The 119,681-nt window shown below is 40.1% G+C and overlaps 5 protein-coding genes across 8 annotated transcripts; 2 read left to right on the top strand and 3 right to left on the bottom strand.

Moving 5' to 3' along the window:
• Positions 1-31,413: 31,413 nt before the first annotated feature.
• Positions 31,414-33,262, top strand: LOC306698327 (alpha-1,3-mannosyl-glycoprotein 4-beta-N-acetylglucosaminyltransferase C-like; the record flags this gene model as incomplete). Its single annotated transcript, XM_079162583.1, has 3 exons — positions 31,414-31,512; positions 31,863-32,010; positions 32,097-33,262. The coding sequence occupies 3 exons, from the start codon at positions 31,414-31,416 to the stop codon at positions 33,260-33,262; spliced, it is 1,413 nt and encodes a 470-aa protein (XP_079018709.1).
• Positions 33,263-34,863: 1,601 nt separating this feature from the next.
• Positions 34,864-40,800, top strand: rnf141 (ring finger protein 141). The gene is made up of 6 exons (XM_079162741.1): positions 34,864-34,949; positions 36,252-36,452; positions 36,783-36,891; positions 37,293-37,474; positions 38,640-38,747; positions 38,847-40,800. Exons 2-6 carry the CDS (start codon positions 36,316-36,318, stop codon positions 38,995-38,997), a joined length of 687 nt encoding a protein of 228 aa, XP_079018867.1. The 5' UTR covers positions 34,864-34,949; positions 36,252-36,315; the 3' UTR covers positions 38,998-40,800.
• Positions 40,801-42,560: 1,760 nt separating this feature from the next.
• Positions 42,561-61,478, bottom strand: ampd3b (adenosine monophosphate deaminase 3b). Of its 2 annotated transcripts, XM_079162739.1 has the most exons (16): positions 61,270-61,478; positions 55,578-55,641; positions 51,072-51,294; positions 50,767-50,935; positions 50,013-50,178; positions 48,448-48,667; positions 48,184-48,313; positions 47,741-47,935; positions 47,227-47,358; positions 46,695-46,858; positions 46,078-46,204; positions 45,603-45,766; positions 45,297-45,417; positions 44,986-45,159; positions 44,253-44,363; positions 42,561-43,349 (listed from the first exon to the last, which is right to left on the bottom strand). In XM_079162739.1, the coding sequence occupies exons 2-16, from the start codon at positions 55,633-55,635 to the stop codon at positions 43,173-43,175; spliced, it is 2,331 nt and encodes a 776-aa protein (XP_079018865.1). In that variant the 5' UTR covers positions 55,636-55,641; positions 61,270-61,478; the 3' UTR covers positions 42,561-43,172. The 2 variants fall into 2 exon arrangements, with proteins under 2 accessions (XP_079018865.1, XP_079018866.1); XM_079162740.1 differs by lacking the exons at positions 55,578-55,641; positions 61,270-61,478 and adding an exon at positions 53,888-54,503.
• A 1,985-nt stretch (positions 61,479-63,463) lies between these two features.
• Positions 63,464-66,728, bottom strand: admb (adrenomedullin b). 3 transcript variants are annotated; one of them, XM_079163416.1, is made up of 5 exons: positions 66,617-66,728; positions 66,141-66,256; positions 65,316-65,450; positions 64,741-64,976; positions 63,464-64,399 (listed from the first exon to the last, which is right to left on the bottom strand). In XM_079163416.1, the coding sequence occupies exons 2-5, from the start codon at positions 66,242-66,244 to the stop codon at positions 64,332-64,334; spliced, it is 543 nt and encodes a 180-aa protein (XP_079019542.1). In that variant the 5' UTR covers positions 66,245-66,256; positions 66,617-66,728; the 3' UTR covers positions 63,464-64,331. The 3 variants fall into 3 exon arrangements, with proteins under 3 accessions (XP_079019542.1, XP_079019543.1, XP_079019544.1); XM_079163417.1 differs by having other exon boundaries at positions 66,141-66,357; positions 66,617-66,694; XM_079163418.1 differs by having other exon boundaries at positions 63,464-64,976.
• An 11,635-nt stretch (positions 66,729-78,363) lies between these two features.
• Positions 78,364-105,380, bottom strand: swap70b (switching B cell complex subunit SWAP70b). The gene is made up of 12 exons (XM_079162460.1): positions 105,220-105,380; positions 102,736-102,876; positions 95,691-95,864; positions 94,065-94,292; positions 91,363-91,509; positions 90,619-90,727; positions 89,894-90,075; positions 85,369-85,476; positions 84,426-84,592; positions 82,756-82,954; positions 81,720-81,816; positions 78,364-79,855 (listed from the first exon to the last, which is right to left on the bottom strand). Exons 1-12 carry the CDS (start codon positions 105,313-105,315, stop codon positions 79,737-79,739), a joined length of 1,767 nt encoding a protein of 588 aa, XP_079018586.1. The 5' UTR covers positions 105,316-105,380; the 3' UTR covers positions 78,364-79,736.
• Between the last annotated feature and the right edge of the window lie 14,301 nt (positions 105,381-119,681).

Consider the following 119,681-nt stretch of genomic DNA (forward strand, 5'->3'; position numbering starts at 1 on the left):
CCCTGTTTCACAAGAGTAAATTAGAGATAAGTTCTGCTTGCGATCCAGATGTTTGCTGTGAACAGTTTGTCAACTAGGACTGGTAGAGGGAAGAACATATTGAGCCATTTTCCTTTTTGTTTGGGAGTTTTAGTGCAGACAGAGAGCTTTACGATATAGGACCTGAAAACACGGTTTATGTGTTGCTGGGTTTTTTTTAATCTAGTGTGGACGAGTTGTGCAGCTGTGGCGTGATGCATTGCCTCTTTAAACCAAATAGAGGAGAGAGAGAGAGAGAGAGAGAGAGAGAGAGGTGGTGAGGAGAGGAGGGGAGGGTTAGAGAAGAAAGAAGTGAGAGCCAATAAGAGGCAGTGGGTGCAGACACACTCTGTTTGTGACACCTTGTGGTGGAGAGTGAGGGGGTGGCAGAGATGGAGAGAGAGGGGGGCACCACTGGATAGAGAGAGAGAGAGAGAGAGAGATCAAAGCATAGGAAGAGACCGAGGAGGAGGAACGAGGATGAGAGATAGCAGCGCTGCAGCGAGCGCCCTGCCTGCCTTTCTTGTGCGACGAGTGTTGACTCCACTTTTCCTGAGAGCCGGTTATCTTCCCTCTGCGTGAGTCCTGGGAGTGATTTTAGTGAGCGGAGCGGCAGCAACAGCAGAAGAAAAGCCACAGATCCGCTAGTGCGTCTGTGCCGTGGGCAGGTGAGCTCCATCTCTCTCTCTCTCTCTCTCTCTCTCTCTCTCTCTCTCTCTGGGTGTACATTTCACAGTTTTTTATCTGCTTTTTCTCTCCCGTCTCCTGCGAGGAGGAGCGAACAACTTCTGCAGAGTTTGGGTCTTGTTGAGACCCAATACGCCCCTTTAATTCTCTTCTATTTGCTGGTAGTCTGAGCCTTGTGCAGGCTGTGCAGCGGTACTGGGTAAAGTGTGAACGTGGTGCTGCAGCTTCTCCCTGACAGCCTGAGCAGCGTTTAGCGTCTCAGTATTGACAGTTGGGCTCAGAGGGGCTGAGAGAAAGCGAGATGAGTCAAATCTCTGCTTGAGGGACCAGGAGGGTAACAGCATCAGCTGATGATGATCCGGATCTGTGCGAGAGCAGAGATAAGAAGAGAAATATAATAATCCTGCACAAATAAGCCTTGGCTGCTTGTCAGATTTTACACTGCATTTATTTATTATTTCTGTTTGGTTTCATAACACAGCTGAGGTAAAAACGTGGGCACCTGGAAAACCCACATTGGCATAAAGAGCTGGATCTTTTCCCCCTGGGCGTCCCTTCACGTCCACACTGAGTTGAGGGTTTTTTTTGGGAGGTTTAGAAGGCAGGTGATGAGAGATGTGTGGCTCAGCCCTCCTGAGTGACAGCTGAGCTCTATCACAGCTTTCATCGTGACTCAAGCTGGTAAATTGCAGCTCAGCTTGTGACACAAATCCCCGACTCCCCTCGGCGATGTGGGAATAACCCGCCTTCATCTCACGCCCGGATTAGAGTGATTTACTGCCGCTCCCCCGTCAGCCCGGGTGTGTTTGCGTGGGGTTTGACCTATAATGGCACCTAATGGCATCGTACGTTATTTTCAAGAGGACACTGTCTAAGCGGGACGCTGTCGCCGGCCACAACCAGTCGTAATAAGGTGGTTGTTATTAATGCTAGCTCTCCTCCTGACCCCCATCAAAACTACTCCTGGCAGAGGTGCTGGACAAGAATTAATGGACCCTTTAAAATTAGAAATTACATTTATTGTGGGCTGGATTTACCGCCAGCGAGCACCTCCATCACTCTCTCTCTCCGTAAAGGACAACTCCAGAGGATATTTGTGTCTTTGTTGGCTGGCCCGCAAAATAGTCCCCAACACAGGCCTGGATTGATTGTAGAATATATTCGGTTTATCTCTCTCGTATAGATCTTCAGCCCCTCCTTCTCCACATCCCTGTAGGAAATCCTTGTCATTGATTTGTCTGCTTCTCTTTACCTGCATCCCCTCTGCTGTGATTGGTATGGACTTGATGCAGGGAATCAATAAAGGAGACTGGCTGTTACCTAGATTGACCTCAGAGAGAAATGTTTTTAGAATCAGTTTACGGAGGGTTTTTTTTTTCTTGCTACCTTGGCCTCAGAAACCTTAATCACCTTCCTTTAAATTGGAGAGATCATATTAAAGTTTCAGTACTGCAGCTGGGGGAAATATCTCACACTCGAGGATCGATAAACAAGCAGAAACAATGTGAGGAGGGAAAACGACACAGCTAGTAAACACATTTAACAACTTGTGCAGCAGCGGGTCGGCTGGCAAATCAGTGTCGTTTTGTTGACGTCGAAACTATCGAGCAAGCACAAATGAAATTGGAGAAATAAAGATTTCAGTGCATGAAGGGACAAAAAAAAGGTCTCTCACTGTTTTCTCCACAGACCACGAAACTTATATGATCGTGAGGAAAAGAAGCCATATTACTCAAAGGTCTGCATTGTGAACGGGACTTTAAAGGTTTGTTTTGTGTTTCTAGATCTTTTCCCCGTGTGTTTGCACAGACGCTGACCGTATCCACGAGGTGACCGATCCACATTTAATAAAGTTTCTGTCATTATACAATTATGTTTCTGCTGTCACAACTCGTTTTATAGCACCACACACACATATCTCCGCCCTCATGTTACCTAAAATATAACATTTTGAGAGACATTCAGTGTCGTCTTTATCAGCATCATAAGAAAAGGTTTTTAAGGAACGTGTAGTCACTAAACATACCTGAATAACGACATTGTGCTATTTATTTTCCTATCAAATTGTACAACTATAAGTGCTATTATGTTACGTTTGTATGTGGTATTAATACATTCTGATACATTTCTTGGTGAGACTAGGTCGCCCCGTTGTTAACAGCTTTGTGGTCGTGTTTAGGGACTTGGTCGGGTGCGGTCAGAAGCTCACACAGCGGTGATGTCACGGTGTACTGACACACCCTGGAGTACACTTTTCAAAACCCATTTTCAAAACTCCTATAGTAAAAATATTAGACCCCTTAACCAGAGTGTTCGCAGTTTGAAAGTTACTTGTTTTACATACTGTTTAATAAAACGTTTAGCTCAGTCAACTCTAACGTTAATATAGCCAACGTGTTTTCATCGGTATATTGTTGGAGTCTCACTGACGAGCTCTTGCACAAGCGGCGCTATTCGTGGATTATACATAATTTACAAGTTCGGTAATTCATAGATATAGAACTCAGATTGGATTCATGAAATTAGCCAAAAGCTGTTACACTCATTTGAGTGTAAAAAATACCAAAAACATTCTGTGAATCAGTCTCCCTTTCGTCGTCTGTGGATCAGCTCCAGGCTTTATACTCGATGACGTCACAAGTTTGAGACTTACCGGGAATCCCCACTGGAAGCGAGACGGGAGCGGTGGGTAAGCGTCCTCTCATCCGACTCCGTCTTCAGTAAACGTCTCTGCACGTCTGCCGTCATCCCGGCTGACTGACAGCAGACATTTTCTGAACCAAAATAGTTTTCGTGTCGGCTCCGGGGGAATAAAATCCACCGTGGTTTTAAGGCCTGTGATTCAAACAGCTGTCTGTGCAGATTACGCTTCACTAAAAGCGACGTGACTTGAAGCGTAACAAAAACGCAGGGGGGGGCTCTCTGTCAGAGGCGTCAGTGTGGAATGATACGTTTAATAAAATGGAAGCGTATCTTTTTCCGTGAGACCTCGAAAAGGCTTCTCAAAAAAAAAACGCTTTGGCTGTTACTTCTCCGGGTTCTGAATAGCTCAGGTTCACAAATATTCATTCAACTTTTCTCGGCCATAGAAATATCATGACACAGATTCTTACTTTAGGTGGTGTTCCCCTTTAAGTGGCTCTTTAAAGTGAAAACTCAACTTGGAGCACGAGGCAGGACGAGTTATATACTATATACATTCAACCACTATCGCAGTCTTTTCCAAACCTAACCTTCCTCAACAAAAGTGTTGTTGTTGCGTAAACCCAACCACAGACTAGACTCAGGACCTGAACCTCTGTCTTTGGGGTCCGGTGCTTTGCACGCTCGGCATCCACCTCGACTACAGCTCTCCACAGCTTCTGTTCTGTGAAATGTTGCACAAACATCGCCAGTAAACAAACCTCGGGCCGCAATTATGCTTCTTTAGCAAAAACAAATGAGCTTTATTTTTTGTTATTTTCAAGGAGAGCAGAGTTGCACATTCAGAGCTCTTCAATGTTGTTGGTAAACCTCCAGAAAAATCATGTTCTCGGAGATTCAGGTCTCAGTCATTTCGGTACCAACACATTTACCTTCCATCTGGCAAAAACAAAATTTATATTTCTCATCACTAACAAAACACACAAAAAAAACATTGAAAGGTCGTTTTTAATTTGCCTTTAGAACAATGGAGAGTGTGTCTTCCTATTTTTTTGGCCTTCAGAAGTCTGTCTCCCTTTCAGCTTTTCCCTCATAAAGTGTGAGATATTCGGAAGGTGGGTGGACTGCCTACTTTTAAACAAGCAAGCAAAGTCTACGCGGCCATCTGCTCGCTCCAGAATATATATATTTTTTTAATCAAGGCTGCAGCCTCGAAAACAACCAGACTCCCTCTCACTCCTGCAATTAAGCATCTTGTACCGAGAGCGACCGGCACACACAGCATAACATGTTAGTTACATCTAATTTGACTTCGCTCTCGCTGCCGTGAACAGATGCTGCATCCAACAAATTAGTTTGAGATTTGCCACCAGTTGCTCGGGGTTGAAACCTCCTGAGCAACTCTTTTATTTCCTCTTTTATTTTTAGAATTTCTCCGACTTGGTTACAAAAAGGAGAATTCGACACACTTTGCAGGTCGGTCTTATTGAATCACTTGCTCTCCATGTCAGTCACGTGTTTAAGTGAATTGCCGGTGTGTGTGCTCACTTTACTGTGCAGCTGTTTTTCCTATGCACTGCAGTGAAAGAGAGATTTATAAAGCAAGATCATACAGTGCTATTTAAGTTAAAAAATGACGTATATTACAGTATGACTAAAGGACTATGCTTTACGGAGCCAAACTAAATTATATTATTAATCAAATGCAATTAGTAAATGCAGGGTAGCATAGGTTTGAGACTAAAGAGGCTAGTAATCAAATACATATCAATACAAAAATAAATATGAATAATACAAATAATACTCATTCTAATTCGAGTTAGAAAAATAAATAAATGTATAAAGATTAAAAGATGTAAACATATAAATGTATGTATTGTTTAGGTACATTTCTCTGTATGTAATGTAAAATGTATTTATGCTGTTGTCATCAGGAACACTATACTAAAACGTGTTGTGCACGCTGGAGTGCAGATGCAGAGATGTGCATGTTTTGTCTTCAGATGATGGAAAGTAGCTCAGATTTGCAATAAACAAGACAGCACTTGTCTTCAGAGATGGACGATAATGATGCTGTTTTTCTTCCGTCTGAAAACAGATGTAGTGTTTTTGGGAGACGGCACACAGCACCCTGTTTGTGAGAGTCTGATGAACATGCAGTCCTCTGTCTCAAGTGACCAGACAGTTCATTAGAGGATGTGTGGGTGAAAAGCATTACAGTCTTTTGAGTTACACAACAAAATGCGTCACCGTAAAGTGTTTTTCTTTCTGTTTTTTTCTTCGTTTCTTTTCAGGCTCATTTTGTCGTTAAGGATCTATGCCAGTCCTCCGACCGAGCAGAAGAAACCCGGACAGCAACCCGACCACTTCATCAGCAAACAGGTAAGCGTTCAAGGCTGTCAAGGTCTCTTTTCCAGGACCGGGTTGAGATTGTGAAGCGCTTTCTCACATTGTTGTCAAATGAGTTCTGATTGTTGGCACAAATCTGTCTCTCGTCAGCAGAACAATAGAAGCGCCGCTTATCAGTCTGCGTCATTTCATCCAAATGTGTCGTTTCTCGGTTTCAGTTCATAATCACGCTTTGTGTTGAAATGGTGATTTAGGTATGAGAGCGGCAAACATTCATTTATTCATTCGACTGATTCATAGAAACTCTGTTGTACTTTCTTTTACTTTTGATTTGATTCTGATCAAACGGAAGTAAAAGGACGAAACGATTTTTTAGATAGAAACACCGTTTGCTTATTTATCAGTTCCCAAAAGGAAAGTTACGTCTGTGGAAATAACGGCCTTACGGTGAGACGGCTCAGATGAATAAGATAAAGAATTAACGAATTGATATCGCCATGAAACTCACCCAGTTCGTTACTTACATCAAGACAATTAGTTTTTCTTTTAAAAGTTTTCTGAAAATATATGTTTAGATATGCAAATGAGGCATTCTCTTATCGATTATGTTTACATTTGCATAAATTCCCAGAGCAGAAATCTGAACATTGGATGAAGCCAGTAAAGCCAAGAGTCAAAGGTTTTTAAAGAGGGAATTTTGGATATCTCTCTTTATCACGACATGAATCACAAAATATTGTCAACAGCCATTAAAAAAAATGTAATAAAATTCACCATAGGAATTCAATGTTCTGTAAATCAGGCTATGCATAATATATGAACAAACTGTAAAAACCTTCAGAACATACGTAGATAGGAAGGATGTAAGAGCTACTGAAGTAGAGATTTCTGGCTCAGAGTCTGAGCAAAAAACTAATTTTGAGAAAACATCTACTACATAAGAAAATGCACAACAAAACAACCCAACTATATTATAGGGTGGAGGATGAATGAAGAAGTCTCACAGCCTGAGGAAACAAGCTGCTATGAAGTCTAGTTTTACAGTCGCTGATACTTGAACAGTCTTTAAATGTCCTTTGGGCTCTTCGCAGGCACCTCTTGTCACCAATATAACTGATGCTCTTTAGATGGGTACCAATGATCATCTGGGTGGTTTTAATCACCCGCTGTAGAGCCCTCCTGTCCTGAGCCGTTTACATCCCATGCCGTTCTGTAATGCTTGCATTCAGGATGAGATCTATTAATCTTCTGTAAAAGTTTAAAGTTAAAGCACTTGGCGCAGGAAATACAGTCGTTAACGGGGTTTTTCACCCGGATGGAGATGTGACGGATGGAGGTTGTTTGTGATGCTGATTCCCAGGAACTTCAAATTGTTCACTTGGTCCACCTCAGCTCCTTTGATGTAGACGGGGGTGTATGTCTTTTCCTACTTTATCCTAAAATCAACAATCTCAGTCGGTTGTTCTCTGAGCACCACTGTTGTAGAAGCACATTGTTGATATTTCCTTTCTATATGACGTCTCATAGATGTTTGTAATACGACCGATGGCGGTAGTGTCATCTGCAAACTTCACGTTGGGTTTAGCAGTCGTTGGTGTCCAGCTTGAATTGAGCTGAAATCAACCAACATTCTGATGTAAGTGTTGTTATTTTCAAAATGTGTGAAGGCCAAGCGGAGGGCGTGTGGTGACTAAGGCATCATCATCTTAACTACATAAATGCAACGATTTAGCAATTATCAAAATAGTTTTCGATACATGTTCTGCAATTGAGTAATGAATTAATTGACCAATAATTGGTCACTTAGGTACTTCAATGTATTTCAGCATCAAACTCTAATGTGGTTCCTTTTAGTTGTACATTTGTACACTTGTTTCGCTGAGTTTGAGTGGACTGTCATCTCGAAGTGCAAGATGAGAGTCAAAGGAGAAACATCTCCAACAATACGTCTATTGTCTCTGCTAGATTAGCTTCTTATTTTCTCTCGCGTTTTCGAAGGCGTTTGATCTGCCTCCCTCTAACTTTTGACAACTTAGAAGAGGAAAGCCTACAACGGTCCCTCAAGGCTTAATTATCCCTCAGACAAGAGAACAACCTGGTGAGAGGGGAGGCCTGGAAGACAACGGCAACCAAGAGGAGATGGAGATGCTGGTATTAATGGAGATAGTCTGATATTACCTGGCCTCTCATCAAAAGACTGTGTTGGCAGGCGGAGCACATAATCCCTTCCACGTCTCGTGCCGGTGCCAAAAAAACAGCTTGTGCTGTGTAGCTCAATGGGCAGAGCAAGACATCACTGACCGGCCTGCTCCTGATGGGAACACTCATTATCCTGCAAATACACATATCTGAGTGCTTGACTCGCATTAAAGCTTTCATCAAATGGCACCGGTCGGTCAGGCTGATAAACTCACAGGTCTGCAGCAGTGTTGTTTTATGTCAACGCTTTTTGTTGCGTTTTAATAACCAAGTCCGTCCTTACATTTTGCTCAGTTGTAGTCGTATTCTCAGCGGATGCTTTAAGTCCATAGAGACGCATCTTCTGCTTTCATCAGAATCTTTTTTTTCTCCTCTGAAGTGCATCGCGGCTGCAATAAGCCTCCTCAAAGTCTGCAGAATTGTTATTAGAATTTTTGCTCAAGGACATTTTAACAATTTGTGTCGAAGGGAAAGATAAGAGCGAGGTGCTCCACAGACAAAGCTGGGCCAGAGATTCTGTGAGCGCATTAAGATGATTGTTTGACGTCATTATTGAGTTATTTTTACATTTGAAAACTTGTTTATTGTACTAAAACATCACATGGTTCCTTTGGCAGATCAAATGAATTGTTGTTTGTTCTGATCAGTGTTTATCTCAGCGAGGTTGCTCACTTGCTAATTTGACAAGTAGTTCGATGATTGATTTGAAAGAAAAGCAAAAAGTAAAACAACAACAACAACTTAAAAACAGTAGAAATTCACATAAAAGAGACACCAGACTTCAGTGAATGCGTTCATTCAATTAATCTTGACTTAGTACTCAAATGACCCTTAATCATTATGATGTAATCTAGTTTAAAATGTCTCTGCAGCTCAAGTTCAACAAAAGACGTACATAATGTGACCGCGTGATCGCAGGTTACAGCTGCTGATAGTTTTAGACGTCAGTGGAGAACATAGATGAGGAGGCGGTTCATATAATGTGCCCTTGTATCAATGTACTAATCATTGATTCTATGGTTGTACAAGAAAACAACTTCTCCTATAAACTGCAATGGTGTGAGACACATCAGAATGCAGCAGGATACCCTGAATCAAATGTGATGCATATAGAAAACATCACCATGATGAATTGCTGATAAAGCATTGCTTGAATTGCTTGCAGCAAAATAAAACTTCACTTCAATTTCATTTGTAAGACACTCAATGTGATGTTTGAAAAACAGATTGTCTCCTCTCAGAGAAACCCGGGTGTTTATACGTTCATTTGATGAATAGAAAAGAGACGGCGGTGTTGAAGATGTTTTGAATCTGCAGAGAGGAGCAGGTCAGTGTCCTCTAAGTGGAAACTGGAAGAGGGAACTCTTTCAGTTTTCATTTAGAGGACACCCAAACCTTGTGAATACGTGGAGCTAAAATCACTCTGCTGCAGCTCCTCACTCTAATAAAAACAGTTGAATGGAGCAAATCAAAAGCAACGCCTTCAAAGCTCACAATAAATCCTGCTCTTAAAAAAAGGGAAACCTCACTGTGCAATCGGACGTGTCTTTATGTCCTCTATCGAGGAAAAAGAGATCACAAACTCCGCTCGCTATCATCTCTTATTGAGTGTTTTTATTTTATTTATTTTGCAGAATTGTCTGGCGCTGGCACAGATGTAGCCAAGAATAGTCAAGTCAATAAAAGCAGATCGAAGCTGTGGTTTGCAGCCCTTCTGTTTATGGGTAGAAGCTATACATTCTTTAGTGAGCTTCCTGTAAAACAACATTTATCCTCTTTTTTTTTTTTTTTTTAGGACCTAAAAGACGTTTGACTGTTTAAACCCAGTGAGGAGCTGCAGCAGAGTGACTTCAGCTTTGTGCAGATTTATAAACCGGCAAAAAAAACCACATCATTTCTACAAAACAGCAACTTCATCCTTCAACAGAGATGTCATAATGCTAAGCTTCTTAACATACAGAAAAAAAAGCTATTTGGGTTTTCACTTGAAGGCACTAATCTGGTCCCCAAAATAAATCTACTTATAATTGTGGGATATTGTGAAAAGAGAAGATAATCTTCAGTTATTAGTGTGATAATTGATATTCCTGAATGTTTGGACAAATGTTGAATGGGTTCATCTCCTCCTCCACAGTGAAGGTTAAACTTTTATGGACAATATGAAACGATGATATACGATCACATCAGATATGAGGAGAAGTGAGCGTTCGTGTCTAATCATTCAAATCTCCGCTCTCACCTCTGTTGGCGAAAGTAATTATGACAAAGTCATGTGTGGCTGCGAGAGGACGGGAAGCACCGACAACAGAGAACTTAGTGGATAAAAGACGATCAGAGGCCCAAACTCAAGTCCCCGTTGTGTTCAGGCACTAGAGGAGATGTTCTTTATTACTCGTCTTTTATCGTTATTTGCTCATTTCATTTTATTAGTGATGTTTAAAGTCAGATTGAAATGGTGTTTTGGAGCTTCCAGACGGTTGAAACAGGATGTCGGGCTTTAATAGCTTAAACTAGAGGGATATTGGTAAATTAGGGGAAAGCTGTTTAATGAGCAGAAAGGACTGTTCAATATTCTGCAACGTTTTATTGAATATTTGTTTTATAAGAAATCCCAACAACAAAGAAAACAAAACCTACCGAGCTCCAGATATATGCTTCAAAACATCTCTGCCATTATTGTCCCGTGTTCTTCTTTCTGGTGTGTCGCAGTTGGAAAGATTAGAGTCCCAGTATCACTTCAACAGAACTGGCAACCCACTAATACCACAGTAACACTGTTAGTCAGTGGGAGAAGAAACATTCAGCGTTTCATTTATAACCTTTTACCACCCACTGTCCTTCTGCGGACGCTTGCACTTTGTAAAACTTTCATGGAATTCTGTTTGAAAATGACAAGTGACATGAAATGTGTATCAACACATTGCTCATTTTCAAAAATAAGTTAATAAACATAATGCACAGCAGAGAATGGCCGAGCATTGCATTCACCAAAGAAAGAAAAATAATTGGATACCTTATCTCAGAGTTCTGACTTCATTCAGACTTTAAACGATAATGAGGTACGGAAGTCGTGATTTCAAGATACGGTTTTGAACATTTGTGGAATTAAATATGCTTCTGTAGCCGAGTGTGAAATGGAATCTTTAAAGATATTGTCTCTCTCTACCTTTGCAGCTAAACGTGGAAGTCCAACAATGAGATAAATCTTTGCCAGAGGTTAAAAAGACTTCCTTTGTTTCCATTTATTCAGCTGACAAAGGGGTTACGTTGCAATATCACAATGTAAAAGCACCGTATTTATTAATCCTGTATTCATTTAGCTACTAATAGTCCCTGTCAGTTGTATATTATAAATTCTGGATAAATATAAATGTTGTATTACTGTGTAAGCAGCATCTTAATGTCAGTTGGTCAACATGAAGCTACTACTTAACGTACTGTTCGGTGATTAAATCAATAAAAATGCATTATATTTCATCAGATGATTATGTTATGTATCTAAAATCTTATCCGTAATATAATTAGTAAGTACAGATGTCAAATGAAGTAGTAGCTGTCGTAAAAAGTACAATATTTTCCTCTGAATTGTAGTGAAGTAGAGGTATAAAGTACTAGAAAATGGAAGTAATGAAGTACATAACTTAAGTAAAGTACTTGGGTTTCACCACTGCTGCTGCTAATAATAACATTAATACTACAATACTACTACAACTACCAATAGCAACACAACTAATATTCATCATCATCTTATTAATATCATACAAGACGTACAAAGAATCCCCGCAGAACAATGCAACAGTCAAACCCCACCAACACAGACTCATCTCTACATAAATACTCAGCAGTCACACTAAACAATGAGCAAGAACCAAATCAGCCACTTAACAGTTCAGTAATCACTGAGCCTGTCATCAATTTGGAGCCAGAAGGACAATCAGATGGGAGCTTATCAATCCTGCTCATTTATATCAGCAACCTGGTGAACTGTGAAGAGCGCACAAATTAAATTCCCAGCTCATGCGATTCAGATCAGGGATTATTTCACTAATTAGGGGGAATATGCTCCTCTTCTTTGACACAAGCTGAAGCCCGTCACTGATTGGACCAGATAAGCATTTGACATTCAACGCTCGCTCTTACCTTGTTTTTTTTTTTTGCGAATCCCAGAGAGGATTTCGTCACGGACTTCCTGCCCGCCGCCGAAAGTTGAGTTGAGCTCTCGACTTCAGTTTTCTTCTTCTCTACGTTTCTCCCCCTGCAGATGTGCTGTGCTGCTGCAGCAGCGTCGGTCCTGCTGTCGTTGTGGTACAGTGTCGTCATCCTTTTTTGTTTTTCCCCTGGAATACTAAGTAGATATCCGTGGCTTGCTCGTAATAATGTGAGCAGCTGCAGGTAGGTGGAGGCTGGTGTTGGTGTGAGAAAGCCTCCAACCGTCTACGAAGCCAGAGTTGCACGTCCACGTGAAAACAGGGCTTCAGGCTTCTATTTCCACATTGTTGGCCACTCATATCCAAACGCACATCTCTTCCTGTCTCTCCGTATCGGCTACTACAATCCACAAAAGGCAAAGTGCGGTTTATAGGACAGGTGTGTGCATAGCTTGTAGCCAATAGTATTTGAAATATTTTAAAAAGTGTTTTGCAGGAAGAGAAAAGACAGCGATTTGATGGAGATATTGATACAGATTTTTTTTTAGATGTATTTAGCAGATAACAAGAACCAATGAACACAGTGACAAAGGATTAAAACTGGGAAAATTTATTGCTCATTTAACAGTTGTCCATCCTGTGTTGCTTCAGGGCCACTTCCTGCTCATTGATTTAGAAACGTCTGACGTTACACGAGTATGAAGAGCGCCTGAATGCACCTTCAGTTTAGCTGTCTTTGAGGCCGTTTCATGTGGCCTTCAGGTTCCACGAAGGAAAACCTTTTTTTTCGAGGGCCTCTGAATACCTTCAGTAAACGGCACACAGCATCAATCACGCTCATACAGCCAGTGTGTGTTTTTACCAGAGAGAGAGAGAAAAAGGGTCAACGGGTGAAACTTTCTGTGGATTGAGTGCTCACTCTTTGGAGATAATTTGCTTTTCACTTTGCAGTTTCAAGCAGATGTAGGAGTCAATATCCCGTCAGTGACTTTACCTGACTCCATGATTTCATTTGGGCAAACTACTCTGTGAGTAGGAGGGACAATCTGCATTAATTCAGATCCACTTTGTGATTCAGTCGGCTTTGTCAGGAATGCATAACTTAAAGTAGATTTCGTATTAAATTGACAATGACTGTAGGTTAGGTAATGTGTTTGGTGATGTTGTGAGCTTTGTACAACATCTGTTTGAGTTACCGTGCATTAGATGAGCTGCTGCTATGTTTACAGGGTCCCAGCAGGCAGCTACTGTGCAGCTCCTCGAGTCTTAATAAGCTGAGCTTGTCTCCTCTGAAGGCGGCAGGCTCGCTAGTCGTCCGCACCTTTCGGAGGACCCAGTTTCTCTGTTTCCTGACGGAAAAAATGTGATCAACACGGATGGCGGCGACAAAAAGCATCAGTGTTTTCTTCTAGCAGCACAGAGTCTCTCCGGCTCACCTCGTTCTAGGAACAACTTGAAAGTGAAAGAATTGAAACTCACAACAGACTTTAAGGAGATAACGATGAGTGTTATACTTTAAAACTCTTCTTCTTCTGTCTGTTGGAGGGGATCCAGTTGTCTGTAAGTCGAGGTCCCCGAGGAACGGAACAAAGAAAATGTTTACATGTAACAATCTAAACAATATTTTAACACCAAAACCAGATAAAAGAGCAAATATTATAGTTAAAAAAATACTTTACAACAAACAAAACAACTCTTATTTCTGAATCATGTTTGTGTTTAAGAAGTATTTACTCCGAAGTAATAATATCCCATTGTACTTCAACTGGCATTTGTTTCTTTAGTGTTGACTCGAAATTCAGTATCTCAGTAACTTTGTACTAATTACTCCTGAAAAAAGTAATACTATTACTATATATTACTTTGTATCAAGTGTAATTTGTAATTGAATTAAATACAACACCAATGGGCTGTAAGGCGTCGTAAAACACTTCAGAGTAACGTGTTACTGCCCAACACTGTGGGACACCATTCTGGATCCAGTTTGATCCAGTGTGTGTGTGTGTGTGTGTGTGTGTGTTAATGCGTCATATATGCGTCATATATGCGTCATAGTGGACCAGACAAGTGCATCACTACAGTGTCTTTGAACAAGGAGTCAGCTCCAATGAGAAAACGCTTTTATGAAACAATTTAGAACATCGTAAATTATTGTCTCAGTCAGAAAATTAGATTTGATGTAAACTTCTCAATGCGCGCAAAGGTCCGATAAACACGATGGCTGAAGAAGAAGAAGAAGAAGAAGGATTGTAACAAACGTATTAACTTCAGGAACAACACTAGAATTGATCCGTTGAGCAGAAGGAAGATTGTTAACATTTCCTGCAGTGTTTGTAGCGTCTTCATTGCGGTGTTGGTCGTCCTCCGCGTCTCTGATTTGTGGAGTAGTACAGGCTTAATGTTGAACTTTGTCCGCCAGCTCATTTCTTTGACGCTCTAAATGTTCTTCAGCTGGGTGAGTGATAAGAGTCAGCCTCTCCTTATTCTTCCAGGCAGGCGCACGACCCTCAGATTGGAAATGAGAGCGACTTCAGACGGCTTAAACGGCTCAACTGATGACGCCGAGGTTGGTGTGGAAGTCCTTCACCTTCCTCCCGTTCTCTTCTGAACAAAACAATGAATAGAAACAGTCGTGGAGAGAACTGCTGCTGCGTTCAGCCAAAGAGAGAAATTCAACAAAACAGAACAAAAAAAACATTTTCTTCCAGCACATCCATAACTCCACTTTATAGGCTGAAACGGAGCGACTGAGCACCGTCCTCAGCTAATCTCTTTAACAACATACAAACCTAAAAGCCCCATCCAGAAAAAAAAGCCCTCTCGATAAAGAAATTCTTTAATGCCATAAAGTACATTAGTTTTCTGGAGCGTGGAGGCTTACAGCAGCTGATAATGTATTAACTCAAAGATAATGGAATAAGTTGTTCAAATTAAAATGTTCCCCTTAATAGGTCGGTGCAGTGTTAATACAGTACATTCCGGATAATTAAATACCACCTCAGTATTGATACGTTATCAATTAATTGCTGATGTTTTACATGTTACAGATATTAAATTCTAAGTTTCTACAGCCAGGCTGGTGGCTCTGTTTAAGACGCACCACAGCACAGCGGCGCTTTGAGCTAAATGCTAACACAGATAATGCTACAATGCTAACGTTAAGCAGGACTCATGTTTAGCTTGATCACCATCTTAGTTCAGTGTGTTAGCATGCTAACTTTGTCACTTTGTTATTGTTTTGGTCTTTTTGTAGTTATTATTTTAGCCGTGATTGTTTTTACCCCTTTTGTAGTCGTTTTTTTTGCATTTCTTTGTAGTCAGTTTTTCATCCTGTTGTTGTTTCTTTGTGGTCATTGTGAGTTACTTCCTGGTTGGTATGGGCCTCTGTGTTTGACATGTTTTAGGTGAAGGCCATAGACGCTTCTGGCCGCTGTGGCTGTTCCCTGTAGGCCCGTTCAGTAATCTATCCGTTCTAAAGCCACGCTGCTCATGTGTTGCATAAAGACGAACAACAGCAGCACTGAAAAGCTCTCGGGCACAACAACAGCAAACGGGATGAGACGGGAGCAAACAAGACAGGGACAAGTTGGAGGCAAGAAGTGATGCCAGTCTGAGCAACAGAGAAGCGGTAAAAGATTGTGGCGTTACTCATCAAATGACGGTTATTTACATCAAACTGAGACATTAGAGACAAACACCGGTGTGGGTTGTACACCAGACGAGGCGAAGCTGTGCTGAAACACAACGCCATCCAAGAGCAAGACGGCGTCCCGCTCGCCTGATTGATGAGCATTCTGGGAAACATCATTCTGAACTCCCGCTGATCTCCAGAGGATTTATTAGCATCCTATTATGTTCATCTTATAGTAGCAGCTTCTCGGGTACACTGTTGGCAGCCACCTGAGTAATGATGATTTTGTTGCTCTGCACTCTCAGGTTGCATTCACAACATGGGCTTTCGGGCTCGGCTCCAAATCTCTTGACTCCTGTCTGATTTTTTTTTTTTTTTTTTTTTGGATCCCTGTTCACGTCTCTGCTTGGCTGTAATAAATATCTGATATCAATATGAGCCGACAGCGATGTCGGGCAGTGTTCAGAGGGCAAGGAAGGCCTCCGCGCCTCCACTGCTGCTAAATTTACACCGAAGCTGGTGATAACCAGAAGGATGACTGCGTGTCAAGAGGCAGATGGATGAATAACGGAGTGAAATGGACATGAACTCTGAAGTGCAGAGCTGCAATATTTTGGGCAAATTACATGAAAACTGTGTTCCAATCACATATAGCTTTAAAGGTTTATCAAACACCCAAATATAATAACGCACAGGTGTTTCTGAGACTCTGGAAAGTTATCAGTTATCATTTTATTATCAGTTGCAGCGTTGGCAAAGTAAACGGGGAACGTTTCAGGATATTAAACACTGTTTTTAACCGGTTGGAGTTCATTTAGCTAACCGTTAAGACAAGGAAAGTGGATCCCAGAGGACTTGATGGGGTAGCTTTCTTCAAGCAACATGGCAACACCGTAACATACTCATTAATTACTCTGAGAAACAATAAGATCAGCCCAGTTAAAGTGCTGTAAATGATAATACAATAACAGCAAAAGAAAAACTTTCTACTCAAACTATTCCTACTCAAAATATATATTTTACCTCTTGTACTAAATAGTTTAATAACACCACATACATTAAAATGGCAAACTGAGGTCATTTAATTAAATAAGTGCTGAGATCTGAGATCGTTCCCAGTTATTTTTACCTCTCCACTTCTATGGTGGTTGAAGTTGAGTCAGACACATTTTCTGGTTCATCCTACGGACCTTCTGTCAAAGGCCAGAGACGTAGTCGTTTGTTAACCACACGTTCGTGTCTTGATAATTACCGAGGATATGAAAAAAACAACAATACATTAATACATATATTACATTTTGTGTGTTCACTTTTTGTTTTACCATCAGATAAAGTAGTTTAGATAATAAAGCTGAACCGTTGGCTCGTTTACAACCTTTGTGTTTTCTGTCTCTTACTTCTTGTAACAATGTCAATCAGTCACTTTCCCAAACCGTAACACCTAGTACTTTATACTGTGGATGCAGTACAAGTACTTACTTATGAGTACCGATATCAGTACCATTACTGAAAACAAGTTTTATTTTCATAAGATGTTGCTCACATCGTGACTGTAACAAATTAAATATTGCTTAATTTTCTTTCTGCATATTGAGAACATACGTCAAGAGAGAATCATTCTCTTTTGACCAAACTTGTACGTTCAGTTTTCCTCATTTGAACGCGTGGACGACATCCTCTATCGTCATGCCGTTCGCAAGTTCTCTCAAACCCTCCCCCTCTCTAACACCCTCACGAGTGGAGGAAGGAAGATGTGAATTGGGACACCGCTCAGCTGTGGTGTGAATCCAGCTCCGCGTTCCTTCATTAGCATATCTCTGCATCACCGACTTGTGGAGAGAAACAAAAAATAAAACCGGGAGGATGTTAGCGAGCGAGTGAGCTTCAGAGACATTCTCTCTCTCTCTCTCTCTCTCTCTCTCTCTCTCTCTCTCTCTCTCAATTCAATTCACTTCAAGGTGGCTTTATTGGCATGCAAGTTTAAAAACAATATTGCCAAAGCATCAACAAATAAACATACAATAACATAAACACATAATAACATTATATATATATATATATATATAATGTTATTATGTGTTTATATATATATATATATATACAGTATATCGTGTGTGTGTGTGTCTGTCTCTCTCTCTCTCTCTCTGTCTCTCGCTCATTCTCTCTCTCTCTCTGTCTCTCGCTCATTCTCTCTCTCCCTCTCTCTCTGTCTCCCCCCCCTCTCTCTGTCTCTCTCATTCTCTCTATCTCTGTTTCTCCCTCTCCCCCCTCTTTCTCTCTCTCTCTCTCATTCTCTCCCCCGTCCCCCCGTCCCTCTCTCTCTCTGAGCTGTAAGATGATTTTTTTTTTACAGCGAGCGTTATCGTTTCATAGTCACAAAGATTCGGGGCGTCTCAAAGCCAACTGATGTTTCCATTAAACACTTGTCGCCATGGAGACCAGCATCCTCTTCCCCTCGTATTCCGTTGCGTCTCTCCATCCGATCCGTTTCACACACATGCACCTCTCCTCCCAACGAGCGGCAACGAGACTGCACCCTTTTTTTTGTGTGTTTTTGTAGCTGAGAGGAAGCGATGGGCTTTGAGAGTGCTCAATGACGTCTGTCTCTCCCTCTCAGGCGGTTTCATTTCAGACGTGCGATTGGCACATATATATATATATATATTTTAGCATTTATCTAACACACGTTGCGTCCAGAGTGACGAATGGCACGCGTCTCACCTTGGGGCGTTGTTGACTCCTCACAGGAGGGCTGTTTGTTATATTGAGAATGTGGCTCAGACCGGGTTGACACTCCCCCCCCCCCCCCCCCCCCTGGTGCTCTCTCGCTGATGGAATTTTAGTATTGGCAAGTCCTGGGTGATATGACATCCCTTTTCGCCCTATTGCCCCACAGCAAGTGAGAGGCAATAGGCAGGAGAATTGATTATATGTGTGGGCCACAGAGTGTTTACTGTAGTCTGTCTCGCTGCCGTCTGAACGCCAAGAGTCGTCTCTGAGCAGACGCTCCTCCGCCCGATGAATGATTAATGAGTCGGAGTGCTTCCATCAACCGGCCTCACAAATAAATTTCCTCCCAGGTTGATCCGCAAGCGTGTTCAATCCTTTGGCGGCGCAAAGGGAAAATGCAGGAACTTGTGTTGACAGGATTAGGTGTGAAGAAGCAGGAGGTTGCTGGTTTGAAGCTCCGGTAAAAGGATTGTGATTGGGTGATTGGATAACCGCAGAGCTCTACGGTTGTACCGGCAACTACCAGGCCACGACATACCCGCTGCCTTCCCCCACAGATCCACTGATCTCAGCATTGATTCCACTTTATTCAGGGTAACAATTAAACGCAGGCAGAAACTAAACCAAAATACTTGTATGTGTATATATATATATATGGACGACAAGTCTCCACTTCCTCCCACAGAAGAGAAGCGGATACGGGAGCTGCCATCTTGCGCTTGTGTACTTCAGCTGTCAATCATGACGTCGCACCCCTTTTTATAGCATCACTTAAACATACATCAGCGTGATGAAAGCCACCTAAAATGACGGGAAACATCTTTGGGGGGAAATTCATTTGACGTATGACTGATGTGTTTAGTTTGGCATGGAGGGGGCGGGGTTTATGGCCTAGACTGCAGCCAGCATCTTGAAGATATTCGTGTAATAATATGTGTAGGATGCGCTCACACGTCATTTATAATTGATTCACATATTTTGTTTATCTGACAGACTTTTTTATTTATTTTAATTTACTTTTTATACATTTTTTCAGTTAAATCTAGATTTTGTTTATGATAACGATTTTTAATTAAGACTTGAAAAGCAATATTAAAAGGCTTTTATTGATATATATCTGGTGTTTCTACCTTTGATGAGGCCACATTACCACCACTAAGGTTTGACGTGTGGAATGATGAAGTAGTGATGTCAACGGTTAACTACAGAGAGTATTTTTGAACCGTTACACATGCCGGCCTGAAGGTTAATTTACAGTCTACAGGTTAATTAAACATGTGCGCTGAAAGGAAGTTTCGGCACACGTGTTAACCAATTAGACTGTTGAGACAAGACGAACCGTGACGAGCTCCTCATTACCAGCCCGGTGCTCTCAGAGGCAATTTAAAGAGCAGGAGAATCATTAACGAAGCGTTTTTTTTAATTGAGAATCAATGCGTCGTCTGATCGGCCTTTATAGAGACGACCAATCAAACTACTGAGAACAAATATCAGCCGATTACGATCGGAGGCCGATGGACAGGACGAAATGTGGCAACAAACCTCAGCAAAGCCAACAGAAATAGAAATAAAAGGCATTTACATCACATAACACATATTACATAACAGTTACCGGTTGAAGCACTATTAACTAAAACTGACATCCCAAACTTGAAGATTGTCCCTTCTGAGAGGTCAACGCCACGTATTTTATTGTCTCACTAGAGGTTTTCCCATCCTCGGCCTCCAAAGCTTAATCACTCTGTGTCACTAAAGTAACCGTATTGGTGTAACCGGTTCATATTTTATCATAAAACCTCATAACAGGCCGAACTGCATGTTTAAATAGATTCTGTTCTTAAAGGTATTTGAGTATTTAGGGAGGCTTTTACTTCATTTACTCCACCACTTCATCTGATCGCTGTGTCTAATAGTGACTTTGATTTGACATGAGAGAAGCTTAAATAGTCCCTAAAATATTTAATTTCTTCTTCTCTTCTTTCATCATTTTTATGTTCTGTACTGACTCATTTCCTTTCCTGTTTTTTCCATATTTATTTCCTGTTTTTATTTTAAACATTTTTCCCTCTCATGCCTCCAATATTAGTCTTGATTTCTTATCTCCAGTTATTGATGTTTTTTTGTATTTCATTGCTCCATTAACATATTAATGCGACAATGATCCTCCACTGACGGGATACTTCACTATCAGTACGTTTATTTTTGACATTGGCACAGAAACAGGACTTGCTTCTCATAAATAAAGGATCTGAGTTCTTCTTCCACTCACATGCAGTGCGTCTCCAACGAATAAACAACCTTTTACCGTCTGTCAGAGTGAAGCCGAGTGAAGCCGACACCGTAAAACTTAATGGAGCTCAAACCTGAGAGTGAAGCAGCAGAGAGAAATGTGACAACATGAAACACAGAAACAAATATTTTACCTTTTATCTTTGGCAGCTTTGTAATGTTCTCACGTGCCTTTGAGCAAAGCGCCTGACTTTAGTTGCTTTAGCTCCCAGAATATGTTTCCCTGGATAAACTAACACCCACCTCCTGTCCGCCGCCTTTCCCCCAAATCTGTCATTTCTACACCTTTCAGTTTCTGCTTTGACGTCACACAAAGCTGAAAAAAAAGCTGAGTTAGTCATCGCGGCCCGTCACCGATCCTCAACACTACATGGTAATCAGACAAGCTGTTTGCCTCGAATGGACGGAGTGACTCATGAAGCCAGAACCTGTGACGATCAAATGTTCAGTACCGTACATGATATGTATCAGCTGGAAAAATGCATCGTCACAGAGCTGAAAACAGGCTGTAGAGGAGTTAAAAACATCAACAGCAGTAAAATACACATTAATGCAGCAGTAATATTGGTCCAGATACAGCATATATGATAGTAAAACACTGACAGGGAGCATTGTACTGAGTTATTTTACTTAGCTTAATGTTCCTGATGATACTTACACACTTTTACTTCTGTTAGGTATTTGAATACTTCCTCCATCACTGTTAAAAAACAAACTATTTCACCGTCTGTTCCGATAGACGTATTTCTGCTGTAACTTTGAAGCAGCTCAGATTTCTCTCTCTGCATCGCTTACTTTTAATACATTGTCAGCAGCGTTGTGTCGACTGATAAACGATCAAAGCAGATACATCACAGAGCGTTTTCTGAAGCATGAAAACAAAGATGCAATCAGTGTCGCGTGTGTTTCCAGGAGACGAATCGATTCATCTTGAAACTCTTCAAATCCGGTCCGGACACTTGTATCCGTGTTTTGCTAGAAGTTCAGAAGCAGGTGTGTGAACGTTTGTTACCAATTAATTAAAGAAGTCAAAGTTGCTGTAAACGACGTCTTTGAAATATTATATAATTATGACGACGACCTCTGCATCCACGAACTTCACGAGGAAAAACAACCAATCAGAGCCGAGGAGTCTCTAACGCAGCTGCTGATTGGTTGTGACAGCCGTGACCAGAGCCGTCTCTCCTGAACTCGATATCTCAGGAACACCAATTTATTTTTGCAATTGGCAAAAACGTCCACCTGGACTCAAGTATGAACTGATGAGAGTTTCACTGTGAACTCACTAAACACCATTAATTGATATGCTAATTTGACCATTTCACACATAAGGAAACTACTCTTAACAGAACTACGGAGCGAGGTTTAGAAAAAGATCGTTGTTTTGGTTCAAATAACTGCAGTTACAAATAAATCAGCATTAACTTCTCGTTTCTCGCGGCTGAAAGATCCTCCGAAGACTTGAGGTGAGACCGAAAAGCAAAGACGTCCAAGTTTTGACCTGTAAGATCCACATTCTTCAGACGATGACGACGATTTCACCCGAGTCTGAATTTGGTAGTTCTTTGAAGCTGGATAAATTAACCTGGAACTAATCCTTGTTTGTGGATGTTTAGTGAGGTTTCATTGTAATAGCGGGTTTATGATTATCGTTTGAAAGGTTCCTTGAGGAACCCCCACCAACCATGCTCCCAGTGTAACCACATTAACCAGTAATGATCTTTCTTTAAACTGCTTTCAAACAACCAAAGCAGCTGAATGAGGAAGAAACAGGATTATGTTTAGCCTGAAAACAACATGTTAGCCTGAATTAGTTAATCCATAATTTATGAAAAGGGTCCTGCAGTAAATAAATCCTCCAATAACTACTAAATAAGGTGCCCATCCAAAGCATCCCACAAAAGATCTAGCAGGCATATTTTGGTGTTTAGAACAGCAAATGGAAGGAAACAAACCTCTGATAACTGACTGATTGGAGCTCCAGACTCCAGATTATTACTGTAAGCGCTCATACACTTGGAAGGACAAGCTGCGAGTACTTTTGTGCTCAGCTACTTCCCACTGGATCAACCTTGAACCTTTCAAGGCTCTTCACCACAGTTTTGGTGGAGAAGCTCAGCGGATAAAAGTGGAATATTGGTGATATGGTTTTAGCTCGAGGCAAATTTCTCCTGTAAATGGGGCTGAAAAAGAATCCCACATGTTAAGAATTTGCTGCAGTTTGAAACCAATATGTCATTTTCCACTTATAGAGTCTTGTTTTAACGCTGATATCAAACGTTAGAACTGAAACTTGCATCGCTGCCTCCAAGATGTGAATCCTCGTCGTCCCTCGGCTACAAAAGAAATCCAATCTTTCGCTTCCCTCTCTGCCGCGCTGAACCGCTGCTTTCTATCACCGTATAATAGCGTTAATGAGAAAGGAAGTGCTGCTCTCATCATTCCTTCAGGACCGTACACATGTGCTGACAACGTCAAGTCATTTTCGATCGAACACAAAACAGGTTTCAACTTTTGCTGTATTTTTCTTACCGTTCCTGGAAACCAGTGCGTTGTGGAGTCACAACTAACAATCTGTGTTTATTTTTTGTTGCAAGAATCTGTTAACTGATTTCCACATCGCATAGACATTAATGGAAACACCTTTGAAAAAAAGATCTGAGAGGAAAATGTTGATAATATGTGAGGGCTAGGAGGGAGGTACTGTGAAACTCTGCAGGTTTATTTTTGCGCTTTGTAACAAAAGAGATCCTCTTTGCTCCTTTGCTTGGCTCCTTTTTCCTCGGTGCCTTTGAACCTATACTTGCTCTCGCCTGTGCAAAATGAATGAGAACAGTTCATGCACATTATTTGCAGTAAATTGGCCGAAACATGTTCTTTTTTTTTAAAGAACCGTTTGGCAACAAAGACGAAATGCTGCATCAGCTCGGCACGCTGACAACCAAAACACGCAGCGAGGGCGCGTGAATATTTTGGCAAAGCTCTTGCAGCCGCGCCTGTTTCCGATGCATTTTTAATGGGGGTCTGCACCTCTTGTCCAACAGCAGGAAGAGGGTAACTGCTGGAGCCTGGAGTCTCGCTGGCCCCCCTCCACCTTGATGAATAAGTAAACACATCGAACCGAGCAGAGAGGCGCTCGCTGAAACTCCCCAGCTTGAAGCAGAGGAGGATTTGCTTTCTTCTGGAAGAAACGCTGTTTACTCACTGGTGATTCCACCGCCCTGCTCTCTTTGAACTCGATTAACATTTCTTCCTCTGACTCTGACTCCGTGCGTCAACTGTAATTCTGGCCTGGAAATTGCATTTCGGTGCCTCAATCAAACCCTCAGCAACCCTTATTAAAGTACACAGAACGTCGCTCCGGTCATTTTAATATTTTAACAAAGTGATGTTTTTACCTAGAATTATATTTTTACATTAAATATGTCACATTTGGAAGAAAATGTAATGTGTTATGCGTTTTCATTCGTGTTGATATGGACAGAGATTATTTCTGAAACGGTGTAAAAGAGAGAGATCTCCGTGATGAAACGTTCGTGTGGATGTAGCCTCACATGTCGGAGGCTCAAAGGACGGTGAATGTTGGTCTGTAACTGCTGTTTATCACAACGTCAGCAGTTTTCTACGTCTTCTGTTTTGCTCTTCCGTATCGAGTGGCATCTACATCTTGTCAAGTCGTTTCCAGTCAACACGGAAGCTGCAAGAGCAACTGCTATAGGAACAAAAAAGATTGCTTTGAAGAGTCTAGATTTGGGAAGAAGGAAAAGCATCGCAGCATTGATCCCTATCGGGTGAAAAGTATAAGTCTGTTGTACTTGTGCCAACATACCAGCTGAGATCTGGTTTAGTACTTTAGTGTGACGGTACATCGGGGTGAGAAAACCTTATTTGCTCTCGTTCATCCTCTGTCCTTCGCATCAGAAAAAAACTACCCAAATAAAAAAAAAATGAAAGAAAGAAACCTCAGGTAGAGCAGCTGAGGAGGGATCTCTCAGGACAGACAGTCGTGTGCACAGAATAAATAACATAATAAAATGACAATAAAGACAATCCCTGTGAAAAGAATAATAACTGTGAATATACAGCATATGAAACAGATTGATTCAGGAGAACGTGAAGAAGCTTCCACCATGTTTTCATCTTAACTCAAGGTACACTTACTACGTGTTTCCAGAGCTTTCTATTACCTCTCACAGCTTTCTTCAGTGAGAGGGTGGGATCATGACCATCGACTTCTGTCGTTACAAGACTTAAAGCTCTGGAAGAAGTGAGTAGACCTGAAGGTCAATGAACTTTCAGGCTCACGTATTTAACAACATCTCTAAATAAAGGTTCAATTCAAATCATAGTTTAAACCATTTGACTTTCCTAAATATCCCTAGCTCATGTTATACACGACAGTAGTCCGGTCATTTGTTCAGTCTCGTCTTCTCATTTATTGACGCATTAATCAAACGTAAACAGACACGATACTTATCGTGTAATTACATATAATGACATGTAATAACCATACTTCACCGCATCGGTCAGCGATGTGAATGTTTGTTCTGTTCAGCAAAATTAAATAATGTTAAATAAAATCAGTGAACATTTAAAGAAACAGCAGCAACACTCCTGCTGCCTGTTTTCCTGCATCACACACTCACACACACACACTCACACACTCCCACTCACACACCCACTCACACACACACACACACACACACACACACTCAGCAGGGTCCGTGTGGCTTCATACACTTCCTGACAACAAGAGAAATGAACAATGGTGTTTACCAAATGGCTTTTTTGTTCAACACACATTAAAATGGCATCTCATTGGAGGCCCAGAGGAGCCATTTTATAAGAGATTAATTGTATTTTTTGAAAGCATTTCCTCTTCATTAATATTCTGCGTTGCATATGGATTCACTGAAACAGCCCTACATATTCATATCACTTATTACAGGAAGCTTAGAAACGCTTTTCTGTTCCGAGATGTAAAAAGTGTTTATTGTCTATTCTGTAGCTCCTGATCACATCACATTAGCTTCATATGAATTTATACAATGAGGAACGATATGCATCTTCAGTCAGCGTTGAACCAAAACCAGTTTGTTCTGAAAGAAAATGCAGAATTTTGCGTCAGTGAGAATGCTGAGAACAGGCTGACTGAAGCAGATTCTGTATCTTTACCATCTTTGACGTCTCAGTTCAGCGTCGTAGCACGCTAACGTTTGATAATGAGTTCTGAGAGGGACATTTCACCGGTGAAAAATTCACAAAAAAAGTTGTTTAAGCTCTTCGGTGAACAGAAATCTATGAAATAGCGACAAATTGCCTTAAAGATTCAACATTCAAGACACTTTATTGTCATTATTTAAGATGAGATAAGACAAGATAGAACTTTATATACAACATATATTTGGCATTTCTGTTATTGAAGTTATTCAGCAGACATAAGCACAAAACTCAAACTTGAACTCAGATCTGTTGCAATATACGAGTGCTGCATGAAACCTTATTTTTAGATTACTAATGTTTAAAGTAATCAGATCTCTGTAATCAGTGATCACGGTTTCCTGCAAAGTGGCGGCTGCACTGTCCTCGAGGTTAAAGGAGTCTCCAGCAGACGCAGCGCTCTGCCTCTGCAGCGCGGCGATGGCGTGCAGCAGGCCTGCACTTCATGTAAATTGCAGCTGGAGTGTATTTACCTTTCAGGTCAAAGACGAACATGAAAGGCTTTTTCAGTCCCAGCGGTGGGGACCGTAATGAGGATGGGCTCTCCTCTCAGCAGTCAGCGCTTTGACCCACATTAGCTCTCTGCCCGAGGCCCGCTGAGGCAGGATGGAGATGGAGAATAATAGCTGGATATAGTGTCTAAGATGCGCATTGTGTAGTAAATTATATTCACAGAGTTCCACAAGACTCTGTGAAGTTCATAAACTAGAGGGGATTTTTAAAAAAGAAGCCATTAACAGCCCTTGGCACGGATTCCAGAGCACATCTCAGCGCCTCGATGATCTACTCCTAAACATCTTAGTGCAGAGGCATTATCTTTATTACTGCTCAGGTTGCAGATGGCGCCAAACTTTCGAGACACTTTGAAGGGAAATCGCTCAGTCTGCTTTTATTTATATAAGGTTACGCACTGAAAGGCAGTTCACAGAGCAGCCAGAGATACAAACAGCAGCAAGAAATGTAGAAAAGTCAATGAAGTGTTTCCAAAAACAACATAAAAATCAGTTGATGAAAGCGAAAATAAAGTAATATATTTGCTTTAAAATGTTAAAATATACTTATTACTTGTATTACTTATAAAACAATAACAAACCACAGGTAACTCAGATATAATAGAATTAATCCCCATATGCCACAACAAACACAAATATACACAATACGGCGACAAAGACATAGACACAATGTAAAAATATACACAACACGTCAACAAAGACGTAGACACAATGTAAAAATATACACAACACGTCAACAAAGACATAGACACAATGTAAAAATATACACAACACGTCAACAAAGACATAGACACAATGTAACAGGTCACAAATAGGTAACAACAAGCAGGGTCATTGAAGGGAAATACACAGTAATCTGGATTATTTTATCTATAGTGGCTATCAAAATAAGTATAATAATTAATTTCGTCAACATTTTAATGCCGCAAACAATTATAGATGATAACAACACAGTAAAGGAACAACATTTTGATTTTAGGACGGTTTACATTCACTTCGGGACAGTTGAAGTTGTTTTTTGGGTAGCTGGTGATAAACAATTAGTCTGGAGCCCCAAATACTCACTAGAGCTCGAATTATGTGTTAATCCACAACTGACAATTGAAGAAGACTTGAAACTAGAGATTGAGACCATAAACTCATGTTTACAATGTTTACTGAGGTAATAAATCAAGAGAGAAGTAGAGTCATTTTCTCATAGACTTCGATACAACCAGAGGAGTCGCCCCCTGGTGGACATTAGAGAGAATGCAAGTTGATACATGTTGGGAGGATTAAAGGTTGTAGCAAGTACTTAAGTACTTGGATGTCACACTTTGACCTGATGATGGCACTAAATGAAAAGTCAGAGAATTTTATATTTATACTTTTATACTGTGTTGAGATATTTCAATTTGGACCAGAGAGCTCCTCCAGAATCCTAAAGGGCCGAATTCAACTGTTTTCACAAGCTGAGTCGTACTACTTGTGATGAGTAAACTGATCTTCATGCATCAGTGGAGGACCTTGGACGTAATCCGGGGTTCTTTAGGATCATCCGAGCTCAACGTTTTCAGCCCACTATGACAGAAAAAAGCCGTCAGGATGCAACAAAGACAGAAACCACAGCCGAGAACAAGCAGAACAACCTCAGGTGGGATAGAAAGAGTGTCTTTTTGTTGGTGCGATTCTGCACATTTCATGGATTTCTTTCCACATCCCCTGTCAGTTCGTATCACAAACGGATCCTCAAATGAAGATTAACAACCCGAAAAAAAGTCTGACTTGAGCAGTAATTTGGAAAATTGTCGGCCTGCAGCATGAATGAAAGTTTAAGGAGACGAGTTTGTTGCTGGAGGGTTTCAGAGTCAATAACTAGAACCAGCTGTGAAAGTCTGATTGTGGAGTATAAATGAGTTACGCCTTAAATTCAACAACTTCCATCAAGGTGCCCTTCAGCAAGGCACTTAATCCCAATTTGCTTCAGTAGCGGCAGCAAAGCCCGCACCAGTAAAAAGGGCTGTGGTGGTCGTACTGGGAGCCTCCCGAGTGTGTCCCTGTGTGAAATGCTGAAACAGAGTCTGCTTTCTCAGCAAAAAAAAAACAACCCTTCCCTGAACAATAATAAAAGATGGATGAGATACTTGTTGCTGCAGCGCCACGAGACTCCACAGTGATGCATCTACATGACAGCTGGTTCACATTATGGACTCGATGAACACACAGGATCCTCAGCATTTATTTCTGTTCTTCATGCTGCTTCTGGTGTTAGCTCTGTAAAGAAGGCCATCAGAATTAAAGTACACTTAAGTCCTGTACAAACAGTAAATTGCATGATGGGTAATCTGAGCGCAAGAGGCTTTAAATACTAACAATGGTGGGACTTCACGGGGCAACACCGGGTGGTGGTTAAATCCTCTTTCTTTGGTTGTTCAGCCTTTTGTTTCACCTCTCTTTGTTCCTCATTGTGTGTTTTTACAGTGTGGAAGATAACCACCACGATCTATGAATTATGAATTCTCTGAAGATAAACTTAAACGTCTCTGCAAATCTAACTCTGGTGAAGGCAATACTAAAGGGTCTTCAACCTGCATTCTCTCTCATGGCCACCAGGGGGCGACTCCTCTGGTTGAATAGAAGTCTATGAGAAAATGACTCTACTTCTCTCTTGATTTATTACCTCAGTAAACATTGTAAACATGAGTTTATGGTCTCAATCTCTAGTTCCAAGTCTTCTTCAATACAGCATGATGTTCATTTAGTAAATGATGGTCCATTTAGAGTCAAACAGACCATAAAGCAGGGGATGCTTTAGGGGCGGGGCTACACTGTGATTGACAGGTCGCTACCACACTCTTGTCCGGTCTAAGAGTTGTTAGTTGTTTCCGTCTTACAACTTTAACCCTTTCAATGTGTTTTCAGTTCATGAAGTTAATTGTAACATTTTTGGTCGCCTAAAAATTGTTTCACCTACTTGAAGGTGAAACATCTCGTGTCACTTTTGGTTGCATAAAACAAGATGGCGACGACCTAAATGCTGAACTGAAGGCTTCAGAACTTCAGTCCACAAACCAACTGGGTGACATCAAAGTGAGTCTATGGTAATAAACTACAGTTGAGATGAAGACTGGGTTCATTCTATTTTAAGTTGAAAGACACGTGACTGTTCAGCTCTTTGCTCTTCAGACTGATCAGTAAAAACATCACATTTACGTCAGACGGGAGGAAAGAAGATAACATCCTTTCTGCTGCCGGATAAACAGAGAGCGCGACTGCCGGCCGCCTTAATGTGCAATTTAAGAGAGTAGTTCCCCCTAATTGAATAAAAATCTGCTGCAGTGCTCCCAAGTCTGAAGACAAGTTAGTCTGTTCCTTTAATCATAATCTGTTCCCAAGCTGTTGTTGAAGCAGCGTAGATGGAAATCCGGGGAAACGTCTGAATCACTCAGCTTCATTTTTACTTTCTTTTTTTCGTCCAGAAGATTTACCTGTAAGCCAAAAGAGACTTTCACTAATATTAAAAGCTGCTTCCTTTTTTCATTCATAAAACAAAAGACAAGTGGAGGACTGTCTGGTTCTCTGGGGAGAGTTAAAGAGAAACCCTCCTATAGGACTCATTGGTATTCCTCTCTACCGGCTCTAATCTAAAATGACTTCAGTCGTAGAAATGAGCTCACGGGGGCAAACACGCCGATAATTTGCTGAAGAAAAAAACAACAAAAGAAAAGGAAAACAACTTGGCAGAGCAGCGTTTTTTAAACTAAAGCAAACAAATGGTGCTTATTTATTCATAGACAAACCCTCATTTCCATATAAATGTACGTGACCTATGGGAGGCTTGTTTGTTGTTTAGATTCACTCCGAGAAAGCAAACAAAAACCTAATTCATTTGCGGTATTTTTTTCTGCATGTGGCCCTTATTTCGCCTTGTTAGATATTCTTTCGTCGTTTCAATATCTGAGACGAAGCTGTGTGCGTGTGCGTGTGTGTGTGCGTGTGTGTGCGTGTGCATGTGTGTGTGTGTGTGCGTGTGTGTGCGTGTGCATGTGTGTGTGTGTGTGCGTGTGTGTGTGTGGAGGGCTCTCATAATATTGACTCACAGCTGTCATTGTGTTTTTCCCTCTTACTCTTGCCGCTGCATCTCCGAGGTGGAGCTCTTTATTTTTCGTGGCAGAAACACAAAATGGCTTACGTCTCTGGCAGATGGCAGATGATAACACAATGAATAATAAGTTGTTTATTGAGTTATTTGGCTCAGCGGCGAGCCGAGCGGGCCTTTGCCATAATTGTCCCCGTCACCAGGGGGGGGGGGTATAAGCTCACGGTTCCTCACATGGAAAGGCGTCGTTCTCGTGGTACGCAACATCAGAATTAGGGAGGGCGTCGTGGGATCGGTAGTTTCTTAGATGAGGTGCCAAATAGGACGGAGAGAGATTCTTCTTTACTTAAAAGACTGTCGACACAAGGAGTAAATATCACACTGAAACGGGAGACATTTGTTTCTTCGGTGCTTTGTTAGGTTGTGAAATAACATTGTGACACACATAAAGCTTTGAAATACCTTCTTCGGTATCTCCGTGTCAGCGCCGAGCGTCACATCTGTCAGGAGGAGCGCCTCATCACAGCCCCGATTAAAGATGAATATCCATCCAGCTTCAGGGCCTCATGAGTCTTTTAATTACAGCTGCACTGATCGATATTTGTACACGAACGATGAATCGAAGGAGCGCGTGAAATGTGAAAGGATTGTTTTGTTTTACGGCCCACAACTGTATTGTTTTGGTTCAGTCCTTCGGCTCTCATCAGCCCAGTAAATAAAGGTGCTACCTGCTCTTCATCAACAGACTGCAACATATACTGTATATATACTGTATATTTATATATATGTATGTGTAGCGTTGTGTACATTCTCTCATACATCTTTATTTCAGTTTTGATGAGCATCTTTCTGTTTCATCTCTGATTTCCCGCAGTGATCTTTACGCTCATGTGGAAGTTCGTGGAGAAGATGAGGTGTTTCAGGAAACGCTCCATGTTCCCCTTCCTCGGCTTCCTCATCGCCTTCCTCCTCTTCTTCAACCTTTACATGGACGATGGATTTGTGCTGGTAAGATTTCTCCCCTTCCACACGTTGATACTGATGTGTTTAATGTACGCAAGTACTGCTCTTTAGTACACATCTGAGGTACTTTAGTACTTTTCTCCATTATGCCACTTTATACTTCTACTCCACTACATTTCAGGGGGAATATTGTACTTTCTGCTTCACTATATTTATTTGACAGCTTTAGTTACTTTACGAATTAAGATGTCTGCACACAAAACATAAAAAGTGCAAATGAAAATGATTAAAAGTCGTTTAATCGATTGTCAGAAAATGAATTGTCATGAGTCATCTGAATACTTCCTCCACCGCCGGCCTTTACTCAGCGTGTGCTTGTCATCTGTTATTCTCAGGAGGCTGAAAAGAGGCAGCTGGGAGAGACGCTGCTGCATCCTTCAACCTCTGAGCGATACGTCCACACGTTCACAGATCTGTCCAATTTCTCCGGGACTATTAACGTGACGTATCGCTACCTCGCGGGAATACCGTTGCCGCGAAAAAGTATGTATTTCCTCCAAGGCGACGCTGCCGTGATGACGTCGGTTTTTGTTGCATAATGAAGTGACTCAAGTGATTTCTGTTCACAGAGTATCTCACCATTGGTTTGTCTTCTGTCAAGAGGAAAAAGGGGAACTACCTCCTGGAGACGATCAAGTCCATCTTTGATCAGTCCAGCTACGAGGAGCTCAAAGAGATCGTGGTCGTGGTCCACCTGGCAGACTTTGACCTGGCCTGGTGTGAGAACCTGGTGCAGGAAATCACCAGGAAGTTTGCCCACCACATCATAGCCGGACGCCTCCTGGTGATCCAGGCCCCAGAGGAGTACTATCCGTCTCTGGACGGGCTGAAAAGGAACTACAACGACCCGGAGGACCGGGTCCGTTTCCGCTCCAAGCAGAACGTGGACTACGCTTTCCTCCTCAACTTCTGCACAAACCTCTCTCACTTCTACATGATGCTAGAGGACGACGTGCGCTGCTCCAGGAACTTCCTGACGGCGCTGAAGAAGGTGATCACCTCCAGGGAAGGTTCCTACTGGGTGATGCTGGAGTTCTCCAAGCTGGGCTACATCGGGAAGCTGTACCACTCCAGGGACCTGCCACGTCTGGCTCATTTCCTCCTCATGTTCTACCAGGAGATGCCCTGCGACTGGCTCCTCATCCACTTCAGGGGTCTGCTGGCCCAGAAGGACGTGATCCGCTTCAAGCCCTCGCTGTTCCAGCACATGGGCTACTACTCCTCTTACAAAGGAGCCGAGAACAAGCTGAAGGACGACGACTTCGAGGAAGACTCCATAGACATTCCCGACAACCCTCCCGCCAGCATGTACACAAACATCAACGTCTTTGAAAACTACGACGCCGCCAAGGCTTACAGCACCGTCGACGAGTATTTCTGGGGGAAGCCTCCGTGCACGGGAGACTTCTTTCTCATCATCTTCAACAAATCGACCAAAATCAGCAGAATTAAAATTGTGACGGGCACGGAGGACCGACAGAACGACGTCCTTCACCACGGGGCTCTGGAGGTGGGACAGAAGGCCGTGGACACCAAACAGGGAAGACAGTGCGCCTCCTACATCACGTTAGGGGAGTTCAAAGGCGGCAGCGTCGAGGTCGACAGCGTGGACCACAAGATCGGCTTCGACATCGAGTGTGTGCGAGTCGTCGTCACCGCCGGCCAGAAAGAATGGCTCATCATCAGAACTATCAGTTTATGGACCACACAGCCCGCGAGCCAGTTTAAAAAGTAACAGAGCGGGTTTTTAAAATCTCCGTCTGTATGTACAGTGTTATTTTTGGATGCAAGTTCATTCTGGACTACTTCTGGGAAGTTTGTGTTCATGGGATTCAAAGCAATCCATATTTTCTTGGGTTGTTTTCAATGTGAATGTGTATTAAAATGACAGATTCTGTACAGTATGGAGCCTTTATACCGTTGTTCGTTTTCCTAAATCTCTGTATAAAATTGTTCCTACATGACTGCTTCCTTGTTTTCTTTTTGTTTGTCATAGCACCTTAAAGGGTTGCGTCTGTTTTCTTACACTTTTATAACCTGGTTACAAAAAGATAGAAATTAGAAATAGAGATTGTGTATAAAGTGAAACCAGATGTTGATTCAGTCGGATTATCGGGACTTTCTTTTTTAGGAGGTTATGCACCAAAAGTCTGAAAAAGAGCGAGGATGTGTTCAGTGCTGCACTGTCTCCTACATCTAAAATTAAACACAATCTAAAAAGGATATGAAATGGAGAAAAAAAACAGAGGTTTATATGGCTCATTAGACTTTCTTCATGTGTCATTCTGTCAGCTGAGCTGCAGCCTGAGGAACCGATAATGATATAAAAGAAGTTTCTCCCGGTCGGAAGTGTGAGAAAAAACTTGAATACGAGTCAGCTGTGACTTCTTTCTTCTACAAGTCAACTATCAGCTGATATCTTGAGAATAATTACTTGATTCCTTAAAGACGGGAGGTAATTGAACCTGAAGCGTTATTCTCTGAAGAGAACCTGGAGTTTGCAGGTTGACACGTCACCAAACAGCTGATCCTTCTGACGTCATCAATGACTTCACATCATTTGTTAAAATAATTATATTCTGTGTTATATACAGAATTAGTCTGACCACTTTTATAAGAAGGTCTATCTTTAGTTTGTTTGTCCTTTGCTGCCATCTGCTGGTAGAATAAGAATAATGATAATAGTAATTATAATACTACTACTATTACCACTAATAATAGTAATAATAATAATCAAAAAGTTTTAGCTAGTTTTAAATTATATACATTTAACAAAACATATAATTGATGTACAATAAATTAGCTTAATGATGATGTATGCTATCTTTTATTGAGATAAATGATTACGTTTACAGTCAAAGTAAGAACCAAAATGTGCTAAAAATATCTAAATCCTGCAACTTTTATAACTGTACAAAGCACCGCGGCATCATCAAAAGAAAGTTTTAGTTTTGGGGGACTGAGGTGAGATCAGCGGTGAGAGCGTATTAGAAGTGTGGAGAAGTCTGGAGTGGAATGGGGACCTGACAGTCCTGACTTTGAGAGAAGTGAGGACATGGCCAGCGTGTGCAGGAGAAATGTCTTTGATGGACACAGCTGAGAGTTGAGCTAAGAGGAGCGAGAGTAAAGTGAAAGTGGACAAGATAGAAGATGGTTAGTCAGAACAACAAACAACAAACTGATGAGATTTTAAAAAACGGCCATGCTGGAGGACGTAGGAGTTAGTTAACTCCAGATGATGGCAGTAGTGTAACATATGGGCTGCAAACTGGCCGTTAAACCCCAAAGATAAAGAAGAAGAAGACGCTCTACTGTGACGTCATCAAACGGCGACCGTGTTGTGTCAACACAAACCGAAGCTAACAGCGAAGAGTGAAGTTTGGACTCCCACTCCTCTCGCCTTTGACGTTGTCAAGTGTTTGGTAAGAAAATAAGCTTCTTTTTTTCCCCTCATGTCACAACAGAAGATCATATTTTTAATTTATCATCTTTCATGGCTTTATTTATTGGTTATTTACGTTAAAAATGATGCTAGTTGTCGTTAGCAAACTGCTGTTGAGAAGTATTTACCGACTAAGATTAGCAAATCGTGTTTGAACTGAGGTTGGTGGATTATATCTAAAATGAAATGTGTTTTTAACTTTAAGAATTAGTCTACCATTCACCACAGTGACATGGACAATATTTAACGTCTGTTCAGTTAGCTTAAGCTAACGTTACTGGTCAGTGGGACGTCATTATGCTAATGTGCTAATACAGTTGAGATGCAACTACGTTGTTGTGGATTTTGTTGTTTATCTGAGTTTCTAATGACTATAAAATCCTAAATCATGGTTTGGTTTTTACTGAGACTAGTTGAGATGTTGCCAACTGTTAGTTAGATGTGTTAAGTTAGTGTTAACGTTACTTTAATGAGCTCATTAAAGATGTGCTTGTTCTTGATTGAATCAAAGAGTTGCTCATTAGTTAATGCCTGACTGGCTGGCTTAGAGCTGAAAATATTAGTCGATGAATTGATAAGTTGATCACAGAATAAAAAAGATTGGCAACTATTTTGACCACTCTTTAGTGTTTATTTGTCAGCAGATGTAGTGAAACATTTAGGAATATCTCTGATTCCAGCCTCTCAAGTGAGAAGATGGCCTGATTATCTTTCTCATGTATTATTGTAAGCGAGATGTTTTTGGGTATCCGGCACCGAAGAGGACATTTGAAGATGTCGGGTTTGGCTCGTTGAAGTTGTGATTGCTGTTTTATGATTTTTTTTCAGGCTAAGTGATTCTGGATTCATTGAAAACAACATGGACTTTGAAAACTAGTAGGTTCAGTTTAACTGAATACACAACTAGTGTGGCTTTATACCCATAAATATGTGGACACTCACAGACGTGTCCTTTTCGTCTGGGTCTGGTTGTCAAAGGTTGGGTTAGACCCCTTAGCTCCAAATCTTAACGCTCTACAATGTCAAATCAAGTCAATCTTTACTTATACTCACAATATCACAAATCTGCCTCAAGGGGCTTTACAATCTGTACGGCATACCACACCCGCTGTGCCGAGACCCTCGTCCTTTAATCACAACGTTGGTTCCTACTGTCCTCGTGTCAAAGTCCTTCACACTGAACCCTCGTGTGATGAACTGGAGCAAAGACTTTGAGCCAAGTCTTATCACCCAACATTGCCGTTTTCATCTCATTAGTGCTTAACTGTTAATTTGCCAACAGGCTCTGCAGAACTGAATGAGGAGCAGCTTTCTGCCAGTGCTGTTTCATACGTGCTGCTGCCAGGATGGGCCAGCAGCTCTCAGGTCAGTCGGTGATGACCCGTCTGCCTGAGAAGCTGGTGAAACACGCCGGACTGGTGCGTGACAGCGGCTACCTGACCTACGAGGAGTTTCTGGCGAGGGTGTCCGAACTCAACGACGTGTAAGTCACAGTCTGTCCCGGACGTTGATGTTCGAACATACAGCGGGTTTCCAGTCGCTTTAATGTCGTGGAGGGACAGTGAAATGGAGAGTTTCCAGCAGAACATGTTGAGCGAGTGAACAGTACCTAAACTGCAGAGTGCACACAATAAACAACACACAGCAGTTTTGGCCAGAAACACAATTTACATTTAGGGCTAAATATGGCAATGTTTCCGAACATTGGACATAACTTTGTGTGTGTTTGCATGTGGAGCTGTGCAGAGTGGTTTCTTGAGTTGAACCCTCTTTACCCTCCTTACCCTCTTTCTTTCTGCTGGATCTCTCTCAGAACGGCCAAGCTCGCTACTGGACAGCAGAAGCACCTGCTGTTTGAGGTGCAGCCAGGATCCGATGCCACGGCCTTGTGGAAGGTGGCTGTGAGGGTCCTCTGCACCAAGGTGAGGCCAAACAACCTATTCACACACATCAAGAGCATCTGTGCACACCTTTAATCTTGTGTAGGAGAGAAGAGGACAGCTGCAGGTGGAGAAACGTGTGGTCACGGATATTATTGGGTTATCCTTATAACCAAAGTCTTTAGGGCATCAAAAGATAAGCAGCCTTATCTAATACTTTCACTCCGTATCCGAGACTTGTGAGTCAGTGTTTTTCATCGTGGAGCACAAGAAGGGGTTTGAGGTTATTGCACGCAGAAATAGTACATGTTTCCCCCAGTATTCCAGCTGTGCTCATGTACTGTGGTTGAGTCATTTAATTACTTTTAAAGGGACCACACTGTTGAGTTTGTGCATCACTCGAGTGATAATGCACTCATGTGATCGCCTTTGTCTCGTCCTAGATCAACAAAGAGAACGGTACGATGGAAGCGTCGCGCATCATGAACCTGTACCAGTTCATCCAGCTGTACCGTGACGTCACCAGCCAGGCCGCCGAGGTGCTGTCTGCAGAGGGCGCCACCGAGGGCCCGTCGGCCCAGCTGTCCTCCACCGACTCCTGCCAGGCCAGCATGTGGATGGGCAGGTAGGTGCACAGGAAGCGGTCCCTCAAGCAGTCAAAGAAACCTCCTTCTTTACATTGAAAGGAGAGTTTTTATTGGAAATGAACGGTTTCATTTACGTCCATATTACATATATCATCTAGAACGCTCTCTCCTGGTGTTGGGGTTCACACTACTAAAAGAGGACGATGTCATGACCACTCTGTTCAACCATGAACTGAACCTGGACCGTGTGTAATGTGACAAACTTAATGATAATGATCGCCAATTCTAAGCTTGTATAGCTTCTTTTAATTTTAGCTTATTACTTTGGGTTTTGGGAAAAGCTGAGATAAACTGATGGATAACGTTAGCGTTGAGCAGGTAGACATAGTGGAGTATTTAGCAGCTGAAGAGCCAGATATTTGGTACAAATTAAAAGGCTGCATTTATTTTTATCCAAAGTGCTTTACAGTTTCCTTCTCATTCACACTTTAAACACACCGATGGCAGCGAGCCACCATGCTGAGTGCTGGTCTGAACGTCGCGAGCAATCTGGGTGTTCGGTGTCTTGCCCAAGGACACTTTGACATACGGAGAGGAAGAGCTGGGGGTCGAACCGTAAACCATGTGATTAATGGCTGCCAAAAACAGAGCTAAAAGAATTTAACATTGACTAACATTCATCAGGTGACCAGAAACGGCTCCAAATGAATGCTAATGTTGCTCATTAAACACATTCTCTCTTAACAACTTCATAGACGTGATAATATGTGAATGTTGAGTTTTTAAACTCCTAGAAAGAAAATAAATCAATTAATGCAGTTTTAAAGCTTTTATTTTGTTCCTACTAACTAGATGTCAGTGCTGCTGGACAACAGAAACATGTTTTTAAAATGTCCCAGGGGAACTGAAATGATGGATTTAAGAAGTTATTTAGCAGCAGAATGACTTTATCCCTCTGGATGAATTCCCATCAATAGTAGGAGCTGGTGGAGGCTGAAGGGGATCAGATTTACATTTCCATGCATTTTTATTACACAGAAATATATTTTTCACAGGCAAATCCTTTTTAAAGTAAGCCATTAAGATTCATCCAACACGAGGCATTTCATTCCAAAGTATGATTTTTTTTTTGGCGGTGGAAAAAGCAATACCTTACTTTTTTTTAAATAATGAAAACTTGTCTCTGTTCGTGTGGCCGTTCAGAGTGAAGCAGCTGACGGATGAGGAGGAGTGCTGCATCTGTATGGACGGAAAGGCCGACCTCATTCTGCCCTGTGCACACAGCTTCTGCCAGAAGTGCATTGATAAATGGTGAGATGAAGGATTAAAGCTTGAATGTATTATTGTATTGCTTTGCTAATTATGTAAAAGGTGTCTCTGACGAATAAAACTCTCTCCTGTTTTCTGCAGGAGCGGGCGGAGCCGAAACTGTCCCATATGTCGCCTGCAAGTGACCGCTGCCAATGACTCGTGGGTAATGTCTGATTTCCCCACAGAGGACGACATCGCCGGCTACATCCTCAACTTGGCGGATGAGGCGGGTCACCCACACCGGCCTTAACACGCAGCACACTGAGCCAATGAGGTGACAGGAGGAGCCGACTCGCACCAAGTACACATGGACGACACAAAATGTCCCTTTCACTGAGGAGGACATTCGTCTTAATAAAAGCTAACGACGCAGACGAAACCAGCAGGGTTTCCTTCTCCTTTTGTTCCTAGCGACAGGTTTGGAAAATTCAACCTTTGTCTCTTTTAAGTCCTTACAAAAAATATCCCAGGATGCTCTTTGTAACCCAAGTATTGTAGATGTGGTGCTTTATGGGAAATGTGTGTGAGATACGTAAAAATCCTGTATTTGTGGTATGTTATAATAAATTATAATCTATTAAGTTAACACACATTAACCAAAAGTACAGGTCTTACAGTATTTTTGGGGTTTAATCAACATGGGTGAGGAAGACTTTATGATATGAATCCTTTCATGTTGATGTGACAGAAGCTGAGACGAAGGAGGTCAGCCCTCAGACTCAGATAGGGTTGGTGATAAAATTAGCTTATTCACTCTCTTTTGGATCGTTGGATGAGAAGATTGTTGTGAGAGGCGTCAAACGTCTCATCTCGCTCTCCGGCAGAAAGTGAATTTGTTCCCCAAAATGTTCTAGCGCACTCAAGAGTTTCTGGTCAGACTGTAAAACCAACTTTGTTTTCCACCAGTGAAGCTGTTCTGTGGTCTGTGTGACGTAACCCCGCATGTTTATACCCCACATGACACACCTCACGTTATGTGAACCTGTAATGAACTGACACTCTGATCCAGTTCAGGACATACGACTCATTCCTTTGAGTGTACAGAACTAAAGAGTTTTATATGATTTTAAACTACTTGGCTTGCTGTGGTGTCTTTTTAGCTGTTTGAAATAACCACTATTTTGTCATCTATGCTTTTCTCATCTTTTTACTTTGTGTATATTCTTATTACGGTTTATTTTAATCTGATTGCTGTCGAAGTACTGTAGTTTACATAACCCAGTCTTTTGTCATGCATGTGGTTGAAGATAACTGATTTATGAGCAGCTTTCCAGTTACAAATGAACTCTTTCATTTAAAATTAGTTTTATTTTGAATAAGTATTTCTGGTTTCCAGATCACATAAATCATCCGCAGCACCTTTTAGTTGAGAGACCGCTGGTTGTGGTTTATGAGAACTGAAATATAAGACTTCATTTAAAGTTGTAAAAATATAGAAAGCTAATTCAGCATTTTGTTCTTTGACATTCAGCGAGTTCACCAGTTTCATATTTAGCTCATTTTAACAGATTTTTCCAAATATGAGACGACCTCAGTTAACATGATATAAGTTTCACTTTGCAGAGTAGGCGTTTCCTTAATAGATATATATGGCTCCTCTTCATTTATAACAAACCATAAACATGTGAAGTTTAAGTTGACCAGAGGTAACTTTTGGTTGTCGAAGCTGAAAAATTGCACTTTGAAACCTCACTGTAGCTTTCTCTCTCTCTCTCTGTGTGTGTATGTATGTGTGTGTGTGTGTGTGTGTGTGTGTGTGTGTGTGTGTGTGTGTGTGTGCGCGCTCGCTGCAACAACGGAGAATGAAATATGATCTGACACTGTAACCCTTTTACAGCAGGACAACAACACAATATGCAGCAGCAGGAGACTTTTCATTCTTGATGGTCCGTTCAAAATGTGTAAACTAAGTAAGAATGAGATGAACTTCCAGAGTAGATTACTGTAAAAACATTTGATCCCACAGACGTATGGTGTATGTGAATTTGCTGAATGGAAGGAGGTGTATTCAAATGGAATTGATTCGTACTGTATTGTATTATCCTTAATAAAGAGATACTCACTTTTTGCACTTTATGACTTTGTTACGTTGGATTGAAAAAAGGATGAATTATCTCTTTAATTTGTTTGCATCTAATTTAAAAAACATGCAAAGAAAATATTGTATTAGATATTTTAATTTGTCCTCATTTAATACGTCATGTGAGCTCACTTCTGTGAAACATTATTTTACACCACATCACTGAATAATCATGTTTTTCCTTGTTTCCATTAATAATTTTCCATTAAAATGATTTTATAAAAATGAAGAAACATTAAAAACCCAATATGAAGAGGTATGTTGTATAAATCCAGTGCATTCATATTTTTGGGGTATTTTTTAATCACATTAAAAACTTTATTTTCCATCAAACATAATTCTGCCAAATAAACAAATTAAACATGAGATCAAAAGAGGTGATACATGAGCCCAATTCATATATATATAAAATATATAGATATTTAAAATATATATAGATATTTTTTTAACTAATATAGGCAAGTCAGCATGGAGATATTGGGGGAAAACATCAGTATTGTGTCAGTATTTTATTCTTCTATTATCCCGACCCTCCAGAGGTTTATCGCGAGCATAGACAGGTGAGCTAACCGGTCTCGTGATGTCAACACGGGGCTAGTCTGAGGACGCCGTATGGTCCAACGGTAAGTCCACGTTGTTCCGGTAAGTTTGTACGTTCGTCGAAGAAGACACACAGTGGTGATTATCAAAGACTTTCAGTTTATGATCATTAAAATGTGTGAAATAGGTGGTTTTTACGTCACCGAGCGCTATGTAGCAGCACCAGGGCTAAGCTAACTTCCGGTTAGCACCTGTGGAAGAGTAACGTCATCGTGGCGGGATAGCTTCTTAGCTACTAAGCTAGCTGACGTTCCTGCACAACACCTGTGTGAAAGATGTTTATACAAAGGATACAAGCAAGCTAACGCTACACGTTTGCTGTGTTAACAATAAGCCTTATCTACAAAATTTCAGTTTTGTATTGTAATTTATTGTATGTATATATATATATATATAATAATTAAATGTAATTCAATAGATAGTTAACATTAACTATAACTTATTTGTAAAGCCCTCTCTTTATACCAACGTATTATTTACATATATCATCCTTATTTAATAGCCTATACATGATTGCATTGCTAGACAACAGCTTGGATCCATGCTTACTTCCTGTCAGCTTGTGTCATTCACATGCATTAAGACAGGAATTAAACAGGGATGTTAAATCTTAACTATAACTGTGAAATGGTCTTTATACACAATACTGAATTTAAATATCAGACGTTTCTTAGCTGGAGCAGTAATGAGTTTTCTCTCTCTGGGCCATGGGGGATATATTTATCTTCCTCTGTAGAAGTGTCCTTCATACATTAGTTACAGGTGGCTAATGGCCATAAAGTGCATTTGTTTTATGAGTCATTCATTAGTATGAGCAGTGCACTCCAGTTTTTAGACAAAAGACTCACTGTCACAAAGTAACGACACACTTTAGGTGATATTTATTTATTATAGGAGTTTTAATAGAGTACCACGGGATGCAATTTAAAAAACTGAGATGATGGTTGTTTTAAGATGCAGGAATAAAGGGCTTGTATTTAAACTAATGACTTTGTGGATGGAGTCTAAATGTCTCTTATTATTAAGTTGGCAGCAGATGTCTACTCTTAGTTTTTAAGAAGATCCGCTCACTTTCAGTCTCATTTTATATGTAACCTCATGCACAAGTAAAAAAAAGAAGCTCTGGGGCAACATTGTTGACTGTTTTGCAGCCTTTATTTACATATCAAAATCTATAAGAAATGACAATCGTAGAAAAGAAAAATTATTACAAGGTAGTCTTTTTTACAGTTGTGAGTACAACAGGGTTTTGTGCTGCTGATTTCATCACAATGTTCTCACAAAACTAGTTGTAAAGCACACTTGCACTTATCTTTCATTTCAGACCTATAGTCCAGATAAACGTCTTTCTAATGTGCATAAATGCGAGTGACAAAATCACCAATCACTGCCGACTCTGCGATTATAAGAACTATTTTTCATTTTATATTCAGCTTCTGAATGACTGTTATTCTAAATCTTTGATATATCCAAATCCACAAGTGCACTTCACACCCGTCAAAAGAAGAAATAAACTTCTTTCCCAATTAAATGAGGGCAAAGTTCACAGATGCAGTATTCATTACGGTCTAACAATCAAGTAACACAACACATTTCTGCACCAACATAAAATAAAAAGAACCCCTTTTTCAAATCTGGGTCAGAAAGTTGAATGTGTAAAAAAAAATGTACGTGTCATCTAACATTCGATATATATTTTTATCCCTGAGGATATATTCAGGCACAGTTTGTGCTCGCGTGGTAAATCACTCGGGCAGGTCGGTGACAACATCCGTCTTCACTGCGTCCACCAGAAAGCTGAGCTCGTTGCACAGTGTCTCGTGGCGGTAGGCCATGCGGATTTGTGCCACGTTCGTCCGGTGAATGTCGTTGCCCCGCGGTCCGTCCTGTCGGTAGTTTGCACCAATGAAGTGTTTCTTCTCCTGCAGGGTGAAAAGGTAAAGAAATAGAAAAATATAGATACAATATAGAGCAGATATAACGCATACTTGTCACCTCAACATGTGGTATTTGTGCAGATAGTTTGGTTGAATTGTTGACCTTTTCTATTTGAGAACAAGCTGTTAAACTTCTTGTTCAGCTTTATAAAGGAGTATCTTATCTTATGTTACAACGTGACTGAATGATATTCCTCTGTATTAGGACACAGTAGCATTTATGAGCTCCAGGACAAGGTTTCATTTAGGTCAGTTCCATAAGCAGTTAGATTTATTACGGTGACGTAGCAAGACCTTTATGGACCTTTGGATAACTGAGGCAGGGATTGTACAAAAGAGGAAGCACTCCTCAGTACAATGCATGTGGGGCTAATATAATGTAATGTTTGACCAATAATTTGCTCATTAGGGGAAAGTTTTTGAGAGAGCCCAACTGTAAAATTTGAATAGGCCAATATTAGCTGAATCAAAGATATATCTTGACAAAGGGAAGAAACCGTAGTGATGCCAGAAATATCTTTGAGGCCGTTTAGAAACAGTGTCATCATTGTTTGTCCACCAGAGAGCACTGACAAGTTTATTTTAAACTGTAGAATGTCTCTCAGCTTTTAAATTCTCAAATATGTATTGGAACCGTCTTTGCTCGCTCACTGAGGGACATATAGTTCAGAAGAATAGCTTTGTTAAACAGACAAAAGTTGCAAATTCTTGGCTCAAGCCCCCAATTTGAACCTTATTTTGTTAAGGATTGGACTATTTTATTGGCAGCATGCAAAGTTTAATGAAGCTCAGCCTGTAGACCGTGATGGACGTAAGCAGGAGGGTGATGGAGAAATACGTAGTAAAGTCCTAAAAGCCAGGAATGAAACTGATGGAGATCGACTTTACCTGATGTGAGAGTCCGCTCTGCAACACACTGTTTCTGGCTATCTCACACAAGTCACAGGTGCTCAGCTTCCACAGCTGGGCTGCGATGGCGTACTCCTCCATCAGGGCCTCCTGAAAGGGTTAAAAGGAACATTTTATTCATTTATTCATACTCATTATGGCTTATTCTTATGAGAGTAATTTGATCATGTGTGTCCTACTAGTACAGCTGGAATGATTCGTCGCTGGACCGAAAAATGATATCAACTATTTTGATTATTGATTTTTTGTTTGTCATTTATTTATTTAATTGTATTTATCAAAACTACTGAAACAGTTTCTTCAGTGTCTGAGGTTCCAGCTGCTCAAGTGAGAGGATTTGCTGCTTCTCTTTGTCATAGTAAACCAAATATCTTTGGATTTTGGACTTTTGGTCAGTCTGTGAAGTTTCGACATTTTTGTCACTTTATATGACATTTCATTGACAAAAAAAACGATAAACAGCTATATCGAAGAAAGAATCAGTACAATTATTGATGAAAAATAACAGTTAGTTGCAGCCCTTCCCAATACTTATTAGTTTATGTTTCATCAAGTGAAGTCCCGGGGTTCCTGCACCACACACAGTATTGTGCATTATACTGATGCTGATAACCTCCGGACTAGTGTCACCAAGACAGTCCGCCGTAAAGTGATCCTGACTGTGAGGAACTTAAATAGTCATGTGATCCCTTCTGGTCCTGGTGGTTCTGACCTTGGTGTAGTGGAACTGCATGGGATCGTCAGTGGACAGCGACACACACAGGCCTTTCTGCAGGAACTCTCGTAGCGGGTTCTTGGAGTACTCCAGGAACAGGCTGTTGTTGCTCAGTGGGGACATGGCAATCGGGACCTGGGCCAGGTAGTACAGGTACTGCAACACTGGACTCTGTGGGGGTGTAGACGGCAAAGCAATGTGAGTAATGCTACCGGAGTTACTGCAGAAACTTGTACTGCAGAAACTTGAGCTGGCAGCAAATTGTTTGACTTTGAGTATCAAACCCTGGCATGGATTCAGGACTGCACCTTCTTGAGGTTGAGTCCGTGGGAGATGTTGTCAGACGTGAGGAAGGCAGAGACCAGGTGGGTGATGGAGCCGGCCTCGCCACAGTGGGGACGAAACTGGAAGGTGTTCAGTCCTCGCTCCCTGAGGAGGGACAAATAATGAGCCAAAAAACATCATATTTCTGGTGTTTACATCTTGGCTTTATTGCAGGAAGGAATCAGTGTGAACATGATTGTGCCGTGCCAAGTAACACAAGGTGTTAATTGCATTGGCCTTCGATGTCATAAAACCACTCGGGAATCTTTGCACAGTCATGCAGGACGTACTTGCGCAGGTTGTTGAGCACCATGATGTTGGCGTACATGTAGAACAGATAGTAGGTGTATGGAGGGTTGTCGTCGGTGGTCCACGCCTCAGGCTTTGGGCTTTTGTAAGAGAACATGTGGTCGCTGTGTTTGGACTCGTCATCCACGCTGTCAAATCCTGTCACCTACAGGACAACGACGACGATGTCAGCGGCACATTCGTGAAACAAATACTACACAATCATGCATGTTCATCAGCACCGCTCAAATGCTGGTAAAGTATGTAAGCGGCTCGTAGATTTGCTTCACTCACCAGCCAAAGAAAACAATGGCAATCTCTAATGAGTGGCTGGTAAAGTTTGCTCAGTCTGTTTCCAAAGAAGTGTCACTAAAAATCAGAGAATACTCCGGGCAAAACAAACATATATTTGCTACTACAGTATTTCACTTTAAAAGGTTTCTTGTCACAGATTCCACCGATCACAGGCGTACTTACGTATTTCAAGAATACATGGGTTGCTTTGTGCTTCTGGGGATTCACTGTAGCCTCAAAGAGGGGGAGGAAAATGTTCTGCAGCATCTTGGCGTAGTTTGGTACTAATTTCTTTGACTTGAAAATGTCACTGCAAGACAAAATGAATCAAATGAACTCATCTTGCCGTACAAAAAAACAGATTTTTAGCACTTGTTTGCTTATTCGGAAAACAATTAAACTCTGACATTAAAAATGATCTTCTCAGGATTTCTTAAGCCTGATGTTGCCGCACACATAAAGGAATGATTCAAATCTATTCCACACAGTGAGGGATGCATCGTTTTAATGGTATCGGATCGGTACTCCGTATCGGCCGATACCCAAAGCCCAGGTATCGATAACTGAAAAAAGTCATGTTGGTGCCGCCCTAATGGTCATCCTAAATAAACTACCTGAATTTCATCAGTCATGATTTAAAGGAGGAAATAATACAACAATTGTGAAGATGAGGAACCTTTCATATAACTCATCGTCACATTTAAATGGGCGCAGGCCGCTTTGCGTTAAAAGAACCATGTATTATTATGTTACTGTCGGGAATGTGCCCGCTGTCTCCCAGCTTTCCCCTGAGCACTCACTAGATCCTGGGAACTTGGATCATCCACCTCATGTTGGGTGAGTGGACCTTATGCTGGATGAACCAGGTTGCGAGGCGCTCCCACTCGTTGGCAGAGCGGCCGTAAATGGACAGACGGGGCTCGGCGTGCTGGTACTTGCTGTCCTCCAGCTCTTTGGCCACTTCCTGAAACAAGACGCCAAAACCACAGGACGTTGGTGATGTTTCTCAATGAAGCAGAAGCGACCGTTTGTTAATTCTTTACGCAACAGATCACAAGTTTCTGTTTGCATGCGTGGTATTTCTAAATACCAATAGAGCAAGGGTACTTTAAGATACTTCATGTACTCTAGTATCAGTTGTCCACCAACAGTGGGTGCCAGGCCTTTACAACCAAAGCAATTATCACCTTCATTATCACGGAGTTTGTTGACTTTTTATAATTCCAGTTTAGCTTCATCCAACTTCAACCTGAGCAGAAATCTATTTAGATACATGAAAACCCCGTCTTGCAGGGCCTCCGAGTGATATTAGTACTTAAACTCATACTACACCTTGATGAGACGTGCGAAGTATTCTCCTTTGATGTAGTTGTCTGTCTTCAAGTATATCTCTCGCAGCTCGCTGGCTCCCACTGGGTTGTATTTGGAGTTGAACTTGTCAAAGCGATGAAATGTTTGTCTTCCCTAAGAGAGTGATTCGTGAGAGAGGGGGAATCTTGTGATCACGTTCTCCGTCCAACAAAGTGACTGTGTTGATTATTGTCAGATTACACATTAAGAGGTCCTCGCATGGAACATAAAAATGATTGCATAACACCACGTGAAACGCATGAACACCCATAATTGCATCCTTGTGTCAGTAAGCACATGTTAGTGAAAACTTCTGTCGTTATTTGAACACGACAAATTGAACCTCTGCATGCACATGGAGCTATTACGTGATTACCTGATTTATTTGCCTCAAGGACGTTTTTTCTTTTGAGATAAATCATCCAAAGCGAACCGGATGTATTGCAGAAATGTAGCTGGAATTGATTGAGTTTGACGGTTATGAATTTGTTCTTACAGCGTGCACGTCCAGAGAGTCCACGGTGAGGTCGTAGGGGTCCTTGTTGAGGTTGTGGAAGACTTCCTTCAGCGTGAACTTCTGACCGGCCATCTCCAAGACCACGCGATCGGCCTCCGTCTGGTATGTGGTCTTTATGAATTTCAGCAGATGCTTCTGGTTCATGCAGGCAGCAGCGTGGATATGCGTGTCCACCTGTGTTGGACATGAAGCAGACGATGTGCATGACTTCATCTGACAGCGGATACATAAACTTCGGTTTATTTAGACTCAGGGCACTTTAGTTAGAAATAAATTGTGCTGTAGCGAGACGGCCCTTCAGAGTAAAAGCTCAGACTGAAGCAATGTCGGCCACATGAATCTTATTACATCTTTTTTAATACAGAGGTTCTATATTATGATTATTTGCATGCGGAGCTAGATGTAAAAAAATACCAACCGACCTTTCTGACGTTGTAGAAGTCTCTGTGTGGAATACATTTCAGCTCTTTCATCTCGGCCATTTCATTCATCATTTCATGGAGATAGAATTTAGAGGCCAAGAAGTTCAACCGTCGGTGACAGTAGGTCTTCCTGTGAGGCATGGAGGCAAATGTAAGATATGTCACTAATCTTTTCCTCAGGCATACTGCTCCACAGTTCAGGAAGGGTATTTTGTGAAATATGAGTTGAATATAGTTAAATATTTAAAACGTCTGAGCACTCACGTTGGGCCGTCGGCTATCATTGCGAGGACGTGGCTCAGGTCTATAGCAAAGGTCTCGAGGTCGGGGTACGGGAGGTTGTGGGGCTGCTGTTGTTCCAGGGCCTCGGCGTTGTCGTAAACATTAACTATGCCGTCTTTCATCTGCAGCTCGTAGTTCAGGTCCTCAGGAATACCCTCCATGGAGTACGGGTCCTCCCCTTCATGAGGGAAAGGCCAGATGTCTGCAGACGATGGGAGGAAATAAACAAAAAGGGCAAATGAGTTTACTTTGTTTACGAATCTGAACTCTAAAAATAATGTTTTTTGTAAACTGTTTATCTGAACCCTTTGAGATTATGAACCTTCAATATTTAGCTCCCACGTTCTCTTTACCCCAAGTCTGGTGTAGTACAGTGCACTTGATGGCCAGGTTACAGTACACATTGGTCATATCCATATATGTATCAGTGTAGGACAGCTATTCCTATCTGTAGTCATGAATGGTTCGACTGACTTTGGCTCACACTCTCTTCACACTAACACAGAGAAGTTGTAAAAATAGACGTTTTGTTCATCATTACCATGCAAAACACAACTAAACGTAAACAGCACAGAACCTCTGACATCAACTTAATGTTGCACTCGTTGTTCCAACACTTTTCTTCTTGCTGTTCTCTCAAGGACACCCATTGCATTGAATCGAGTGCGGGAAATAGCCGCTGTTATATCTGTCTCTTGAGTTATCGCTGCTGCTTTCTGCTCTCAGTCTGAATTGTTTTGCTAACCTTGGATGTGAGAGTGCTGCAGTCGAGGCTTAACATGGCTCACTGACAGCAAAGAAAAGATATGTCACCTGTTTCATCACAGGGTTGTACACTTGTTTACAGTGTTGTGTTGGTTGGTTGGTTGAGCTGGACAAACGGCTTTGCTTGCACAGGTCTAGAATGAAGGTACATAGAGTTGGAGCGGTCGCTGTTTGGTTTCAATTCTTTCTTTAAACGTCATCCTTAATATTACATAAAGGAAAAGTGTGTAGAATTTAGGGGGATTTATTGTCAGAAATTTAATATATTATTGATATTGAGTGTGTTATAACGTCAAACTAAGAATCATTGTGTTTTCGTTAGCTTAGAATGAGCTGATTAATTTTACCATGAAGTTTTTATCTACATAGGCTTCAACCGTTTTATCAAAGAAGCTTTAACAAATGTTTTAATCCTTAATATCGATATTGCAACAATATTTTAGGGTTGACCATTGGTGCTTTTAATAAAACATTGACATTCTGAGATTTTTGATAAATACAGTAATATAATCAGTAATATAGATATATAATGACTAAATAGATAAAAGCAAATAATATAACAGCTAGAACAGTCTGGTAAGTTCAGAAACACTGAAGCCATATTGCAACACTACAACATCCAAAATCTAATACGTCTTATGGAAAACATGAATGGATCCGAGAGCTCCCAAAATAGCTCCTCCCACGTCGCAACTCCATTGAGTGTACAAGAGTAAAGACAGGAGTATTAACTTAAAACGTTTGTCCAATGAGTGAAAGAGGAGCTTCTCTGATGCCCCTACCTGGCATGATCTCATCCTCCTCCCGCCATTTCTCATTTTGGGCGCTGCGGAGGAACCGGGCGGTGGTCCTGGGGAAGGTGTGGTAGGCCAGTCTGGAGTACTTCTCTCTGATGAACAGAGCCCCAAGCAGACTTTTGGCTGCCTGCTCATAATCCTCAACTGTGATCTGGAAACGTCATGAAAAAAAGTTGTTACTTCACCAAGAAATTCATTTAAAATCCTAAAATCCTCTTTTAGAGTAATACTAATTCATTGAAACTACGGTGCACAGCTAAATGCATGCTCTTCCTGGTGTTGCCTCACGTCAGCTTAAAGACGACACCTGGTAGCCATATTGGAAGTCCTCGGCTCTTGTGCAACACTGACAGATAGCATTTCAGCAACCACACAATTGGCAATCTCAGCATTATTGAGTTTACATTCATTTCTGTCCTTATTTTATTCTATCGACAGTTTTATCTTCTTTGTATTTAGATATTAATTACCAACATACAGAGGATAGACCTTTTAGTTTTGGGACAAACTTTGCTCCAATGTTGATAGGAATCTAAAAATACCTCATCCATTTAGTTTTCTGGTGTGAAATGACCACAGCAGCCTCACCGAGTTTCTCTTTTAAGTCTAGTTGTTGTGCGTCGATCTTTGTCGCACAGCCACTTTTCTTTGAATGAAGATGCTCATCTTTGAGTGCAGAGAGATGTGATGAGCATAAAGCCACAGTTCCAAGTTCATGTTATGCGTTGACCCTTCTTACCCCTGCACAGTAATCTCCACTGATGGTCACTCTCTGGAAGTCTGGAGAGTCCTCTGTGGGAAAACCGTCTGGTGTGGTTGAGTCCAGCGTTGGGGAGCGGACCGAGTCACCATCGCAGGGTATCTGCGACGACACCGACAGCGAACGCTTCAACTTGAAACTCTTCTTCCTAGTGACGCACGCGAGAGAGAGAGAGAGAGGACGGGCATTACTCGCTCACATCTTTTCAGCTCACACATGGAGATTTGAGATGCAAAAGGGCTGCACATGAAGAGAGGGCAGATTTGATCAAACACATTTCCTACCTCTTAGCAGACTCCTGAGACTGCTGCGCGGACAGCTCCTTCTGCAGCGCCCTCTCCCTGTCCTCGTGCAGGCCGATGGGACAGTCCTCCGGCACGTTGAACAGCGACAGAGCATCATTGGTGTCCTCCACTTTCAGGGCAGTGGCGTACACCTTCTCCGCCAGCAGGCGTACCCTCTCATCCACCTCGTTCATCGACAGTCTTTGAAAGAGCCGCGGTATGTCTGAGGGAGTCGAGAACGATTTGAGTTTGAATGTTTTCTCTTTGTTTTTTGTTAAAAGGCATATCCGACAAAAGTGTTTATTACAATTAATAAAGATGTAAATGATGGAGTAGTTCTGGGCAGAGAGCTGTTGCTTGTGTAGGCCTACAGTGGACGCAGGCTTATGCCAAATGACATTGTGTGGACGACTGTGGAGAGCTCCTTCAATCAGAGGATCGGCGGTTCGATCCCCGGCTCGTCGTTGCTCCCGTAGCTGTGCCTGCGGTGTATGAATGTGGATGGCACATAAGGTGGCACTTAGCCCCTGCCGTCAGTGTGTGAATGGGTGAATGATGACGAGTAGTGTGAATGCTCTTTGAGTGGTCGGAAAAGCGCTGTAAAATTACAGAAAGGACATGCTTATCGGGCGACCTAACCAAGTCTTGAAAGCGCATGTCATTCCCTTACTCTCTTTTCACCACACTGAAGTAGATACAGTCTGTGAGGGAGAACTAACATTATGTTAGCGGTGACAGTGAATACACATACCAGCAGGATAAACATGAGACTGCCGAATATGAGTTGGAGGTTAGGGGGTGGCGGGGGTGAGGAGATTCACTTGGCATGTTTTGCAATGCCTCATCATAACTCTCACCAGTAAACATGTCTTGAGTGGCTACATGTCCTGCCAACGCGTCGGACAAGTTACAGCAAACACAGTTAATCAGGGTGCTGGCTGTCCTAGACTGGGACTACGGGTCAACCCCTCTCTGATTACTCTTCACGAGTATGTGAACGAGGCAGTGACAGATCATAATCTAAAAAAAACAAATGCGCACGCAGCCTGAAATTCTACCGTGGTGTTGTTGAACCTGTCAGGAGACGCAGAAATTAAACCAAGTGAGAGTAGAAGAGCTGTGAGACAGGAAAGGTCAGCTAGCGGCTATAGGCTAATTCCTGCAGTGTAAAAGACGTACAAGCATTCAGAGCATGTATGTTGATGTGCTGAGGTGGCTCACACAGATGCTGAAAAGAATCAGCTTTTATGTTAAAGACTGTCGTCGTCTGATTTTTAAAAGCACTTTCGCAGCAAAAGGGGAGTTCAGATTTATCTGACTGCTTGTGTTAATTGATGAAAAAGTATTCATGTACAGTAATGTAGAAGATTGTGGATGCAATACATCAAGACGCATTGAGAATGGTTGTGTGTTTGAATCGTTGAGGATTCACACCTCTATACAATCACTGTAAGTGTGGTTGACAACTGTTCCTCGTGCTTTTCATCGTTTGTTGCATTTCACCATAGTAGTCTTTTAAGTCAGTCAAATGTTTCGTCCTTGTTAGATTATTTATAGAAACTTTAAAACCAGGAACAGCAAACTTAAGTAAACATTCTCAAAGAATCTGCAGATAAGTATCCTGATAATTCAGCTTTTTACTGTAAATGGAGAAGGAATGTCCGCCTCTTTGTTGTTAGAAGGGAAGTTATTATCATACCATCATTGTTGACCTCTTGACCCTTTGGTTGGGAAAACAGTCATGTTTGTTTGTATTGACCTGATTCTCTTCCATACCCACGGCATGAGGAGCCTGGCTCCTATTTTGAAACTTGAGACCCTGTGAATTCATATTTTGAGTAGCACAGCAGAGTTGTGTTTTTAAATAAAACTTTGGCAGCCAACTGAATCCCACTGGTGTGAGATATACTGTTGCTATTCAACACCCTTCAGTAGCGGTTTAGTGGACCATTAAATCGTTTAACGTTAACCACCACAGTGTGAAATAAAGTTTTACTGATGATCGTTATCCGCCAATATTCAGTAAAATATGCGACCAGGACGTCAGCGTCATGCTTTTCTGTTCACAGATCTAATAATGTTACATTGTAAACAACCGATGTGTGTTTAAACTGACAGGACGGCGGCAGCATCGCTAACAGCCAACGAACAAAGGTTCAGTTCGGTTACATTATGATGCCTTCAGGCTCTGTTCTGTGAAAATGAGTTTTGGGCGAAGGTAAATTATAACGAACCACGTTTTATAATCCGTCGCACCACTAACTCTCATCACCTTGTCATCACTGTTACTATTAATATTAAAGTTGCAGCCAGTGCAGGTCACTGTTGGTATGTGAATCAACAAGTGCAAGACAGGAAATGCTGCACCGTTATATCACGGAGCAAACTTCTCTGCATGCAACTCTATCCGTCTGAAAACTCTTCTTGGCGCCGTCGCACATGACATTGGCACAATATTTTTCAACTTGCATATTTGGGAAGCCGGCATTTCTGACGAGCCTCTCGACTTGTGTACGTTCTCTCTACCGGAACAGCTGAGCAGCCTCTTGGGTGACCTTGACCCACTTCCTTCCTTATAGAAACCTGACGCACTAAAAGCAGTCTGTCGGGAGGGTCTGTTTACATATGTAACAACATTTCTAAAAATATGCATTTGTGTTTTGGAAAAATAGACCTTTACGTAGCCTAAAATATCATTAAAAAAATGTTTATTAAATTGCTTCAGTAATTAAAAATACTCTGGTGTACTTGCTGAATAAAGTGAATACTCAAACCACAGACGTTGAAGGACTGAAGGAGCTCTATGTGTCTCTTACCTTCCTTTGTGATTTTGGCCATGTTTGGTTCTCTCAGTCTCTGCCTGGTGAGTCAAGTATTTCAGCTGTCATGTGTCGCCTCCGGTCTCTTCTAAGACTATATAGCTCTGAGCTGTCTTTGTCTCAGAGACCACTGCTAAAGTGTTGCAGAAACCTCTCGACTCGGGTCTGGTGCCTGCCTCTTTCTCGGCTCTACGATGCTTCCTCTCCCGGCTTTTCCCTCCTACTGCCTCGGTCAAGCTCTGCTCCTCTGTTTATGTGGCCCGGGTGACAGTGTGTATTATGCAGCTGCTAGTTGTTGTTGTCTTGAGTGTCCCTCTCTACCTCTATTTTAGGGTGCTGAAAGCGTCATGGCAACAGGGGCTGCTAATCCAAGCTGGTACGTCGCAACTGTCTGCTAACGTGTGAGCGGCTATCTGTGAGATGGCGGGGCAACGAGGGGGGGGGATACGACCGCTCTAAGGCGATATAAAAGTCATGGGGAAATACATTTGAAAAATCTTAATTTCCCCCAAATGACAGTGAAGTATAGCTTCATCCACTGACTGTGAATTTAAGGAATTTAAAGAATCCATTATTGACCAAAAGCAAACGGTCCCAGCAGTTGTCCGCGGTGGAGCGAGCATGTAAGGGTTCACGCTGCTACAGTCAATGTTTTACCTGCAGAAAGTCATGTCAACAAATGTATTTAACAAGAAATATTATTTCTTTTAACCTGATCAGGGATTAAGAGAAACGCAGTTAATGCCATGTACAGTAAATGCTTTACTGTGATCTCATGTGGATGGTTTACACTTGCATGTTCAAGACTCTGTAAAGAGATTATCACTCTGAATACAGTGCAGAGGGATGAAAGTTAAAGTCAGTACTCATAACTGTGTATCCTTGTATCCAAAATAACTCAATCCAAAATCTGACTGAAACAAAGTGAAAGCAAAACATGTCTAAAGGAGGAGCGTCCGTCTTCTCACTGAGAAATGGGGGTCGAAAAACCTGAACCCGATGTCCCAAAATGATCCATTCACAAAGCTATTGGTCGGGGCTTTTTCTTCCAGTTCTGTATTATTATCTTGATGAAAACTCTACACGGTCATCGTAGCTCTTCATGTTGCCGAAACGGAAACTGTTTCCCGCTCACTATTTAGTACTGTGATAAGACAGGAATGTTAAGTGGGGTGGCACTGTTCAGTCCTTGTCGAGCACCAACGATGGAGGGACACTTTGATTTAGCAACACTGTCAACAGACGCATGGTGAACTGTGGTATACGTGAGACCGTTGGTACTTTATTTTTATGAATGTGTGTGTGTGTAGACTATGTTCACACTACACTGGACCGGACAGGAGTGTCTCTGGGTTCCGTCGGGGTTGAGGGTCTAAAGTTTTTGACTAGCTTTATTATTTATTTATTTATTATTAACTAAAAACAGCTGTCCGATACAAGCATCAGTGTTTATAGCGGATGCTAATTTCCAACACCTGTCCCTAGAAGTACGTTTTAAAAGGTTAGACAGAATACAGCGAGATACAATAAAGTACACGTTAATAACATTATATCTAAAAGCTCGACATGAGTTCAGGTTTGTTGCTGAATGAACCAGGATTTAGTTGCTCTCTTAAAAGCGATGAAGTGACAATTGTAGCCCGAGGCGTATAATGGAAGGTAAAACCCTGCAGGAGTATGTTCTCACCTTTCCCGAAGCATCGTGTAGTCTTCGCCTTGCCAAGGGGCGTTTCCGTTCTCTTCATTTTGATCTGTATTGAGAGAAACAAAGCTTTAATTAGTAGTGGACTAAGAGTTTAGTGGTGTCAGATGTGACTTCTGGGTGAGCTGGTGGAGTTTTCAGAACCAAATTAAAGTAGAAAATAGTTGGTACAATATGTTGACTTGACATCTCAAGAGTGTGTATAGGGGGTCAAAAGTCCTGCACCTCTTCAGGGTGAACTTCCATTTCACTAGCTTTTGTTTGTCTAAGTATTTTGCCAGAGAGGAGTCCTTTCATCTCTTTATCTACAAAGATAAAACATGATATTAGAACCTCATAGGTAAGAGACTTATACTTGTTAGCATTAGCCACTACTGCTGCTCCATTGAGGTTGTAGTTGTTGAATGCTAATAAACATTACTTGTTAGATTTTGGCTACAAATGTATGAGGTTTTCAGTTTTTTATTATTTATTTTCATTAATATCACAGTTTCATCATCATCACATCATTGTATTGCCTTGTGCCGTAGTAGATAAACACTGAACTTTTGATAGTAGCACGTTCTGGCCTTTCAGAAAGTTCACTAAAACAAACCATCAATGGAACGAGACATTGTCTCTCTGAAGGTGGAGGAACAGACTTTAGATCAGCTTCACAAAGGTGTACCAGTACTCCGCTCCATATTGAGGTCAAGTTTGGCCGGTGCTGATGTTGTGAGAAGATTCACATTGAGAAAAAATGAAACTATGAAACCGGAGCAGAACGCAGCCAAGTGTTGTAAGAATAACACATTGATTCCGTGCAGGTGGAGAAGTGCGAGTGAGAAATGTTTGGTGTTGCCAAAATACCAACTTAACTGAGTCTTTACACAGCAATTGCCCACGCAACATGTGTTTGTAATGATAGAGCTGCTGGGGAGGGTCAGTGGAGTTAACGGAGATTAAAGTGCCATTGAGGTCTCCACACGACAGCCGTCTCCGTCCAAACCAGGAGCAGAAGTTCACTTTCACAGCATCGATTACTCACACAGAGAAATATCGTCTTTTCATTTATCCAAATTATTATTAATCCTTTAGTTTGCCAATTTTGATTAATAATGGAGCTTTGAATTAATTGAATTATTCCTATGCAATGAGAATAACAGCTTTTATTTCACTTGAAATGGGAATTTAAGTCTCGGCCATATCGGTAAGAAAATAAAAAGATTTTAACTATTTTATTTTAGGACATATAAGACCAAAACTGCTATCAATGCACCTCTTGTCAATTATATAAATTGTGTATATGTTCAGTCCTCTACACTGTAAAAGACTAAAACAATAACTTAATTTAGAAATGATGACTTTAACATTACTTACGTTTGTTGTGTGACTTGAGAAACTTGAATGTTTGATCCACTTGCAGTATTTACTCATAAAAAAGTTTGAATGTCTCCTTTGCTGACTTTTAAAAAACCTTTCAAAGATTTAGTTTTAGGGAATTACTTACAACCCCCTCCATTGCTTTAACTTCGAAATGTTGAAACACTGGAATAACCGGAGAAGAGCTGACAAGGTGATCTTTACGTAGCAGGATGCCCCGGGTCTTTATTCTATAAAGGCACGATTGTGTTGGCTGTTATTCAGAAAGTGAGAAATAAACAGTTTGGTTTACTCTGTTATGAATTCACAGTGACAGGTGTTGGTTGTCTGATCGAGTGTACAACTTTGAGGTGACCGACGCACACAAAAAGAGAAACTGTGGTCAGCAGTCGGTTGAAAACAGTTCACTTGAGATGCTCTGTTGGTTTTGGAATTTCCTGTCTTTCTTTTTTTTTCAGTCGGAGGGCTTATGTACACAAGGCCAAACATTGCAGCATTAACACTTGAGTCACACCATTGCATCTGTGAAGGCTCTGCAGGAACACTGTACGTACAGCAGGTTTGTGTCAGATTGTCCACAAATGCATGTGAATGGGTAGAATGAGCTGCTATCCCCGTTATGTGGAGAATAGATCTGCATGTTTAAGCCTTGATAGATATATATATATTTGCTGAAGGTAAACATGAAGGTAAGGGCAACAGAAGACTTCTCCGCCCTGTGAGGCAGACTCGTGCGACTGGTGTACAACTGAACTTTTCTTTAAAAGGCATGTTGAGGCGTGTTGCTTTTTAAAAGGCTCGGTCCTGGATAATGGAATGCACTGTGTTTGCTGCTGGGTGGCATTTTGGACATGCACAATATAAAGTATGACAAATATAACCAAACATTTATATGGAAACTTAAAATCATAGCTGAGTGTATTTGTGTCTGTATATTTGTATTAATGTGAGGTGAACTGTTCACTTCACTGGATGTCGTTACTGAGATAAGGGACATGGCTGTTTTCAGACGCTTCCTGGTTTTGTGTGTTTAATTGTGACGCACCAAGGAAGGATGACTGTGCATTTTAAAAAGTGTTAAAAAGGAGGCTACTGTTTTAAGATTGGTGGTTAAACATGATCATTACCGGAGAAAATAAAGTTTATTTCCCAAGTAATCTACACTTTAGCTTTTAGTTAGAAATGTATTTCATTTTGTGGTTTTTAGTTTAATTTGAATTAAACTAAAAACTTCACCTCTAGAACCTCTTGAATTTGAATAAGGCTTAAATGTTGGTCAGTTTACATTTTATTATCCTCTGTTGAATTAACACATTTTAGCCATGCTATCAATAGCTATGAAATGATTTGCCTTAACATTTTGGACAGACATTCATGGTACCCAGAGGATGACTCATATTTCCTTAAGGGGCACCAGCAGGTTGACATATTGGCATTTAGTGAAATATCTTGACAACTATTGGATGGATTACCATAGAGACCTTTAACCGTTAACCAACAATAAGAATTTTGACCGATTAATGCAAACGGTTAAAGAGAAATGTTTTTTAAAAAAAAGAACAAAAAGCAGAAAAGAGAATGGCTGGTTTACAATAAAGGTCAGCCCAGTTGTTGCTAACTTCAGTGCTAACCTCCTTCACTTTAATCAGCAGGTTGCAGGTGGTTGGCGAGCACACCCTGCATGCAAAGCACTAATCTTGTCGCATCCCTAGATTACCTTGAAATATGGTTGAGACATTCATGGTGCCCTGAGGATGACTCATAATATCTTTGGTGATCTTCAGACTTTTGACTAAAGCTATCATGCAAAACTAAGATGGTGAATTTATTTAACATTATACCTGCTTAACTTAGCATGTTAGCATTGTGAGCATGACTCACAATGCTGGAGTCAACATGACCTCAACTCTACAGTTGCTCGTGGTGCAGGATAAATGACATGGACAAATCAATAAATCAACTGATTGTTGAAACATGTCGCTGAATAACTGGAATCTGTTTGTCAACAGAACTGAATTGAAAGAGTTTTGGTCTGCGGTCTGACTGCACCTCCCGACTTAGTCATCGTTGGCTGTTTGTTTTGCTCAACGGTCTTAAACAAACGCAAGCGCATTACACTCATATGATCAGTCTTTGTCTCTCAGTGTTTTACTGTCACTATGTTAAGGCTAACTGAGTGATTGTACAAACAATCTTAGGATATTTTCCCAATTTGGCAGTTAAGGGTAGTTCCAACTTTCCAGTATAGATGCTAGTGGCTCCATTTCTGTATCAAACTGATCGGACATGCAACGACGAACGTTGATGTGACGCTTTTTATTTTTTATATCACGTCTTATCTGGCTTTACAGGGCAAGGAGGCGTGGGACAACATAAACATTTCATGTCACTGTTATGCTGGACGAAATGATTGCGATTCATAATATTATCCAAATGTTCATTCAAATATGCTTAAAACTCTTAAAATGGCACTAAAACATACTGGAGTCACTTTACTTTTCATTTGTTCAGCTGCTTCTCTTTGGCCAAAGACACACTGGAAATAAACCTTAGTCTGTATGTCAATGGGGGAAACAGTTTGCTCACTTTTTATTGTTTTGGACAGTGTGTTTGGCTACCAGCTAACGGCTAAATTAACAACACACACAGCAGCCAGAGACAGTTATTTTCTGCCTTTTTATTAGGCATAAACCTCACATTTACATGGGTTTCATTAAGAAAATAGACTTGAAGCCTAAGTAAAAGTAGAGGCTATGACTGTGAGACAGAGCGCAGACGTGCACCTGGCTCTGTGCAGACAGAAGTGCGGATTAAAAACACGTCTGATACCCGGAGCGGGGTTAGCTTATTGCGGTTTGTACTCATTCATATAACATTACAGCAGTTGATGTTGCAGACATACCTTGCGGTGATCTGCACTCTACTGGATGTTTTTAATCCCTATCGCTAGTGCCAAGTGGAGTCAATCACACACTTCGTTGCTTTTAATTGAGGCTGTGACTGACAGTTCCCCAAAGTTGAACTCCATGAGACGTGAAGATAAGAATTTGCTTTGCCAGTGAAGGCAAATGTCCCCGTTCATTTGCATTGACTTGCAGTGAACGATAAGCGAATATATATGCGTCATTGTTCATTTCGCGCATAGGATTGTTTCATTAAAGGGATGGTTCAGGTGTTTTTAAAGTGAGGTTGTAGCAGCAAAACGTATTTTAGCCACCTAAAAAGAAAGACCCACCTTAACTAAATTAATATCTGTTTAAGCGTACGTTATATTTAGAATATCTTCACACCTTTCCTTGACATCAGGCAGCTCTTTTCGACATGGAAAGTGAAGCTTATCTTCGCTCTCTTCAAAGCCACAGGACTCCTTTGACAAACACAGATGAGTTTCACTCTCTGTTCAGTTCCGTGGTGGGAAAATATTCTAAATCTAACGTGTGGTTAAGATATAGATTTTCCTGCTGCCCCATTCCACAGTAGTACATTAGTTTGCACCCATGCTGGTACTTCTGTCTGTTTGTCCAAACTGGGGGCGTGCCGACCATCACTTACATTAGGTAACACACCGACGGTGTGAGAAAACGCCCAAACTATCCCGTTGAGTGAATAGATGAGTATACGCATTTGGCTTTAATGCTCTTGCTAGCACAGCTACTGTAAATCTGAAGTACTTATTGTACAATAACTTCACTGTTTCTTTAACTGCTGTGTTGCCGCCAACAGTTCAATGTAATGAACAAGTCAAATAGTGTAAGTTGGCTGCCCATCACAGCTGATAGACGATCACATTCATACCTGTGGGAAATGTATAGTCTCAAATCTACCTGACCTGGCTCGTCTTTGCGCTGTGTGGGAACAAGAGTTTCATATTACACCTGCAGACACACGAGTAGAGTGTTTTGTACAAACTCCACAGAGAAAGAGCTGAGGCTGAGAAACCTCAAATAAAAAGCTTTCCTGTCACTCTTCCATTTTGTGTTCCTGAAAGTCAACAACTTATTCTATTGCCTCTATTCTTAAACATTCTAGATGCTTTCCGATCTGAAAACATGATTAATGTAGAACTGAAAATCATCTGCCACTTCAGAAATGTGCATCTTTACTTTAGAATATTATCTTCGGGGGCAAAAGTACAGCCACGGTATTCCAGTCACCAGATACCACCGTACAAAGGCGCTCACTTGCTGGAAAGAATGCAAGAGGGATGCAAACGATAAGATGTGACTATTGACAGAAGGCCTAAAGAAGAGAAGATAAAAACTCAGGTGCAAAGAATCGTAGTTAACATTAACAGATGTGACAGCGGTGTACTTACTGTTTGAAGGGTCGTGCACAATGTCGGCTCTAGAGACCCTTATTAGGCTTCACGGGACAGAAGACGAGTCTAGTCAGAGCAGCCTCCTCGAGCATGCAGACACACGACCGGTCGACTCCCTTGCTGCCGGTCTGGACAAGTGTTGTAACGGGTGCACAATTTTAAACGCTTTCAAAGTTCCACAGCTCGGAATGAGGAAGAGATCTGTATCAGTTGTTGTCAGTGCAGTAGAGGAAGTGCTGGAGGAAGCTTGTAGTTGCACCCGCGCTTTGTGCCACTGGAAACTATTTATAGATCCCACTCCTCTCTGTTTATTTAGGCTGTAGGCCAAGGTGCAGTTCATTGTGCAGGCAACATCTTAGATTGCATAAAAACGTGCATAAAGGACCTGCATCGGATACTATTTATTTACATATAAATAATACGTTTTATCTCAATTTAAGGTTGAGCTAATGATCGGGATGTCCCCTAACCACTTAAAGAGAGAAGTACGCGTTGACAATTACAGGAAGTTAAATTCCTTAAAGTTGTGACATCGGTCAGGGCTCGATTCACCCCGACGGGGTCGACTGATCTGATGTTGAAAGATCCAAAACACCCAATGATGCCGTGTTGCTTGTGATTATTACCTTTGCCACGTCTTCTTTATTGTCTAGTTATCGTACCTTATCAGAACTATGCAGTAGTGTCGAGAAGGAAGGTCTCACCTCCGTCTCAAATACCTTTTTTTAATTCTCATCTTTTTAATTATAATAGTGCTTCTCATTTAGAGACATGCAGGAGGGGAAAAGGGATCATTATTAAAAGAGGGGAAAAGGTGTTAATATTAGCTTTGCAGAAAAGTTACTGTCAGTGGTACACATTCGTTTGGGGAAAATACAGGATACGGTATCTCATGAGTGGTGGAGTAAAGCTTACTTCTGTTAGTGAAGTCCCTCTCATCGCCCCTGGACGGCTGGATCACAATTTATATTTTCTGTACTACCGCCTTAACTTTCCTTGAACTATAGTATTTTACATCACAGTGTTTCTTGTTGCTGTCTAATAAATGCATAAAAATATGACATTTGAATTAAAGTTATTAGTGTCAAACTTTGTTTCTCTTCCCTCGAAGGCTATATTTACAGTTTTCAAAGTAATCGAGCCACTTTAAAATCACAGCAGGGATTTCTCTGGGATCAGTCAAGCAGATATAAGCAGACATTACACATCAGCAGACAACTGGAGGAGAAAAAACTATTTAAATTTGAATTATGAGTAGAGCCCACCTGATCTTTAAGGCAAATACTGATGTTGATGTTTGAGAGTTAAAAGAAGAAGAAATTACTAGCGGCACATAAATCATTAACACTTCATTAACAAATCATTTCGTCACGGTTATCTTTGGTTTTTTAGATACTCAGAACATTTTGCAGTTAAATAAAACAAACCCGTCAGCGCTCTCTGGTGGACAAACTATTTATTGGCACAGTTTCTAAAATACTTCAAACCCAGTTTGGCTTTGCTGCTATGTAATGTCTTGTTACGTATCTTCATATCTACTGATTCTATGTCGCAGGTTTATCAGCCTACTTCTAGTTATGAGTGGTGGATATCTGGGATTTCTAAGAGTTGAAATATCTCTCACTTGGCAGAAAGAACTAAGAAAGCGTTGAGATGCATTGCATTACATGGACAAACAATAATTGGCAACATATTTGTTCTCTTTTGAAGAAATTAGAAAGTCATTGATGTAACGCATTACACTGATATAATCTCGTCATTCCAACGGGGACGTTTTGATGAAATCCTCCAGATTTATGGTGAAGTTGTTTGTGATTCCGTGAGGTGGAGGTCAGATTCCACAGTGATGATCGTCTCTATCTCGTCTTTATTTCAGTGTTCCTGAAGAGGAGGACGCTGTGCCTCTCTCTCCATTCATCAAAACTTACATTCCTCCCAAAAAAAGAGAATTAATCTTTTGAAATGCCGTGATTACACAATTCGAGGAGCATGTTGACACAAGACCAATTTGGTTTCAGTACATGTGTTTCTTTGAGTTTGTGCAGCTGATAAACCATGTGTTATTTTTAGAATGGAATGTATTTAATCATATTTTACTACTCATACCATCATAACATGACGAGGCACATGAAGTATTTAGCCTCCTGACATTGTCACACGCATGCACGTAAGCAGAATATTAGGACATTAGGTCACCGCATAACATAGGAGTTGCTTGAAGTTCTGTTCATTGTTGCATTCATTCATTCATTTATTTCAAAAACGAGGACGTTGCATCCAGCTGAAAACCATTACAGTTCCTGCCACGTTCCACCACAACAAGACCATAAATCATGTTACCTAACAGCATGTCAAGTAACTTCAGCAGAGTAAACTTGGATTTATGACATCCAAATAAAGGAGCAGATACAATTCAAAGCTACGGCTTTTAAAAGCAGAATATTTAGCGTAACCACAGGAAGTGCTTTGTTGAAGCTGCGTCGGCCCGCGTGTGTTACATGTATCCTGCTGTAAAGCTAGATGGCAGCACAGCACTTTCATTATTCATCAGTCCTGCTTCAGGCTCTCCATCACTAAACTAGAATACCACTTTGCATTTGTTCTTAAGCTGCTATGTGAGACTTTCACCCTCCAAACAAATGTCTTTAAAACATCTCTAATATGATTAATAAACAATGTTACAAAAAAAACCAACCGATAACTCAATGAAAAGGTACTAAATTCACATGAAGAATACAGGACAAGATAGTTATTTGCACAGTTAAGATACATACTTCATTGAAGTTAAAAATAAAAAAAGACATGTTTAATGTGTATAAAAATATAGTTGTATTGTGTGCTTAAATATAAGGTAGCTTTATATTTCCTTATTATATACAAGCTGGTAATTCAATATTTTTGACATAGTACATATTGTTTAAATTGGACTTCACGCCATCCAGTTCACTGGTGAAAGGATCCTCCTGCTTGTGGCAGTTTGGGGTCCAGTAATGTCAGTTTCTTGATGGAAAACAAAACAAAAACATCCTCCCCTGCCGCGGCCTCGGTTCCTCTTCAGTTCACGGGTATTTCAGAGAAGATCTGCAGGAATTGTCTTGTATCTCAGCTGCCAAGCTCACATTGGAAGCTGAAGAAGAGACAGACATTCTTGTCAAGCCGCGCAGGTCTGACTTGAGTTCATCCATAAATCACACTCTTAATTCAGACACACTGAAACCTGCGCCTAAGCATGCACAAATCTATAATCGCAATCTCGCTTTCATCCAGAGGGACCTGAGCAAATTGTCCTCTGAGGTTGCAAACTGTTCGTTTTGCATATCTAGTTGTAAATCTGTGGAATAAAACCTTTTGAGGGGACTTATCTTGATCTGCTGTGAGCAAATAACCCCAACAAGGATTCTCCTTTGCCTCTCCACGCCTGTCTTTAGGCCACTGTGCGTGTGCTATTGTGTCTGCGGACTCGCTGACCAGCTTCAGTGCTCCGTCTTTGTCTTCCTGTCCGGAGGGCGAGCTGAGCGGCGTCCAGCAGAGAGCGGCGGCGGCGTCCGTAGCCTTTTGAGCCTATCTTGATCCTGGGGGCACAAGACTTCGGCTCGTTGATCTGGTGCAGCCGGTGGAGCAGGTCGTGGTACACGCATGTGACAAACTTGCAGCCGGATGATTTGTTCGACGTTGACCTCCTGGATCTGACATGTTGTCCAAAGCTGGAAAAACAAAACAAAGATGTATGCTCTATTGTCAGACTGCTTTCCAGGGTTGTTAAATCTCAACTGGAAACGCATAAAATGTTGACAGGGTTCAAACTTAAATTGATGACTGGGTTAGAACCCAAGTTTAGATTCATGTAAACGTATCGGTGCAATAGAGGATAAATCATCCACATTCTTCAGTTATCTTAGACATATCTCTTTTCTCACATTTAATCTTGAATTCCTGTAATGTTAGACTGCATCTGGGGGGGGCCTTCAGATACTTAATAAATGCGAAACTTCAGCCATCAAATGAGAGCAAATATATCATCAAAATGCAGCTGCTGTTCTTACCTTGGTGGAGGCGAGACACTTTTAGCATCTTCATCCTGCTGCGGTCCGACGGTGACGTCAGAGTGCTGCTCATTGGCTGTCACTAAGCCGCTGCAGAGGTCTCTTTTCACGCGGCTCTGCAGCCATACTTTAAACCTGCCACAGAGAGCGGAAAGAGGTTGTGATGGCACAAACTAACTAACACAGACTCCAAGGTGCAGACACAAAGTGATAACATCAGTACCACACAGCATCACACGTCCAAAATGTAAGATGATTTCACTTGATGCCAATGTAGCATTTTCCTTCATCGGTAAGCATTATCGTCTGCGGTGCGAACACGTGGAAAAATTGCACGACCGATAAATCTGCCAGGGTGACATATCGCCCGATGTTAGCTAAACACAGATACATCTACCTCTGCTGGGAAACAAGACATTGCAGTACAGAATGGCTAAATGTTTGAGGTAGTTTGTAGACAGTGTCTCAATTACAACGTTTGTCAACTGGGTTGTGAAAAACGCCTTTTACGACATATCTTGATCACTATTCTGTAGTATCCTTATCAAACATGTTTTCTATCTGTTCTGACCGATATAGCTCCAAAATCTCAAGACCAGCCTCAAACATCCAGTATATGTCGAGCTATAGCAACACTGAAATACTCTGATTTCTACTGTGATGTTTTCTGCACTTTCTAACAAACATTACTTGATATAAATATCTCTTGTGTTATTAAGGGCGAGCACCTGATTTAAATGTTAAAGGACCAAATGATGAGGCTTTTTTTTTTTTTTTGCAAATGAACACAATGTTCTCTCAGTGCTTGTTGTTCGGGCAGCTCACCTTTTTTTCAGGCTGGTGTTGAGCTCCCCCGCGGTGCCTTTCACCAGTGGCAGGACAGTGGTGAAAACGCAGCAGCAGATGACCGTTTGCAGAGCTAATCTCATTTTGTCTGGGAGCTGTCGAGAGGTGAAGATCAAGAGATGATGTTTAGGAGGTTAGCTGTAAACTGCTGCCACGCGTGGTGATTGGTCAATCTGAGGCAGGATTGGCTCTGTAGCTGCACAACAGAGTTGGTTAAGAGTCAGAGTCTGTTGGTTTGTCAATCACAAATCAATATTAATGTATTTTTGCAGGTTATTTTAGAAACATCTGTTCATCAATACACCCAAAACTGATTAATAACTCCCTGTCCTTTTAAAGTCATATCCCAAATTTCAATTCAGTCCATTTACATTATTAAATACCTGAAGAACTCTTGAGCAATCTCTTGAAAATAATCCTAAACTTTGATTAAAATTGTGGAAAAAGTCACTTACCTCTGGCTTGGCCTTGTAACTTAATGTAGAGAATTTATGATGCACATCCACGTGTGCTGTGTACCTTCTTTTTTTTTGTTTAAGTTGTTTTGTTTTCTATGGTTGAAAAGAGTTTACCATGAGTTGTAGTCTGAAGTTTACACTGCTAACATGAGAGGCTTTATAGGAGGAGGGAGGGAGCTGTACCTGAATGCCAGAGCCAGTGGGAGGGACTGTGGGACAGTTCATGTCAACCCCATCCACCCCACATGTAGACACTCAAACCAAAAACATGCAGGGATTATAATCGAGTCAGCAAACCCTAATGCTCATGAGTGTGCGTGAGCCTTAATTCTGATTCAGTGCACCGCTTCTCTGTGAGAAAGTGTTAAGAATTGGTTTTGTGCATTTCAGGGTTTTGTAAATTGACCAAATATAAAAAATATTTCCTCTCTCTCTCTGTTTATTTCTTGCGATGCAAATTGAAGACTTATGTGCACCAAGTCATTTGCATATTCTTTTGTCTTTTCCTTTAATATTTGTCTCGCAACTGGTTCTTTTTGGAGTCATGTGGGTGCATTCATTGGCCGTTCGTGCTTTAAGGCAGTTCAGTTGGGTGTAATTGTTGTTAATGGCTGAATCAATTCTAAAGCAGAAGTGTTGTTGGTTGGCTCTATTTCAGTCTTGAGTCAGCCATCTGTGTTTTGTAAATGGCTACAAAATGTTAAGTGTGTTTAAATTAGCAGTGTTGTTGTGGCAACTACATGCACAGTGAAAGCTTATGAAAGGAACATGTGCTTTTCACTGAACTTGTGCACCTCAGAATGAGCAGTTAAATCAATCTGAGTGCCACTCAGCCAACGGTAGTTACTTCCAAGCATTACAAACAAGTGTGTTCGGTGTAGAGATTAACACGCATCAATCCTTAACGTCTTCCTCGTTAGCTACAGAGATACGAGAAGTGAAGAGGCATCAAAAGGGTTAAACGCTCCATATTTTATATTAATATTTATTTTCATGTAAAGTTTTAAGATTACCTTACAAGACTGACATCACATTGTGCCCAACGTACCTCCAAACCTTTAATGATTTTAAAAATACATTCTTTAATCGATCCTTCATTTGGCCTGGACTCAACCGAGTTCGCAGATTTACTGATGAAACACGAAGACAAGTCGGCAAAACTGTCCAATCGATGAATCGCCTCTCGGCCTGCATGACTTGATGTGCACAGCTCTTGGTTCATTTAACATAAACAGGACTTGAACTTAAAGACAATAATACATCTCCTGGTACCGGACCAAAAGAATTGAACTACAGGTGTGGCGCAACTTAAGACATCGTTTGAATATTGCACAATAAGCATCCTGGTCTGTTTGAAGAGTCAAAGTACTGGTAGTCCTTCACAGTTTGTCTCCAACTTGTGTTGACCTGCATTCAGCCCACGTTACACTGACTACCAACCTGACAATCATCATCCTCACCATGTCCAGAGGCTACACTTCTACAAGCACAATGACTTTATGAAACACAGTGGCACACAGAGCTTTGATTAGCCCATAGAAGCACATGAGTAATGCATTTGGATGCTTTGAGTAGATAAACACAGTACCGTCATGGCAACACCACGGCCAAAAAGATGATTCAGTGATCTGTGTTTTAACATGATCCTCTCCCCTTCTTAAATTAGATGCAACGTGCTGCAGAGTTTCATTATTCCAAAACAGATGATCCAAATCTATCAAGCCATAGGTGGTCACTATGGCTTTTGATTAATGTTTTTTTTTTTTTGTGTGTCCATATCAGTAAGCCAAGATCTTTTTTATTTTTCTTCTTCCATTTTGACTTGTTGCTTCAAGAATAGCTTTTGTATTACATATAGAAGAAATGAAGACAGTATGGTGTTTGGTTAGAGGACGGGCGAAGCTGCGATTGATTTCCACAGTCAGGGTTCAGTGGAACACGATGTGAGCTCAACATTGGCAGGCTCCCATTATGTGATAATATTAGATATTCACTGTCTATTTATAGTTGCATATTTCATCCTGTGTTTTTATTACTACTGAGATGGAAACGCAGGAATTATAGTGATTTTATTAACTCTGCTCTTCATGGGTCTGACAGAGAATTCTCCCTGGAAACGCACCGCGTGATATGCACCACTCTAAATGTGAGGCCCAAACATTCCTCTTACCTCCTTCACAAACAACGGAAAATCACAGTATGTGGGGTTTCTTTCCCGGAAAAATACAGGATGAGATATTTACCAATTACAGGTGGAAAATATATATTTGCCCAAGGGGATGGCAATGTTCCACATATTCATGACCGATGTGTTCAGAGAGAAATAACAGAACGATCTGAACTGGTTTATGTTTACACACAATTTGATGTTCTAGCCAGGGACACAATTAACCGCTGCATAACCTTCTACATTACATATTTAGTATTTTACAATCTTGGAACCCTTCGTTTATCAGTTTGATGACGATAAGCCACTAGTGGACCAATATTTCTGGGGTACCGATGTAGCCAACGGATAACTGGGAGGTCCTAACATTCACGTATATTGAGAAACGTGAATGGATTTGGAGTTGAGAGACGATATCTGGTTTGTGGACTGCCTTTTAAAGGCCTTGAGTTTGGTGTTTTGGCCGTCGCCATCTTGGCTTTTTGCAACCAGTGACCATGGAAGAAGGAAGGGACCATATTTGGATTGCGGAGGAGTGACTTAGAGATGCTGCATACAGCGCTTGTAGCAATCTGTCAATCCCAACGTAGCCCCGCCCTAAAGCATACCCTGCTTTATGGTCTGTTTGACTCTAAATGGACCATCATTTACTGAATGAACATCATGCTGTATTGAAGAAGATTTGAAACTAGAGATTGAGACCATAAACTCATGTTTACAATGTTTACTGAGGTAATAAATCAAGAGAGAAGTAGTCATTTTCTCATAGACTTCTATACAACCAGAGGAGTCGCCCCCTGCTGGTCATTAGAGAGGATGCAGCTTTGAGACACTTCCGCATTGGCTTCATTTTTCAATTGGCTTCATTTTTCAGAACGAGAGGTTGCCGCCTGGTTGATAGTCAATATGTCAATAGACACAAGTCCTGGAAACACCTTCAAGTTTACAAAATGATGAGGCTGTAAAGTCGTCCGTCTGATGCATAAGCAAAAGTATTTTTGTACCAAAACTAGTACTGGCATAGGAGCCAAAATACAGTGCCCCATTTTCTATAACTTAGATAATCGATTCTGAAACGAATCGCGACACCAAGAATTGAGATAGGATTCAAACCCCGAACAGTTGATCATCTCGTTTTCCTCAAGATCTCATCTAAATATTGCCCCATAGAAAGCACAGCTTATGATTGTGAGTTTCAGATTTACACCGTGTGGGACCTGACGGTCTTGAGAAGTCTGCCATGGGAATTCCAGCACATGAACTCAGAGTGCGATGTCTCAACAGCTTCCCTGAGAGACCAGTCCATCAGAGTCTGATGAGGCAGGGCAGAACCTTTTGTCAGAATATAAACTAAATCTTAAAGTTATGTAGAGTACAGGTTTCTCTTCCAGTATTGTTGAGACTAAGTCCAGAGAAAGATATCTCTTTGGCACAGAGATCAAGGTCTTGATGATTCCATCCATGACCCCACAGGACATGTGTGTGTTTGTTTTTTTGTGGCAGATGATACTGACTTGATCTACTGTTAAAGTGATGGATTTGGGGATTTTTGTAGTTGGAGTTTGTGTGTTTTCGGGGGGGTTATTCTTAATTGCTTGACATTGACAGGGTGCTGTGTGATGGGGACGACTAGATAGACTCCATGACTTCTGGCAAACCGTCAGTCTTATTTTTGAGTAATTATTGAATTAAATTGGTATTTCAAAGTGCTACTCTAAATAATACGCTAGATTTTTTTTATTGAAAGATCAATCTGTCTCATTATCTTTTCAAACTGGTCTGTGGTTGAGATGAGTGTCCAGAGGCCAAACGTTACACTTGGAATCCAAAGTGACACGTAAACAGAAGAGTGCCTTCTCTTTGCCGAGAGAGCTGGAATCAAACGTTTACGCCTTTTGCCTCAATTGAGTCTTTTTGGTGTACCAGAGAAGTCATGTTGAATAGTGTTTGGATATCAAATACGTGATTTATTCCAGTTACTTTCTGCCATTTGGCCGCTTAATGCCAGGTGTGTGTGTGTCCTGTGGTACCTGGTGTGTCAGATCTCACAGCCTTTCATAGGTGAATCTCCACAAGAGGACGTACAGTGTGCACATTTTGATGCTGTGTGAGAGCTGGCAGTTTTGAATTTGTGATCATTAAGTTCACTCAAGGCTAAAATGATTTGTTTTCCATTATCAGGCAGTTAAAAATGTGAGTATCGTGTCAGAATATCAGTGGAGGTGGGGGGAGACATTTTGTTCCAAAACAATACAGATAGTTACTCGTGAAGGCCAGAAATCTGAACGCACATTTAAGCCACAGATGTTGATGTCGTGTTTTGACCTTTTTGTAGCAGGCTTTAATACGTCTCACTTAAAAGCACTGTCAATATTTTCTAAAAAAAAGTGGCGTCAATGTGTTGCAATGGTGCTCCTCCTACGTGATTCATGAATGACACGGAAGTCAACACAGATGAGAAATGGTTCTGATTTCAGTGCTTTATACTGTAGCAGCAGTTTCATACCTTTTTACTTAATCATACACCAGATGTTCAGATTGACGGATTAGAAATTCGTTTTAACATTTCATCTTAAAAACTCAGCAGTTTCACCGTTGTTGTTGCTGTTTTTTAAAGAGTCACTGTAGCCAATGTCGTGGCAATCCATCAAATATTTGTTGAGGTATTTTGGTAAAAGACAAAATTGTCGGTCCCATGGTGGTGCTCGAGTAAAGGTCAGAGAAACGCCAAAGTCTCCTCTGGAGAGCATATTTGTGTGAGCAAATGTTCAAGGCAATCCATCCAAAAGTTGTTGCGATATTTCTTTCTGGACCAAAGTGGTAGACCGATTGACCAGAACGGTATCGCCATTTATTGAGCCTTGTTGCTGTATAAAAATAATTTACAGTGTTGTCAGCTCCTGCTCATCACCCAATTATACTTATTGCTATAGCTTGTCTTGTTCGACCAACACTTCAAAACCCAAATATATTAAGTTTACCGTCATAGAAGATTAAGAAATATCAGCATCTATAATCTATAATCTATAATCTAAAACACCCACCAACACGGGTACTGATCCCTTTGATTGCTGATGTCGTCAGTGTTGTGTATTCTTCTAGGTTTGATAGGTGTACGACGGTATTAAGTGGTCATTAGATGGAGCTATACCAATGACACAACATCACACTTTCATAATGGAGTTACCTTGCACATTTCTAACGGTGTACAGACTCTGGGTTAATATCCAGTCAGGGATGGACGCTAATTAGCATTTTGGTTTGCCCAAATGTAAATTTATGTAAAAACAATACAGTAAAAAAGAGTTTAACGCAACTTAACACAAACGTCATGTAAGCAAACTGTGTCCAAGCTCAAGATCAGACTGGAGACATAACCACCTAAAAGATGGGGGATACTTGCTATCTTTCTACGTTGGTGCTTTTTAAACAGGAAACTCATTTTATATGGTGATATTTAGTGGAAATGACAATACAACAGCTAGTAGTTTATTAGCGATGGTCATTTTCCTTGATAAGACAACTCAAACTGTGACAGTCACCAGCTCTCAATCCAATATGGCACCTTTGGGATGTGAAGCAACGGGAGATTTACATCATGAATCTGCAGCGAGCTGCGTGAGGCTTTCATGTCAATCTGGACCAAAACGTCTGAGGAATGTTTCCAGCACCTTGTTGAGTTTATGCCACAAATAATTAATACCAAATGTACTTTTTGACCCGCAGCTGACACATATTTGCGTTTTTTCATAGCTGTCGTGTCTGGCGATTTTGATTTCTCACTTTGTTTTTTTTATTGTTGCGCTGAAATTGCAAATATGTCAGGGATGGACTTGGAGAGTCTTGAAATTCCAGTGGGTGGAGTGCAGGATGGGAAATGAGTTTAGAAAGCCAAAGGTCTCAGCACCTGGCAGAGCCATCGATAACTGTCCCACAGATACACAGTTAATCTTGTACTGTTGGTCGATAAATATCTTCCTGATTATAAAAGATTTATAGAAATATCCTGCTACAAACTCTGTTTGACAGATTCACAGCTATTAGCTGCCCGGTCGAACCACTGACCAATGAGGGGTCGGTGGTGTCTCAGCATTAATTATTCATTTTCTCCACCTTGTGTGGGAGGTTTAACTTGCAACGTTCTTGCCACATATGTCTTGTTACTATATTGAATTAAACTGTTTCTAGCTGTGTGTGTATATGAGCATCTACAAGTAATAGATGTCTCGTCCCTCGCCTATTAAACCCAGCAATAGTCACGGACACAAACATTAGAACTGGAAGGATACGTTGGTCGCTGTCTACAAATGTTTCTCCTTTTTATTTTTCTACTAAGGCAACAAGCGGAGCAAATGTAGATCACATTTTCAAGCTGTTTTGGGGCTTAATTCCACATTGTCTTCTCCAATTTCCAGCAGATGGATGTCCCACAAGTGGCTCATAAACGTGTTTCGAAAATAGCATGTTTACTATAGTTATCCCCGTGACGTTAGCAGTGTAATTGCGAGCGATGTTTCCTGCTCCATCGCATTCTGCTGCCGTGAGTCATCCGCCGTCTCCGAGGCATCGCATGCTGAACGTCCGCAGTGTTCGCCCACCGCCGCCCGCCGAGGGATTCAGACCCTTTGAAATGTGACGCCGGCTCTCTTGTGAGCTCAGTGATTATATGACACCTCGTTACAATCGGGGAGTTTATCGCCACTTCTTTTTTTTTGTTGAGCCAAAGGAATTACTGTCACATTGTGCTCATTAGGAGTCTGTGGTTTCAGGCATGTTTCATCACTTTCAAATTAAGTGGAGAGATGCCTTGAGCAATGGTTTAGGAATCTATTTTATTTTTTAAGACATTCCGAGGTTTTTTCAGAAATGGAAAGTTGACCCATCGCCGGCTTCATTTGTCTGTTAAAGTGGAGGCTGTTTGTCACTCAGACATGTTTGTAATTACGTAAATGTTCCTCTTCGGTTTTAAGCAGACATGACATGACGGAGCATTTACAGAATGAGCCTCAATGTTTGTGTATGTGGCGACTGGTGGATGAGAGTATTCTATCATTGAAGACTTCTACTCGTCTTCTCTCAACAGAAAATACATTTTCTAGTCACCTTTAATCATTTAAAGTTCTTTCATGGCGCACTCAGCTGCCTATTGAATAAAATCCAAAATACGGCTGCAACCAAATAAATTAATCTGCTCATTATTATTGCGTTGCCGAAATTGATATTAACAAGCATAAAATAACTCAAATTTCTTAGAAAATCTGATTATTTTGCACTTACATTCTTATAAATTAATTGTAATTAATTAATTGCCTACTTATAGGAGATTTCAGCCATATCGCCCTAATACAGTATAAGCTGTTCCCATATGACAACATTCAACTCAAATGTGGCTCATTCACTGTGTTTTGTGGTTGATTAGTTCTTGCTTTGTACACACTAGATGACAACAGTAAGGCTAACGAGACATGCATTTAATTACTCTGTCCATATTTAACCGTGTGTCGCTGCAGCCTTTAGGTTGACCTGAGGTTGCATTCAATTCAGACTTGTTGCAAGGTTCCAGCAACTAAAATTGCCGTTTATGACTTTAATGTAAAAGTGATTTCGGTGCTTATCCAGACAGGCGTTCTCATTTCCAAAATGTACATTAGTCACATTAACTCGGAAGGATGTTGGAGATTAATTGTTGCGCAAAGCCGATGAGTAGTGTGGAGGTCGAGTCCTCACCACAGGAGGATCACGACTGTTAAGATTAGCTGCCATTCTCTTTGAGCCGGATGCGTCGTCTTCTTTTCTTTTTTTTTGACAGGAGAACAAAGCAGGTTGTGTTGCTCCGTGGTCATAAACAGCAGCTGCGGTTTAACCGTGATGACACACTTATCCCCGAGGAAGAGAGCGGGTGTGTATTTAGGGAATGGGATGATGATACAGGAGCGTGCAGGTAATTCTACGCACTATCGCCTCATCAAGCACTTTCACCCGGTAAAAGAAGAGCTCTGCTGACTCGTTCGCCTGCTTCCTTTTAAGCCTGCTGCACTCTGGGTATTATTAGCACGGTTTTCATACACTCCGTGCAATTAAGTCGGATGCCGGTAAACAATGCTCTGGTAGGAGGCCAGCTCCAAACTTGGCTCGGCCGGGAAAAGTCAGACGGTTTCAACAGAAAAAAAAAAGAACAACTTGATGTGCTGGCAGGAGTGCAGAGCGGCCCATGGGGGTTGCAGCGATTCTTTTTTTCACAGAAACACTTGTGTTTTATATTTGCGCCTTGCCACACATTCTTTTGTGTTCGTGGAGGAGGAGGAGGAAGATGAGACGTTGATTTTTGGAAGTCTCTCTATCTATTATCTAAGCATTCCTCACAGATAGAGTAGGATTGTACAGACAACCAGTCACCTCACTGCTGCCTGATTACAGTTTATATCAGGCTGGATGAAAGAAAAAATGTCTGTGCATCTGTGTTTGTCTGCAGCACATTTAGGTATTTAGTCGTGTGCCTCGCTGCATTTTTGTGTTTTTAGGGTGCGTGAATGTGCACATGCAGCATTCGTGCATCCAGGTGTGGACACCAAGCGTGCATGGAGGTGCATGTTTCCTTACTGTGCATTCATTTGCATATGACTTACAGTAGGAGAGTGTGTATGCGTGTGTGCTGTTTTTTTACATGTATCCACAGTAACCTCCGACCTATGAGGGTAAAAATACAAATGGGAGGTCAGAGTGGCACGCGGCTCACCCGTAAGCTTGGCCCTTTGTGTTGTCAAAAGGTATTTATATCTGGAGTGAACAATTGAGAAAGATGGGTTTGATTTCCCCGCTCTGGCCTCGGGCTCGGCCTTCCTGTGGGTGCAGAGTCAACCTCCGTCAGATGCGCTGATTGGAGCCAGATCCTTTGTCCCAAATTCCGTCTCCTTGCCCCCTTGAACTTCACGAAATCTCTAAACTAAAACCTTCAGTCATTGGTGCAAGTCCCACATTACATAAATCCAACTTTAATTTGATGTTGTGAAATGTCGGAGGAAGGGGGGAACATGTGCTGGTGGACGAGAGGGATGTCATGCAGGTGAAATGAGGTTGAAGCTGAGATTCCACCAGCGTTAGTTTTCGTTGTTGGTGTGAAGTGGAATGCTGCTGTTGATTTCTCACTCTCTGGGCCCACTTTTTTTTCAGTGTTTTTCACTTTTATGAGGAGCAGGGAGGACATCTGTTTGCGTCGTTGGCCCTTTACAGGAACTTTCCAGGGACCTTTTAATCTTCCGTAGAAATCTATAATGTGAAGGTGCAGCGATATGCTATTTTTGTCTACTCTCTCGCCAGATGCTTCGCTGAACTCTTAATATGCCCGTATCGCCCCCCTGGGGTCCATGAATTGTCATATGCGATACTGTGAAGGAAGGTAAATGTTCTGCAGGCGTTTTATTTTACTGTCCCGGGAGAACCTCCTCTGATCCGTAAACCTCTACAGGCCCCGGGGCTCCAGAGAACCCCATTCGCTGTAAATACCCAGAATTCCTAAAACCTTCTAACCCTATATATTCTGAATTCCTCAGACGTCTTCAAACTCTTTGTATCTCAGATGCTCTGGTACTCGAGGGGGTAGTGAGACCCCTTAACCCCGCCTTATCCCCCCACAGCCCTCCTTCCTCTCACACACACACACTCACACACACACCCCCTGCGATGGATTCCAGATCGGGGAATTTAATGCATTTCTGTTTCGCATCACCTCCCAGGAATGCAGCACGCGTGCCACAAGCCTCATAACCTCAGGCTGATGAGTGTGAGGATGTTTAAAAGAGAGAGGCATGATGGGATACAGACGCTGCTGGGGGTTATGGGGGGCCGTGGAGGGGGGCGGATTTGACAGAGCGCGGCACTCTGCGTTAATGACCATCTTGTTGCATAAAGAAATGTTAGTGCAGCTGTGGTATGTGCCGAGCGCATCTGGACCGCAGATTTTTGGGAACGTATTTTGTGTGTGTTTGTTTGGTCTGTCCCGTCTCACTCAAATTAACGACTGTTGCACGATACGGAGGGAGGATGGAGTGAATTAACTTGGTTGGGGATCTTTTGAGCGGGGGCTGATTTTACAAGGCGGTCTGTTTTGCGTAACGTTTAGATACTGTGTGTTTTGTTTCTATTCTGGCAGCGTCGAGATGTTTAAAGCATATTGAATCGTGTCAGGATTAGACGAGCATTGTCAGGTCGCTCGAAGAGGTGGAAAAGTTCTGGTTCTGCAGATTAACTACAGTGAAGCGCTGTGTGGCGGTCACGTCTTTGTGAAACAGCCTCCAGTTGATCCTCTGTCTGAGTTAACCTTCTTAAAGGAGTCTGATAACGTACCTGAGTAGTTCATCAACGGCAGCTTTGTTTGTTTGATGTTATTTACAGTCGTAGTTGCTCTGATAATATTCATTTCCCAGTTAGTACTTTGATTAGTTAGAAAAACTAAATTCATGTTCAGGTAGGTCTCGACAATATGTATGAAATCAACATCGTGATGTCAAGAATATTTTCCAGTATTGATCTAAAACAATCTGAATCTAGACATTAAAACACAAACAGAGTGTAGTTCTATTGTCTAGAGCTAGCTCTGATCTTTGTTGGAGTTGTCCGAAATGTATCCGTACGATCAAGTATTCAAATGGTTCGTCGTGTGTGTGGCTAGATTTGTGATCTTGAGAATACCTGCAACCAACAATTATTGTTCATTATGGAATAATCAAACCATGTTATTAAGTCTACACGATAAAACAGTGACGTCTTCATGTCGCTTAGGTCCAAAACCCAAAGATCAAATCCTCACTTTAGACTCTTTGCTTCAATTATGAAAATAAATAAAAATGTTGGATATAAACTTTGTGTCGTCTAGTTGATTAATCGATTGTTTCTGCACTTCTATCAAAATTTTGTCCATTTATTTGAGGTTTAGGATTTTGGAATCTTAATTAATGAAAAAAACATTCATAAAATCAAACATTAAAAAATGTAAAAAACATTATAAATACCTCCCAACATTCTTAGTTTGATAATTAAGGGAGTTCAACCCACGTTTATCTCATTATTCACACTTGCGGTGTCCTAATGTGTTTTATTGTCTTAATTGAACTTCTCTGCTTGACCCAGATCTCAAAGCACTTCGTCTCTTATCAACCAGACATTACAAAAACATGACAGTTCAGTAACACATTATTACAATTATAGTAAGTCTCTGTGGTAGCCAGACAGAAGACAGCGATCAGCTTTATTTTCAAAATGGAAGGTCTAGACAGTGAAGTCATGGAAAGGAGTCACCACTTCTCTTTAACTGTCGTGTCCCCAGAACAGTCAGTTAAAACATTTACTACCAAAGCCTCTGTTGTCTTCAGCCATCACAAATACTGAACTTCTTTCACCGCTCTGTAGTGTTGTGGGGTTTGCGGCACTTGAGCGCCCTCTGGTGAACATACGCGGTTAAGGAGAAAGTGTAGCCGGTGGGTTTGTGCAGTACTGTTTGTGTAACGCTTTACATTTCTACTGTAGCGTTTGGTCTGTGATCATCATTCACACAAAGACAAAACACAGTGAACGCAGGAAGCCAGTTATTCAAGACGTGTTTTACTTCATAGTTCAGTCTTTTAGATTTTGACATTTATATATAAAAACACAATATAGAAATCACAATGTTCACTCACGACAGAATCAAAAGGCACTGATGGTTACAGCACAACAACACGGGACAAAGGTTCTGCGGTTAGCTTTCCTGTCTGTGGGTGAGATTTGTGACAGTATTTACAAGCAGGAAATGTTTAAGAGGCAGTTCTTTATCTAGGACGGACAAACTGGAGGGAAAGACACCTTCATGATGAGAAAATGTTTAGTGAATCGTACATAGAACACAAGTTTGTTAGACATCATGGACTTTACAATACATGTCATCCTCAGATGTTACTGATGCTGCCTTCATGCAGCCTAACTTTAGTAAGGAGAACAACAAAAATAATCGTTAATATATGTACAAAGATCCCTTATATTTATATTTTCATGTAGAAATGTCCCAACGTTTTCCCCAAGAAGGATGGAGCCACAGGAAGAGAATAGTTTGAAGCAGGTTCAGTAGCTTGTGTTTATATTACAACTTAATAGATGGTGTTCAACAACAACATGAACCTACAACATGCTCAAGCAGTTGGCATCGACTCTGGTTAAAAGTAGTGCATTTCATAGATACAAAATCCACAGTCAGGACAAAATGATAAAGGTAGTGGTGTTCCACTCATGACCTGTAATAACCTGCACATCGTAAAGTCAACAGATCGAATTTAGCCGTGTTCCTACAGAGTCATCTTTCAAAGTTCATCCCGTTCCTCTACGTTTCATTGTGCTATTGTGTTTGTACTGGTGTATCATTAGTACTTGGTAAAGGTTGGATTAATGCTTTAACTTCTGAGAAATTTAAATTGCCTGCTCAGGAGCCCGACTTACTTTAATATACGTTATCTGTGGTGGTTGATTGATCAATATTAATCACCCAAATGTTACGTCCTGTGCACCATTTTGGAAAAGAGAACCCTTTGAACACACGACCAACAAAACAGTTTTAGCTTCTCAATTATACAAGACTGAGCGACTGACATGACGATTAATAAGCTTTAATTACTCCAGCTGTGTTGTCTTGGTTATCATTTCTTCACTTGGTATTTTCGTAGGATCCCTGCTAGAGTTAGTGAACTTTATCCTCGTATTGTGAAAATATGACTTGAGTTTCTGTTCTTCTCCTTTTTAATCTATGGTGGTCTACAGAGGGGATAAAGGTCATTGAATATTTAATGCCCCTTTATTATAAAATGCCTCATATCAGCCTGTTACATTTTGAATTTGGACTCACTACTCAGATATGCTGTATTACATACAGTATATTCCAGCAGCCCTGTCCCGCTTTCTCTTTGAGTCGTAGACATGTTTAAGGTTCTACTGGGCCTGGGTCGTCTGGTTCTTCATCTCCTGCCATTGCTTCTGCCTCTGACTGAGCTCTCCATCAGAAAAGGCTGCAGGACCCCAATTGGTGATCCTCTGCGGTCCCTTGGAACCTGGAGGGGAGACAAATCAAGAGACCGTTCACCATAGAGGCCATTTACAACGCATTTAATTGAAATATTCAGACAAAAGTCAAAGCAACGGTCATAAAGCGCCATTAGAAATGCAAACAGTGGTTCAACACCTGGCTGAAGTGTGACGTCACATTACTCTGGAGTACACTTCTACATTAGGAACCTGCAGCAGGTTGAGAAGTTGAACCAGTGGAGGTCAGTAAAAGAAGATGTTCAGCTGCTGTGAAAGCACGCTGCTTTGCCTCGTGTTGCTTTTTGCGGCTGGAAAACATTCATTTATGTGTGTTAGATTGCCAACATTGTTCTCATTCCCTGGGGAAAACTCCCAACAGATCACATTGGCGACACGTAAAGATATATATATATATATACCAATGCATCTAGTAAAAATTGGGATTACAGTTTTAGAATAAAGGGTTATACTTCAGGACATGAGTCTCACACAAGGGCCTCTAACGTTAGTGAAAGAAATGCTTTCGTTGGATGGAAACCTTATTTTGTGTGTAAATCAACATCACAGAACAGTGCCAGTTATCATAAAGCTGATGTTTTGCACACTTTAACTTCATCAAGATTATTTCTTATTGCCAGGAGCGTAAAAATGAGAGAATCGCTTCAAAACATAATACAGGACAAACCATGAATTTAGCATGGGTTCAAATCTGGTTGCACTAATGTGCCAAATGATTTGAGTCCTTGGATGATGACAGCATTTTAACTTGCACCGTGATGTTGTTCCCCTTTGTTGCTTTACAATCAAAATAATGGCCAAATTTCAGCACATTTCTTTTCTCTTCATTTGCATATTTAGTATTGCGGTAAAGAGAAGTCATCATGTTACTGATTACTTCTCTTCTTACAGTAATTGTATTGGAATACATTTGTAAAGTAACCCTCCCAGCCACAAGTCATTCGTTAACGCTTCAGTTACTCTCTTGGGTTTAAACTGAGGATGATCTGTGAACTGTGTGCAGCCACTTAGAATCACTCAACCTTCTCCCTCCAAAACCATGTGGACGTCTATTAACGTCATCATTTTACTTTGTAGTAAAGAACATTCTTAATATGAAGCCTCCAGCCAAAGATATCTGCAGAATTTATGATATCTCATTGTTATGTTTTCTCCCTCGAGCCTTTTCACATTCTTGTTTGTGTGTAAGGGAGCAGACACGAGCCACGCTGTTCCTCCTCTACTGAATTAACTAATGAGTGAGACCAAGACGCTCAATGTATTCAGAGCAGGAGTTTGTAGCTTTAGGGAGAATTAATTCAAGCAGATACGTATATGTGGACGAAATGTGTTTCACAAAAAAAAAGACCTTTTAATAGTAACACCTTTAAGCACTAAAGGTGCTAAAGGAAATATATGACTGTGCCTAAAGTAACCACTTGTATTTATTTTATACAGTATTTGATTCTTTTGCAAGGTTTTCAAACAAACAGTGTAGTAAGAGTCAGATAATGAGAGACTTTGTCAAAATGACACTTGTGCTCTTTGGTCTTTTTGAGTTTGAGCTAGTTTCACTTAGTGAGCAACTGTCAACCTGCTCTTCAAACTAACTTTGTGCACAATGATTGAGATAATACATTCATTAAATGGATCTTAAAAAGTGGCCATTGAATCTCTTTCTGGACATATTTCACTTTGTGCTGCTGTCGTCTTTACGTCAATCTGACAATAGTTTGATACGATGAAAATCTTAAGGAACCTAATTCTAACCTCAACCCTAAAATCAAGCCTCACCACTCAACAGTCCCTTGAAGACAGAACAGACTGTACAGACAGAACAGACTGTACAGACAGGACAGACTGTACAGACGCTTGTCAGAGTGTTATTGTTACCTGGTTGGATCAGCCGTAACATGCCCTCGTGTTCAGCCACCTTGTGCTTCCAGGTCTTGGTGTTGTTGGTTGCGTCTTCCAGCTTCTTCATCACCGTCTGTTCACACAAGAACACAGACAGAGAAGAAAAAAAAGAGTTATTAACAGGTAATGTGGTTTGAAAAACCTCATTTCTGATTTAAACATGGAGCTTTTTGAAATACTGTATCTACTGGAACAAATGTAAATAAAAATGTAATAATTAAGAAGCTTCTGTCTTGATTTAACTTCCATCCAGCAGTCAAACAGTGACACTGTGTGGTAAAGAAAGGTACTCTACGGAGAGCTGAAGACTCTTTATGTAAATGTCGACAGATATAAAGTCAAAATGTCTTAATTAACTTCTTAATTACTGCAAATACACTGATCAAAATCCTTAATACAGTAATGTCAATGGTGGGGAGTTTCTGTGTATGTTAGTGTGTTAGAATGACTTCATATTATTGTTTTCTGTATTAATTAGTGCTTTTTAAATAATTATTTTAAATACCAATGTATTGGGGTCTTGGAAGAACTATGCGCTAAAAGTCAAGCACAGCGGCTCAAACAAACACAACGTCCTTCTCTGTTGAGGATGGCATTACTCCACTACGTCTTTACATGAACAGCTGTTTGCTGCGATGTTAATGTTCTGAAAGAAAAATAGTCTGCGGAAAAATCTGTTCTATAAATCTTTGGCATTTCTTTTCTTCACTTGATGTAATATTTGTACCATGTGCTTTGTTAAAGATGTTGAGTTCTCAAACATAAACATAAACAGTGAGCTGGACGGAAAGTTTGAGATCTGGTGGCGATAATCTGGGAGCGCTCCTAAACAACAATTGGCATTTTATACACGAGATGATAGATGACAGATGGGGGTGGAGCTTCACACAACTATTTTTCTACCTGCAGGCTCCTCCTGAGCCACACTGTGATCGAGTTTACTGTAAATTGATTTAGAAACAACCACATTGGTCTTGTGGACCTGCCGGTCCCTACACCTCCACAGTCTGACCTGGTACTGCTCCAGCGCCCCCTGCCTCTCTTGTTCCAGCTGCTCCAGCTGTTTCATGGCTGCCTGCAGGGCGCTCTCCTTGGCCAGACGCTCCTTCTCCAGCTCCTGTTTCTCGGCCTCCGTCTTCGAGATGGCGTGCTGCTGCCGCAGGTGGAACTCCTCCAACTCGGCCCTCTTTGTGGCCTCCTCCTCCAGTAACCTGCTCCACACGGACATGGGTCAGTAGAATGATCCTGTACAATGCTTTCTCATTTACAGCTGCTCTGAGCCTTCATTACAGTGTCACATAAAACAATGTGTATGACGAGGTGTTTAGCAACATGCATACGTTCATTTCCCTCCTTTTTAAACATTGCTCTTTCCACCATCTAGGTGTATATATATATATATATATATATATATATATATATATATATATTAAAAAACCCTCTAACAACTCTATATCTAAAGTTCAACAGTCCGAGTAATAAAGTTAAACAGCTAATGTGTTGTTCGGTAAGGTGGAGGTGATGTGTCAGTGTGTCAGCAGGTGGTGCTATAGTGCAATTATCTTTTTAAGATTATGGTTCAAGTAACTGTAAGAGTTCACATAGCACACAGGAGCTACAGCGGTGCTACTGACAAAAGGTAGAACATAAAAGTTTCTTGTCTCGTCTCACATGTGACTCAGATCAGCCCTTTGCTTCCTTAAACCTAAAGAAACCTTGTTATGGTACGAAGTGTGGAAGAAAGCAATCCAGTAAATGGCTTATATTATCTCATGATAACAGACTGGTCGCTGTCATTTTAACACGGTGGTTTCATTTAAAGGAGCCTGGGCAGCACAGCAGTCAAACGTGAGACGGAAAGCAAACGTCAGCAGAGAGGATGGAAATGTGGTGGAGAGAGGGAAGTAGAAGCTGAATGTGAGACTCATTTAAACAGGAGCAGAATCCACCCATGGGTCTGTTTACATGTGGCTTCATGACAAACTAGACGTAAAATATCTCATATCTGACGTGGACCACTTTGACTAGACGACTAGATTATATTTAACGTGTATGTGGGTTTTTGCTTGCGAACTTTTAACACACTTGTAAGTGGGTTGCTGTGCAATATGATGCATCATCTGGTGTTTATAGTGGCGGTTTACTATCAGCCTGTTAGTTGGTCTGTAAATGTAGTTCAGGCAGGTATGATGCAGCTTTACCGTGTTGAAATGCAGTTGAACCACATGCACCACACACTCAAACTGGCGCTGTCTTTGTCAGTTTTTGGAGCGTACCAAGACGCCACAATTCAATAAATAACGGGGGTTTTATCACGTGTGAAGGCAAAACAATAGTTGTGGCGTCATTAAAGTCCCTCCTGTGACCACATTTAAGAAAACCACTAAAAGAAGAGCAGGTTTGTCTGATTTTTTGGGATTCTGGGTCGTCTCTCTAAACAACTGATTTGCACAGGTCGTTAGTTTGCTCTGTCACTAGTATTTACATTCTCACAGTAATATTATTTGCTAACAACCACATAAAAACAACTACTTTCCTCAAGCTCCAACTCGCCCAAAGTACAGACGCATACTTTCAGCGTAGAAGATTTAATTTCCACTAAAGTAACCCTGATTGTTTCCCTCAGGTGCCGATTATATTTGTGCACATCTTGGTGATACATTTCTCTCTGTATTGACTGACCGTGCCTGCAGCCTGCGGACGGCCTCCTCGTCCTGTCTGGCGCGCCTCTCGTCCTCCAGAGCGTCCTCCAGCTGGCGGTACATGTCCTCCAGCTCTCGGACCCGCTGCAGGTACTGCTCCAGCTCCGTGGACTTCTGGGCCACCTGCTCCTCCATCTTCTTCCGTACCTGTTGAACCGGGAGACACACGGAGAAATGCTTTATCTAAAAGGTCAACTATTTAAGAAGTTGTCTTAAAACATCAGGTTTTCAAAGACTCACCGCCGACCCTTAGCTGAATTTAACTTAGTGAATATAATAGGTCGTTTATTTGTTCTGTGCTAACGCTTTAGCATTGTGCTAGTTTGTGTGAAGTACACCTGCCTGTACTTCACACAAACAGTGTTTGTAACATTTAAAAACACACCCTGTCAACGTTAGATTACATGTACAGATATGTGCATTAGACACATGTGCTGAGGCTCGGTTATATTGTAATGTTTTCACACTCGAGTCCTTTCATGAAAAAAAAAGCCAGGTTCCTGGGGGATGATAAACATCTACTGGAACAACACATCCACGCTGTGCACTGAGCATGTCCAGATGTTATCATCAGAGGCAGTGAAGAGGTCTTTTTGGTACCTCACAGTAACAAACACACGTCTCCAGTTACAATCAAGCAGCAAAGCCTGTCAATATTAAGCTGCATAGAAACATCTTAACCACATACTGACTTATTACATGTGCACTGAGGACTTAAAATAACTTCTGTTTCAGGATCACTCTGAGCTGTCATGAGTCTTAACTTGAAGTCCATTTCAAGTTGTTCTCCCGAGTATCTTTTTCACATTTCATTTAATCTGACACCTGTAGATAAATGTTCAATTTAATTTATTGTACTTGTACAAAAAGAGGAAGCTGTATTTAGGTTGCTCAGTGGAAGACGACGAGGAGTGACGACGTACCATTTTCTCTCTCTCCAGGTCCGTCTTGTAGCGGTCCTGGAGTTCCGTTTGGGTCTGAAGACGCCTTTGTTCTTCATCTGCTGCATTCGTCGCCGCCTCCTCCAGAGCCTGGACGAAGGACAGACAAAAGGTCAGATATTCCAAGTGGATGAAAGTTTACTTTCTGTAAAGAGGTTTTCACACTTAAATTCTTGTGAAATATAGAAAATAAAGAAGGTTAAACATCTAAACTCATGTTACGGGGAGTTTAAATGGATTTTTGTCGAGTCAAAACACTTAAACTCTGCTTCTACGTATTCATCAGAGGAGATCTATCCTCCCCTGATCTTCACATTCATACACAACTCATTTATGCTTTAACCTGCAAAGACGACGTTGACCGTTTTATAAAAGGCAGGTTGCCATTAGTATGCACCCCAATAATCATTATTAACTGACGTATAACTGCAATATAAAGCGACTAAAAATGTCTTCCACATTTCAGTTTTTGCAATCAAAGGCTCGACTGAAATGTCTTAATTTACTCGATAAACTTAAAGTACACAGACTCTTCAGTACTGCTTCTTCAAACTGTTAATCTTTGTACACATAACTTGTATGCTATATATTTTAAATAGTAACGTGTGAACTCAGTTTGTCTTCTTTTAGTTGTCCTATTTTGGGGAGTTTTGTGTTTTTTTGTTCCGTCTTTTGTCATTTAAAAACACCTTTTAAAGGTGCGGGGGGGAAAGTTTAGCAGAACTTTGTGGTCTCAGTGCGTTTCAGTTGAACATCATTTCTATTTCACCGCTTTTTCATTTTTCTTTTTACAGAAGTTAAAAAAACCGTCTCCATTGTTTGGTGCATTAAAGCAGATGCCTCGGGGGAAGTTAATCATTAAGTTAAGTTTTACGGCTGGTTGAGCTGTAACCTCATGTTGACTCGTGTGTGTGTCACCCAGCTGTGACAGTCTACTATATATAGCAGCATAGTGTGAGAGCCAGGCTGCCTATTGTGTGTGTGTGTGTGTGTGTGTGTGTGTGTGTGTGTGTGTCTCTCTCTCTCTGTGGGGCCATACATGTGTGTGTTCATTGTGCATTCATGCAAACATCTGTGTGAGACAGAACTTTCACCTCAATAGCAAATTGTTGTGCATTCATTAGAGAGCAGTGTGACACAAAGACAAACTGTATGTTACACAACTACTGTGGGAACTAGTTTGACTCTCTGCCGAGTGCTGCACTGTACTTTAAACAATTACTGTAATTGTGTTGTTGTAGTTCAGTTAAAGGATATTATCCTTTGAGATAACTTTGTTAATGCTATAACGCTTCATTCAAGTGCTAAACAATTACAGAGAAACAGTCTTTGGCAATTTAAATCTTCGACCTCATGCTCCCTGACCATGCAGATACAAAAGTAGTACAAGTACAAAAGTACAAAATAACAAAGCAATACGCAGCAATAACCAAATAAAACATCTATGAAGTTGATTTAACTTGTTATTGCTTTCCAATATTTCTTAGATTATACATGCCAGCTGTGAAAACAACAGTGGAAACACTGTAAGTCTAGGGTTCAGATGTGTAAATGACACACACACACACACACACACACACACACACACACACACACACACACACACACACACACACACACACACACACACACACACACACACACACACACACACACACACACACACACACACACACACACACACACACACACACACACACACACACATTTCCCCACTCATCAACTGTTCTCTATAAAAGCAGAACATGCAGCGAGAACGTGCACACGTGAGGCAAACCTCAGACCAGGACATGAGTGATGTGATGAGGATCTAAATAATGAAACGTTTGAGTTTTGTTCTTGGTTGTTTTTTTAATCACTTCTATTTCAACTTTATTGAAGACGAACCCCTTTATTCTTTATTTATTCTTTATATATTTTTTCTTGTTTATTGTAAAATAGTGTATGTACATTGGGAGCGGAGTGGAAACCGGAGCCAAATTCCATGTTTGGGTACGCATACATGGCCAATAAAGCTGATTCTGATTCTGATTAATTTCCTGTTTCGCTGCTCGTTTTATCCTTAATAATTATGAAGCACTTCACAAAGTGTGTTGTATGTGTCCGACATGTAGAAACCAGGATTGAGATTTTACTGCCAGTGATGGTTCAGAGGAACATGTGATGAATTATTAATAATAACAGTGCTATAAATAATCTCATGTGGTAAAACTGAGCTTCCTCTTTGTTCTGTTTAATGACCGGTCTAAAGACGACATAGGGCAGCAGGCAGACGTGTTGATATGGAAATGAGTCATTAAGGACTTCTATATCTCTGTAGGATCACTGCTGGAGCGTAAATCAGGTTCGTGTTTGTAGCTTCACAATTATCAAGATTTATAAAACAGAACCATGCGTACGTCCACATTTAAAATACAGTCAGTGGTCAATTTATGAGGGACACCTGGACTATCTAATGAAGCCCCTCAAACATAACTGCTGCTTTTACAAAGGTTCACATGTTTTGATCGATACGGTCAGAGAGGTTATATGAGGTTTTAGTTTGCTGTGGTGTTGAGCTTTATAGTGAATTAAGTCATATTGAACAAACGTGAGCAATCACAAACACATTTCAATGTGCAGTCCAGTACAACACCATCACCACTGAGTATGAACTCAGTAATTAACACACAGTTGAATTGAAACCTGTCAGACAGTGTCGACAAAAACATTAGTATCTTCCTAAACGTTGAAGATCTGTTGTGTTGAATTGCATTACAGTTTGTAGGTGTATCTAATAAAAGGAAGGGATTCAACCAAAACCAAAAAACACTCATACTTTTGCATTTAAATCTGCATTTAAACCTTTATTAGTTTACTAAATTTACTGAATTGTTGAAGTTAAATATATAAAGATATAGTATAGTTTCAATCCTGACGTCCTTTTAACCTTCGCACTAAAAGATTTCTCTGATGTCATTAGAGGACAAACATGTCTGGCTCAAAAAAACTGCCATAAAACTATATATCGTCCTTTTCATCGTTCTATATTTTAACCAATAAATGTCCCCAGTGAGGCTCGAGGGTTAACCTCACAGCCGTTCACAGTGTTAACAGGAAGCAGTCATCAGTATTTGGCGAATCCACATAATCACAACCGGTCGGACAACAGTGTCATCAGACAGGAGTGTGAATCAGGTTGAGGGAGATCTACTGGAAAAACGTGTTTAATGGAGACCAACGTGTTGCTCCGCCTCCTTCCTGGTTCAATACACATTCCTCTGTTTGCAGCCGGCAGACTATTCATCAGAAGGAGCCGATCTATTATTAGCATTCATGAGCTGGTACTAAGGTTTTAGGTGATATATAATATAATCTGTGTATGTGTGTGTGTGTGTGTGTGTGTGTGTGTGACTGAAACCAGCAGTTTGTCATGTATGAGCTCTGTACAGATAACACACTTCACTCTTTGTCATTTTAAAGGTGTGACGTTACCGCCGAGGAATGTTGTTGAATCAGCTTCGAGGCTTTTGTTGTGATGACATCGTTTTACTATACTATACAATTCTGAGGTAATAGTACTTCACTAGAGTATTTATTTTCCATGCGACTTCATTCTTCCCTAGATGTGAGAGGCAATCTTTCCTTTTAAGAGCTTTAGTTATTTGTGATAACCAAATCAAAGTTTAGATTTCTGTCCGTGTGACAGAACCGGAGCAGACAGAAACTCCTCCTCATAGTTTCAGGTTCTTCATCTTGTGTCAAGAAACAGCCGAGTCATCTATAAAACGACTTCCTCCTCCAGGTCACTTCAACCTTTAATCTTTAATCCTGGACCGCTTCCCGTGTTTTATCTTGTCCGTGTTGTGTGCTTTGAGTCCAGTAATTATCTTTTCTTATCTTGCAGGTGTAGAAATTCCCACGGCGGGGAAATCCCTCAAACTTCATTTACAAACACATTCCAGTGAATTCCTGGACGGCCCTTTGCTTTTTATTTTTGTTTCCTGGTGACATCTGTAGATAACGCTGTAGGTGTAACTACTGTGCAGCTGAAACACCAGCGCACCGTTTATAATGACCGGTTCACATGTTGTGTTTCATACGCTCTTCCCAGTTTAGTTACCAATCCAGCTGTGCGTTTGGTTTTACGAGGCTCTTATCTTTGTAAGTTTGTTTTGGATTGAGTCTCTTACGTCAGTGTTTTTCTTTTGTTATAAAACATATTTTACATTTAAATATTGGGGGAAAATAAACCTGCACAACTGATGCTAATTTTCCATTTTGGCCCGAAGCGTCAACATGTCTAAGTTATGATTTCTGAAACTGAGGAGAATCTGTCACAGGTTCAGTTTTTAGCAGCTCATGTGATCAGGGATCCCTCCCGCCCTCCTCCAGTCAGAGAAACACTTCCACTATGAGCTATTTTTAATTCAGGATCCTACAAACAGGAAGTGATCTCGCACCAGACGTTTCCTGAGCAGACGGAACATTTAACGCCTGTGTTGTTGTTGTTTTTTTGTCTCCTCACCGTCCTCATGTTCTCCAGTTCCAGCTGTTTCGCCTCATTGGCCAACTGCAGCTCGTTCATCCTCAGCTCCAGCTCCTCCTGCTCGGCCTGCTGCTTCAGACGAAGCTCCCGCCGCTTCTGCCGAGCCTCGCGGTGCGGCGCCGGCCGGCCCTGACGCAGCAGATTCACGCAGGTCTGAATGGCTGAGGGGGAAAAAACAGGTAGAACTTATAAAAAGGTCCAGATAATCAGTGAAGAGCTGTGAAGCTTTAGATTAATAATGGGATCAAATATGATATCGTCACCATCAGTATCCTTCGTATTGGAGCTGAAACCATCAGTCGATTAATAGATTAGTGAGTAGTCGTCAAAGTAAAAGTTTATTCAATTAGTTAATGAGTGACTGAAGGATGGGGAAAAGGAAACTGGAGAGGTTCAGAAATCAATATTCTGAGACTGTACTGTCTGCTTTATGTTCCTGTTATTAGACTTTGATTTATTTAATTCAGTATATTATTTTGTCCTCGTCAATTTTTACTTATTCTATTTTGAAAACGCCTCCTTTTTTCTTTTTAATTTGCTTATTTTGTATACTGTTTTATATCTGTGAATGTACATTAATATAATTTAAAAAATGTTAAAAATAAAATGAGCTGTGGAAACAATAAACTGTGTATAATCGTCTTTGGCTCAGTAGAAATATTAAAAACATGATGAGTAATAAGAGGAATGACGTCACTACTCACCCAGAATCCACTCGTGCTTCTTCTTCTTGTCCGACGCGCTGATTTCAAAGCTTTTATGTGACGACTTGATGAGGAGGAGACACTTCTTTCCGTCTTTATCTGGCAGCGGCTGCAGAGAAACAACAACAGATCAGGATCACACCAGCTTATAAATACACAAGAAACACAGGAGCAAACGTGAAGAGCACAACGATCAGTCTTGTGTTTTCAAGTGTTTCTTCATCAGCGAGAAAGGGAATGAAATGAAAAACAAATATTATATCTTTTCATCCTCTGGACTTTTCTCTTTTACTAACTGAACTTCTTACACGGGAATCGAACCCCGAATCTGACCCAAAATGTGATTATTGATCGCCAGTTAATTTGTATACCTGGTTAGCTGACATCACTGTGCTGTGTTAAACACATTTGATTTGATCGAATCAAGAAGCAGCACCAGCTTTGGACTTGGAATATAGATGCAGGTAATATTCCTTCATTATTACAGGTCAGAATGTGATAAAATAGTAAAAAAGATGAACATTACGGTCAGTAAATAAGTAAATTAATAATAAAGTAAATAGCAAATAAAATGATGGAAGATCTTTTTTTAATGAAAGGGGGAAGGAGGGTTGTAATGATGCCTTTAGGGTTGTAAACACACATTGATAGAGGTTATACGTCTGATATCTCATATCAAATTGATCACTATGAACTATGGCGAGCAGGCTGAGAGAGTTTTCGTAAAAAGCTGCAGCTTCTTGCCTCCGCGCTGCAGTTTCCGTCCAGTAAAATATCTCCTTTCTGATCTGCCAGGTCCTCGCCGACGTAGTAAGAGATGGAGTTTGGCTTCAGCATGAACCAGCGCTCCGTCCAGTTCTTCCTCTTGTGACCTTTCTTCATCATGTAGCCCTGCAGAGAGAGAGAGAGAGAGAGAGAGAGGAGGACATGAATCAGGGTAATTAATACAACGCCTACTGTAAACTTTACGGGAGAAACAGACAGGAGTACAGGTACAGGAGGAAAGCAATGAACTGCTGTGTCCTCCTAACAGTAAGACCTACCTAACATCAGTTTAAGTGTCCGCTATACTTAGAGCGTTATTTATCCTTTCTTCAAAGCTACAAGACTCCATTGACACAAACTACACAGGAGTTGCCGGTCTACCAGCACCACAATCAGTTAGCTAGTTTTTGTTATTGTGTAACTTTGGTGAATCCAACCTAACCCTTTGAAAATACCAAAAGTAGACCAGCAGCGGCAGTGTTCCCCAGTCTGAACTGTTTTGTCAATGGAGTCTCGTGGCTTAGATAACGGCAGCAGTTCCCTGTTTTGTGCAGACAAGTGCATGGAAAACGTAAACAAAGTAAGACAAAGACAGACGAGAACAAAACAAAGGGGACAAAAGCAAACTGAGGAGTACGACATGAGTTTAGACTGATGGGTAGAAGAGCCCAAAAAACAGAGATCCTGCAAAAACTGTGGATGCAGAAGGATGCGCGTGTGTGTGTCCATCTTATGGACAGGAGGCTAGGTGGTAATATAGGACACACATATATATCTACACAAATATCAGAGAGAGAGAGAAGAGGGGGAAGGACTGTCTGAAAGAAAGGTAAAGTGGTGAAAATATTCTAAATATAGCGTAAACTGATATACATTTTTCTATGTGGCTAAAATTTCATTTTGCTGCAAATGCTGCACATTGTTTTGTCCGTTTCTCTAAACTGGGGGCGTTCCGACATCCATCTACTGTACGTGACCCACTGGATTATTTGAAGTGGGGTTCTCTACTTATCTATAGTCACTCTATGCTAAACCTTTGTGCTCTTTCTTTAGCCCACTTTGACAATAAGGAATGTTTTCTTCGTCGTTTTTCTCTACATGACCACAGTAACACATTCACTCAAGTCTTTCACACGAAAACACATGACCGCAAACTCTTAGTTCCTTATTTCATATAATGTATGTGTTGCAAAGCGCAGTTTTAGCTCTGATTTCTTCTGTTGACAGTTATTGTCTTCTTTGTCTTGATGTTTTATGAGCCCTTCATTTTATTTAATTTGCTGCTTTTTGCATATTTTCTTTCTGTGTATTAAGTCATATTTGTTATAAGTGCACTTTTACATTTTATTCTTACAAAGTATGTAAACTTCTCAGCTGATGTGATGCGTTGCTGCTCGTGACCATCTTGCTATGTTTACACTACGAGCGACAGAGCAACAGGATACAAATCATTTTCAACAGAAGCTGGTGAAACAAAGCTGCAAACTGAAACGTGACCGGCTACGAATCAAAGCGTCAACCGATCATATGTTTGAAGTTTCACCGTTGTTGGTCCCCTGCTCGCTGGAAGAAAAGCTTATTCTTTCCTTCAGCCAGTTCCCAGTGCTATTTAACGACATAACAACAAGCAACACAACAACCGCGACGATGTTGCAGGTTACACTTTGTCGTTTTGTAGCTTTGTCACTCGTAGTGTGAACAAAGCTACACAGTAGACAATGTGTCATATATCAGACTTGTTTCATGTTATTCTGTATTCTTTATGGTCAACGAATCCCATGAAAATCCCAAAACTAACTTCCCTCGTTTCTCAGCCCAGAGCTCATTGGTTCCTACTTAAGACAAATCTTTAAAAACAGGTAACAAACATAGTTTCATTAATATCTCAATAAATAATTCCTATAACAGCTGGGCTCTGTGGTTTTTAGCAGACGTTACTCAAACAGGAGTAAATAGTACATTTGATGGGGAACTACTTTCATCTGTGGATAAACAAACGTTTGGCGGCTGAAGGACGCTGTGAGTGAATGAAACTAAACTACAGTGAGCGTGTTCACGGTAATGAAGGATCATGTGTGCAACAGTGAGGCTCATTGAGGTGTTTTTTTTACAAACAATGGTGCTCACACACACACACACAATACTTTAAGTGGGTTTGTTCTCGTCGTGGGATTTGTTGAGAATAATACAAATATAGAATACCACCGGATAGAAATTATTCAGCAACATCAGCAGATTGGGAACCACTGCTCTAAGGTTTCTGTTTCATTTGATCTTCAACCTGGGGTCCGGAAATTACTTTTTTTTTAGGACGATGACGCCAGAAAACGGAGACGGGGGTTATTATCTTCCACCATTTACCATCATGTGACCAAAAGCTTCACACATGATTCCACCTGAACCAGGTCCCATCTATTGAGTGAAGACCGTAAGATGTGGGTTAAAGCTCTGGAAGAAGCTAGTAAGTGAACCTTTGAGTTGAGATAACAGAGAGGCACAGTGTTTGACGACAGCAACAAGAGGCCTGCTCTTGTTCACTTGTTTCAGTCGTACATAGACGCCTCTGTTATCTTTTGTAAACTTCATATGTGCTCCACAGGAACAGTAACAGAGCGGATGGAGCTCGGTCAACGATCAGTCACGGGGACCGGGTCCTCCCTCTGTGCAGGTGTGCCGCCCACCTGTTTGAGCACGTCCATGATGAGCTCCTGGTAGACCTCGTTGACGCCCATGGAGAGCGCCTGGCGGTCGATGCCCTTGCTGAAGTGACCCGACCCCACCAGGGTGATGAGCTGCCAGGCGTTCAGACTCTGCTGCTTCGAGTTCAGCTGCAGCTTGTAGTCCTCGAAGCGCTCCTCCACCCAGCTGCCCCCGATCGCCTCCGTCAGCTTACGCAGGAAGTACTCAATCTGTGCGCGGAGACAAATCACTACGTTAGTGCACACACACACACACAAAGTAAAACAATCAGATTTTCTACTTTTTTATTAAAGTGGTTCATTTATATTGAAGACAACTGTCCCCGTCCTGTGTTTTTCCCACTAGTCATCTCTACACGGGCTGATTGGAGCACATAAATCTACATTTCTTCCTGTGATTCAGCTCTGATGTTTGTTGTACCCAACAATAAATCCTCCAGCGTTTGTAAAAGAACAGGAAGCTGGAAACTTCCTTTTCTGTTCTTGAGCAACAGGCGTTTTCTAACACTGAACAGTGCAACTAAAGTCCAGCTGGTGTCCGTATGATCTTCCAATGAACAAAAGCTCATTTAGATAACTTGTGAGTGGAAGTTAACACCGACAAACTGGCTAATTTGACTCTACTTAGGACAGTTACATTAATAACTTCCCCCATTTTGGACAAAGTGCTTTTCCAATATAACGATCAAGAGTCTGTTACTGTTGACAATAGATGGTATAATAAAGTGGGAGATTTATTAGACAGAACACTGAAAGTTAAGAAGTTAGTTCTTAGTTGATAGAGGATGAATTAGGACGCTTAAATCTGGACCTAAAAGCTTTCCTGCTGCAAAAAAAAACCCAGTTTGAAGATCAGAATTGTTTTTAAATCGTCCAATTCTTGAGTTTGGAAGAAAAATATTCTGGTGTTTCGAGCAGAGAACAAACTGCAAACTTCAGTAACGGCAGCATTAAAAACAAGACTTTATGGAAAACAGTGTCCAGCTTCATTTACATCAAATGTTCGGTCACATTCTCACAGTTGAGAATCTGCAGCACTTCAAATGTATTCAGATCCTTTACTTTAAGTTAAAGTACTATTACCACACTGTAAGAATACTCCTGAAAGTCCTGCATTGAAAAACTTAAGTAAATGTTTAATTAGGAAAACATACTTATTAAAGCTTTAAAGTAAAAAGTAAAGTAGTTTTTATTAAATCATTTTAAAAAAGCAGCAAATCATCACATTTGTGAAGCTGAAACCATAAACTCTGTCATGTTTGCACTAAAAAGTACTTAAACAGTTTTATTGTCAATCGGCTAATTGATTAATCGATTGTATTACCAGTTGGGTAGTTTATGTTATAACAAAATGTCTTTGTTTAGAAGCTCCCTGTATGTTTTGTGTGCAGAAATCGTAACTAGTGCCCAAGAGTGTTATGTTGATAAATGTTAAAAGTAAAATGTAAAATATTTCCCTGTGAGATGAAGTAAAGTAGAAATAGAAAATAGCAAAAGAAAATACTCCAAGTGAAGTGAGTACTTAAGCACAGTACTTGAGTAAAGGTACTTAGTTACATTCCACCACTGCAAACTGGATTCTGATACCAACACCCTCTCACGTCTCACCTCCTCGGTGACGACGGTCAGCGGGTATCGCTCCTCGGACAGGAAGTTGAAGATGCGCCAGATCTTGAAGGCGTCGTCGTTGGAGATGAGCAGCTGGCTTTGATCCAGATTCTTCCTGTTGCTCAACGTCCAGCACATTTTGTTGAAGTCGTGAAGGTCAAAGTTACCCGTCACCTGAGGCAGAACAACAACAACAACAACAACAACTCTGGTGAGTCCGTTTGTTTTTCTAGGAGGCAGTTTAAGTTTGTGACGAGACAGACGGACAAGCAGAAGAGTCGGATACAAAACAACGAGCTGCCGATGTAATACTTTTAATAAACATGTTGTGATTTCTGTGAGAGTGTGTAACTTCACATGCTGAACCACCAGTAAAGATCCTATAAACACACTTTTATATTTATATACGTTGGTATCTTTTCCCTCCCAGAATGATGACACGAATTCTGTCGATGCAAAACTGTCAGAACAAATGCGAAACGATGTCTTTCAGAAAAAGAATTTAAATGTCTAGAGATCAAATTCCAGAGCGAAATGGGAGGAAAGCTCTTGAAAAAACAAACAGAAACGCTACAATGGTTGCTTTGGAGGAGAAATGTTCTCCTCGAGCCGCTGAACGGTCTCCATAGAGACTCCTGGCAGCCGTGTGGATGAGAAGCACATCTCGTCCGGTTGGCGGTCGTCCCGTCAAACAAGCCACCAGCAAAAAAACAACAACAACAACAACAAAACAACTCCCAACGCTCCCACACATCTGAAACTGAACTCACCGAGCTCACCGAGCGAGGTTGTAAAAAGAAACACTGCGGTCGTAACGATGGTGGTTTGAGCAGCCAGTGATGCAGAACCTGGTTTCATACCTCAACATGTTTTACTCCACACGGACACATTATAACAACATAATTATATGTTATGTAATAAACTGATGAGTCATGTGTGAGAGCAGCAATAACATCAATCAGTGATAAATCTACCGGATTGGCTCTTTTATCTTTTATCTTTTAACAGTTTATGTCAATTGAAGCTAAGAAGATGTTGTAAAGGTATCAGGAGTGCACTATTATTATAAGTATTATTATAATTAATCTTGTGGTTGTTCTTATTGTTATTACTACAACAAAAACCCAGTATTCCCACACTACGTAAACATTAAATTAAAAGGTCTTTTCAATGAATTTCTAACTCGTATTAAGTGAAATCTCAATAAGAAAAACAAATGTTTAGAGGAGTGTGAAATGATATTTGTCAAAATAAGACATCTCACTTCATAACTAAACATCTTTTCAGTAGAGATATATATATATCCATGAAGCATGTTGATGAGTGTGGGTGATGTATAATCACTTTTTTTCTTTGAATACAAGTACACTCAAGATAATTTAGCCGTTTTCTAAAAACCTTAAAGCTCTGATGTTGATCCCATGAAGTAAAAATCACAAGTCAGAAATTGATGTTTTGATTGTCCTGATATTTATATGGTGTTCATCGTGTGTTAGGCTTATCATATGTGTCTTTATCAATCATAAATGAACAGATGACTGCATGACTGAGTTCTGTGTCTGTGAGAGCAGAGAGACGTTCAGCTCAAGTGAACAAACTGCAGTTGGAGTGAACTTTTCTAAAGCTGCACAGGATCTGATGTAACTCTCTATTGTGTTAGATTAAGAGTGAGTGAGCCTGTGTGGAAACCTGGGGAGGATTTTTAAAGTGATTCCACCCAGAACTCTGTGAAACAACTCCTCTCCTGTTGAATGTTACCTCAACAAAAATGTTTAGTCCTTTGATTGTTCATCATTTTCCTTAAAGAGAAGCTGTTACAGTTTGAATGAACATCAGTTAGAATGTATTTTATATCTTCACAGCCCTCAAATCACTGCTGCAGAATAAAATACTTCTATATAATCCCAAAATATAAGTTAACACTGTGTACAATGTGGCTGAGATGTGCATTGAGACATGTTTTGGTTCTCAATAAGGTTCGACTAAATATCAGAAACGGCTCAGGACTCAGTGTGCTGTATTAGATGGGATCAGGTTTAGCTAGCACAGCTAACTTGAGACAGGGACTCGTACCAGACTGAAGTCATAAAAACTTTGAAAGCACAATGAGCAGGATTCGTCGGTTGTTTGTAAACGCAAACATTGAAAGTTAGCCCCGCCTCCTCGGCTCAACGAGGCTAACGGTGCTCGTGACCTCAGATTCACTCTAGTTTTGGAACGAGCTTTGTCTGCTTGGTGCTTCGCCTCGCTATGTGTTTTTTTGTTCCTGTATCCACCATTTTTGTAGCTTCCTCTTGGATGCGTGCTTACAACCCGTCACCTGGTCGCTGCGTTTTTATGGAAGTTCACGGTCAGAAACGTCCTGATCACAAAAATATAGTTTTTTTGTATCAGTCACAAAAACCTGCTCTACAAGTCTTTAAGTTTTTACCTGTTAAGACACGGATAACACAGAGACAGACAGGACGTTAAAGGACCGATACAGTTTAAAAGGACTTGGTGTCAGCGATGTCGAGACATTATTAGCACAGCTTTAAAAGTAACATGTTCAAGTAGTGTCATTCACAAACCTGCAGTTTTCTTATGAAGACTTCAGACTTAAACCAAATTCAGAAGTTAAGGAGTTCATTATACTGCAGGAGAGTATTAAGAAGTTTTGACTCTTTTATTCCGACGGGAAAAACGGTCAGCGTTGGAATCCATCGTTACTTCACACTTGATTTAACTTTATTGTTCTTAGTTGGGGGGGACAAATTAAAACTTTGACATTAATCCAAGCTGCTGTTTTACACTATTTTAAAAACAGCTCTGACATTAGATACCAACTCAAATCTAAACTAAAGTCTTTTCTCCTGTCGTTACTCAGCAGCATCAGTGTGCCTCACGTGAGGATGAGGAGGAGGATGAAGGCTGCTGCTTGCTGGTTTGAATGAGTCTGACTGACTGCAGAGAAATAGAAACGCTGGCAGGATGACAGTGAGGTTTGTTCTTCGTCTTACATTACTGTGTCATGCTCGTCTCGTTTTTCTTTGTCCTTGTGGCTCTCTCTCTCTCTCTCTCTCTCTCTCTCTCTCTCTCTCTCTATCACTCTCTCACTCCCTCCATCACTCTCACTCTCTCGCTACACTGAAACAATGAGGGCCTTGTCAGTGCTGCCTCCCCTCCTTCTCCAATGCCACATGTTCATTAGGATTCAGGCTCCAGCTTTATCTCCTGCAACCTGCAGAGGCATTTACAACTCGCACAGAAACTCTAGAACTAAACGAACTCAAACTAAAAAGGAGACAAAACGTGTTTGGTTGGAAAAATACGCAAGACAATGAAAAGAGGACTCGTTACCAGTTGAACCGGATTATCGGCTGTTAAATCAAGATTGTTTGTTGCTAATTAAATATTCATCAGCAGTGATGAGGACAGGCAGGTGCTCAGACATGATATTAAATGAAAGTTTTAAAAAGGGGAAATGAGTAAAGATTTGTCATCGCTCCAAAGCACAAAATTACCAAAACAACCTGCAGGTGTTGGTGTTTCTTTATTCAATTTAGGGTCAGTTCACCTAAATTACAAAAACTGTATGATATGTAGTGAAACCATGTTTCTATTGCTTTTTTTTAATTTTAAACTGAAGGATTATTTTTTACGTTACATAAACATAAGTTTATCTAATAAATGAGTTGTCACGAAGCAGAAAACGGGGCTGTTTTTCTTACCTCGTGAAAGACACATTTCGGAGATACATGACGACATGTTCCTCACTTAACTCTAGTTGTATCTAGCAGTTTTGGTTTAATTTGTCCACATTTTGAACTGTCTGTCTTTGAGATTTTCTGCCTCCCTCTCAATAATATCCAACAACAACATCTACTTACAGAACCACTATAACTCTCTGGATAAACACCACATCACTGGTTTTACAGTTTGTTACTGAAGGAGCCACACTGCTTGAATTCCTCATTATCAGACCTATAAAAAGTCAAAGCTATTGTCAGCTGTGTAGAAACATTATTTAGTAAAATGTTGAAGTACAGACTCAGAATAAGACTTGTAACTTGGCCTCAAGACTGAAGTCACCAGTTCCTCCGACTTTCACCACAATTTGTTTCCATTAAACAAAAGAAGAAGATAGAAATGCATCATAAATATCAGAACCACGACACGAGCACAACAATGTGACGTTTGAGTGAAGCAGGTCTGCAGCTGGTCACAGTGATGAGTGATCGTTGGTATTTCAGGGTCACAGAGGATCGCTTGTTTCAACGCTTCAGCGAACCACAAAGTGCTGAGTCGTCAGCTTCAACTTCACTGCTGCCAAATCAACATTCTTCAGTGTTCCTCGTCACTAAAGCTCCACGATCACGCCACACTGATCTGTGACCGTCTGTGTCCTCAGATAAGGTGAAATATCAGCGGTGTGCATCTTATTTTCTGCTGCGTTGTTACTGACGAGTCAAGATGACACACACACAGTAATAATAGCATTACTTCCAGAGATGGAAGAAGTATTCACATCTTTTACTTGAATCCTACTTTAAAGTAGGAAGATTTTCTCCTCTCATTAGAAAACACTTCATCCTTCAGTCAGAAAGCAAATTTAAAAAAATCGCACTATTTGCAGATTCGTGGTTTTCACTGTACAAGAAGGGGTAAAAAGTACAATAATTGTCTCTGAGGTGTAGTGGAGTAGAAGTATATAAATCTGTGAAATAGTCAAGTAAAGTAGAACTACCTCAAAGTTGTACTTTTCTAAAGTATATTCCATTAACGACATCCCACCACTGCTTACTTAACATCTGTATCACTCACACACACAAACAAACAGGTGTCATTTATTTTCTGGTTTTTAAAAGTAAAAAAAAAAAAAACATCGACTCCATTCATGTGTAAAATAAGACTCCTGTTGTTCTGACTTTTTGGTATCTGGTTACATCACACACACACACACAGTTTCCTTGTGTGACCGGGTGGAGTTTCCTCAGGAGTGAGGGCAGTTGAATATACTGACCGACGCCCTCTTCTCTCTCTCCACGGCCGGTCACCTCCTCTTCAATGGGTGGGTGGGATAGTTGTGTGTGAGTGTGCGGAAAAGTACATGAGTAGGGAGTGGGGGGGGGGGATTGACGTCTGCCTGTGACGTCCTGAACCTAAATCCAGGATTTACATTTCCTTAAAGAGCACTGAAGAGCGGAGTTTAACCTCTTAAATGTCAACAACCCAGAGACGATGTGCAGTTCATCTCAAACCCGCAGAACTATTATTATTACTAAATATGCCCGGCTGAATTTTGGGGGGAAAAGTGTATAAAATGGGGCACAAGACATCGGGGTCTAATGTTAATGTATTTTGTTCAGAGTAACCATCATGTAGCTTCAATGAACATATAAAAACTGTGACAATGGCAAGACAATTTAACAACCTTTAAAGCAAAGAGAGGACACGGTACGTTAAAGGGTTAAAGTGTGTCGTACTGCGTCACACAGAAGTGATGTCGTTGCCAGTTAAACAGGTCATACAACTTTCTTTGAATCTAGCTACATGAATGTCTTAAGAGTCAGAACAAGGAACTAATGAGGCAACTTTAAAGATTAAAAATAAACCCTGAAGTTGTTCAGAAGTTGCCGAGTCTTTCAGTCTTTAATGAAAAAACAAAAAACAATCCAGATGAATCATTTCTGGTTGAACGGTTTCACCATTAACGAGGAGAACTCGATGGCAGCTGCCTGTGTGTTTGACGGTAACAAAGGGGAATTCACACAATGCACTGTTAAGATCTCTCTGAGGCAAAGTCTTATTGTGTAACAGATTTATCACAAACACTGAGACAGAACTAAACCATGATGTCATGATGGCAAGGCGCCACGATCCTTTTAAAACATCAAGAAAAATAACTCTTTAATGTCGTCTTAACTTTTGAGACTACCTGATGAAATAAAGGTTTTATACAACTGACACTTTAAAGTACCACAGCTCATAAAAGATGAGGTCTCTCATCACCAAAACAACACACATACAGCCTCTGAAAAACTGTAACTGTAACTGTTACAACATTTACAGATACGAGATTCAAATTCAACCATAACATCCATCACGGAAAGACAGAATACATCCAACTATTCATACGAGTAAACCGAAAATAGGAATCATCTGAAGATACAAAGTGTACATCGTCTGAAAGACATCTGTAAATGTCTGATTTTCATTTGGTGGCAGTAACTTAAAAACAGCAGTGAAGTGGTGCAGCAATACTAAGTAAAGATGTAAAGTAATCATCAGATCTAGCAGTGCTAACAAAACGTAAACACACCGGTAGTCCGCCATTGTTGTTATTGTTTGATTCAGCTATGGCTAATTTTTTGCAACGTTATGACATCACTCGACAAAGTATTCCAAACAGCCAGCAGGAATTCTTGTCGTGATTCCAGGCTAAACAACCACCATTCATGCAGTGACCCCGCTGTGACATCATCAAAGAGGGACGGACAGGCAGCTCAATGTGTTGCTGCGGAGCACAATGACCGACGGACACAATGAGATAGTCACAATAGAGACGGTCACCAGCACAATAAACTAATACTGCGCGTCAATCAATGAAGATTTGCTGCGTCACCACACAACGGAGAACATTTAGAAAGGGTTAACATGTAACACGTGCAGCCAATCTGGTGTTCAGATATACTGCAGTGCACATGAAGTAGTTTAGAAGATGATGACAACACACAGAGTTTTATCTCTTTTTAAATCCTGCTGTCAAGTTTCTGTTTTTGTTCTGCTGATAATGCCTCATTCTCCTTATAAAGAGATGTCACATGTCAGAACCACGGATCGTTATTGTTTCCTCATTCGGAGAAATCTGCTGTGTTTGTCAAATATAATAAACCGAGTGCAAAACCTCATATGTCAAATCCCTGTGGAGTTGATTTATACTTTATTTATCTGGGACATTTGTCCCCTGCCTTTGACCCCTCAAGTCATTTAGTATAAATGGAACCACAGAAGAAAACCTCTGCACCTCCTCGTGTGGGGGGAACCATCCGAAATGTTTCCGTACCTTATCCAGGATGAACTTGTTCAGGTAGGGCATGTAGCCCTGGTTGGAGACGGGACCCTCGTCGTCATCTTTAAAGTGCTCCTCCAGAGCCACCGGGTCATGTGGGATCTTCATCACTGTGCATAAATTGTGGGACAGCACCTGGAGGGATGGTATGATAATCATAGATTAAGATAAATAATCTGTCAATAGCTCAATTAATTTATTCATTATTTCATCTACAATACAGTGAAAAATTCCAACAATGTCCAAGAGCTCGAGGTGAGAACTTCAAATATCAGCAAACGTTCACATTTGATCATCTGGAACCAGAAGATGTTTGACTACATGGATTAATATCAAAGTGTTACTATTATAGATTACTTTATTACGATATGAAGCTAAAGGATCTCATCTGTAACGTTTTACTCTTCACCCAACGACCTGAATAACTTACATTGAGATACTTGAGAATAATACATTTGTTGTTTTTGAGGAAAAGGAAGATAAGGAAGACCTTCAGAGAACTCCAGCATTCTCATGAGATACTCGCCTCTCTTTTAGTCACACTTCCCATGATGCAACTCAACAGCATGTTAAACCCACCCTGCCTGCTAAATGCTAAACGTCTGTAATGCAGCTTTCCTGTGATAGTTTGTAGTTCTGAGTCGATACACCTGGCTGGTGTCACTCGAGTAGTTTTCTCAGACTTGACGAAGGATTAAACGTTGGGCTATTTTTTTTATTACTCTGGAGATGATTTTCTCTTTAAATTGATTATAAAATGTCATAACATTTCCCAAACACCGAGGTGACGCCTTGTTCTGTCCGACCAACAGCAAAACAAATTAATAATAATTGAGTTTACCGTCATATAAGACTAATAAAAGCTGTAACTACTCGTATTTGAGAAGCTGGAACAAACATTTGCTTGATGAATTAATAATTAACTTATTAGGTTTACGATAAACAAAAGGACTTAAAGAGGCATCATCATCTGGGTTCAGTGACCTCCTCGTGGTTTCATGTGGCGTCGTCCGTCTTCATGGAAGGAGCATCTATTTTAAATATTGAATCAAATCAGAGTTCAGCCTTTAGAGTATTCAGAAATACTTTGTCAATCGTTGACGCATTTTGTGCTTTCCTGTATTTCCAAGAATGACGACACGTTGCACTCAGAGAAGCAACAGAAGAACTTTCTCCTCTTTCAACACATGAAACCTGTCTTAGAGCTGCATGGTGTTCTGGTGTAGAAACTGGTCCAGCTAAAGATGAACCTTTGCTCTTTAGATTCAGAGGCAGCTGTTTGACCTTTACTGTTGATTCCTTTAAAAACTACTGCTGAACAATGTCTGTCTGACACACAGCTGGAAATATGTGGGTGTGTCCGGTTGTACACATCGAGTTATTCAAAGGAACGTTTACTTTTGTTTTACTCGCTCACCATCGTTCCACCAACTCGATTTGCTCCTGACGAACAAAACGTTTCACCGGTTTTCCCACTAAACGGTTAAATGTTCTGATAAGATTACGAGTCAGCGCTCCGATTAGCACGTTTCCAGACTGAGAATACTTTGAGGTGGTGGCCGGTTCTGTGTGTGTACAACAAGGATCACGGATGAGCTGTATGGGGGAGATTGTTCATAGTGTACTTAAGTACACATTTGTGGTACTTCTGTGCTTCTCTGTACTTCTATTCCACTCCATTTTCAGAGGGAAATATTTTACTCCACTACAATTATTTGACAGCTTTAGTTATTTACATTTATTTGTATTAATGTTGAGATTTGGACTGTTTGTTGGACAAAAAGAGTCCAATCCTGCTTTTGCGTAAGTAGTTATAATCTAAAGATATAATAAACAATAGAAGAGTCACAGGGACAAGTTCTCTACGTTGAGCACTTGTTACACTATTAAGTACATTTTCCTGATTATACTTACATACTTTTACTGAAGTAATACTTTCAAATCAGGACTTTTACAGTGTGGTAGTAAGTGTTTTTACTAAAGTCAAGTAACTGAGTGTTTCATCACTGCTCATCCCATCATGTGGTTGTAAATCCTATAAGTCATGACGTTAACCTACTCTGAGGCTTCTATTATCTGTTAGCGTCACTATACTGTGATGTTTTTATCGTTTTAACGTGAAAAAGACACAATAACTCCAATAAACTCTCCATTCAACCATCAGTGGTTTATACTCCACAGATGTTTGTTTAGTTTATTGTGTTTATTGTGCACGAGTATCTTTAATAAATCAAGAAACAGGTGCGTCTCTGCTGCTGTCGGCGCACAAACAGGCGCACAAACAGGAGCACAGTGTGAGTTTATTTTTCAAAGAAGAAAAGCGTTCAACACAAAAAATACCACAAGGTGTTTTTAAATGTAGCTTATAACAATAATAACAAAATAAATACCCAAGTATCAAATACAGGAGTTTCCTGCTCGGCCAAGCGCGAGCTCACACTCCCAGAAACGCGCGCGTACAAATTAAAGCGGAGTTACCTTCAGCTGAGATTTGGAGACTTTCCCGCTTTTGTCCACATCCAGAGATGTGAACGCGTGCCAGATGGACTTCAACAGCTCGTCCCGCAGCGCCATGGTGCTGAAAGTGATCTCTTCTCTTCTGTCTGTGGGTTTGTGCTCGAGACTCTTCTCTTCCTCTCTTCGGTCTCAACTTTCTGTCGGACGCGATGAGTGAAAAGTCACATGACACTTCGTGTGCAGCGTGTGTGTTTTTTTTATGTGCGTGATTGTGATTGAAGAGCTGCAGCACCGCTCAGTGAGAGAACATCACCAACACCAAAAACTCATCATCTGATGGATGTTTGTTTTGTGTGTGCGTGTGTGTGCGCGCGTGCGTGCGTGTGTGTTTTCTCCAGAGTTCATGCTAAGAATTTAGATTCGTGTTTGCTGGAGGAGTCTTGCTGAGATTAAACTGTTCACCAGTAGTTGATCATTTACTGTATTCTGTCAGTTACTTAACTTGTATTTTAGTGAAGTCTTTTTTATGCTACTTTATACTTTATACTACATTTCAGGGGGAAATAGACCGTTTGGTCTTGTCATTACAAGGTAAACTAACGGCCTTGTTCCATTGAAGTATTTAGGTATTGTGCATGCTGGCTCACAGGGAATAGAATAGGACCATAATTAATGTGATCCATTACACTTGTTTACCATTGGATTAAAAAAAAAATGTCATAATCTTCCGACAGCTTTAGTCACTTTACAAAATATTTGTTATTAGGGCCCGAGCACCGACGTCCCTATTGTATCTGTAGGAATTATTATTATACCCTATGATGAAAAACCGTTTAAGGGTATCTGACATGTCCCCAACCTCCCCATATTTGGCGAGCATATCGGGACTGCGGGAAATTTTGATATTTTATGGGTCCAATGCTCGAGCATACAAAATTACTCGCTAGCGCCACCTAGATAATGGAAAGGCAAGCCCCAACAGCCCGTATGTCCAAATTACTTAAGATTTTACAGACATGAGCAACTGAATGAGAAAAAATCCTCTTGGGACCCTAAGCTCCGCCTACCAAAATTTTCCACCATTTTGAATTTTGTAAAAAAAAAAAAAAATCACTTCTCCTAGACCCTGGGTCTGATTGGTACCAAATTTGCTGTGAATCATTATTGGATATACAGGACTGTCTCAGAAAATTAGAATATTGTGATAAAGTTCTTTATTTTGTGTAATGCAATTAAAAAAACAAAAATGTCATACATTCTGGATTCATTACAAATCAACTGAAATATTGCAAGCCTTTTATTCTTTTAATATTGCTGATTATGGCTTACAGCTTAAGAAAACTCAAATATCCTATCTCTAAATATTAAAATATCATGAAAAAGTATACTAGTAGGGTATTCAACTAATCACTTGAATCGTCTAATTAACTCGAAACACCTGCAAGGGTTTCCTGAGCCTTGAAAAACACTCAGCTTGGTTCAGTAAACTAAATCACACGTATGGGGATTATCACAATATTCTAATTTTCTGAGACAGTCCTGTATATCATCAAAAGTTATGAAAAGTTTCTTGATATCTTATTGCATTAAGAATATATGGACCAATGAATTTCATGAGGAGTTGGCCTTCTACAGCAATATATATAACTTCAAAACCATGTGGCTTATCATCACGAAATCTGTAGCATATGTTCACATTGTGTCCTGTAACATACCTTCAAATTTTTATTCCATACAACCACTAGGGGCCAATGCAGTAATACTCTCATTTCTTTGCATTTTTCGGCATTTTTCATAGTTTTCAGGCATTGTACTTTAACGAACTCCTCCCACAGAATTTATACAATCAACTTCAAATTTGGTCTAGATGATCTAAAGACATTAATGATGAAAAGTTACTGAAATGGTGTACTGACATTGAACGACCTTCGTTATATGTGGCGCCCATGTCAGGCACATTTCGTGCCGTTCGCCATGAAAGAGGAAGTTGTTGTAACTACAAGGTACTTTATTCAATCTGCCCCAAACTTGTTTTGCATGATGCTGGTCCAGGCCTGAACACATCTCCATGCCAACATTTTCACAAAGTCATAGCGCCACCTACTGGCACAAGGAAATGACAAGTTTTATACTTTGATGTACTTCGACTAGGAAGTTGCCCAGATCACTCTCAAATATGGTAAGGTAATTTGTAAGACAATGATGATGCTTCATCATGAATATTGTAAGTTGTCATTAAGCGCTGTTGCCGTGGCAACGCGTCATTCGCCATGAAAAATGAAGCTTATTTTTCTGTGGCTTAGGATGCTCAACAAGCCTTGGAACTTTGCACAGGTGTCATAGGTGATGGAAATAAATATTTCATATGGCGTTTTGGCTTGACCCTTTCAAATTGCCTCGATAGCGCCCCCTACAAATATTCAAAAACGCAGCCCCAGCGCTACGTTTGACCTACATGTATGCAATTTGGTAGGCACGTGTATCATATGAAGAAATAAAAAAAAATGTCTTGGGACCATGCTCTAAAATTTTAAAGTTACTTTTTTAGTTACTTTACTTTTAAAGTTACTTTTTTAGTTACTTTTAAAGTTACTTTACTTTTAAAGTTACTTTTTTAGTTACTTTACTTTTTATTTGAAAAACTCTTATTCCATATCCCTGTAGTGTTGATTCAGAGTAAGCACTGCATTAATTACAACACCTTGCACATTTGGAAAACCAAAACTACACATATCTTTAATTTCAACCAACATATAAACAGTACAGTACACTACCTTACAGGTTTGGCGAATAGAAGTCTGTGTTCAGTGCATAATGTGCATGGCATGGGAGAAGATACATTCATCACCAGGTTGACCACAGCTGGCCACTTCACTCCTCTGTGTCGGAGCTGTCTGCTGCGTCGGTGTTGTGGGTCAGCATGTAGTTGTCGATGGAGGGGCAGTTGTGGATGGAGTAACGCAGACGCTCAGCGAGGATGACCTGGCTCGTGTAAGGGGGCAGGCGAAACAGGAAGAAGCAGGTCTGTGCAGTAGGGAGGCCGTTGACGGGCTTGTAGGACATGATAGGGGGAAAAAGTTTAGTAGTTTGTACTATTGATATGTTTGCCCTCGTCAACAGGCTAGTTATTTCCGTTAGCGATGACCTCACCCTATCAACCTTGATGATTTGGAACTTCTGCGTGATATCAGCTGGGTTGGAAGGCAACCTGGACCGGCCAGAGACGAAACGGAGGAAAAGCGCTCGCTCCTCATTGGTGAACTCCTCCAGGCTACCTAATGTTCATCAGGCCTTATCCCGCCTTTCTGTCCTGCTGTAAAACTGTCACCTTACTCTCCTGATATCAAAGCCTTTTTGTACTACTGCACCTGACCTGCATATAGTTTGATTTATTTTAGGTACTGAAGTTGTAAAAGTTCCTTTTAAAAGAAAATGCCTTTTGTAAATAGTAATTACTGCAATTTAAATATTTTCCTTTATTGTTTTTATATTATGCATATAAGAACATGAAAGTGTATTTTATTACAGACGTATTGTTTTTACCTTGTTTTCATCGGTCAGTTTATGTATTGGATGCTTCTGGACTTCCGTGTGTTCAGTGAATTATGTGCAAATGCAGTAAAGAAAAGAATTTAATGATGAAACCCAATTGTGTTTTTTCAGTTTGTTCTACTGGGGTTAAAGTCGAAAAACAGTCAAAAAAGTCATTCAATCAGGAGAGACTTCATTAGAATTTCACAATAATTTATTACACATTGTACAAATGTGAATAGTGCAACGTCTTTGGCGATTGGACTCCATCCTGAAGGAAGACAATCGATGTTGATGAAGGGAGTTGCTGCGGAGTTATAAACAGCATAGTATAGGATGTCGAAAAAAGTCATGAAAAAGTCAGTGTACCATGTCGAAAAGTCATAACTTTACTTAAGTTACTTTATTTTTAAAGTTGCTTTTTTAGTTACTTTACTTTTAAAGTTACTTTTTTAGTTACTTTACTTTTAAAGTTACTTTTTTAGTTACTTTACTTTTAAAGTTACTTTTTTAGTTACTTTACTTTTTTAGTTACTTTTAAAGTTACTTTACTTTTAAAGTTACTATTTTAGTTACTTTACTTTTTTAGTTACTTTACTTTTTTAGTTACTTTTTTAGTTACTTTACTTTTTTAGTTACTTTACTTTTAAAGTTACTTTTTTAGTTACTTTACTTTTAAAGTTACTTTTTTAGTTACTTTACTTTTAAAGTTACTTTACTTTTAAAGTTACTTTTTTAGTTACTTTATTTTTATTTGAAAAACTCTTATTCCATATCCCTGTAGTGTTGATTCAGAGTAAGCACTGCATTAATTACAACACCTTGCACATTTGGAAAACCAAAACTACACATATCTTTAATTTCAACCAACATATAAACAGTACAGTACACTACCTTACAGGTTTGGCGAATAGAAGTCTGTGTTCAGTGCATAATGTGCATGGCATGGGAGAAGATACATTCATCACCAGGTTGACCACAGCTGGCCACTTCACTCCTCTGTGTCGGAGCTGTCTGCTGCGTCGGTGTTGTGGGTCAGCATGTAGTTGTCGATGGAGGGGCAGTTGTGGATGGAGTAACGCAGACGCTCAGCGAGGATGACCTGGCTCGTGTAAGGGGGCAGGCGAAACAGGAAGAAGCAGGTCTGTGCAGTAGGGAGGCCGTTGACGGGCTGTAGGACATGATAGGGGGAAAAAGTTTAGTAGTTTGTACTATTGATATGTTTGCCCTCGTCAACAGGCTCGTTATTTCCGTTAGCGATGACCTCACCCTATCAACCTTGATGATTTGGAACTTCTGCGTGATATCAGCTGGGTTGGAAGGCAACCTGGACCGGCCAGAGACGAAACGGAGGAAAAGCGCTCGCTCCTCATTGGTGAACTCCTCCAGGCTACCTAATGTTCATCAGGCCTTATCCCGCCTTTCTGTCCTGCTGTAAAACTGTCACCTTACTCTCCTGATATCAAAGCCTTTTTGTACTACTGCACCTGACCTGCATATAGTTTGATTTATTTTAGGTACTGAAGTTGTAAAAGTTCCTTTTAAAAGAAAATGCCTTTTGTAAATAGTAATTACTGCAATTTAAATATTTTCCTTTATTGTTTTTATATTATGCATATAAGAACATGAAAGTGTATTTTATTACAGACGTATTGTTTTTACCTTGTTTTCATCGGTCAGTTTATGTATTGGATGCTTCTGGACTTCCGTGTGTTCAGTGAATTATGTGCAAATGCAGTAAAGAAAAGAATTTAATGATGAAACCCAATTGTGTTTTTTCAGTTTGTTCTACTGGGGTTAAAGTCGAAAAACAGTCAAAAAAGTCATTCAATCAGGAGAGACTTCATTAGAATTTCACAATAATTTATTACGCATTGTACAAATGTGAATAGCGCAACGTCTTTGGCGATTGGACTCCATCCTGAAGGAAGACAATCGATGTTGATGAAGGGAGTTGCTGCGGAGTTATAAACAGCATAGTATAGGATGTTGAAAAAAGTCATGAAAAAGTCAGTGTACCATGTCGAAAAGTCATAACTTTACTTAAGTTACTTTATTTTTAAAGTTGCTTTTTTAGTTACTTTACTTTTAAAGTTACTTTTTTAGTTACTTTACTTTTAAAGTTACTTTTTTAGTTACTTTACTTTTTTAGTTACTTTACTTTTAAAGTTACTTTTTTAGTTACTTTACATTTAAAGTTACTTTTTTAGTTACTTTACTTTTTTAGTTACTTTTAAAGTTACTTTACTTTTAAAGTTACTTTTTTAGTTACTTTACTTTTAAAGTTACTTTTTTAGTTACTTTACTTTTTTAGTTACTTTTTTAGTTACTTTACTTTTAAAGTTACTTTTTTAGTTACTTTACTTTTAAAGTTACTTTTTTAGTTACTTTACTTTTAAAGTTATTTTACTTTTAAAGTTACTTTTTTAGTTACTTTACTTTTAAAGTTACTTTTTTAGTTACTTTACTTTTAAAGTTATTTTACTTTTAAAGCTACTTTTTTAGTTACTTTACTTTTAAAGTTACTTTTTTAGTTACTTTACTTTTAAAGTTACTTTTTTAGTTACTTTACTTTTTTAGTTACTTTTAAAGTTACTTTACTTTTAAAGTTACTATTTTAGTTACTTTACTTTTTTAGTTACTTTACTTTTTTAGTTACTTTTTTAGTTACTTTACTTTTAAAGTTACTTTTTTAGTTACTTTACTTTTTTAGTTACTTTACTTTTAAAGTTACTTTTTTAGTTACTTTACTTTTAAAGTTACTTTTTTAGTTACTTTACTTTTAAAGTTACTTTACTTTTAAAGTTACTATTTTAGTTACTTTACTTTTTTAGTTACTTTACTTTTAAAGTTACTTTTTTAGTTACTTTACTTTTAAAGTTACTTTTTTAGTTACTTTACTTTTTTAGTTACTTTACTTTTAAAGTTACTTTTTTAGTTACTTTACTTTTAAAGTTACTTTTTTAGTTACTTTACTTTTAAAGTTACTTTACTTTTAAAGTTACTTTTTTAGTTACTTTATTTTTATTTGAAAAACTCTTATTCCATATCCCTGTAGTGTTGATTCAGAGTAAGCACTGCATTAATTACAACACCTTGCACATTTGGAAAACCAAAACTACACATATCTTTAATTTCAACCAACATATAAACAGTACAGTACACTACCTTACAGGTTTGGCGAATAGAAGTCTGTGTTCAGTGCATAATGTGCATGGCATGGGAGAAGATATATTCATCACCAGGTTGACCACAGCTGGCCGCTTCACTCCTCTGTGTCGGAGCTGTCTGCTGCGTCGGTGTTGTGGGTCAGCATGTAGTTGTCGATGGAGGGGCAGTTGTGGATGGAGTAACGCAGACGCTCAGCGAGGATGACCTGGCTCGTGTAAGGGGGCAGGCGAAACAGGAAGAAGCAGGTCTGTGCAGTAGGGAGGCCGTTGACGGGCTGTAGGACATGATAGGGGGAAAAAGTTTAGTAGTTTGTACTATTGATATGTTTGCCCTCGTCAACAGGCTCGTTATTTCCGTTAGCGATGACCTCACCCTATCAACCTTGATGATTTGGAACTTCTGCGTGATATCAGCTGGGTTGGAAGGCAACCTGGACCGGCCAGAGACGAAACGGAGGAAAAGCGCTCGCTCCTCATTGGTGAACTCCTCCAGGCTACCTAATGTTCATCAGGCCTTATCCCGCCTTTCTGTCCTGCTGTAAAACTGTCACCTTACTCTCCTGATATCAAAGCCTTTTTGTACTACTGCACCTGACCTGCATATAGTTTGATTTATTTTAGGTACTGAAGTTGTAAAAGTTCCTTTTAAAAGAAAATGCCTTTTGTAAATAGTAATTACTGCAATTTAAATATTTTCCTTTATTGTTTTTATATTATGCATATAAGAACATGAAAGTGTATTTTATTACAGACGTATTGTTTTTACCTTGTTTTCATCGGTCAGTTTATGTATTGGATGCTTCTGGACTTCCGTGTGTTCAGTGAATTATGTGCAAATGCAGTAAAGAAAAGAATTTAATGATGAAACCCAATTGTGTTTTTTCAGTTTGTTCTACTGGGGTTAAAGTCGAAAAACAGTCAAAAAAGTCATTCAATCAGGAGAGACTTCATTAGAATTTCACAATAATTTATTACACATTGTACAAATGTGAATAGCGCAACGTCTTTGGCGATTGGACTCCATCCTGAAGGAAGACAATCGATGTTGATGAAGGGAGTTGCTGCGGAGTTATAAACAGCATAGTATAGGATGTCGAAAAAAGTCATGAAAAAGTCAGTGTACCATGTCGAAAAGTCATAACTTTACTTAAGTTACTTTATTTTTAAAGTTGCTTTGTTAGTTACTTTACTTTTAAAGTTACTTTTTTAGTTACTTTACTTTTAAAGTTACTTTTTTAGTTACTTTACTTTTAAAGTTACTTGTTTAGTTACTTTACTTTTTTAGTTACTTTTAAAGTTACTTTACTTTTAAAGTTACTATTTTAGTTACTTTACTTTTTTAGTTACTTTACTTTTAAAGTTACTTTTTTAGTTACTTTACTTTTAAAGTTACTTTTTTAGTTACTTTACTTTTTTAGTTACTTTACTTTTAAAGTTACTTTTTTAGTTACTTTACTTTTAAAGTTACTTTTTTAGTTACTTTACTTTTAAAGTTACTTTACTTTTAAAGTTACTTTTTTAGTTACTTTATTTTTATTTGAAAAACTCTTATTCCATATCCCTGTAGTGTTGATTCAGAGTAAGCACTGCATTAATTACAACACCTTGCACATTTGGAAAACCAAAACTACACATATCTTTAATTTCAACCAACATATAAACAGTACAGTACACTACCTTACAGGTTTGGCGAATAGAAGTCTGTGTTCAGTGCATAATGTGCATGGCATGGGAGAAGATACATTCATCACCAGGTTGACCACAGCTGGCCGCTTCACTCCTCTGTGTCGGAGCTGTCTGCTGCGTCGGTGTTGTGGGTCAGCATGTAGTTGTCGATGGAGGGGCAGTTGTGGATGGAGTAACGCAGACGCTCAGCGAGGATGACCTGGCTCGTGTAAGGGGGCAGGCGAAACAGGAAGAAGCAGGTCTGTGCAGTAGGGAGGCCGTTGACGGGCTTGTAGGACATGATAGGGGGAAAAAGTTTAGTAGTTTGTACTATTGATATGTTTGCCCTCGTCAACAGGCTCGTTATTTCCGTTAGCGATGACCTCACCCTATCAACCTTGATGATTTGGAACTTCTGCGTGATATCAGCTGGGTTGGAAGGCAACCTGGACCGGCCAGAGACGAAACGGAGGAAAAGCGCTCGCTCCTCATTGGTGAACTCCTCCAGGCTACCTAATGTTCATCAGGCCTTATCCCGCCTTTCTGTCCTGCTGTAAAACTGTCACCTTACTCTCCTGATATCAAAGCCTTTTTGTACTACTGCACCTGACCTGCATATAGTTTGATTTATTTTAGGTACTGAAGTTGTAAAAGTTCCTTTTAAAAGAAAATGCCTTTTGTAAATAGTAATTACTGCAATTTAAATATTTTCCTTTATTGTTTTTATATTATGCATATAAGAACATGAAAGTGTATTTTATTACAGACGTATTGTTTTTACCTTGTTTTCATCGGTCAGTTTATGTATTGGATGCTTCTGGACTTCCGTGTGTTCAGTGAATTATGTGCAAATGCAGTAAAGAAAAGAATTTAATGATGAAACCCAATTGTGTTTTTTCAGTTTGTTCTACTGGGGTTAAAGTCGAAAAACAGTCAAAAAAGTCATTCAATCAGGAGAGACTTCATTAGAATTTCACAATAATTTATTACGCATTGTACAAATGTGAATAGTGCAACGTCTTTGGCGATTGGACTCCATCCTGAAGGAAGACAATCGATGTTGATGAAGGGAGTTGCTGCGGAGTTATAAACAGCATAGTATAGGATGTTGAAAAAAGTCATGAAAAAGTCAGTGTACCATGTCGAAAAGTCATAACTTTACTTAAGTTACTTTATTTTTAAAGTTGCTTTTTTAGTTACTTTACTTTTAAAGTTACTTTTTTAGTTACTTTTATTTTTTAGTTACTTTTAAAGTTACTTTACTTTTAAAGTTACTTTACTTTTAAAGTTACTTTTTTAGTTACTTTACTTTTTTAGTTACTTTACTTTTAAAGTTACTTTTTTAGTTACTTTACATTTAAAGTTACTTTTTTAGTTACTTTACTTTTTTAGTTACTTTTAAAGTTACTTTACTTTTAAAGTTACTTTTTAGTTACTTTACTTTTAAAGTTACTTTTTTAGTTACTTTACTTTTTTAGTTACTTTTTTAGTTACTTTACTTTTAAAGTTACTTTTTTAGTTACTTTACTTTTAAAGTTACTTTTTTAGTTACTTTACTTTTTTAGTTGCTTTTAAAGTTACTTTACTTTTAAAGTTACTTTTTTAGTTACTTTACTTTTAGAGTTACTTTCTTTAGTTACTTTACTTTTAAAGTTACTTTTTTAGTTACTTTACTTTTAAAGTTACTTTTTTAGTTACTTTACTTTTTTAGTTACTTTACTTTTAAAGTTACTTTTTTAGTTACTTTACTTTTAAAGTTACTTTTTTAGTTACTTTACTTTTAAAGTTACTTTACTTTTAAAGTTACTTTTTTAGTTACTTTACTTTTTATTTGAAAAACTCTTATTCCATATCCCTGTAGTGTTGATTCAGAGTAAGCACTGCATTAATTACAACACCTTGCACATTTGGAAAACCAAAACTACACATATCTTTAATTTCAACCAACATATAAACAGTACAGTACACTACCTTACAGGTTTGGCGAATAGAAGTCTGTGTTCAGTGCATAATGTGCATGGCATGGGAGAAGATACATTCATCACCAGGTTGACCACAGCTGGCCGCTTCACTCCTCTGTGTCGGAGCTGTCTGCTGCGTCGGTGTTGTGGGTCAGCATGTAGTTGTGGATGGAGGGGCAGTTGTGGATGGAGTAACGCAGACGCTCAGCGAGGATGACCTGGCTCTACTTTACTTTTAAAGTTACTTTTTTAGTTACTTTACTTTTAAAGTTACTTTTTTAGTTACTTTACTTTTTTAGTTACTTTACTTTTAAAGTTACTTTTTTAGTTACTTTACTTTTTAAGTTACTTTTAAAGTTACTTTACTTTTTTAGTTACTTTACTTTTAAAGTTACTTTTTTAGTTACTTTACTTTTAAAGTTACTTTTTTAGTTACTTTACTTTTTTAGTTACTTTTTTAGTTATTTACTTTTTTAGTTACTTTTAAAGTTACTTTACTTTTAAAGTTACTTTTTTAGTTACTTTACTTTTTTAGTTACTTTACTTTTAAAGTTACTTTTTTAGTTACTTTACTTTTAAAGTTACTTTTTTAGTTACTTTACTTTTTTAGTTACTTTTTTAGTTACTTTACTTTTTAGTTACTTTTTTAGTTACTTTACTTTTAAAGTTACTTTTTTAGTTACTTTACTTTTAAAGTTACTTTTAAAGTTACTTTACTTTTTTAGTTACTTTTAAAGTTATTTTACTTTTAAAGTTACTTTTTTAGTTACTTTACTTTTAAAGTTACTTTTTTAGTTACTTTATTTTTATTTGAAAAACTCTTATTCCATATCCCTGTAGTGTTGATTCAGAGTAAGCACTGCATTAATTACAACACCTTGCACATTTGGAAAACCAAAACTACACATATCTTTAATTTCAACCAACATATAAACAGTACAGTACACTACCTTACAGGTTTGGCGAATAGAAGTCTGTGTTCAGTGCATAATGTGCATGGCATGGGAGAAGATACATTCATCACCAGGTTGACCACAGCTGGCCGCTTCACTCCTCTGTGTCAGAGCTGTCTGCTGCGTCGGTGTTGTGGGTCAGCATGTAGTTGTCGATGGAGGGGCAGTTGTGGATGGAGTAACGCAGACGCTCAGCGAGGATGACCTGGCTCGTGTAAGGGGGCAGGCGAAACAGGAAGAAGCAGGTCTGTGCAGTAGGGAGGCCGTTGACGGGCTTGTAGGACATGATAGGGGGAAAAAGTTTAGTAGTTTGTACTATTGATATGTTTGCCCTCGTCAACAGGCTCGTTATTTCCGTTAGCGATGACCTCACCCTATCAACCTTGATGATTTGGAACTTCTGCGTGATATCAGCTGGGTTGGAAGGCAACCTGGACCGGCCAGAGACGAAACGGAGGAAAAGCGCTCGCTCCTCATTGGTGAACTCCTCCAGGCTACCTAATGTTCATCAGGCCTTATCCCGCCTTTCTGTCCTGCTGTAAAACTGTCACCTTACTCTCCTGATATCAAAGCCTTTTTGTACTACTGCACCTGACCTGCATATAGTTTGATTTATTTTAGGTACTGAAGTTGTAAAAGTTCCTTTTAAAAGAAAATGCCTTTTGTAAATAGTAATTACTGCAATTTAAATATTTTCCTTTATTGTTTTTATATTATGCATATAAGAACATGAAAGTGTATTTTATTACAGACGTATTGTTTTTACCTTGTTTTCATCGGTCAGTTTATGTATTGGATGCTTCTGGACTTCCGTGTGTTCAGTGAATTATGTGCAAATGCAGTAAAGAAAAGAATTTAATGATGAAACCCAATTGTGTTTTTTCAGTTTGTTCTACTGGGGTTAAAGTCGAAAAACAGTCAAAAAAGTCATTCAATCAGGAGAGACTTCATTAGAATTTCACAATAATTTATTACGCATTGTACAAATGTGAATAGTGCAACGTCTTTGGCGATTGGACTCCATCCTGAAGGAAGACAATCGATGTTGATGAAGGGAGTTGCTGCGGAGTTATAAACAGCATAGTATAGGATGTTGAAAAAAGTCATGAAAAAGTCAGTGTACCATGTCGAAAAGTCATAACTTTACTTAAGTTACTTTATTTTTAAAGTTGCTTTTTTAGTTACTTTACTTTTAAAGTTACTTTTTTAGTTACTTTTATTTTTTAGTTACTTTTAAAGTTACTTTACTTTTAAAGTTACTTTTTTAGTTACTTTACTTTTAAAGTTACTTTTTTAGTTACTTTACTTTTTTAGTTACTTTACTTTTAAAGTTACTTTTTTAGTTACTTTACATTTAAAGTTACTTTTTTAGTTACTTTACTTTTTTAGTTACTTTTAAAGTTACTTTACTTTTAAAGTTACTTTTTTAGTTACTTTACTTTTAAAGTTACTTTTTTAGTTACTTTACTTTTTTAGTTACTTTTTTAGTTACTTTACTTTTAAAGTTACTTTTTTAGTTACTTTACTTTTAAAGTTACTTTTTTAGTTACTTTACTTTTTTAGTTGCTTTTAAAGTTACTTTACTTTTAAAGTTACTTTTTTAGTTACTTTACTTTTAGAGTTACTTTCTTTAGTTACTTTACTTTTAAAGTTACTTTTTTAGTTACTTTACTTTTAAAGTTACTTTACTTTTTTAGTTACTTTACTTTTAAAGTTACTTTTTTAGTTACTTTACTTTTAAAGTTACTTTTTTAGTTACTTTACTTTTAAAGTTACTTTACTTTTAAAGTTACTTTTTTAGTTACTTTACTTTTTATTTGAAAAACTCTTATTCCATATCCCTGTAGTGTTGATTCAGAGTAAGCACTGCATTAATTACAACACCTTGCACATTTGGAAAACCAAAACTACACATATCTTTAATTTCAACCAACATATAAACAGTACAGTACACTACCTTACAGGTTTGGCGAATAGAAGTCTGTGTTCAGTGCATAATGTGCATGGCATGGGAGAAGATACATTCATCACCAGGTTGACCACAGCTGGCCGCTTCACTCCTCTGTGTCGGAGCTGTCTGCTGCGTCGGTGTTGTGGGTCAGCATGTAGTTGTGGATGGAGGGGCAGTTGTGGATGGAGTAACGCAGACGCTCAGCGAGGATGACCTGGCTCTACTTTACTTTTAAAGTTACTTTTTTAGTTACTTTACTTTTAAAGTTACTTTTTTAGTTACTTTGCTTTTTTAGTTACTTTACTTTTTAAGTTACTTTTAAAGTTACTTTACTTTTTTAGTTACTTTACTTTTAAAGTTACTTTTTTAGTTACTTTACTTTTAAAGTTACTTTTTTAGTTACTTTACTTTTTTAGTTACTTTTTTAGTTATTTACTTTTTTAGTTACTTTTAAAGTTACTTTACTTTTAAAGTTACTTTTTTAGTTACTTTACTTTTTTAGTTACTTTACTTTTAAAGTTACTTTTTTAGTTACTTTACTTTTAAAGTTACTTTTTTAGTTACTTTACTTTTTTAGTTACTTTTTTAGTTACTTTACTTTTTAGTTACTTTTTTAGTTACTTTACTTTTAAAGTTACTTTTAAAGTTACTTTACTTTTTTAGTTACTTTTAAAGTTACTTTACTTTTTTAGTTACTTTACTTTTAAAGTTACTTTTTTAGTTACTTTACTTTTAAAGTTACTTTTTTAGTTACTTTACTTTTAAAGTTACTTTTTTAGTTACTTTATTTTTATTTGAAAAACTCTTATTCCGTATCCCTGTAGTGTTGATTCAGAGTAAGCACTGCATTAATTACAACACCTTGCACATTTGGAAAACCAAAACTACACATATCTTTAATTTCAACCAACATATATTATTATTATTTCCGTTAGCGATGACCTCACCCTATCAACCTTGATGACCATACTATGCATGTTTAATGACCTTCGAAAGTACTGTTCTATGATATTTTTGTGACTTTTTTTATAATACTCTTCTGCCCTCACAGACAGAAAACCAGGAAGGTACCAGGGCTAGATGGTGCGTCAACCTCCTGCCTTAAAGTCTGGTCTGACCGGCTCGGATCCAGCTTCACACAGACCTTCACCAGATCACTGGAGCTGTGAAGTCACGTTCAGTTTTAAACACTGCCCTGTGATCCCTGTCCAAGAAACCCTCCGTCACAGGATTACATGACAAACAGGGCTGG

Source organism: Pholis gunnellus (assembly GCF_910591455.1).
Source record: "Pholis gunnellus genome assembly, chromosome: 7".
Taxonomy (NCBI): Eukaryota; Metazoa; Chordata; class Actinopteri; order Perciformes; family Pholidae; genus Pholis; species Pholis gunnellus.

Coding starts and splice junctions, on each gene's coding strand:
- admb (XM_079163416.1), bottom strand. CDS start 66,244: ATGAGATTAGCTCTGCAAACGGTCATCTGCTGCTGCGTTTTCACCACT. Junction 65,451..66,140: donor AACACCAGCCTGAAAAAAAG/GTGAGCTGCCCG, acceptor TCTCTGTGGCAG/GTTTAAAGTATGGCTGCAGA. Junction 64,400..64,740: donor AAGACGGAGCACTGAAGCTG/GTCAGCGAGTCC, acceptor TCTCTTCTTCAG/CTTCCAATGTGAGCTTGGCA.
- swap70b (XM_079162460.1), bottom strand. CDS start 105,315: ATGGCGCTGCGGGACGAGCTGTTGAAGTCCATCTGGCACGCGTTCACA. Junction 94,293..95,690: donor TGACCGTCGTCACCGAGGAG/GTGAGACGTGAG, acceptor CTCCGCGCACAG/ATTGAGTACTTCCTGCGTAA. Junction 90,728..91,362: donor ACGGAAACTGCAGCGCGGAG/GCAAGAAGCTGC, acceptor GTTTCTCTGCAG/CCGCTGCCAGATAAAGACGG.
- rnf141 (XM_079162741.1), top strand. CDS start 36,316: ATGGGCCAGCAGCTCTCAGGTCAGTCGGTGATGACCCGTCTGCCTGAG. Junction 36,453..36,782: donor GTGTCCGAACTCAACGACGT/GTAAGTCACAGT, acceptor GATCTCTCTCAG/AACGGCCAAGCTCGCTACTG. Junction 38,748..38,846: donor CAGAAGTGCATTGATAAATG/GTGAGATGAAGG, acceptor TGTTTTCTGCAG/GAGCGGGCGGAGCCGAAACT.
- ampd3b (XM_079162739.1), bottom strand. CDS start 55,635: ATGAAGAGAACGGAAACGCCCCTTGGCAAGGCGAAGACTACACGATGC. Junction 50,936..51,071: donor TCTCAGGAGTCTGCTAAGAG/GTAGGAAATGTG, acceptor GTGCGTCACTAG/GAAGAAGAGTTTCAAGTTGA. Junction 50,179..50,766: donor GTGGAGATTACTGTGCAGGG/GTAAGAAGGGTC, acceptor TGACGTTTCCAG/ATCACAGTTGAGGATTATGA.